At 57.0% G+C, this 137,840-nt stretch overlaps 3 protein-coding genes across 6 annotated transcripts; all 3 read left to right on the forward strand.

Annotated features, from left to right (window-relative positions):
* The first annotated feature begins 18,908 nt into the window (after positions 1–18,908).
* Positions 18,909–69,281, forward strand: CACNA1S (calcium voltage-gated channel subunit alpha1 S). 2 transcript variants are annotated; one of them, XM_054181347.1, is made up of 44 exons: positions 18,909–19,220; positions 23,386–23,491; positions 31,072–31,211; positions 31,764–31,897; positions 32,492–32,644; positions 32,923–33,128; positions 33,733–33,836; positions 39,763–39,911; positions 40,900–40,981; positions 41,507–41,667; positions 42,412–42,637; positions 43,209–43,416; positions 43,727–43,847; positions 44,305–44,419; positions 44,541–44,634; positions 45,445–45,514; positions 45,751–45,883; positions 46,167–46,296; positions 47,052–47,111; positions 47,706–47,812; positions 48,244–48,331; positions 48,590–48,697; positions 49,539–49,591; positions 49,858–50,004; positions 50,278–50,479; positions 51,916–52,074; positions 52,426–52,536; positions 53,044–53,127; positions 56,570–56,626; positions 57,652–57,780; positions 58,437–58,502; positions 59,040–59,131; positions 60,125–60,284; positions 60,807–60,934; positions 61,369–61,465; positions 62,818–62,920; positions 64,055–64,156; positions 64,262–64,386; positions 65,428–65,556; positions 66,177–66,376; positions 67,190–67,254; positions 67,743–67,852; positions 68,424–68,540; positions 68,789–69,281. In XM_054181347.1, the coding sequence occupies exons 1-44, from the start codon at positions 19,060–19,062 to the stop codon at positions 69,047–69,049; spliced, it is 5,553 nt and encodes a 1,850-aa protein (XP_054037322.1). In that variant the 5' UTR covers positions 18,909–19,059; the 3' UTR covers positions 69,050–69,281. The 2 variants fall into 2 exon arrangements, with proteins under 2 accessions (XP_054037322.1, XP_054037323.1); XM_054181348.1 differs by lacking the exons at positions 18,909–19,220; positions 31,072–31,211; positions 31,764–31,897.
* A 4,308-nt stretch (positions 69,282–73,589) lies between these two features.
* KIF21B (kinesin family member 21B) lies at positions 73,590–117,645 on the forward strand. 2 transcript variants are annotated; one of them, XM_054181408.1, is made up of 35 exons: positions 73,590–73,663; positions 88,245–88,467; positions 88,828–89,010; positions 92,034–92,183; positions 92,422–92,556; positions 92,948–93,118; positions 93,609–93,724; positions 94,334–94,529; positions 94,928–95,117; positions 95,224–95,287; positions 95,769–95,993; positions 96,290–96,371; positions 96,785–96,902; positions 97,198–97,389; positions 98,051–98,250; positions 98,403–98,510; positions 98,947–99,015; positions 99,395–99,624; positions 100,019–100,166; positions 100,263–100,457; positions 102,031–102,132; positions 102,270–102,435; positions 102,740–102,800; positions 103,125–103,182; positions 103,683–103,888; positions 104,357–104,431; positions 104,589–104,702; positions 105,378–105,416; positions 107,657–107,793; positions 108,065–108,245; positions 109,088–109,252; positions 109,812–109,929; positions 110,672–110,842; positions 111,291–111,490; positions 112,774–117,645. In XM_054181408.1, exons 1-35 carry the CDS (start codon positions 73,626–73,628, stop codon positions 112,826–112,828), a joined length of 4,881 nt encoding a protein of 1,626 aa, XP_054037383.1. In that variant the 5' UTR covers positions 73,590–73,625; the 3' UTR covers positions 112,829–117,645. The 2 variants fall into 2 exon arrangements, with proteins under 2 accessions (XP_054037383.1, XP_054037384.1); XM_054181409.1 differs by lacking the exon at positions 105,378–105,416.
* A 3,997-nt stretch (positions 117,646–121,642) lies between these two features.
* On the forward strand, positions 121,643–126,402 carry ELF3 (E74 like ETS transcription factor 3). 2 transcript variants are annotated; one of them, XM_054181314.1, is made up of 9 exons: positions 121,643–121,803; positions 122,596–122,764; positions 123,438–123,659; positions 123,886–124,005; positions 124,100–124,219; positions 124,417–124,506; positions 124,736–124,852; positions 125,013–125,208; positions 125,357–126,402. In XM_054181314.1, exons 2-9 carry the CDS (start codon positions 122,602–122,604, stop codon positions 125,475–125,477), a joined length of 1,149 nt encoding a protein of 382 aa, XP_054037289.1. In that variant the 5' UTR covers positions 121,643–121,803; positions 122,596–122,601; the 3' UTR covers positions 125,478–126,402. The 2 variants fall into 2 exon arrangements, with proteins under 2 accessions (XP_054037289.1, XP_054037290.1); XM_054181315.1 differs by having other exon boundaries at positions 123,919–124,005.
* Positions 126,403–137,840: the final 11,438 nt, after the last annotated feature.

The raw sequence follows: 137,840 nt of genomic DNA on the forward strand, positions 1-137,840 counted from the left end.
CGGTCAAGGAGATTTCTGGAAGGCGTCAGGAATAGCTTCTTTCTACAGGCGCTAGAGAGACCAGCCGGGGTGATGCACAGATGGATCTGCTCTGCACTAACAGGGAAGACGTGGCTTTGGGACATGACGATCAGTGGCAGCTTTGGCTGTGGGGACCGCAAAACAGCGAGCGGGGTTCAAGATGCTGAAAGGAGGGAGGAAGAGTAGCAGAGGACAGATCCTGGACATGAGGGGAGCACTCAGTTTCTGCAGCAAAATGACAACTGGGATGCTATGGGAAGCAGCTGTGAGGGGCAAAGGAGGTCAGGAAAAGAAGATGACCTATCAATCAGGAGATGTCTGTGTGTGGAGGGATGAAGCCCACTGCTGTGGGTTGTTTCTCTTACATTTTTGAGCACGCATGAAAGTCAAGAGGGTAAAAAGAGCATCAAAAGCTGGAGTGCTTGTCTCGTCCTTGGAGGAATAGAAAAGCAGGAGACGTCCCAGCAGCTGTCCCAGGACTGGGATGTGGAATTCTCCACGGCAGATGAGGGCGTGCATGTCTATTCCAAAGTAGCGCCAGGCCTGGGTGAGGGAGGCAGAAGAGCAGAAGGGATGAGGGCAGGCAGGTGGTGAGAATGGGCTTTGCAGGGCCATGCCGTGCGCAGCTCCCAAAGCAGCTGTCTGGGGAGCAGCCCTGCGCGGGGAGAGCTGGAGGCGGCTCTGGTGTGCAGGGAGGGGAGATGGCCTGGCTGGAGGGTGCCTGGCTCCTTACCTCCAGGCCGAGATGTTTGGACAGAAAATTGCTCAACATCCTAATCCTCTCCAGGGCCCTCACCCTCACAACTGCTCTCTCAGAGTCAGTGAAGGTCAGCAGCATCTGGGAAGAGAGAAGCCAGGTGTGACCTGGCAGCAGACACCTGCTCCAGCAGAAGCAGCACTGCTGATCTCCTGGGCTGGACTCACACAGCCCATTAAGGCTTCCTCTGATCTCCAGGAAAGCCTGTAGTGGGGTTCCTGTGCTAGGGGAGCTCTCAGGCTCGCAGGCGTGGGACAAATCCCCCGGGCCAACCTTGTGGCCAGACAGGAAGGGAGAGGCCACCCTCTGCAGCCCCTGTGCTCCAGAAGAGCCTGTCAGGCAGCCCCTGGTTGCCCAAGGGAGGTAAGCACCCTCCCTGCAGTATGCTCTCTCTGCAAGGCACTGGGGTGGGGACCATCCATGCAAGAGTGGACACCCCCTTCCCTCCAGGGTGAGGAAGAGCCCTTGTGCATGCCAGACCTGGAAGGTATTCTGCAGCACTTCGATGACTCTGGGGACAGAACAGCTGAGCACCAACTTCTCCAGCATGGTGTCCATGTCATTCATGGTCTGCAAGGAGGGCAAAGAGTTGTGCCAGTGATTCTGCTGTCCCTCTTACCCCCAGGAGACTGCTCTGAACTCCCAGAGACAAGGGAATACTCCCGTGCTGCCTCGTGGTGCCCGGGAGAGACCCAAGGGCAAAAAACCTGCTGCATGAAGAGCAGCCTGTGGCACTGGACATGGCCAGGCCTACGGGAAGGGGACAAAGGGATGAGGATGGGCAAGCAAAGCCGAGACCCTGCCCTGCCTTGGACCTCTGGTCATAACTCAGCACGGGGTGGCCAGGGAGAAGCCCAGAGGGACTGGAGGCTCCTGAAGCTCGCCCAGCACTTACTTTGTAGTAGCATTCAGCGTCCAGGCACTGCTTTTCTGATTGTGGAGGAAGGGAAAAGACACTCGAGAAGCAGGCTTTTAGGAGGCTTTCCTCTTTGCCCTCCAGTGCTCTCTCCACTGAGCTGCAAAGAGAGAGAGAGGCCAGTCGGACACTGGTGCTGGGAGCAGCGCCTCAAGGCCTCCTGCAGGTGGACACGGACTCTGGGCAGGGATGGGCAGGTACCTCAGTTCGGTGATGGCAAGCATGGCTTTCCACCACACTGCTGTGTGCAGTTGGTCCCTGGGCTCCTTTTCCAGCAGCACCTGCAGAGGACAACTGGGATGGGACGTGGCAGCTGCCAGCTCCCAGTGCTGCCAGACTCTTGCCCTGCCCAAGCACTGTCCTCACAGGGTGCTGGTGCCGGGGAGACTCACCCCCTTCTCCAGAGCCGCCCGGTGTGCTCTCACCTTGATATTCTCTGCCAGCTCGTACGTGTGGCAGAAGACATCTAGGCCCTCTGACAAGTTATGGCGCTTGGCTGTTCTGCATATCATGCAGATACTATGAAGAAACACCAACTTCAGGCTCTCGTACTGGTAGCCGCGGGGACAGAGAGACAAATGGAGTGTGAGAGGGGGGCCACACGGCCAGCAGGACCGGAGCACTGGGGGTGCTGGGAGAAGCAGCTCTGCCCAGCCAGCACACCTCCAGCAGCCTGGCAGCAGGCAGCAGAGCCCCTGTCAGGAGATGCTGGCAGAGCTGCAGTTGAAAGGGCCGCGGTTACCTCCTCTGGGCAGCTGACAAAGGCCCGGATGAAGTCCACGGCTTGCCATTCATGTCTGTACACAGGTAACCAGCTGGCATCTAAGAAAGCAGGAGAGCAGGGAGGCCTGTGGAGAGGGGCTGCTGGAAGGAGAGCAGAGGAAGGAGATCTGCCCTCCGTCCAGCCCCATGCCCGCTCCCCTGGCACGTTCTTCCCGTGTGTGTTCAGGGCAGGAGGGTGCCCGGCCAACGGGCTGCCATGTTGGAGCATGGCACAGCAGGGAAAGCCCCCAGTGCCCCGGGATGAGGAACTCGCTTGCAGATGGGGAGGAAAGGTCCCCGTCCCACAGCATCGCTGCCTCCTGCCTGCCCAGCTGCCTCTCGCTGCCCGTGCCTCTGTTCAGGAGCTGGGTCCCCCCCTGCTCTCTCCCGCCTTGGGAGAGGCTGTGCTGGGGCCAGCTCCCAGCCCTGAGCAGCCCTGGCCCTTAGGCAGCATCATGCCCACCACCCATGGGACGCCCACCGCCAGCGCGCCAGGAAAACGTGATCCTGGCGTCGAGCAGGGTGCGCTCGCTGGCCCCAGCCCTGCCCAGACCAACAGGGCCCCCCACTCACCGATCTGCAGCGGCTGGACCTCAGTCACCTCAGAGGGCTGCGATGAAGAGCTGGCTTCCTCGAGAACCGTCACCTCCTCCCAGGCCACCCTGGGGCGGCTGGGGGGTCTCTCTGCCATCCTGCGGGACGGAGGAAAGGGGTGGGGAAGGATGAAGCTTCAGCGAAACGCCTCGGCACCGTGGGGCTGCCGGGGGCAGCGGGGAAAGACACGGGCTGCGCTTGGGGGCTGCACGCCGGCTCCGTGCTCCTGCCCTGTCCCGTCACCGTCCTGCCGGACACTGCGGGTGGGGGCCCACAGCCACGCTGACCGCATGCAGAGCAGTGGGGTGTCACATGGTGAGGTCACAAAGGGCCCCAGTGTGACCCGCCACCCGGGCAGGGAGGGGAAGGGCGTTCCCCGGGGCAGCATGAAATACGTGGAAGTGGAGCATCTGTAAAAAGGGGGAAAGAGGAATAGAAGGTGCAGCTAGGAATGAGGCTGGGACTCCTGCAGGTCCCAGTCCAGCAGCCCTGGACCTGCCAGTGCCACCTGCATCAGGACAAGAAACCTGTTGCCCTGCCTGTACCACCTGTGTGTGACCGGCTGCTGGAGTCAGGCGGACCTGGCGCACTCCCCAGTGCCAGCCAAGGGGGACCTCAGGGAGGGTGGGCGGGGATCCAGCCTCTCCAAGCAGGGATTATGTTGGTCAGACAATAACATTTGAGAGGAAACAGGTGGTCTCACTGATTTTTGGTTTGTATTGTCTGTACATACTGAAAATGCCAAAGGGATCAGTTTTCTGGGTCATTAGGCTGGAGATGGCACAGCCTGGTGCCATCCACATGCCACCTTCACCTTCACTGAAAGATTAGATGGATGAGGGACAAAGGAGATGTCCTTTGGTCAGGGACTTGGAGGCTGTAGAGAGGACAAATGGAAGGTCTTACACCCCAGGAGGGGCTAGTGTTAGCTACAAAGACTGGAAGGACTCCCAGGGGTAAAAACAGACTAGGCAAAAGGATGCAAACCCTCTCCTTTGTGTTCCTGGGCACAGGACATGCCATATGTGGCAATACTACCCGCACCCCTCCTTCATGTTCATGGCCCAGGACATACCATGTAAGGCAATATTTGCCACCCCACTGCTGGCTCGATGGCACCTCTGTGCTTGGCGGTGGCTCAGCAGAGCTTGCACAGCCTCAAGACCCTTTCCCTTCCCCACGCGGCAGCAAGTGGGCTGGGGGTCCCCCCCAGGGACCAAGCTGCAAGGTGGACAGCCCAGGAGGAGACCCACTCAGGAAGGAGCTGCCTAAATTAGACAGGGATAGAGTGCCTGTAGCCACTGTTCCGTTCAAGGGAAAACCCCATCCCTGTGCTGGGTCTTACCCCCTGGCATGGTGGAGTAGATGGTGCCACCCAACATGGAGCTGTAGCCCTCCGGGATGGGGAGATGGAGGCTCCCTGGGATGGGGCAGGAGGTTGCGGTGGTGCCCACAGTGGCCATGGAGCCCAGAGCAGTGGGGAGGGGTCTTAGGCCCACCCCACCCTGCCCTCCCTGCAGCTCACCCCAGAGCAAACACCTACTGCACTGGCACACCTCTTGTTTTCAATACAGTTACTGTTTACAGGAGTGTTTCTTCTTTTGCAATTGCACTATCAGGGGGGCAGTAGCAGTTCAATGTTTTTTGGCTTCCTTCCTCAAATACCAGGAAAAATAGCTGAATATAGCATCCAGTAGCATTTCTGAGGTTTATTTGCCTGCGGTAGTCAGATATTACTTGCGCTTCCCTGGCGATGCCATCCTAAAACCCACCTTTCTTCACTCTCCCCAGGGCCGGGCTCAAAAATCACAAACGTCCAGAGATTGCTCCCACACCCAAGGAGCCAGGAGGGAAAACTGTGGCTTGTTCTAAAGCTCTCTGGATACCGCTTGCCTGGCCCCACAGACCTTGGGGCTCTACACTTTCCTGGTGACATCATCCTCAAAACCCACCTTTCTTCACTCTCCCCAGGGCCTGTATCAAAAATAGCAAACATATGCAGATTGCTCCCAGACCAAAGGCGCCAGGAGGGAAAAACTTTGCTTGTTCTCACTCTCTCTGGGAACCGCTTGCATCAGCTGATAAACCTTGGGGGTCCGGGCTTTCCTGGTGACGTCATCCTCAAAACCACATTTTTTCACTCTCCCCAGGGCCAGCCTCAAAAATAGCAAACGTCCAGAGATTGTTCCCACACCCAAGGTGCCAGGAGCAAAAACTGTTGCTTTTTCACATGCTCTCTTGGAACCGCTTTCGTCACCTCACAAACCTTGGAGCTACACTGTTTCCTGGTGACTTCATCCTCAAAACTACATTTCTTCCATCTCCCCAGGGCCAAGCTCAAAACTACCAAATGTACGGAGACTGCTCAACTCAAGTTGCCAGGAGGAAAAAATTGTTGCTTGTTCTCACTCTCTCTGGGAACCGCTTTCAAACCCTACAAACTTTGAGGCTTAGTGCTTTCCTTGTAACGTTGTGGAATAAATACTAAATTGGCTAAAAATAGAAAAGTACAGCATTGTTCACACATTAAGGAAAAGTATAAAATCAAGAGGCTTCTGAGGTAGAAAACAGCCGCAGCTGGCATGAAGGACACAACACCTGTGGTTCCCTGATAAGCTACATGAGGTACGGGATGGGATGCAATTATTCTGCGGCTTTACCTTATGATGTATAGCGGATACGGGAACGGGATGATACCATGATACAGATAAGCTGCCAATTAGCTGCCCGCTCAATACTCGGAGCCAACATTTTGTCAAATTTTGATGAAATGCTGTCCTTTGTGCGAACTTTGCTCATTATAATGTCATTATAATACCAAAACACACCTCCATCCCGAAGGCTACCCGCCTCCAAGGTGCGACCACTCCTTCTTGAGTCTGCGCCCTGAATTTCTCGTAAACTATACCTTTAATTGTGAAGCGAGAGAAATTTACACCAATCATGATAAAAGTATGTATGACTAAAGTCACTCAAACTCCACCTTGAAGATAACAAATAGTATAAAAATAGCCCGAGAGAGGGGGGATACCCAGGGAAGACACCATCGCAAAGAATTCCATCACTGACTTCTGGGATCAGCCGACAGGCTGAGCCTTTCTTCCCCCGCATAGGGACGCCTTTGGGTAAGACTTGGATTATACCGAGTGCTTTCTCGGGAAACTTAGAAATTTCTCTAGAGACTCTCTTTTCTACATTTAGAGCCAGGCTGTTTTGTCGTTTGTCGCACGTTTTGTAGATGTAACAATACTTTCATTTGCACGTGCTTTGCAGACAGTGTATTTATCACCGGTAATCCTAAGAACCTGTATATCTGTTGTTTAAGTAAACTGCACTTTTTTAAGTAGCTAGTCGTTTCGGTTTCTCACTGGACGCGACCAAAGACTCGAGCGTGGCCGTGCTGGTTCATGAGCATGACTAGACTGAAGGTGCAGCCCACTATTAGTGTACCCAAATCGTAACAGTTTAATACATATTAAACGTGATTGGACTGACAGTGCTGAATTGGGCATCACTCAGAATTTAAACCCAGCCACACCTGGCCTCCCAGGTCGGTGAGGAGTGTTAGAACACGAGGGGGTTTATTTTCTGCCAAAACCACTTTGCCCCTTTTCACACAACAAATGTAAGACAAACCCGCCTTTCTTCACTTTCCCCAGGGCTGGGCTCAAAAAGAGCAAACATCTGGCCATTGCTGCCACAGCAAATGTGCCAGGAGGGAAAAATTTTGCTTGGTTTAACGTTCTCTGGGAACTGCTTTCATCAGCCCACAAACCTAAAGGCTTCCTGCTTTCCTGGTGACTTCATCCTCAAAACCACTTTTTTTTCATTCTTCCCAGGGCTGGGCTCAAAAATAGCAAACGTCCACAAATTGCTCACTGACCAAAGGTGCCAGGAGGGACAACCTTTGCTTGGTCTCACTCTCTCAGGGAACTGCTTTCATGGCCACAAAAACCTTGGAGTGCTGCACTTTCATAGTGACATCATCCTTAAAACGATTTCTTTTCACTGTCCCCAGGGCCAGGCGCAAAAAAAGCAAATGTCTGGAGATTGCTCCCACACTGAAGGTGCCAGGAGGGAAAACTGCTGCTTATTCTCACTCTGTCTGGGAACCGCTTTCCTCGCCCCACAAGCCTTGGGGCTCTCAGCTTTCTTAGTCATGTCATCCTCAAAAACAACCTTTTTTCACTCTCCCCAGTGCTGGTTTCAGAAATAGCAAACGGATGCACATTGCTCCCGCATGCAAGGTGCCAGGAGGGAAAACTGTTGCTTGTTCTCACTCTCTCTGGAACAACTTTCATCATCTCACAAGCCTTGGGGCTCCAAGCTTTCCTGGCGACATCATCCTCAAAACTACCTTTTTTCACTCTCCCCCGGGCCGGGTGCAAAAAGAGCAAATATCTGGCCATTGGTCCCCCACCGAAGGTGCCAGGAGGGAAAAATGTTGCTTGTTCTCACTCTCTCGGGCAACTGCTTTCCTCGCCCTACAAACCTTGAGGCTTAGTGCTTTCCTTCTAATGTAAGACTCAAACCCACCTTACTTTACTCTCCCTGGGGCTGGTCTCAAAAATAGCAAACATCCGGAGATTGCTCCCACACTGAAAATGCCAGGAAGGAAAAAATGTTGCTTGTTCTCACTCTCTCTGGGAACCACTTTCATCGCCTGATAAACCTTGTGACTTCTTGCGATGTCATCATCAAAATCCCCTTTCTTCACTCTCCCCACGGCCAGGCTGAAAAATAGCAAACATCCGGCCATGGTTCCCACACCAAAGGTGCCAGGAAGGTAACTTTTTGCTTGTTCTCACTGTCTTTGAGAGGCACTTTCATCACCCCACAAAACTTGGGGCTACGCTTTTTCCTGGTGACGTCATCCTCAGAACCACATTTCTTCACTCTCCCCAGGCCTCGGCTCCTGCAGGCTTATGTTGCCAGGAAAGAGCGGAGCCCCAAGGTTTGTGGAGTAATGAAAGTGCTTCCCAGAGACAGCTAGAGCAAGCAACAGGTTTCCCTCCTGGCACCTTTGGTATGTGAACTATATGTAAAATATTGTAAATGTAAAATTGTAAAATGCAAATATGTAAAATTTTTTGGGGGCCGGCCTTGGGGAGAGTTGAAAACTTTGGTTTTTGAGGATGAAGTGAGCAGGATAGCATGTATCTCAAAGGTTTGTGGGGCGATGAAAGAGGTTCCTAAGACAGTGAGAACAAGCAACAGTTTTCCCTCCTGGCACCTGCGGTGTTGAATTAATGTCCCTACGTTTCCTGTTTTTGAGCCCGGCCCTGGGGAGAATGAAAAAATGTGTTTTTGAGGGTTACTTCAGCAGAGAATGGTGAAGGCCCAATGTTTTTGTGGCGATGAAAGCAGTTCCCAGAGGTGCTGAGAACAAGCAACACCTTCAATGTGGGAGCAATGGTCTGATGTTTGATAATCTTGAGCCCAGCCTTGGGGAGAGTGAAAAAAGGTGATTTTGAGGATTATGTCACCAGGAAAGAGCAGAGCCCCAAGGTTGTGGGGCAATGGAAGCACTTCCCAGAGACAGAGAGAATAAGCAACAGTTGTCCCTTCTGGCATCTTTGGTGCGGGAGAAATCTCTGTATGTTTCAAGCGCTGCCACTTTGGGAGGAAGGAAAGGTCTCAGGGGTCCGTCATCGGAGCAAGAGTTTTCTGGATGGCAGCCATCATGGGAGAGAAACCACTTTGCTGCAAACTCCGTAATTTTTATTAAGTATGACATTCGTGGTATGAAATAATTCTCTTGGCAGCTTGGGTCAAATGCCTGGGTCTCGCTCATTCTCATCCCTGCACCTGGCAAGGCTCAAAAACACTGAGACCTTGAAACCCACATACCGTGGCTGGCTATGAAGGAAGTATTTTCACAAATTCAGATACCAGAGTCTTCTAAAAGTGCAGTTTTCCCAAGCATTAGAAGATGAATTAGCCCTGTTTCACTCAAACCAGGACAAAGAGGAATATCAATAATGACAGGATGTACCCAAGAGTGCTGAGGGAGCTGGCGGGAGTCATTGCTGGGCTGCTCTCCATTATCTTTGAAAGGTCCTGGAGAACAGGCGAGGTGCCTGAGGACTGGAGGAAAGCCAATGTCACTCCAGTCTTCAAAAAGGGCAAGAAGGAGGAGCCGGGGAACTACAGGCCGGTCAGCCTCACCTCCATCCCTGGAAAGATGATGGAACAGCTCATTCTGGGCGTCAACTCAAGGCATGTGAAGGAAAAGAAAGCTATCAGAAGTACTCAACATGGATTTACCATGGGGAAATCGTGTCTGACTAATCTGATAGCCTTCTGTGATGGAATGACTGGATGGATAGACGAGGGGAAGGCAGTGGATGTGGTCTACCTGGATGAGGGGATGGAGTGCACTCTCAGCAAGTTTGCTGATGACACAAAGCTGGGGGGGGTGGCTGACACAGCAGAAGGCTGTGCCGCCATCCAGAGAGACCTGGAGAGGCTGGAGATCTGGGCAGAGAGAAACCTTATGAAATTCAATAAGGGCAAGTGTAGGGTGCTGCACTTGGGGAGGAATAACCCCCTGCACCAGGACAGGTTGGGGGTGATCTGCTGGAGAGCAGCTCGGTGGAGAGAGACCTGGGAGTCCTGGGGGACAACAGGGTGCCCATGAGCCAGCAGTGTGCCCTTGTGGCCAAGAAGGCCAATGGCATCCTGGGGTGCATCAAGAAGAGTGTGGCCAGCAGGTGGAGGGAGGTCATCCTCCCCCTCTGCTCTGCCCTGGTGAGGCCGCACCTGGAGTACTGTGTCCAGTTCTGGGCTCCCTGGATCATGGAGGACAAGGAACTGCTGGAGAGGGGACAGCAAAGGGTTACCAAGATGCTGAGGGGATTGGAACATCTCTTTTATGAAGAAAGGCTGAGGGATTTGGGTCTCTTCAGTCTGGAAAAAAGACGACTGAGGGGGGATCTTGTCAATGCTTATAAATACTTAAAGGGTGGGTGTCAGGAGGATGGGGCCAGGCTCTTTTCATTGGTGCCCAGGGACAGGACAAGGGGTAACAGGCCCAACCTTGACCATGGGAAGTTCTACCTAAACATGAGGAGGAACTTCTTTCCTGTGAGGGTGGCAGAGCTGGAAGGGGCTGCCCAGAGAGGGGGTGGAGGCCCCATCCCTGGAGACATTCAAGGCCAGGCTGGATGAGGCTCTGAGCAACCTGATCTAGTTGAAGATGTCCCTGCTACTGCAGGGCGGTTGGACTAGATGGCCTTTCAAGGTCCCTTCCAACCCAACAGATTCAGTGGTTCTATGATTCTATGATAACCCATGTTTAGGTTGTAACTCTTGCCAGAAGAAGTTATTTTGCTTGCATATGAAGTCTTACACAATAAATTACTAACAGAATTTTACAGCGAAAAATGTGCAACTATAAACATCCCTTCTGATATTGGATACCCTGTGTCCGATGCAGTGCAGCATCAGAGGGATCCTGGATGGATTTTCCCACAGCGCTGTGCAGATCTCATTCATGCAGGGCAGCTCCTCCTTTTTGGTCATTCACGCTATTCTGCAATTTACTTGCAATAAAACAACTGTTTTCCTAAAATACGTTTGCATGAGAACTTCTTGCTGCATTTTTAGATAAAGGGAAGGCCACGGCACGATAACCAGCACTGAGTGGGAGCTGCCTCTGTTACAATGAGCTGCTGAGGTTGTCCTGCAGCCAAGGGGTTTGTGCAGCCCAGCACAGCCTGAAAGACATGCTGACTGCAGCACAGCACAGTAGAGCACAGCTCAGAGTTAACCAGGATACTCCTTGATGCACAGTAGTCCAGCAGTCGGATCAATCCACGTTTAAACCACTGTGGAAAGAATTAATGGATTGCCACCTATTAGCTGGGATGCAGTGAGAGCGTGCCACATGAAGAAATGAGGGAAGCTGTGATTTTAACATAAATAGTCAGCTGAGAGGTAGTAGTTAGAGATTCTATTGATTTCTTTTTCTCTTTTACATAAATAACTAAAATAAAGGTCATATATCAACGCCAGCCAATCAGCAAGTTCATTTTAAAGTAAATTCCCTGCATCAAATTGTTTTCCCTATGACAGTAGTTGGAGGAGAAGGCAGGAAAACCTTAATTTATCATAGTTTATAATTGGAATAATTAGCTTAGCTGTACATTTCTGGAAAGAGGCTTTGGTTCTTGTTTTAGAAATTGGGGGTTTATTTGTTTGTGCATGTGCTTTGTCTTTATGTATCTGCCAGTGTTAAGTGTACCCTGAGGATCTGCTAGTAAGCCAGGACTGCCAAGAGTGATGGGTCCCCACTGCCTGTGTGCTTGGGAGAGAACGTAAACACCGTGTGAGCAGTATGGCATGGTGGTGGAAAAGGAAGGGACCAAAAGAAGATGAGAATATTGGACCTGGGTGGGAAAACGGCCAGAATGAGATGGGATGGTACCACGATCCTGTGGCTTGGAGTTTGGATTGCCACCTGGGATGCTCTGGCAGCAGTCAGCAAAGACAACGTGTCTGGGCTGCTGCAGACTGGGAGCCTGAAAAACGCAATGGTGCTATTTGGGACCATGATGATGAAGGAAAACCAAAACCCAGTGAGGCATAGTTAAGCAGATTTGTGGGAATGTGAGCATCATTCCCCAGCATGTGACTACTCACAGTAATTGAGAGGGGATGAAGTTAGGAATTTGTGGAAAACTTACAGCCTTTGCCCTCAGGCAACCCTATTGCAGTGGCAGTGGTGGTGCTAGGAAAGCAGAGCAGGCAGTGGCTTTGGAGGGCAGTGCTCTCAGGAGCTGGGCCATGTACCTCCTGAAAGCTGCTCTGCTTGACAGGGATGGACTCCGGAAAGTGATTCATAGAGCAGTGTGTGGAGCAATGACCTGATCCTGCAACACAGTGAATGCGATACTCTCCTGGAGGGACTGGGACAAGGAGGGCTTAATCGACTACGGTCAGTCCGACTGCTGGAGCGTGTTTATAAGCGATGAGGGAGGGATCCCCAAAAGGTCATGGTTACTGATGCCATGGCTTGAATGCTCCGGTGGTTGTGTACGCTACCAAATTAATGTCCCTCTGTGTCACCAAGGAACTTGATGGGGTGTCCTGTTGATCCAGGAATGTACTTGTATTAGGAGGTGGGAGGAGGCCTGAGGTTCAGCATAGGGTCAACGGCTTAGCCAGAAGTAGTAATAAAGATTCAGCAAACTCCTCACATCAACCTCCTATCCCTTGGGATGTTCCTGAAAGAAACAGGACTGGTACGCTCTGTTGGTTGCTTCTGGTCCTGATCCACCTGCAGATCTTTCAAACTGATTTCCTGGACCATAGTAAGTGGACTGAGAGAGGGGGAAGGCTGTGAATGTCTGGAGCTAGCACATTAATCTCCTCAGGAGAAAAACAACTGCAGAGCTACCCAGGGGTCCTGCTGATTCTGGTGCTGTGAGATTCTGGTAGAGCTAGCCGTTGTTCTCTTGGTGGCAAGGGTATTTGTCATTGGCAGTATTGAACCAACTGAGGGACTAGTGTTGATATTAAAAAAATAGAACTATTCTCTTGAAGAAACCAGGGGTGTTGTTCAAAACACATTCATCCTGGGGAGGCTGGTTATAGCTGGACTCTGGGCTCTCCACACACTTATTCATTTGAGCCTTACAAAACTTTAAGCAGACCCCAGAAGGAAGAGGTATGTGCATTTTTGAGTGTGCATGTCTAAACCAGAGCAGTAAGTACTGTCACCATTTTGCTGTATTCCAGGGACTATTGCAATGGCAGAAGGGCATAAATTTAACTGGTTGCTGTGTACTGCCTGATGACAGCCACCAGGAGGAAGGGACTGAAGGGGCTGAAGGGACTGAAGATATATCTGAAGGGGCATACTGGGGTGGTTTTATGTGGGCAGCTCAGTGGCAGCTGCTCTGACCTGAGCAGGTCTTTGGTCTCCTCCCTTCAGGACCCTGTCGTCAGTGTGACACAGTCACAGCAATTCGATTTCGTCTTACAGGGGCATCTTTGGTCTGTGTTAGATCTCATGCTGTCCAACTAATATCACTTGTTATGGTCCCAGATCTATTACAGATGTAGCTCCTCAGTTTAAACCTAAGCCTGAACAACAATCATTTTCTCTCATGACTTTACATTTCAGATGTAAGGGTAAAATCCTCTAAGTTATTTCTGGGACTTTCTCCACACTTAACAAGGACTCTGCACTGCAGCTCGTGTAACAAATGGCATCTGTGAGACCCTCTGTGTTGCGTGAAAAGGGGCCAAGCAGTTTTGGCAGAAGATAAACCCCCTCGTGTTCTAACACTCCTCACCGACCTGGGAGGCCAGGTGTGGCTGGGTTTAAATTCTGAGTGATGCCCAATTCAGCACTATCAGCCCAATCGCGTTTAATATGTATTAAACTGTTACAATTTGGGTACACTAATAGTGGGCTGCACCTTCAGTCTAGTTGTGCTCATGAACCAGCACGGCCACGCTCGAGCCTTTGGTCGCGTCCAGTGAGAAACCGAAACGACCAGCTACTGAAACAGTGCAGTTTAGGATTGCCGGTGATAAATACACTGTCTGCAAAGCACGTGCAAATAAAGATATTGCTAAGTATACAAAACGCGTGACAAAATTATAAACGATACAGCCTGGCTATAGATGTAGGAAAGAGATTCTCTAGAGAAATTTCTAAGTCCCCAAGGAAGGACTCGGTATAATCAAAGTCTTACCCAAAGGCGTCCCTGTGGAGGGGAAGAAAGGTTCAGCCCGTTGACTGATCCCGGTAATCAGCGATGGAATTCTTCGCGATGGTGTCTTCCCTAGCATCCCCTCTCTCTCTGGCTATTTTTATACTATTTTTTTATCTCCAAAGTGGAGTTTGAGTGACTTTAGTCATATGTACTTTTATTATGATTAATGTACTCAAGGAGGAGTCGTCGCACCTCAGGGGCGGATAGCCTCCGGGATGGAGGTGTGTTTTGGTACATTGTAGTGAGCAAAGTTCGCACAAAAGGACAGCATTTCATCAACATTTGACGAAATGTTGGCTCGGGTAGCGTGTAGGCCGCTTATCAGTTCCGTAGTACCATCTCATTCCCATATCTGCTATTCGTCACAAGGGAAGGCCACAGAACAAGCGCGTTCCGTTCCATCCCTCATGTAGTTTCACAAACAACCTTGTACAGGGAATCGCAGATGTTTTATTCTTCGTGTGCCAGCTGCGGCTGTATTCTACCTCAGAAGCCTCTTGATTTTATGACTTTCCTTAATGCGTGAACAATGCTGTACTTTTGTATTCTTGGCCAATTTAGTAATTATTCCAGAGCTTAAAGGCCGATGGCTTAGTAGAAAAAAAGTTTGGCAGAAGTACATTACAGGTGGAGTTTCAGCGATTTGCTTGCATAATCCTGTCTCAAGATTTTGTTGTCCTGACTAACGGGGCTTACCAACATCTAGGGTTTCCTTTCTGTCCCTTTCTCTCTTCTCCTTCATCTCTCCCTTCCTCCCATTCTCCTTCCCTCCCTTATCTTCTTTCCTTCTTTTGTTCTTTCTTATTTCAGTGTAGAAAATACAAAAATTAATGAATGCTGTATTAGTTATAAGACCCACATAATCGCAATTGCTTTATAACTAGAACAAAGTTGCTGACTAAGGTGGGTAGAACAGTGGGTGGCTGACAGAGAGAGACAACTATGCTGAAACATGACCTTGCTCCTTAAATTTATCCGAGCATCTGCTCCTGGCTGGTGTGAGAGATGGGGCACTGAAATGTATGGACATCTGGCCTGGCTGAATATGGCTTTTCTTATCATCCTTTGAGGTATGAGATCAAACACAGTCTAAGAAAGATGCAGGAAGCATCTCTGTGATAAAATAATGGGTTGGAAAGCCAATTAGGAAAGGGAAATATTTTGCCATTCAGGTCACGAGTCCTTTTTCCGAACAAAGGCTGAATCCAGAAACAGTGCACAAATGGAAGGCGACAATACTGCAACCGCGTTTGCTTCTTCATGGGCTTTGTTCTGCTGCTTGGTGAGCAATGACTGCATTTATGTTTATGCAATAAACAGGTGCCTTAACCCTTATTTTATGTGAATGTATAAACCAACTACGAAAGGCATGTTTGTTGAGATAGGTGAATCAAAAACATTAAAAAAAAATTGCTCAAAGTAGCCTTGCCAGAAGACCCTCTTCCCAGCTAGGGGTCAGACAGTGGCTCTTTTGGTCCCCATGACCCAGGAGACTTCATTCTTTCATTAAGTAAATATTTTACATGCTGGCATACACCAGGTTTTTGAGGAGACTCAAAAAAACTTGAGTCAAAGCCTTACCTTGTCATTGTCTTCAGTGCTGGTACTTTCCATCTGTTTGGGGATTTGAACAAACCTTCTTATCTGGGTTTTGGCATGTGGGTTCAACCCTAGTAAAGGGATGCTTTCTACCTACCTGAAAATTAAGACCATGTGTGCATCTCCAAGGGACACACTCAACAAGAAAAGATCAGGGGTCGTGGAAGTAAACTCCCTGGCAAATAAGACACGTCCCTGCCGAGGGGCTGCTGAATCCTGCAACAGCTCCACACCCCAGGTCCAACCGGCCGTAAGGCTGAGCCCGGCTTCCCAGTCGGCACCCCCCATCCCTGTCCCCAAGATGCCAACACATCCATATACACAGACACATGTATATGTAAATATACATATGTATACACACACACATATATATAATGGGTTATATATAACAGATTAACACATACACACTAAGCACTCAGCAAAACACAAGCAGCAGCAGTGGCCTCACCCTGTTCCCCTCTCCGGCTGATCAGCATCAAGGTCCCTTAGTCTTCCAGTGAGAAAAATTTAATGTCCTGGTTTGAGGTAAAACAGAACCAATTTTCTTTCGGTATATATACCCGCACATATGCACATACACACAGGGGGGTGAGCCACGCAGCTCCCTCCCGCAGCGGGGTCCCTCTCCCTGCCTGCAGCTGCCCCGGGATCCCACCCAGCCTCCCCCGCGGCCCGCACCTGGACACACCAGCCCCGAGGACGCATCCCGCTCCACTCTGCCAGAGACTCCGCACTCACACACACGGACTCGGCTGCCCCCACGGCACCCCGCTACCTCCCGCGCTCCCTCCAGCAGCCCCCTGCCCCCGCGGTGGCGGGGGGCCCGTTGCGCTGATGCCCTCCCAAAGGCGTCCCGGAGCGCTGCGCCCGCTCCCGAGGCGGGCCGGGGGCTCGCCAGGGATGTGTCCGCCCGGTGCCGCAGCAGCACCGGGCGGGGCCGTGATGGCGGGAGCGGGAGGGGGAGAGCGGGAGCGGGGCGGGAGTGGGAGGGAGGGAGAGGGGCGGGAGAGGGGCCGGAGGGGGAGGCGCGAGAGCGCGGCGGGAGCGGGGGGGCGGGAGAGGAGCGGGAGAGGAGCGGGAGCGGGAGGGCGGGAGAGGGGCAGGGGCGGGGGCGGGAGCAGCTCGGCTCGGCTCGACCCGGCCGCCGAGGGGAGAACCCGGGCCAGCGGCAGCTCCGGTCCGGCCGCCACGGCCCCAAGGCTGCCTCGCCCTGCCCTGGTCACCGACGGACCGGGAGGACCCGCTGCCGGGACTCCGGCTCCGGCTGAAGGTTCCCGTGGGCGGTCGGGCGGTCGGCTGGCGCCTGTGGGAGAGAGACGCCGTGGTGGGCCCGCAGCGGGACCAGTGCCTGCTGCCGTCCGTCCGTCCACTCGGGCAGCCCCGCGGGACTGCAGCAGCGCGGTGTGCAGTCGCCAGGCGGCGAAGCCGGGCTGGGGAAGGGGGAGGCGTTCGGCAGGTGGATGAACACGCGTCTGGTGTCGGTTGTCCGGGTCACTGCTGGAGATCAGCCCGCGCAGGCAGCGTTTCCATCCCCGCTCTTCAGAGGCCCCCCTGGTGTGCCAGGCCGCCATCATGGGCTCCCCACCTTCGGGGCCCTTCCAAAGGCCGTGTCTTTGCGCAGCAGTGGGGCCAGAGGTGAACACGAAGGCCCACGAAGTGTGGGAGGAAGATGAGGATGGACGCGAAGAGATTCACGAGGAAGGAGCCATTCCGTGTGGGGCAGGTAGGAAGGTCTCTGTCAAGCAGAGCGCCGATGTGTGTTCTGTTAAAGCCACGCCAGGCTGGGGGTTGCCAGCATGGCTCTGGGCAGAGCGCGGAGTTGCCAGCAGCTGCGCCCAGGGTGTGTGAGCAAAGGGGTGTGGAGGAGATCAGAGAGGCCTTGAGCGTCCTCTCCACCGGCCTCTGCCTGCCCCGAGCTGCGCAGCCCGAGCTTGCCCACCCGGGCCTGTTCCTCTGAGACCTTCCCCGGGCGAGTCGAAGGGCTGAGGTTTCTTCTCCGGCTCACCGCTAGATGGGCCCCACATCCCTGCGGTCCCCAGGACAGGTTCTCCCGCACAGGCAGCAGCAGAAACACGGCTCCTGGCTTTCCCTAGGGTTTAGGGGGAAGAAGGAGAACAAAATGAGACATGGGAATGTGCGTGGACCTGCCTCACCTGGAGACAGGGCTGGAGCCCTCAGCAGGAGCAATTTGACTCTGATTTTCACAAAATGTGCCAGAGCGGTGTAGGAGGGGGCAGGTTACTAATTTAACCCCTTTACAGTCGAGGGTCCCCTCCTCCAAAGTGCATCAGAGTTGCCTGCTGCTGCAGTAGTTGCCCTCCCATGCTATCTCCATGCCATGGGCAGGGAGTGATCAGTTCCCTGGGCGCTGGGGCCCTCCTGGCCCTCAGCACAGCCTGCGCACAGCTGCAAAGTCATTTCCCTCCACAGTGGAACGACCCTGCAGAGCAAAGGGGAAAAAGCTTTGAGCAAGGCAGTGTGGTGCCGTGGGTAGAGCAGCTCCCTGGGACATGGGGTTGACTGGGGCGCAGCTGGTCAGTCACATCAGACCGTGACATCTCTGGAGGACAGGGATAGCATTTGCCATGGGACATAACTGTAAGCAATAAGATTGCTGCAATTATTTTGCTGACTCCATCCAGGAAACCCCAGGAAGAAAACCCCAAGAGCACCCCTCCCTGGTGCCTCGGTTTTCCCTGCTGGGAAGAAGTGCTGATAAGCTGCCTCTCTCCTTGCCTGCCTTACAGCTCATAACTCTTCATACCATTCATCCAACTGAGTTTACGCAAGTCCAGCTGGACTTGCCAGGACACAATCCAGCCCAGAGTTTTTGGGTTCCTGCACCCCCGGGCACCCTCCATACCCTGCAAGCAGGACTGGAGAGGTGGGGCTGAGCAATGGGTTGTTTGAGTGACTGGTGCCAGCCAAGGGTTTCCTCTATCCCTCCAAAAAAGCAAGCCACAGCACTTTTTGGACTTGCCATGACTCCCTGGAGCTCCGAGATTGGGGTCAAAGTCCCTGTCAGTGAGACGGACCCAGCCCCAGAGGCCCTAGAGCCCCAGGACCACACAGTCCAGGGCTCAACTAAGCGGTCTGCACCAAATGAAGGTGAAATCCTGCAAAGAGAGGGGACTGGTCCATTTGTGGGGTAAGCTTCTTTGGGAACCAGTTGTAATTGGGTTCTCCATCTCACCCTGAGTAATGTGATTCAGCAAATGGGGTTGCACGTGTTGCCCTAGGCAGCCCGGCTTGCCAGTTCAGGCAAGGGGGTCCGGGGGAGCTGGGGAAAGAGCTGACCTGGGACAAAGGCACTTTTCTTTCAGAGATTGTGCCCGGGGCTGGGCAGCCTGTTCCCACCCCCAGCCTGGGCCACTGGCATGCGAAGCACTCCCTCGCTCCTGGTATGCTGGGTAAAGAAGCAACAGCTGCAGGGGCCCTTTTGCCTCAGGAGCTGTGACAGCACCCGGCAGCCAGGCTGGGAGCTAAATTTAAACTCATGCTTTGTGTGTTTGTACATGCGAGTTCAGGCTCCAGCCCCCACTCCCCCGCTGCCTCCCCCGGTGTGCGGAGGAGACAGACTCCACAAGAAGGGAGATCCGGAGGAGCTCCAGCAGGCTGAGACCTGGGAAAGGGGGGCTTGGCCGTGGTGCAGAAGGGGGAGAAACAGCTAGGGGGAGACCACCATGGAGCCTGCTTCTCCCCAGGATGACGTGAAGAAGAGGCAACAGAAGGAGAAGTCCAAGAAGCCAGTACCGCCAGCAGCCCCCCGGCCAGCCAGGGCTCTGTTCTGCTTAACCCTGCAAAACCCACTGCGGAAGGCATGCATCAGCATCGTGGAGTGGAAGTATCCTTTCTGTCTGCATGGGCACGGGAGCACCCTTGTGTGTGCCTGTGAGCAGGGGTGCTGGGGACAGGACCCTGAGCTGCCAGCCCGCTTCAAGCCTGTGCTGGCTGTCTCGTTGGGTCTGTAAAAGGCAACAAGGCACTCAGGGAGCCCTGTCAGGATGTGCTGGCAAAGGCAATGGCTGTGCAAACTGCGGGTGTGAATAGGCTTGTGGGGGAAGCTGGGGCTGAGAAGCGGGTCAGGCCATGGTGACCTTCGGTAGGGTGGTGCGGGACAGACAGGGACAGCCTGGATGGCAAGGGACTTGTGGGAGTAAGCAGATTTTGTGCTGGCAGGAGCCGCGCTGGGGAGAAACGGGGGACAGCCCATCAGGAGAGGGTTTGGCATGTGAGGAGGGGGCCCAGTGGTCATCCCAGGGTGGGAATGGGTTCAGGCAGAGGAGGAGGGCCAGGGTCGGGGAGCAGGAGCTGAGGATGGAGCTGGGGACAACAGGCTGCCCAGGGGAGAGGTTTGGGGGTGGGTGGTGAGACCATGGCGAGCTGATTGGGATGGCTCTTTGTGTGTGTCACCGCCGGCCTGATTCAGCAGCTGCTCCCTGCCCTTAATTTAGGGATGAGGTTTGGGTGATTGCTCTTTGATTGGCCATCTTTTCACTGGGGTGTTATAGCTCGGAAATACCAAAAATGTCATGTTTCTGCCACCCATCCAGGAACTATTTTAGGCCATTAAATATTGTGTTGTTCACCTGTATTTTATGGAAGGGAAGGAGATGGAAGATGAAACATTTCGCTTTGGCTTCAGCAGTACATTTGGGCTTATGCAAAAACAATGGAATTTGGGGATGTTTCCAGAAAATCCAGTTCTTCCACCCCAACTATTCTTGTTTCAGTTGCTGAACCTGTCTGCATGTTCTGGCCTTGGCAGGATCATCCCAGCCCTGGCCAGGCTTTGCTCCTCTTGGAAGTGGCTTGGTCGCCTTAGGCTGGCTGCATTGCTGTACACGTAGTGCCATGGGGACACCAAATCCATGCCCCTGCACTGTCAGAGATGCCATCCTGTTCAAAACCCAGGGTGCCCATTTTCAGGCACTCAGCACATGCTGTCATCTCTGGTGGTGCTGTGCTGGCCATGGCTTTTGAGCCCTTGTTCCTTTGGGGAGAGGGAGCAGAGCTGAAACTGTGGAATTCTCCATTTCTGCTTCTCTGGCATAAGGACTGGGTTGTTCTAGAAGCATATGGAAAGGAACTGTGTCTGTGTCTTAAGCAGGCACTGAAGAGCTGGAAATAGGACTTAAATGTTCCAACATGCTCAAAAACATTCCTTCTCCTGCGCCAACATGTGCCAGAGAGAGTGTGTAGCACAGAGGGGGTCATTCCCACATTAGTGCCCTGGAAGGGGCGTGTGGAGGGGAGAGGTGGGTGTCCCACCAGGAAGGTTGCAGGTGCAGGGGGTTCTGTCCTGTGCAGGACAAATGATCCAGGGCATCGGGTTTCTCCAGCGCCTCTCTTGTGCCTGGCTGTATTTATACCCACATGCACCTGGCTGCCCTCATTCAGGGATCAGGGTTTGCAAGGCATGACAGGGTCGTTCCAGTTCCTGTGGGTTGTTATGGTCTTCAGGGCCAGGCAGGCTGCCAAGGGGAGATTAGTTGTGACCATTTTCTGTGGGAGTACCTGGCGTCTGGGTTCAGTATGGCAGTACCTATTCGTGTTCCTTGGGCCCATCTCTGCTGCATAGCTTCTGCTATCAGAGCACAAAGCTGAGCCACAGCAGCGGGACAGGGTCTTTTCCAGGCAATTGGAGAGTGGGCAGTATTGCTGCACTCAGCCTGGGGTGGGTGAAAGTCAGGCTGGCTCGAGGCAGAGGGGATTTTATGCTGAAATTTGCTGACATCTGAACCCCACCGTGTTTGTTAGCACAAGGAAATTTGAGTACTCGGCAAACTGCTGGGTATTGTGCGCTTGACAGCTAGCCCAGCAAGTTGATGGTTGTTGGGACACGTCTAACTTCGTGGTATTCCAGGTTGTTTTTCCACGTATTCCAGGTTGTTTTTCAGCCAGGAGGATTTCAGGGCACATGGGTGAGGAGTCTGCGGACCTTGGAGGACCACAGGGCTGTAAGGCACTAAGTACTTCGTTCCTGCTGCAAGGCAGATGTTGGTACCCTTGTGTGCTGTGTGGCGGGAGGCTGCTGAAGAAAAAGAAGGGAGATTACACAAGGAGATGAGGAGGATGTTGAGGCTCTGTCTCAGTGGCAAGAGGCAGAGGCACTGTGCTCTGTGATACTACATGCCTCTCCTTTGGTTCAGTCTGTCCCACTGCATTGCTGGCACTTCAGTGCCAGACTGACAGACTGGCCAGCAGCAAGCTGATTCTAGCTCCAGTAACAAGATAGGTCACCCTTCAAGGAGGGCTGCTCATCTCACCCTGTCAGAGCAGCCTCCAGCCCCTGGGCTCTGCCCCATTACCTGGAACACAGAGGGGAACAGCTTTTCCAGCTGACTTCAGTTTTTAAAGTGTCATCGAGCTGATGGATAGAAGTGTCCAGGAAAGGCAAAGCAAGGTGTGATGACCATAGGGCACAACTGTCAGCACTCAGCAGGCCAGCATAGAGAGAATGCTCCCTAGGCGCCCCTTGCCCCTTGATGCTGGGTTGGACAGTGGAATGGCCACAGTGGACATTGGACAGTGGAATGGCCACAGTGGACATTGGACAGTGGTCTGCCACCCAGGCAGGCCTTAGCACAATTATCTGGAAAGCTGAGGTAATTAGCTGATTAACCATGGCAAAGGGAAGCGTCAGTATGGCTGCAGGGCGTCTCTGCTGGAGCACTGAGTTTTGAGGGCTGTGCTGGACTCTGTAGTGGCATAAGCTGTAGGCGTTCCCACAGAGCATGTTCCTGGGAGCTGTTCTCCTTTGGAAGGTCTGCCCAAAGTGAGATGGGGATGCTGGGCAATCCTGTCTTGTCCTGGAACCTCTGAACCCACTGGCTGAGATTTACCAGTTTGCCTGTGATGGCAGATTGGTAGTTACAGGTGAGGATGGGGATGAGAGGTCTCAAAACAGTTTATGGGGGTAGATGCTGGCTGTGGTCATAAGTGCGGATGTTGTCTCCATATAGGAAAATGGAGAGGAGAAGGCACTGGAGGGGAGTGTGGTGATTTGCGTCACTGTTGATTTACACTGTAGGTGGGTCTGGCCCAGTGGGCAGCTGGACCAACATTTTCATTTCCTCCATCTGCTTTTAGTGTTAGTAGCTTCCAGGGGTACAGGCAAAGCAAGTGGATCAGGGACAACTGACATGTACTCGTCAAGAAACATTGTTGGCCAGGAAACTTTGAGATTAGCATTGTGACCAAAAATGTTTCTTATAGGTTTTTGCGTAATGCTGTACGCTTTGCTTTTAGGTATGTGCATAGCTGCATGGTGCAGTGGCTAGGCACAAGCGCTTCAGAGCGGCAGCGCAGTCCAGATGTGACCAGCATAAGGGCAGCAAAAGATGATGGCTGTCATCTTCTAACCAGATGTCCACTGCACTCCCAGGGTACCACAGGGTGTCAGGTTTGGACCATGCTGGGAGGAACGGAGAGTGGGGTCCCTGTGGTGAAAGCCTGGCTCTGGATGAGGTCCTGGAGGCAGAGTCTGAGTTCTTTTGGGGCTTCAAGAACATGATAGCTGAAGCTTGACCATGCTGTTTCAGTGCCCTGGAAGAGCAGTGACAGCAGCAGGAGCCTGGGAGTGACCAAGTGCCTGTCCTGGGGCCTTCAGGGGAAAACAGCAAGTCGCCCTATTTGCTCAGAGATGTCATAAGGCCCAAACAGCACAATTCCACCCTCTGGGGAATGGGATGGAGCTCAGGCTGAGCAGTCCTGTTACTCCCAACCCACGGCACTCCTGGGGACAGTTATAGGAGCACTGACCGCACTGGGGCACTGAGGCTGTAGGGCACCCGAGGATGTTAGCAGCTGGATGTTCTGCTGGAGGAGACCCTGGTTGAGCTGTCTTGCCCCTAGATGCCTTCTAGTCAGGGAGACATGGCCCACCCAAGAGCAGCTGCTCAGCAGCATCTCCCTCACAGATGCTGAGTACAGAGGGAGCCATGGCCAGCACGCTCCGAAGGGTGTACCTGCTTTTTCCTTCCTGTCTCCTTAATGCTTCCTCTCAGACCCTTCGAGATCATCATCCTCCTGACCATCTTTGCCAACTGTGTTGCACTGGCCATCTACCTGCCGATGCCTGAGGATGACACCAATGTTGCCAACTCCAGCCTGGTAAGATACTGCCCTTCCTGCTGTCCTGCTGGGCAGCCGGGTGCTGGGCTTCGAGGGCTCTGCGGAGCCAGTCGCTCAGCGTGGCATGGGTGCAAGATGGTAATACCTGTAGTGGGGCATCTGCTGCCGCCCTGTGGGGCACAGTCAGGCGTCATCAGTCCAATGAGAGGTGCTGCAAAGTCAGAGGGAGGCAGAGTGGTGGAGAAACTGCTGCAAAATGGGTTTTCAGAGGGGCTGAAACCACCCCTAGGTTGAGATCAAAGGCAGCACATTGGTGTGTGAAGTACACGTGAAGGAAGAATTGATGCTAAAAAATGACCAAATTCCCTCAGTTTTTTATCGTGACACTTCCAAAAGGAAACATCCTGTTCCAGAAATGCTCAAATGTTTTGTTTCAGCATTTATGGAATAAAGCTTTCTGACCTTTCATTTCAAAACTGTATTTTAATTTTGGTACTTTTTATTGATGGGGAAAAAAACCATCTCTGTTAAGCAGAGATGTTGCTGCTTTCCAATCAGTTGTTCTTTTTTTTTCCCCAGTCGCTCCATTTTGCCTGAAATAAGATGTTTTGATGTGATCCAGATCAATAGTTTGCACTATTTTTGGTTTGCCATCCCTTTCTTCTCTTCAGATCCCCACTGTGGTTCTATCCACATTGATTTCCATTGAGAGTCTGAGTTTGGTGACTGAATCAAAGCATCTAAATATACCCTTTTTTAATGGACATCTGCTAATTTTGCTAATCTGCTAATTTTGGACTCCTCAGCTTTGGGATGGGGTGTGTGTTTTGTGCAGGTATTGCTGGCAACTTGTGACTTAAAGCACCTCTCTGGTTTTTGCCTGTTCCTTAGAGGCTCTGCAGGGAAAAATATTAAAGCAATCAAAGAATCTGAGACACAAAATACAAAGTAAGGTTTTACTTGTGCAGTTTTTAGTTCCTCAAAGTGCTTTTGTGTCTTTCCCTCTCAACAGGCTTTTAGTGGCAGTGAAGGTAGCGATTACTTCTCATTTCCTTGGAAAAAGAAGAGAAGGGGTCACTGCTGGCAATGTGTTATGTCTTTTAAAAATAAAACCAAGATAGGCTCACAGAGGAGGGCAATTAAAAATACCCAGGGAGAGTTAATTCCTGGGGTGTTCATTCAGCTTCCCAGTGCACTGTCTGAGCAACTTATCTAACACTTGTGAGCTGGGGGCAGAGTTAAGCTCAAGATGCTGGTTTTGGTCTCTTCCCTGGCCGAGGGGGCATAACAGGACTTGAAAGGTACTGTTATCTCAGCTGAGAATTAAAGAGGCAAAGCAAAACTGGGGCAGGTTGACCGTGGAAAGCAAGAGGTGGGGACAGCAGGGATAGGGGGCTTCCTGCTGGGAGGGAGTTTGGGATTTGGCTGAGACCAGGATGCCTGCTAGGGCAGAGCTGGAAAAAGCCCAGCAGCATGTGGCAGTGTGGCATGATGGGGGGACAACCTGGCAGCAACCAGCCTCGCAGTGCTCCTGGGCAGGTACTGATGCTGCCCGAGAAGGCCCAACAACCTTTCCCATTAATGGGCGGCAGGCCTGTACTGAGTAACGTCCTGCATAAATGAAATTTCATCTATTTATATGTATTGGCATTCTTCAGGGGTCAGTACTGGGACCAGTGCTGTTTAACATCTTTGTCGGCGACATGGACAGTGGGATGGAGGGAACCCTCAGCCAGTTTGCTGACGACACCAATCTGTGTGGCACGGTCGACATGCTGGAGGGAAGGGATGCCATCCAGAAGGACCTTGACAGGCTGGAGAGGTGGGCCTGTGCGAACCTCATGAAGTTCAACCAGGCCAAGTGCAAGGTCCTGCACCTGGGTCGCGGCAATCCCAGGCACAAATAGAGGTTGGGCAGAGAATGGCTTGAGAGCAGCCCTGAGGAGAAGGACTCGGGGGTGCTGGTGGATGAGAAGCTCAACATGAGCCGGCAATGCGCGCTTGCAGCCCAGAAAGCCAACCGCATCCTGGGCTGCATCAAAAGAAGCACAGAGTCATAGAATGTGTTGGGTTGGAAGGGACCTTTAAAGGCCATCTAGTCCAACCCCCGTGCAGTAGCAGGGACATCTTCAGCTAGATCAGGTTGCTCAGAGCCTCATCAAGCCTGGCCTTGGATGTCTCCAGGGATGGGGCCTCCACCACTTCTCTGCGCAACCTGGGCCAGTGTCTCACCACCCTCAGTGTAAAGAACTTCTTCCTAATGTCTAATCTAAACCTGCCCAGCTCTAGTTTAAACCATTGGCCCTTGTCCTATCACTATAGGCCCTTGCAAACAGCCCCTCCCCAGCTTTCTTGTAGGCCCCTTTCAGGTACTGGAAAGCTGCTCTAAGGTCTCCCCGGAGCCTTGTCTTCTCCAGGCTGAACAACCCCGACTCACTCAGCCTGTCCTCACAGCAGAGGGACTCCAGCCCTTTGATCATCTTCATGGCCCTCCTTTGGACCCGCTCTAACAGGTCCATGTCCTTCCCATGCTGAGGGCTCAAGAGCTGGACACAGTACTGCAGGTGGGGTCTCCTGAGAGCAGAGTAGTTGGGGAGAATCACCCCTCTGGATCTGCTGGCCACACTTCTTTTGATGCAGCCCAGGATGCAATTGGCCTTCTGGGCTGCAAGCGCACATTGTTGGCTCATGTCCAGCTTTTCATCCACCAGCACCCCCAAGTCCTTTTCCGCAGGGCTGCTCTCTATCACATCATCCCCCAGCCTGTATTGATAATGAGGATTGTCCTGACTCAAGTGTAGGACCTTGCACTTGGCCTCGTTGAACTTCATAAGGTTTGCTTGGGCCCACCTCTGTAGATCGTGCAGGTCCCTCTGGATGACATCCTGTCCCTCTGTCCTGTTGACTGTACCACTCAGCTTAGTGTCATCAGCAAACTTGCTGAGGGTGCACTTGATCCCACTGTCTGAATCATTGATGAAGATATTGCACAGCACCGGTCCCAGTATGGGTCCCTGAGGTACACCACTTGTCACCCCTCTCCATCTGGACATCAAGCCATTGACCACCACCCTCTGGATGCGACCATCCAGCCAGTTCCTTAGCAACCAAACAGTCCACCCATCAAATCCATATCTCTCCAACTTAGAGAGAAGGATGTTGTGGGGGACCATGTCAAAGGCCTTGCAGAAGTCCCGACAGATGATATCTGTAGCTCTTCCCTTGTCCACAGATGCAGTCACTCTGTTGTAGAAAGCCACTAGGTTGGTCAGGCAGGACTTGCCCCTGGTGAAGCCAAGCTGGCTCTCTTGAATCGCCTCCCTGTCCCCCATGTGCTTTAGCAAAGCTTCTAGGAGGATCTGTTCCATGATCCTCCCAGGCAGAGAGGTGAGACTGACAGGGTGGTAGTTCCCAGGGTCCTCCTTTCTACTCTTTTTAAAAAATGGGTGCAATGTTTCCCTTTTTCCAGTCACCAGGGACTTCACCTGACTCCCACGACTTTTCAAATATCATGGAGAGTGGCTTGGCAACTACATCAGCCAGTTCCCTCAGGACTCTGGGGTGCATCTCATCAGGTCCCGTAGACTTGTGTATATTCAGGTTCCTCAGGTGGTCACGAACCTTGTCTTCACTTACAGTGGGAGGGACTTGGTCCCGCAGATCCCCGTCTTGCAGTCCTTCAAAGCAGGAGGTGTGAGGAGAGAGGCTGTCAGTGAAGACTGAGGCAAAAACGTTGTTGAGAACCTCAGCCTTCTCCTCATCTGTTGTTATTAGTTTGCCATTCTTGGTCATCAGGGAGGGCACGCTTCCTTTAACCTTCCTTTTCTGGTTGACATACCTGTAGAAGCCCTTCTTGTTATTTTTAGCATCCCTTGCCAAGTTCCGCACCTTGGCCTTCCTGACTTCATCCCTACATAACCAGGCAGCATCCCTATACTCTTCCCAGGACACCTGATGCTTCTTGAACTGCCTGTGCAGTTCCTTCTTGCCTTTTAGTTTGACCAGCAGGTCGCAGCTCAGCCATGCTGGTCTCCTCCCTTTCTTACTTGATTTCTTACACCTGGGGATCAACAGCTCTTGTGCTCTATGGTAAGCATCCTTGAAGATCTGCCAGCTCTATTCTTCCCCCTTGTCCCTGGGGGCAGTTTCCCAGGGGCTCCTATTGAGTAACTCCTCGAAGAGCTGGAGGTTGGCTTTCCTAAAATTCAGGGTCCTGACTAGGCTCCTTGTCTGGCACGTATCCCTCAGGACCGTGAACTCCAGCAGTGCGTGGTCACTGCAGCCCAGGCTGCCTCCAATCTTGACATCCCCAGTGAGCTCACTTGCATTGGTGACTATGAGGTCCAGTATGGCGTCCCCGTGAATTCCGTACTGGACCCCATAGCCAGCATGGTCGAGGGAGGTGATTCTTCCCTTCTACTCTGCTCTGATGAGACCCCACCTGGAGTACTGCATCCAGCTCAGCACAAGAAGGACATGGACCTGTTGGAGCGAGTCCAGAGAAGATGATCAGCCCCCCGCCAGCTTTCTTGGTCCCCTCTTCCTTCCAGCGTGTATTCCACCAAGCAGATCCCTGAAGAGGCCAAAGTCTGCTCTGCTGAAATTCAGGGTAGCAAGCTTACCGTGCTCCCTTCTCACTGCCCTAAGCATCTTGAACTCCACCATTTCATGGTCACTGCGTCCAAGGCTGCCCTTGAGCTACAAGGATTAGCTGTCCTGTCCCCTTCTCCCTCTCACATCTGCAGGGCTTGCCTCATCTACCTTCAGGGGAATGGGAGAAAGACACAGAGCTACTGTTTTGCGAAGCATGGTTGCCGCAAGCCTCTGGAGAGCACCCTTATTGGTGTTTTCTGTTTAAAAAGCCCTTATGAAAGACTTCAGCAGTGCAGCTCCCCGCCCTGCGTGTCCTGGTGCAGGCAGTCCACGCATGCATCCTGGTCAACCCATTGGTGTACATATGAAAAAACGTTTTTATTGGGGAGGGTGGTCATACACTGGCACAGGATGCCCAGGTGGGTTATGGAGTCTTTGGAGACATTCAAATCCTGCATGGACAAATAAGCTGGCCCTGCTTTGAGCAGCAAGGGGTGTGACCTGGTGATCTCCAGAGATCCCTGCCAGCCTCAAACCTCCTGTGATCTGTGACAACTGCCTCAGCCATGGCAAGGGCCACCCTTAGATTAGCAGCGAAGGGCGGTGTGACACAGCAGAGGTGATGGGGGCTGGAGCTGCAGGGGAAAGGGGACCAGGGCCTAACTGGGACTGAGAGGGTCTAGGGGAGGTGCAGGGGAGAATGGTGCAGGAGCAGGAACAGAGGGCGTGGAGGAGGGCAGGAAGCAGGAGACACTTTGGGGTGTGAGTGCTGTGATTCCCACTGCACGAGTATGTCTTCTGCTGGGCAGCAGGGGTAGCTGTCTGGTTGTGTTATGGTCACACTGTCCCCTCACTATCTATCCCCCACTTTGGTCAGCTCAGAGGCTTTATCCAAGCCCTGATCCCCCTGTTCCCTGGGAGGAGACACCAGGGACGGGAAGCTGGGGCTCTTTCTGGAGAGCCCTGTGTGGCCATAGGGACTGGGAGCTGACATCGCTGAGAAGGCTGGAGCTGTCTCTCACTGCATCGCATCGGTGTGGTGCACACTGTTGTTCCTGCTGCTCTGCAGCCCATTCAGCACCCACAGGCCAGGTGACTGTGTCCCTAGCGTGGTTGAAGCACGTGTGTGTGTAGCAGCCCAGCGTGTTGCAAAGACCTACATCTTTTTATAGTGGCTTTTTGAAGGCTGGGCTCTTCATACACCCAGTCCCAGCTCTGCCAGGCAGCCCTGCCATCCTTCCCTAAGCAGCCTCCCACCGTGAGTAGCCAGCTCTGAATTCTTGGAGAGAAGCACTGTTCTTCTGGTTTGGGCTTCTCAAAGGGAGCTCCAAGGTCACCTTTTGATTCTGGGCAGGGGGTTTTTGGAGGGAGATCCCTGCTAATCAGAGACCCTGGAGCCTGATTCTGTCCTGCTGGATGAAGCAGGGCAAGGAATTAGCTTTTGCAATGCTGGGGCTCCAGGCTGGATCCTGACACTCAGCAGCCTGGGCCTTGGCAGCTGCAGGGCTGCTGTAGCTTGCAGTGGGCTCCCCCATTTCTGCTCCATTGCAGGAGGGGAGATACCCCACCACAACACTGTCTGCCGATGCGGCTCTGCCATCCCTCTGAACCTGAAATGATCCTCACAACAGTTGTACTTACATGTCAAGGATTGCAAGTTCAGGTTTTGGGGATAGAGTAGGGGGAATCTGTCACTAATAAGGGGGCAAGGTGAATGGTGTTGAGTTGCCTTAGCTAAAAGCTTGAAGACAGAGCCCTGATAACATCAATAATTGCAATGCTTAGCTCTCTGCTCTTACCATTGCTGCCCTCAGATCCAACAAGGAACTGGTGCTTGTATGAGTGACAGTCATACAGGGATGCTTGGCAAGACCACTGCTTTTGGATGTGGTAACTGAGCAAGCAATGCTTCTGTCTGAGCTCTGGCCCTGGTTTCTTCAATGGACAGCATTTTCCATTTGGCAAGCCAGAAGGACCCTGGGAGGAAGGTGTGCGCGCAGCACTGCAGCCTTCACCAGTGGGGACCCGCTCCCAGTTTGGTCTCAGAGAGGCATTTCTACCTTTCTGGGTGCAATTCCCTGCAGAGCCCAAGCAGGGATACTCCTTGCCCTCTTGGGGTGCAGATGGAGAAGGGGGGCCGTGGAAAACCAGAAACATAAATAGCCCCGTCCATCTGGCTGCTTCAGCGGGATTTTAATCCAAGTCTGGAAAGGGTCATGAGCAGCAAGGGCAGTGATTGCAGTGACAGGCAGAAGCAGGTGGGCACAGGCAGCTCTTGGCTGCACTCTGGGGAAAGACGAGCTCTTCTGGGCCCTGTGGCTGCAGGGCTGTGCCGAGCCCCTGCATTGGGGTGCCAGGTCCCACCTCAGAGTGGGTGCAACACCTCTGCCCAGTAGAGCCCCCGGGTCAGCTTCTAGCAGCTCACTGCCAGGCAGATGTCTGGCATTAGGCAAGAGGTCTTGAGCCCAAGGCCTCACTTCCCTGGGAGCCCAGGGCACGAGGGCAGCCACAATGCAGCTGGCTTGTCCCACGGTGACTGTGTGGTGTCTCCAGGACAGACCAAGGAAGCCCTCAGCTGGAGAGGATGAGGAGGAGTCAGTGCTGCCTGCAGGAGGAAGGCTATGGGAGAATGGGAGGATGAGGCAGCAGGGAGGAGAACCAGAGATGTGCAGTGCCCTGGGCCAGGCATCTTTGGGTGCTGGGTTGGGAAGTGGTGGCTTTGCTGGTGTAGTTTGTTAGAAGAGGTGCCCATAGCCCCGGGACATGATCCTGGCAGCATGCCATTGAAGGGATGCAGAGGATCATGCTGCAGGCCAGAGAGTGGCATGTGGTGGCTCAGCATATCACCCCTTCATGCCCAGGGTAGCCACAGTGCTGCCTGGAGTGTGGGGGAGATCACAGATGGGTTGACAGCAGGGGCTGATCCAGAGACACGCGGGGAAGAGCTGTGCGCGGTGGTGATGCCAAGGGAGGCGACAGTCTGCTCTAATGGAGCATCCTCTCCTGCTTGCCTTTCCAATCCCCAGGAGAAGATCGAATACGCCTTCCTGATCTTCTTTGCCATTGAGGCGATGCTCAAGATAATTGCCTACGGGTTTCTTTTCCATACGGATGCCTATCTCCGAAACGGCTGGAATGTCCTCGACTTCTCCATCGTGTCCCTAGGGTAATGCAAGGAGGGGAAGCTGCTGGTGCTCATCTTGTGCCAGACCTGCTCCATAGTCCATGAGCTGCATCGATTCTTCTAGTGACTGCAGTGGGTTTGGGGCCAACTCGTAGACTCAGTTCATGGTCTTCTCCCATGGGCCCCTTTTTCATGCCCTGACATCCCCTGGGATCCTCTCTAACTCCTTTTTCTTCCTGTCTGACTCCTTAACAGCTCTTAGGTCTCCTTGTCCTTGGAGAAAGGGAGTGGCATGGGGTCCTCCAGGGTTTGGCGCACAGGGATTGGGTCCACTGGGCACCAGGGGGTGGGAGGGCCCCCGGCTGCTCAGCAGTGAAGGTGGAGGGTTGTGCAGCCACAAGTGCGCCCAGGAGTTGGAATTGGAAGAGCTGTCCCCTGTGTCAGGCTGAGCACAGCTCGCAGAGTCCCATCCCTCACTTTCCTACCTGCAGAGCACAGATTTCTTGGTCTCCATCCTCATGCCCTTCTCTTTCTCCCTGTCCTTCTTTCTGCTTCTCCCTCTTTCTTCCCTGCTCTGTGCCCTGGCTCTTTCAGGCTTATCACCATGACCCTGGAGCAGGTCAATGCGAAGCAGGGAGGGACTTCAGGGGGAAAAGGCGGCTTCGACGTGAAGGCTCTGCGAGCATTTCGTGTGCTGAGACCCCTGCGCCTGGTGTCCGGAGTGCCGAGTGGGTGCTAGGTGCCCTGCCAGCATGAAGGGCTGGCAGGTGGATTGAATCCCTGTGCCTGGTGAGGGTGGGGGCCACGCGTCAGGCTTCTTGTTGCTGCTGTGTCATGCCCAGCCACAAGGTGGGTGTGGAGGAGCCACAGGTTCTTGCTCGTCCCTACAGCTTGCAGTTGTCAACACCGGGGATCTGCATGTCAGCACACAGGCTGGAATCCCTCCATGGCTCAGTGTCAGCACCTTTGGGTGGCCAGTGTGAAAGGGGCCAGGACCTCACTCTAGTTTCTCAGGGCAGGGATCTCCTTCTCCCATAAGTCATACGAGTACAGCCAGGATGAGAGAAACAAAACAAAGAGAGGGGCATGAGGAAGCCTCCAGCACTGCCTGGTGCCTGGCTCTGCTGGGGTCTTCCACATGCTCGCATGGTGGGTAGAGAAAGGATTTCTTGCTTCAGAGATTTCAGTCCCAACCCACCTATGCCCCTCTTCCCTTGGCAGGGGACATTTCAGAGGCTGCTTGTCAGAGGGGCTGGCAGGAGTGCAAGGTGCACCCAAAGTTGTTTAGGAAGTGTTTGATCTCCTCTCCCTTCTTGGTGCAGGCCTTCAAGTCGTCCTGAACTCCATCATCAAGGCCATGGTGCCCCTGCTCCACATCGCCCTACTGGTTCTCTTCATGATCATCATCTATGCCATTGTCGGGCAAGAGCTCTTCAAGGGCAAGATGCACAAGACCTGCTACTACCTTGGGACAGGTGGGGCTGTGGCGGGGGGGCGATACGGCAGACATGTCTCTATGTGGCTGCTGTGGGGACCACAGAGCTTCTGTGGGTAGCAGAAAGTCTGGTCTTGCCAGTGTCAGGCCTGGGAATGTGGCGGGACCGAAGGATGTTTGGTACAGCACGCAGCTTGGTGATGGTACGTGGTAGGAGGAGGTGATGCAAGGGGAAAGGCTTCTGCAGGAGGCTGGGAGGTGCTGGGACCTGCTCCACTTGCCCTGATCTAGTGCTCACACCACGGCTTTCCCCCACAGATGTCATTGCCACGGTGGCATTGGAGAAGCCAGCCCCATGCACCAGCTCTGGCCACGGGCGACACTGCACCATCAATGGCACTGAGTGCCGAAGTGGCTGGCCGGGACCCAACAACGGCATCACTCACTTTGATAACCTTGGCTTTGCCATGCTGACTGTCTATCAGTGCATCACTATGGAGGGCTGGACCGAAGTCCTTTACTGGGTAGGCTCCAGCAGCTTGGGCCTTGTGCCCAGCTCGGCAGAGGTGATTACTGGTCCTGCTTCACAGGGGAGAATTATCTCCAGGACACAGGACCTCATAGCAGAGCTAGGTCTCCCCAACAGTGAAAGACATCCTGCCCCCACCAAGCTTCATACTGTGATGTACATCCCATAGTGCACCAGGCATGTCTACTGTACCTCTGCAGGCACTGCCCAAGCTGTCCTTCCTTTCCAGGTAGATAGGTGGGTGCTCCGGCTCCCACCTTTGTGAAGGCTTACAGGCCAGGCACAGCAATGGCTGGCTGGTGGATACTTCTCCAGCAAAACCCCATGTTTTGCAGTCCTTGTGAGACTGTCTTGTGGAGGCTTAAACATGGGGTGGATGTTTAAATCTGCTCCCAAAATGCTTGGGTCTGGCTTTACCTCCACTAAAACCATATGCAGAGTCATAAGGAGCCAAGTCTCAGAGTCAGGTTTATCTGCTACCATCCCAAGCACTCACTTTAGAGGGGGCAAAGCACCCAGAGGCTGTGGAGGGGGCCTTACAGGGAGACAGACAGCAGACAGTGTGTTCCAGATGCTTCCTCTGCCTCTCTCCTTGCCAGGTAAATGATGCCATTGGGAATGAATGGCCCTGGATCTACTTCGTCAGCCTTATCTTGCTTGGCTCCTTCTTCGTTCTCAACCTGGTGCTGGGGGTGCTCAGTGGGTAAGTGCCACCCTGTGCTTTCTCCTTGCCAGCAGATCAGTGAGTGAGCGGAGTGTGGACACTGGCTGGTTTTAACTGTACAAGAAGAAAGCCTGGAAAAGTCTCCATTCCTTTTCCTCTCCCACTCTTCTCACTTTTTTTGCATGCTTAGAAACCCTGAGCCTTGAGTTACTTTTTGTGTTAGTGTCCATGACTGTCTGAGGTTTTAGCATCATAGGATCATAGCATTGCCCAGGTTGAAAGGGACCTTTCAGATCATCTAGTGCAACCATCAACCTAACTCTGACAAAAACCATCACTAAACTATATCTCTAAGTGCTATGTCTACCCATCTTTTAAATACCTCCAGGGATGGTGCCTCAGCCACTTCCCTGGGCAGCCTGTTCCAATGCTTAATAACCCTTTCAGTGTAAAAATTTTTCCTAATATCCAGTCTAAACCTCCCCTGGAGCAACTTGAGGCCATTTCCTCTTGTCCCATCGCCTGTTCCTTGGGAGAAGAGACTGACCCCCCCTGGCTACCCCCTCCTTTCAGGGAGTTGCAGAGCCAGAAGGTCTCCCCTCAGGGTCCTTTTCTCCAGGCTGAACATCCCCAGCTCCCTCAGCTGCTCCTCATGAGACTAATTCTCCAGCCCCCTCACCAGCTCCATTGCCCTTCTCTGGACTCGCTCCAGCATCTCAGTGTCTGTTTTGTGGTGAGGGGCCCAAAACTGGACACAGCACTCGAGGCGGGGCCTCACCAGTGCCGGGTACGGGGGGACCATCACTTCCGTAGTCCTACTCACCACGCCGTTCCCGACACAGGCCAGGATGCTGTTGGCCTTCTTGGCCACCTGGGCACACTGCTGGCTCATATTCAGCCGGTTGTCGACCAACACCCCCAGGTGCTTTTCCGCCAGGCAGCTCTCCAGCCGCTCTGCCCCAAGCTTGTAACCCTGCCTGGGGCTGTTGTGACCCAAGTGCAGGACCCGGCACTTGGCCACGTTGAATCTCACACCATTGGCCTCGGCCCATCGATCCAGCCTGTCCACATCCCTCTGCAATGCCTTTCTACCCTCCAGCAGGTTGACACTCCCACCCGACTCAGTGTCGTCTGCACACTGACTGAGGGTGCTCTCAGTCCCCTTGTCCAGACCATTTATAAAAATATTAAAGAGAACTGGCCCCAATACTGAGCTCTGGGGCACACCACTCATGACCAGCTGCTAACTGTATTTAACTCCATTCCCCACCACTCTCTGGGCCTGGCCCTTCAGCCAGTTTTTTACCCAGCAGAGAGTACTCCCATCCAAGCCATGGGCAGCCAGTTTCTCCAGGAGGATGGTGTGGGAAACTGTATCAAAGCCCTTACTAAAGTCCAGGTAAATAACATCCGCAGCCTTTCCCTCATCCACCAAGCAGGTCACTTTGTCATAGATCAGGTTGGTCAAGCAGGGCCTGCCTTTCATGAACCCATGCTGGCTGAGCCTGATCGCCTGGTTGTCCTTCCTGTGCCACGTAATGGTACTCAGGATGATCTGTTCCATGACCTTCCCAGGCACCAAGGTCAGACTGACAGGCCTGTAGTTCCCTGGATCATCCTTCTGGCCCTTCTTGTCACATTTGCTAGATGCCATTCAACTGGGAGCTCCCCGGTTTGCCAGGGCTGCTGGTAAATGATGGAAAGTGGCTCGGGGAGCACTTATGCCAGCTCCCTCAGTACCGTCGGGTGGATCCCATCTGGCCCCATAGACTTGTGTATGTCCAGGTGTTGGAGCAGGTCCCTCACCATCTCTTCCTTTGGATTATGGGGGCTTCATTCTGATCCCTGCCCCTATCTACACATCCCTATCTACACGTCCCTCAGATTATTACCCACTTTTGATCTTTCAGGTAGGCAGCGACGAGGTAGTGAGAAGTCTGAGGGCAATGAAGAGAGATTTCGTGGCCTTGGGACAACTTGTCAAGGGATACGGAGCACAAGTTGTGTTCTCCTCTGTCCCCCCAGTTGTGGGGAATGATGAGGGGGCAAATAGGAGGAGCTAGCAGATCAATGCCTGTCTTCGAGCCTGGTGCTGCTGGCAGGACTTTGGGTTCTTTGCCCATGGCCTGATTTACAAGATGCCAGGCCTGCTGGTAACAGGCAGGAATAGCTTATCTTGCAGGGGGAAAAGGGTTCTAGGACAAGAGTTATCAGGGCTCATTGAGAGATCTTTAAACTAGATTCAAAGCACGGGGGAGATGCTACTGAGCTTGCCGGTGAAGTGCTTGGGTGTAGTAGCTCAGCACTTGCGGGAGAGCATGCCAGTATTTTTGAGAACCAGAAGGCCTACCACCCCTCAGGGGTGAAAACTACACACACGACTCCTTCTCTGAAATGCTTACGCACCAATGCACGCAGCATGGGGAATAAGCAGGAAGAGCTGGAGATCTGTGCGCGGTCGCAGGGCCACGATCTCATTGCAATTACTGAGATGTGGTGGGACAGCTCACGTGACTGGAACACTGTCATGGATGGCTACGTCCTTTTCAGGAAAGACAGGCCAGCGAGGTGAGGTGGTGGAGTTGTTCTTTATGTGAGAGAGCAACTGGAATGTATCAAGCTCTCCCTGGGATCAGATCAAGAGAGAGTTGAGATCTTATGGGTAAGGATTAAGGGGCAGGCTAATATGAGGGACACTGTTGTGGGTGTTTATTACAGGCCACCTGATCAGGATGGGGAAGCTGATGAGGCTTTCTACAGACAGCGGAAAGTAGCCTCGCAATCACAGGCCTTGGTTCTCGTGGGGGTCTTCAATCACCCTGATATCTGCTGGGAAGGCTACACTGCCAGGCACGCACAGTCCAGGAGGTTTCTCCAGTGTATTGATGACAACTTTTTGACACAGGTGGTGCAGGAGCCAACAAGGAGAGGTGCACTACTGGACGTGGTACTGACAAATAAGGAGGGACTGGTGGAGGACATTGAGGTTGGGGGCAGCCTTGGCTGTAGTGATCATGAGAATATGAGTTCAGGATCATGGGTAGTATGCACAAAACAACAAGTAGGATTGCAACCTTGGACTTCAGGAGGGCTAACTTTGACCTCTTCAGGAAACTGCTTGGAGAGATCCCGTGGGCTAGGGCTCTAGAAGTTGGCAGGGCTCAAGAGAGCTGGTTGGTATTCAAATACCACTTTCTCCAAGCTCAGGATCTGTGCATCCCTAAGAGGAAGAAATCGGCCAAGGGACGCAGGAGACCTGCATGGTTAAGCAGGGAGCTTCTGAAAAAGCTCAAGTGGAAGAAGGAAGTTCACAGCACACGGAAGAAGGGACTGATCACTTGGGAAGATTACAAGAATGCCTTCAGAGTATGCAGGGATGAAACAAGGAAAGCCAAGGCCTCCTTGAATTAAACCTGGCAAGAGATGTCCAGGTCAACAGGAAGGGCTTCTTCAAGTATATCGGAGGCAAAAGGAAAACTAGAGAAAATGTGGGCTGGCTGTTGAATGAGACAGGAGCCATGGTGACAGAGGATGCGGAGAAGGTGGAGTTACTGAATGCCTTCTTTGCTTTGGTCTTTACTGCTCGGGCCAGCCCTCAGGAGTCCCAGACTTTGGAGGTAACAGAGAAAGTCTGGATGAAGGAAGACTTCCCCTTGGTTGAGGAGGATCAAGTTAGAGATCAATTAAGTCAATTGGATATCCACAAGGCCATGGGTCCTGATGGGATGCACCCAAGAGTGCTGAGGGAGCTGGTGGGAGTCATTGCTGGGCCGCTCGCCATCATCTTTGAAAGGTCCTGGAGAACAGGCGAGGTGCCTGAGGACTAGAGGAAAGCCAATGTCACTCCAGTCTTCAAAAAGGGCAAGAAGGAAGACCTGGGGAACTACAGGCCGGTCAGCCTCACCTCCATCCCTGGAAAGATGATGGAACAGCTCATTCTGGGCGTCAACTCAAGGCATGTGAAGGAAAAGAAAGCTATCAGAAGTACTCAACATGGATTCACCATGGGGAAATCATGTCTGACTAATCTGATAGCCTTCTATGATGGAATGACTGGATGGATAGACGAGGGAAGGGCAGTGGATGTGGTCTACCTTGACTTCAGCAAGGCTTTCCACATGGTCATCAGGAAGCTTAGGAAGTGTGGGTTAGATGAATGGGTGGTAGGGTGGATAGAAAACTGGTTGAAAGACAGAGCTCAGAGGGTCATGATCAGGGGCACAGAGTCTCATTGGAGGTCAGTGACGAGTGGTGTTCCCCGGGGGTCAGTACTGGGTCCAGTCCTGTTCAATATATTCATCAATGACCTGGATGAGGGGATGGAGTGCACTCTCAGCAAGTTTGCTGATGACACAAAGCTGGGGGGGGTGGCTGACACAGCAGAAGGCTGTGCTGCCATCCAGAGAGACCTGGAGAGGCTGGAGATCTGGGCAGAGAGAAACCTTATGAAATTCAATAAGGGCAAGTGTAGGGTGCTGCACTTGGGGAGGAATAACCCCCTGCACCAGGACAGGTTGGGGGTGATCTGCTGGAGAGCAGCTCGGTGGAGAGAGACCTGGGAGTCCTGGGGGACAACAGGGTGCCCATGAGCCAGCAGTGTGCCCTTGTGGCCAAGAAGGCCAATGGCATCCTGGGGTGCATCAAGAAGAGTGTGGCCAGCAGGTGGAGGGAGGTCATCCTCCCCCTCTGCTCTGCCCTGGTGAGGCCGCACCTGGAGTACTGTGTCCAGTTCTGGGCTCCCTGGATCATGGAGGACAAGGAACTGCTGGAGAGGGGACAGCAAAGGGTTACCAAGATGCTGAGGGGATTGGAACATCTCTTTTATGAAGAAAGGCTGAGGGATTTGGGTCTCTTCAGTCTGGAAAAAAGACGACTGAGGGGGGATCTTGTCAATGCTTATAAATACTTAAAGGGTGGGTGTCAGGAGGATGGGGCCAGGCTCTTTTCATTGGTGCCCAGGGACAGGACAAGGGGTAACAGGCCCAACCTTGACCATGGGAAGTTCTACCTAAACATGAGGAGGAACTTCTTTCCTGTGAGGGTGGCAGAGCTGGAAGGGGCTGCCCAGAGAGGTGGGGGAGTCTCCATCTCTGGAGACATTCCAAACCCACCTGGACGCGTTCCTGTGCCACCTGCTCTGGGTGACCCTGCTCCGGCAGGGGGTTGGACTAGATGATGTCAAGAGATCCCTTCCGACCCCTATCATTCTGTGATTCTGTAATTAATGCTTCAACAGTCTCCTCCAAATACAACAACGAGCTGTCATCAGTCTGGTTACAGTGTTCATAACACTTCTGTGCCAAATGACTCAATTAGTGCTTATTCCCATAGTAGTGCAGTTAAAGCTGCTATGCACAAAGTATCTCTGGTGCAATGCTCAACCTACTATGCAGTGCTGTGGGGAGGTGCCAGCATCCTGATTTTGTTGCTGGGAAGTATGTGTTGTCCCGGGGAGTGAGGGGGAGGCCTTTCTCCTCAGTTCTGTGTAGGCTCAGGGTCTTTTTTGTACATTTCAATCCAATGCGTGCAAGTGGATCACACTCATCATCTCCATTCACAGGGTGGAGACCTTGGAGCAGCTTTCTGCCCCCCACGTGAGTGAGACCCCACTTGCTCTAATCCTTAGCAGGGCTGGAGAACTCCACAGCCTCTGATGTCTAGCGTTAGTTGGCTTGTCCAACCACAGCATCCTGCATCAAGGAGCTCCCAAGGAGCAGCCAGTAGTGGGGAAGAAACCCTGCCTGCCTGGGATCATCAGGTGATGATCCTCCATGATCTTGCATCATGGAACAGGGCCAAGACAGAAGAAAGTCACTAGAGCAGTCTAGTGGTAGCACTAGGTGGTAGGGTATTTCAGACTTTTATCTTTCTACAAGAACTGCCTTGCACAGGGTTCTGGTATCTCGTACCTCACCTCCATGTGGTCCCCCTCCTGAGTCTCACTCTGCTGCTTGCCTTGTCCCAGCGAGTTCACCAAAGAGCGTGAGAAGGCCAAGTCACGAGGCACATTTCAGAAGCTGCGGGAGAAGCAGCAGCTGGAAGAGGATCTGAAGGGCTACATGGACTGGATCACCCACGCTGAGGTCATGGACAGTGACCGGGCCAGGGGAGAAGGTATCAACTCTGCTTGGTCAAAGACCCTTAGTTAGAGGGTTGGGTTCATAACACTGACAATCCTAGAGGGGCAGGGTAAACACCTTTGGAGAAGTGAAACCCTATGAAACAAAATGCTTTGACTTCTGCAGAACTGCTTCCCTCCTCCTTTTTTTTTTCTTTCCTGAATCATTTTATTGAATCTGATCCCAACTACCAATAACTTGGGCCTTGTGCTAAATCTCCACCTCAACCACTGTATTTAATATTTGCAGACTACTAGCAAGGCCTAGGTCTCCTTTGGCAAAATGCATTTGCAATGGTCATGAGAAGCCATGAGGGGCATGTGCACTTTTGTGTGCAGGGGCAGAGTGCAGGGTCGCTAGCTCGCACGCTAACAGATGCATGAATTTCTTGCCATTGCTTGACAATTTTAAGGGATTAGAAGGGGCTCAGGGAAGGAAGTGAGTGTACAGGGCATCTAGCCAAAGTCTCAGCAAGGCCTGAGGAGCTGTGACACTGAGACAGTGTCTGCTATGTTACCCTGCCCAGTGAGGTAACTTTTGATGCCTCAAGCTGAGCGATACTTGTGTGCAAAGAGCCTTGGGAAACAGTGGGAAAGACAAAATGCCTCTTCCACACCTGTGGCCAGTGCTCTTACAAACCTCCTGTTGTTCAGCATTTGCTCAGGTCAAAACTGACCCCAGTTTTCTCCACGCTGTGCGTGCCTTGCCCTGAGGAGCCTGCGTACACACTGCTGTCTTTTCAGGCTGCTGCTCTGGGTTGCTGCTGCTCTTGCTGCAGGGCAGATGTTCCTGGTGCCTCCTACTTGGTTCGCACCTGACACACAAAACCTGGCCAAACTTTCACTGCTATTTCCCTGGAACCGCATGTCTTGATTTCACTTCTAATGGGGAAGCTCTTCCCAATGTGCTCCTGGGAGAGGTTCCCTCCCACGTATTCTTCCCAAGGCCTCCAAGGAAAGCCTGGGATGTTTTTCCCTCCTTAGGTATGATGCCATCAGATGAAGGAGGGTCAGAGACAGAGAGCTTGTATGAAATTGAGGGCATGAACAAGTGGATTCTCTACTTGTAAGTATGCACTGGTTGAACCGTCTGCTGCTCTGCATGTGGGCTTGCCCAGTCTCTCGTTTGCTGTCCTGGCTGGGCCAGGCTTTCTTGCTAGCCACCGGTTTCTGGGGGAAAGCCAGTGGCTGTGTGCTCAGGAGGAGGTGCAAACATTGTGGACAGCAAAGAGGATTTTGCTCTGGTACTGGCAAAAAGCCACCTCGAGGTGAACAACCTCTTCACTTTGGGACCAGGCTCCGAGCATACTCTCCTGGCCCATACAGCATGTCTTGTGCTTCAAGAGCTGGGTCTGTAGCAGCCAACCAGACGTGACTGTAGGCCAAAAAGGAGCCAGGAGGTGTTTGTGTGAATGAACTGCAATGCCTGAGTGAATGCACCAAGTTCCAGGGGCAGGGTTACGTTCCTCAGGCTTTTTATGGGAAGGCCACTGGAGAAGGGAGCAGGGGTGGCTTTGCAGTCTCCCAGCACAGCCCTGGGCTGCGCAGGACCTGCTGGCCGGCTCTGCTGACCCTTTGGCTGTCTCTCCAGCCGTCAGTGGAGGCGTTGGAACCGAATGTTTCGTAGAAAGTGTCGTGATGTGGTGAAGTCCAAGTTCTTCTACTGGCTTGTCATCCTGCTGGTGGCACTCAACACCCTCTCCATCGCCTCTGAGCATCACTTCCAGCCAGAATGGCTGACACAGGTGCAAGGTGAGCAAAGAGCCTGAGGGAGAGGTGGGGCCCAGGACACCCTGCTGCCCTGGAGACATGTGAACTCTTTCTGTGTACGCACAGCCACACTGGCATGGCACAGGGGTTGTTAGACACATGTAGACTTGCTCATGCATGCAAACACAGCCAGCACACAAGTGGTTGTACACCATCCCCACTGCACTCTCACACACCTGCACATTGGACATGCGTGGTGCATACAGTTACACATGCACAGTGTATATATTCTTAGGGATGTGGGTTTGCATGGTGAACGCAGAGTGTATACATTTACAGGTGTACATGCATAGTGCACACAAACACACATTGCATGCACTCATGCAGTACAGCCACACATATTGGTGCATGCGTTCACACTACCTGCACCCTGCCACATGCAAACACACAGAGGCACACGGAGTATAGCTGTGCACATGCGGACACAGCTCAGCCACATGTATGCACACACACACACACAGCCCAGTACACGTGCACGTGCTGCATGGACTCACATGCACAGTTCAGCCGCACTCTCACATGTATAAGCACACAGTTGCACATCACCCTTCTCCTCATCTTCCTCTCCTGTGTGCTCTCTGAAAAGCAGCATTTGCTGCAGCTGCAGCTCAGGGCTTGGTGGTGGGCAGAGAAGGGAGGTGAGCAGCACTGCACTCCTTCCCTTCCTGCTGTGCCATGCTGCGATTAAGAGGTCCATGCTCTGATGGGCTGGATCTCCCACCCCAGACAATGCCAACCGGGTGCTGCTAGCACTCTTTGTGGCTGAGATGCTGCTGAAGATGTACGCACTGGGCCTGCGCCAATACTTCATGTCACTCTTCAACCGCTTTGACTGCTTCGTGGTGTGTGCGGGGATCTTGGAGATCATCCTGGTGGAGCTCGGCACCTTGTCACCCCTGGGCATCTCTGTGCTACGTTGCATCCGGCTCCTCCGCATCTTCAAGATCACCAGGTTGGGGAAGGAGCTCTGCGGGTGCTGGTGGCTCATGGTCCCCAGGCATCACTGGCCTCATCCCTGCAGAGGGCTGCAGCGTGAGCAGAGCTGGTAGTTTCTAAATAGAGGAACAAGGCCAAGCTGGGGATTTCTGTCCTCGGGAGATGGTCTGGGAGTGGCAAGTAGGACACAGCAGGGCTTGCTGGAAGTCTCCTGGGGTTCTCTCTCTCACTCTGGGTTCTGGGGTGTTGTAAATGGGGGTGCTGTGGGCCGAGACACATGGCTTCTCTTTCTGGCACCAACCCGCTGGGTGTTCATCCCCCTTCGCCATCCTGCCTGCTGGTGCACTGTGCAGGCAGCAGTGTGTCTTGCCTGTCACCACGCCTGGAGCTTCAGTTCCACCTCCTGGGGCCTGCCTGGAGCAGTCCCAGTGCCCAGCATGTGAGTGGTGCTGGTTCAGAGCCCCCCTTTCTGGGCTGCCAGCACATCCCCCCGGGCCAGGCGATCTGTTCCCTGTGCCTGCCTGATCCTGCCCACAGCCTTCCCCACTCCTTCACCTCCTGCACGCTCCTGTCTCTCCTCTCCACAGGTACTGGACGTCCTTGAGCAACCTGGTGGCCTCTCTGCTCAACTCGGTTCGCTCCATTGCCTCTCTGCTCCTCCTCCTCTTCCTCTTCATCATCGTCTTTGCACTGCTGGGCATGCAGCTCTTTGGGGGCAAGTTTGACTTTGAGGACATGGAAGTGCGGCGCAGCACATTTGACAACTTCCCCCAGGCCCTCATCAGTGTCTTCCAGGTATGGGGCTGCGGGAAGTGCAGCAGGGGACTGGAGGACAGTGTCGGGGGGGTCTTGCCTGCGCTCTGGGTCTCCTGGCTGGGGCTCAGAGAGATGTGGGTTTGTGGGAGGTGATGTGGCTTTGAGGCAGGAGCAGGGAAATGCAATTGCGGTCACGAGCAGTAGTGCAGATTCAGGGCTGAGCAGTGAGGTGGGGTCAGGTTGTGGGGGCTGTAGGGGATGTGAGGGTTCGGGGCTGGAGCCAGGAGGGCAGGATCGAGCTGTGGGCTTCTGCCACGCTCTGCTGTGGCTATTTCTGTTCTGCTCCCAGATCTTGACCGGAGAGGACTGGAATTCAATCATGTATGATGGGATCATGGCCTACGGGGGCCCGTCCTTTCCCGGCATGCTGGTCTGCATCTACTTCATCATCCTCTTCGTTTGTGGGAACTGTATCCTCTGCCTGCAAAGCCAGGCCTAGCTCCCTGTACCCAGCCCCATAGCATCAGCTATGCAGGACTGACTCCTTAAGGTTTTCAGTGCTTACCTTAAGCTTTTCCATTCTGAACAGCAGGAGAACAAAACACAGGCTTCAGGGCTTGCAATGGTGGTGTCTGGGTTCTGGAGTCTGGAGGAAAGCACGCCACAGGGCAGGTTTGGATGACCAGCAGGCATAGATTCAGCCTCCAGTTGGTGCAGTCACAAGACTGAGCTGTACGGACTGAGCTAAGGCAGAGCCAGCCCAGAGCTCCGTACTCACAAGGATGGGTGCAGAGTTAGGGATCACCAGCCAGGGTTATCTCAAGAGCTTAAGTCCTGGAAGGCTTCTCAGGGCACCCTGGAGACCATGGCTCTGGCCACATCCTCCAAACAGGAACCAAGTTCATATCCTTAGCGCTGTCCCTCCAGATATCCTTCTCAATGTCTTCCTGGCCATCGCAGTTGATAACCTGGCTGAGGCTGAGAGCCTGACCTTAGCCCAGAAGGCCAAAGCAGAGGAACGCAAGCGGCGGAAGATGTCCAGGTGAGTGCTTCAGTCCCTGGCAGTGGGAGCTCCCAAACCCAAACTTCGGTGTGAGGGGACAGAATGGCATCACCCATGCCCCTGCCCAGAGTTCAGTTCCTGCTCTCTCCTCCCCACTCAGAGGTTACCCAGAGAAGTCTGAAGATGAGAAGCAGATGCTGGCAAAAAAGCTTGAGCAGAAAGCAAAGGGAGAAGGAATTCCCACAACAGCCAAGGTCAGTGCTGTTGGGGCTGGGCCTTGGGGAGTTCCTGATAAGGGACCAGGCTCCAGGTCCTGGAGGTCCTCCAGGTCCCTCCTGATGAGGGACCAGCCAGGACTGACAAAGGCTTGGAGCCAGCCTGGGTCTGGACTCTTCTGGGCCAGAATCGCTTCTCATGTTAGCATCCTCTGGTGATGAGGCCTCTCTGGGTACAGGCAGGGCATGTTGCCTGGTGAAACTGGTCCATTGCTGGGGATCCTTCTCCTCGGAATCATTTCCTTGGCCACAGCCAGTTGTCGGTGGTTGAGATGGGCTGGTGCACACCAGTGCAAAGGGGAGCAGAGCAGGTCAGCAGCACCCCAGGCCTCCCTTATGCCCACACCAGCAACCCCTGTATGCAAAGCCCTCAATTCAGCTGTGGTGACTATGTGCTGAGCTGCCTCTTACAAGTATCTGGCCAGCAGCTGCTTCCCTATCCACTTTGTAGAGATTCCCCATGGGAACTCACCCAGAAGTCACCCCATGTCTTATTCCACCCGTGGTATAGGACCATGGCCCCAGGCTTTTGCCCAGAACACATTCCCCTGTCACATCTGCTTGGTATTGCTCTTTGCTCAGATTGCAGCACCCCTGAGGTGTTTCCCCTCACCCTGCTCCATCGTGGGCCAGGGCTCCATGTGCTTGGTGCTGTATGGACCAAATGCAGAGACACTCTTTGGCCCACATCACTTCCAAGATGATAGGGTCTGGCCAACATGCAACATTTGGCAGCAATACTGGCACACACAGCTGCATGTTCTCCTCTCTGTCTCTCCCTTGTTACAGTTAAAAGTGGATGAATTTGAATCCAATGTCAATGAGATCAAAGACCCCTACCCTTCTGCAGACTTCCCAGGTAAGACTTGTCTGTGGCAGGGCAGCAGGAAAGCTGGGGAGACACTGCAGAGGGATGGTGCCAGCACCTGGGCTGTGTGAGGAGCAAAGGATGTGATGACCCTCCTTCAGCCTCAGGGTACTGAGGTCTTTCTGGCACAGATGCCAGATCAGGAACAGAGGATTGTCCATAGGGTCCCATTCCCTCTGTCTCTCTGGGTGATTTTTTCCTTTTCCCTCCTTGTGACCACCGTGCAGGTGACGATGAAGAAGACGAGCCTGAAATCCCCCTAAGTCCTCGGCCACGTCCCCTCGCAGAGCTACAGCTGAAAGAGAAGGCCGTGCCCATGCCTGAAGCCAGCTCATTCTTCATCTTCAGCCCAACCAACAAGTAGGCACTGACCCTTCTCCCTGCCTTTTGGAGCCAAGCCTGGCCCAGGCACTTCTGGCACTGGCCCTTCCCAATGGAGTCCTACTTGTGCATAACAGCCAGCTCTGAAGAGAGCCAGCTCGCTGGGAATTCTCTGTGGAAGGGCTGGCACAGACATCCCTTCATGCCTAGGGCCTTCCCGTCCTCAAGGTTTAACCATATAACCCTCTTCCAGGCATCCATGGCCCTATCTGATGTTCCTCCATCCCCTCACAGCATTTTATGCCATTTCTGTCCCTGGCAGATTTCGCATGCTGTGCCACAGAATTGTCAATGCCACCTGGTTCACCAACTTCATCCTGCTCTTCATTCTGCTCAGCAGCATCTCACTGGCAGCTGAGGATCCCATCCGGGCTGAGTCCTTCCGCAACCAGGTGCTTACGTAGCTGTGGAAGTTTGGGATGTGTTGGGAAGACCTCATGGAGACCCCCAGCTCCCCCTCCCCAGTAAGCAGAGACCTGCTTGCCAGATGTGCCTGGGCAGGCAGCTGTGATTTCATCCCTGGCTCTGGGAGGAGAGGTTGGTTGTGTTTTCCGTTCAGGCCACAGCTGGGACAAGGATTTACTGCTCCATGTCTCAGTTTACTTCTGGATGAAGAGATCCACCTGACAAGCTGTGCGAGATTCCCTTTGTTCAAGGCTGTGGTGGCTTACTGGGGATAGGGACATCCCATGAGGTGGCAAACTGGACCACTGGTGGGTGCAGCACCCTGAAATACTGCCAGTATGGAGCAGTGGTAGCCACAGGTCTAGCCACACGAGGCAGAAATGTGTCTGCACCCAGGCATTGTCTGGCAGGGACTGGGGGGCTCTCACCTGAGATAGCTTCCCAGGGCACTTAGTGCCCTTGGAGATCGGACGCTTTCAGGTGAATCGGGTCAAGCCTCACTCATTTGGAAACTGGTAGCTTGGTACCAGGCTACAGGTTGGATCATCCACTGGGGAAAATCAGCAAAGCTGAGGGAAGGTGAAGAGTCTTCTTGGCATTGGGTTTACAGGCTCTGTTGAGCTACGTGGCCTCCCCAGTCCACAGAGTGGAGGGCAAAACCACAATGCCAGGATGTTTGAACACACCAGAGCATTTCCCATGTCACCCAAATCTCATCCGGTTCTGGTGCTTCTGTTCCCAGATTCTCGGATACTTTGACATTGGTTTCACCTCTGTCTTCACAGTTGAAATCGTCTTGAAGGTGAGTCCCTCTGCCCTGTGGTCCTGGCCATGCGCATGATCCAGCGCATAGGTCTAGACTGTTCTGGCCATGGGCATTCGTGCTCTTCGGGCAAAAGCTTGAGGTCCCAGCAAGGAGAAGCTGCCAGCTGATCCTCACGTCCCCAGAGTTCAGGCAGTCTAGGTGGTGCGTGACCTTCCCCAGAGGCCATGTGTCCCCTCCAGTGAGGTCAGACAGACGAGTCAGCTGTGCTGTGACGCAGGGAGGGATGGGCCACAGCACCAGCATTTTCATTCTGACATGCCCTTAGGAAAAACTTTGAGAAAGAGAAAGCAGTGGAAATCTGTGGAATAAAACAGTAATCCAAGCAGCTGCTTCCTGTTGCTCCCACTCCAAGTCTCTTATTCTCCTCTTTAATTTGCTGAATGACTGGGAAGTGTTTTGTCTCCAGCCTGTGCATTACAGAGGATTTCCAGCTGAAGTCAACTTCCTCCCTGGCTGCAGAGGTAGAAGTCTGAGCAGGATAGTGTCCCCAGGTCACGGAGCTGTGAGAAGCCCCTCATGCTTTGTCTGCCCCACGGCCTGACCTCTCTCCTAACTCCTTCTGCTCCCCAGATGACAGCCTATGGTGCTTTCCTGCACAAAGGCTCCTTCTGCAGGAACTCTTTCAATATCCTCGACTTGCTGGTGGTTGCTGTCTCCCTCATCTCCATGGGAATTGAGTAAGCACCTCCATGCTTTGCAGGGTGGGCACTGGCAGTTTTAGCCTGGCCAGGCAGCTGGGGTGCTGCAGCTCGCTGTGCTGGATGGCGAAGGAGGCGGCAGCCCAAGGGCTGGGCATGAGCCCATGTGTTAGTGTCCATAAAGTCATGCTTAGGGGGACAGGGCGTGGACACCTGGGAGGCAGGGAAGCAAACTCCTTGAGTGTCAGAGGTGAAGATCTGGGAAGGAATTAGATTTGGAGCTGCTTTCTCCAGCTGCCAGTGTCCCCTGTCCTTTTATGGGGTGATGGCTTAGTGACATCCACATGTCTCTGCCATGCCTTGCCCCTCACCCCTGGTCCTAGCCTGGCCTCCCTGGCTGCTTGGTGGGGCTGTGCCAGGCTGCTCTGGGCAGGAGTATTGCCCCGACTCAGCTCTGCCTTCCTCCACAGGTCCAGTACCATCTCAGTGGTGAAGATCCTCCGAGTGCTGAGGGTGCTGAGGCCTCTGCGAGCCATTAACAGGGCAAAGGGGCTAAAGGTAAGAGGAAGTTTGGGGGTCCTCAGCCCATAGGAATCCCGATGGGATGTTATGTGGCAGGCATCATGCCCTGTGGGGTTTGTGGGGCCAGGAACCCAATTCCCACTCGCAGTCTGTGGAAGGGGTCTGCCCCATCCCACTGCTCTCAGCAGGCTCCTGCTCTCCCTGGGGCCCATCCCTGCAGTGAGAGGGTGTGGGACACACAGCAGGAGCTTGCCCCAGGCATGCTCACGTGCACACTGTCCTCGACCTCCACAGCACGTGGTCCAGTGTGTGTTCGTGGCCATCAAGACTATCGGTAACATTGTGGTCGTCACGACATTGCTGCAGTTCATGTTTGCCTGCATCGGGGTCCAGCTCTTCAAGGTGAGAGGTGTCTCAGGTGGGCAGGAGAGGCATTTTGCTCAGGCACATCCTGGACAGGCTCTTTTAGTCATGGGGGTGGTGTCTGCCAGCATTGAGGTCAGCACAGGCCGTACTGTGTGTGCTCTGCAAGACCTGCATGCGTCAAGCCTCCCAGCAGAAGAGCCTGCAGTGGGAGGAGGGCAGGAAACTCCTAGGATACTGTCAGGTCCAGGCAGCATATGTAAAGGGACCAGCTGCCTCACCCCACTTAGTGCCTCAGTTTCCCCTTTCTAAGGCAGTAAGTGCTTATGACTTCCTCTGTGCTTTTGATGCAAAGTGTTTCCTTTTCACAGCACGACTCTTGCTCTCTGGCCTGGGCTGCTCCAACGCAGAGCTGGCCCTGGCTGAGCTCAGCTTTGTTCTAATGATAGACCTTAAATTCCCAGACGACATGGGGAGAGCTTTCAGGACACTCTACCGACTGAACAGACCCGTCAGCATCCCTTAACTTTTAGTTAATTCTATGGTTACTGCTTTCTTCCCTATTTTCCAAATATTTGGCTCCCAGATTGGATGAGCTAGATAGGTCTCAGCTCAGGGCCCTGGAAAACTTATTTCCATCGCTAGGCAACGTTTACTTGTCTTAGCCTGGGATTGGCCCCAGGGTCTGCCATGGCTCTGCCATGTGAAGTGGGTTGCGTTGACATGCAGAGTGGGAAGCCAGCTGTGGTGTGAGGTGGGGGAAAGAGTCAGGACGGAGGCAGAGTGGAGACTGACTGTGTGCTGTGAAAAAGTCAAAACTACCCGGGGCTTCTCAAGTCACAGCAAAATGAGAGCCTCTCCTGATCTCTGTTAAATGCAGGGCAAGTTCTATAGATGCACAGATCCATCCAAGATGACAGAGAAGGAGTGCAGGTAAGAGCTCTTTGCAGCTCAGCCCCAGCAGGGCAGTGGCCAGGGAGGGAGGGTTGTGGCAGGGGCCACTTGTGTTCCTGTGTGGGGATATTGCATCCAAAAGGTGGATCTGGGGTCTCATGCTGTTCTCCCTCACCCTGCGGTAAATGGGAAACAAGCACTGGGACATCCTCCCCTCCCAGGGCCCGAAGAGCCCTGGGTTAGCGCCGCAGCGGGTGGGCTGAAGGGGGCCCTGCCCGGTGAGCACCATGTTCCTTCTGATGCAGGGGCTATTTCATCAACTACGTGGACGGGGACCCCACGCAGATTGAGCTACAGGAGCGGGTCTGGTTGCATAGCAGCTTCCACTTTGACAACGTCTTCTCAGCTATGATGTCGCTTTTCACTGTCTCCACCTTCGAGGGCTGGCCAGAGTGAGTCTGGCTGTGTGTGGGGCCTGCTGAGGGATGGGTCTGTGCTGGGAGCGGGTCACTGCTGCTGGCCGGTAAAGAAAGAAGAGCTGCCCAGGCTGAGGAGCAAGGCTAGCCATCCTGGCAGTGGCTGTGGAGCTGACGAGGTCATCCCAGCAGCCCTGTCCCACCATTGTTGGATCTGGCATGTCACCAGAGCTCTCTGTAACCTTCAAGAGGAGACGTGCTCTTTCCCACCTAATTGGGATCTCTGTTGCCTCGCTTTCCCTCCTATAGGCTGCTTTACATGGCCATTGACACTAATGCTGAGGATACAGGCCCTATCTACAACTACCGGGTGGAGATTGCAATGTTCTTCATCATCTACATCATCCTCATTGCCTTCTTCATGATGAATATCTTTGTGGGCTTTGTCATTGTCACCTTCCAGGAGCAGGGAGAGAGCGAGTACAAGAACTGTGAGCTGGACAAGAACCAGGTAATGGGACTGCTGGGTCAGGGCAAGGTGGACCAGCCCTGGATCTGGCACTGCTGGGGCTGGTTGATTTGGAGAAGCCCTTGGTGGTGGCACTGCTGGCACAGATGAGTTCAACCTGCCCTGAGTCTGTTCACTGCTGGGACAGGGTCAGCTGGACCCATGTGTACAATGCACACCTTCCAAGGGAAGGGCAGAGTGGACCAGAATGAGGGAGTGAGCCTTCTGGTGCAGGTGGGGTGCCCAGACTGAGCTGGAGCAGAGGGTTGTGTCCAGTTCTGGGCTCCCCCGTACAAAATTGACATGGGCATTCTGGAGCAAGTTTGGCAAAGGACACTGAGATCATTGAGTGTCTGGAGCATCTGTCATACAAGGAGGGTCTGAAAGCTGAGTCTGTTTGGTGCTGACAATAGAAGGCTCACAGGGGTCTTACCTATGTGTATAAATAGCTAGTGGGAGAGTGTAAAGAAGATGGAGCCAGGCTTTTTTCAGTTGTGCCCAGTGACAGGACAAAAGACAATGGGCACAAACTGAAGAAAAGAATTTCCATTTAAACATGAAAACCCCCTTTTTTATGGTGAGGGTGCTCATACACTGGAACAAGTTTCCCAGAGAGGTTGTGAAGTCTCCAGCTTTGGACGTATTCATAACCCCACTGGACACAGTCCTGGGCAACATGCTCTAGCTGGCCCTGCTTTGAGCTGGGAACTTTGACTAGACCATCTCCAGAGACACCCTCCACTGTCAGTCCTTCTGTGATGCTGTCATGCTGTGATTCTGTCTGGGGACATCAAGGTTGAAAGCAGCAGAAGCGAGACGGGCATCAGCAGAGGATGTGGTGCATACTGGGAAGACAGCTAGACAGGGATGCCTGCTGGCCCTGAGGAGCTGCTGGCATGCTTATGTTCTGAGCAAGCCTGCAGAGGCAGCACGAGCTGAGGGTGTTGGGGATGACGTGAGCACACGCAAACCCAGCAGAGATAGCCCTGGCCAGCTAGGGAGGGAAGGGCCTGCTCAGCACCTCTCAGGTGCAGAGAGAAAACTCAGTGCCCCCTTCACCCCTGATTCATGTGAGGTCTTCAGGCTGCTCTTGGCCAGTCCTGAGAGACCCTGGGAAAGTGCCGTGATAACCAGACAGGCTCAGGATGGGAGGGATCAGTACAAGGGCAGCATGGCAATCTTTGGAGGCAAGCGGTGGCTTTGGAAACTTGGTCCCATGTGGGTCTTCGGGAGGTGTATTTGCAGGAAGCACATCAGATACTTGAACCATTGCTGTCCCTGGCCCATGTCGCTTGGCTGAGAGAGGAGGGGATCCAGATTGTGTCTGTGTGGATGTGCAGCGTTGCCAGTGGTGTTGACTCTGTGCCTATGCTGTTGAATCCGTGCCTGACACTGCCCTGTGCCCCTCTGTGAGATCACACCTGCCCTCCTCTCCCCAGCGCCAGTGTGTGCAGTATGCGCTGAAGGCTCGCCCGCTGCGGCGCTACATCCCCAAGAACCCCTACCAGTACCAGATCTGGTATGTGGTCACCTCCTCCTACTTTGAGTACCTCATGTTCTTCCTGATCCTGCTGAACACCATCTGCCTGGGCATGCAGGTAAGGGGCACAGTGCCCACCACGAGTGGTGGAGGGGTGTCCATGGCAGTGGTCGAGCTAGCTCAGCCCTGCCACCTCCCAGAGAGTTTCTGTGGAGGAGGTCTTTCCTACACAGCAAAGGTCGTGATGCGTGTTCAGTACCCCTGGGGACGGGGACAAAGTGGGACCGGTTGGATGTGGGGAGCTCAGAGAAGGGGCTACAGGAAGCAAATTTCCTTTTGGATGACCATTGGTGAGCCATAGGTCTGTGGGAGGGAGGTCTGCGGGAGGGGGGTCTGCATCCAGCACATACCTCTAACCTCAGAACAGACCTGCCGTGCGCTAACATGGCTTCTTCTGCCCTCTCCTCAGCATTACAACCAATCTGCAGAAATGAACCATATCTCAGATATCCTCAACGTGGCCTTCACCATCCTCTTCACCCTGGAGATGATCCTCAAGCTCATGGCCTTTAAAGCCAAGGTGAGAGGAGGGCATGGTCAAGAGAGCAGGAGAGGGCCTCAGGCCAGGCCAGGGGTATCCATTTACCCTGCATTTGGCATCTCTCCAGTACAAGCACCCCCAGGCCTTCAACTCCAGAGACCTTCTCCTTGTGAGATCCTTGGGGACCCCCATGCACAGGACCTGTGAGTTTCTGGAAGGACTGCTTTTTGTCAGGGTCGCCCTTGCTAGCCAAATCCAACCGAATCCAAGCAGCCATTGTTCCGATCTTCAGGGTCATCTGTCACTGGTGTGGTCATAGCTCTAGCTACCTTGATCTACCCTCCTCATTTCACACCATTGCAAGACAGGACCAAACAATTCACCAGAGGGTACCAGGTCTAACCACCATCCCTTCCTCTGGCTCTCCCTGAGGTGCCAGAGGTCATAATGATCCTTCCAACACTCCTAACTCTAGGCTCCAGCAGCTACCTCCCCCTTAACTTGACCCTTGGATGTTCACTCTTCTTCTCTGGCTCTTCCTGGCAGGGCTACTTCGGGGACCCCTGGAATGTCTTCGACTTCCTCATAGTGATTGGCAGCATCATTGACGTCATCCTCAGTGAGATTGACGTAAGTGTCGGGCTGTTAGGGCGTGAAGGTGTCCCTGCAGTGCACCGCTGCTGGCACCCTCCTGAGCCTGTGCCATAGGGCCCGCACTGGGGTGAGACAGGGATGCCCATGTGGTGTCCAGCCCTGCAGAGTATTGGTGTCCTCTCCTCTATCCCTGCTCTACTTGGTTCTGAGGAGGAACAAACCAGGATCAGCCCATGGCATGAGGGTATGGAGATCACAGCCGTGGCCCTGTGGACCTTTAAGCACTGTTTAGAAGTAGGGGACCATCCCTGGCTGGCTGGCATGTCACACTGCCCCCTCCCTTCCCTTCCGCTGAATCTGTAGGCACTGGGATCCTGTGGAAAGAGTCTACTCGCTCAGGACTGGACCATGAGCAGCAGGATGTGTGCCAGACCCTGCCTCAGCCACCCTGCCTGTCTTCCTCATGCACACACCTGGACAGGCAGTCACCCATGCATCCAGCCTCAGATCAGTGCAGGTGGGAAGAAAAAGTGCTCCCACAGCTCCCTGCTGTCCCGTGCCAGGGGAGGAATTTCAAGCCATTTCATTTATGTGTGTCCCTTTATGCAGCAATCTATACATATACACATAGGTGTATGTGTGCATATGTATACTCAATACGCTGTTTCAGAAGCTCTACAGCATATAAACTGTGTGTCTGTGTGGTTGCAGGCAGTGGCTATATGGTCAGTGCTCTGCTGGGAGCATTTTCAGAGCAGTGCTAGGAAGCCAGCTTGCAACTGCCTTTCATAGCACTGGGACATCCACACCTCATGTCTAGCACTGAAAATGCCCCTCTGCAACCAGGAGGTCGTGTGCTGCATTTAGCAGATGTGATGGTAACTCTAGAAGCAGCTGTAGGATCAGGTGGATTATAGATTAACCCTCTCTAGTGACTTTGCATGCCATATTCTCTTGGGAGCAGGGCTTGCCAGCTCTGGTACACTGCAGGGCTGTATCTGGCAGAGCTACTGCCACTGCCACCCCTGCATAGGGTGATCTTCAGCCGTTCTCTGTGCTGGGGAGGTGAGAGTGTTTAGGGGCCCTTAGTGGTAGCCACTTTCTTCTCTGGAGGGTGATCCAGGCCTCACATAGCTGGGATGAGCAAAGCCATCCACCTTCCTCCCCTGTGACAGCGACATGCTTCTCCCTGCACAGCCCTGCAGGTTGATACTGCTGTCCTCTAGCCTCTGGGCCTCTCAGCCTTGATGAGCTCCCAGATTTCACGCCAGCAGCTTTCATCTGTCACCAGGTCCTCCAGGACCCCATCCTTGTCCCCCACAGCTCTCTGCACCTGTGACCTGGTTTCCCACTGCCTGTAGGGTATCATTTCCTAGTGTGCTACCTCCTTCCCCATCCTATTGTCACTCAGAAATGAAGTTCAAAGGGTGCTCAAGGCCCTGTACTGGGCAGAGCTTTCTAGTCCCTGTGGAGTGAGGGACCAGGTCAGTTGGCGCAGATGCCAAGGTACTGCTGTGCTCAGCCATGGGTCCGTGGGGATGCCCAGGGTTACAGGCACACAGAGGAGTCCAGTGCCCTGGTTGGGCTGGCAGGGCCTGACCCAGGCGCTGTGCTCTGTGTGCCACAACACTGTTGGCAGTGGCAGGGGTGTGCAGAAGGCCAGGTGGGATTTCAAGAGTGGTCCTATATGGCCTGAGCTTCCCTGGTCCTCTCCCCCAGGAGACCAGAGCACTGGTCTCCCCTCCCAGGCCTCCAGGCTCTTCAGGGACCTCCGTCACAGGTAGTCCTGCTCTGGCAGGTCTCATGCTCCTGTGGCCATCTGTGTCCTCTCCTGGGAGCAGAGCCCCTCATAGCTGCTTCACCCTTCCTCCATGGGCTTTCTTCTCCATCCATCCCACATCTCTCCAAGCATCACCAAGCTTTTCCCAGCCATCTGGTGATGTAGGGGAGGATTAGGATTAGGAGGCGGAGGGGAAACCTCACCTCCCTTTCCAGCAAGTCTCCTCCCTGCTGAGAGGTCAGTGCAAAGTGGATCTGTTGCCTCTGACCCCCAGGAGTTTTTTGCAACCACTGCACCCGCCATAGATCACCTTGTCGGTGCAGGCAGACCTTGGGGGCTGCAGTGTTTTCAGGAGGGTGGCTTTCATGAAACAAGCCTGCACCATGGTGCAGGGGTGATGGGTGACACCTCGCAGCAGGGGAGCCATTCCTGGTGGCACCCAGGCATGCGACTGACTGGTTTGCAAAGTCTGTCTTGTTCTCCTCTCTCTTTTCATTCTGTCTCTTTTCTCCTCCCTCATGTCTCTGTGTGTGGCTGTTGGGGTGAGATGGTGGGGAGGGCTGTGCTGTCAGGAGCCCTCTGCTAGCCACCACAGCCAGACCTTCGCAGCTATTCAATGATCCTGCAGATCACAGTGGGTATTGAGGGGTCTGGGGAAAGAGGGAAGTAGGGATGGGGGCCCCTCTAGCAGCGCTGCCCCAAGCTCTGAAGTGTAGAGGGATGGCAGCGTCCATGCTGTTGTGTCACTCCTGCCACTGCCTGCCCTGGAAGCTCAGCCCCTTTCCAAGGTTGGACCCTCCCAGCCTACCCAAAGCCTCCTGCAGTCGCTGGCTGGGCCCCCAGGAACGAGCCTGCTCTGTGCAGAGGGTGCTGGGGCTGGGCCACCCCACCGAGGGTCAGGTGTTGGTATCTGTGCTGGGAAGGCATCCCTCTGCCCCAGAGTATCCTAGGCTCTCTGCAGAGAGGAGTGCATCTCCAGCTAGCTTTGAGGAGCCTCGAGGGTTTGTGTGCGTGCGTGTGTGTGCATGTGAATGAGCCCTCATCTGCGTGCAAGTGCGTGTGCCCTGCGTGTGCCAACGTGCATGGAGACCAGCAGTTCCCGCCTCCTGCTTAGTGGGTGAATGGTGCCGGGCGGTAGTTTGCCTCCTACCGACACAAGGGACTACCAGTCTTGGTGCTCGCTCCCAGCAAACCTGCACCAGTTCGGTTTTGGTGTCCAAGCAGCTGTGCTGAGAGCAGCCAGGCTTGTTGTGGAGGAGCCATGGGTTGGCTTGAGCTTGTCAGCTTGCCTCCAGATCCCACCAGCCACAGCCCTGGGCCTGTCCTGGGTCTGCCCATGGGAGGCAGCGAAATTACACAGTCCTGAGGTTTGGCCCAGATTTCCTGGCCCATACACCCCTGCCCCAGACGTATATGTCACAGCAGGTGAGATGGAGTGGGGCACAGAAGTGGGTAAGTGTGTTTCCTTGGCCATCCATCTGCTGCCTCTGCCCCTTAAAAGTCGCATTGCCTTGTCTGTGAGTCTGAGTGACAGTGGGTTTCTCCCTGTCCTTCTCCTGTGCTCCTCCTCTTGTCCCCAGTTTTCATCTTAATCTTTCTTCTGTGTCTGTGTCTATGTCCTCTTCTTCTGCAAACACCCATCACTCCCTCGCTCTCATTCCTGCCTCACTTCTGCTGACTCTCTTGTTCTCTTGACAGACTGTTCTTGCATCCAGTGGTGGATTGTACTGCCTCGGCGGAGGCTGTGATGGCATTGTAAATATCAGCTGCATGTGCTTGCGGTGCGCCCCTCTCCCCTTCGCTGCCATGGCCATGCCAGCGTGCCTGTGGCCGGTGTTTGCATGTGTCCTGCATGTCACGAAGACACACCAGACCCAGCTGCTCTCTCCGGGGTCTAGCTCTCCCCTTGCTGAGAGGGGCTTGGGGCGAGACACACCACACGCAGACACCCCTTCCCACCCTGAGATGTGCTGGCTGTTCCCCAGCCCTCCTGGGGCAATCTGCTGGCCCAGCCCTGCCCTCCACCATCTCACCCCCCAGCACTGTGATATCTGACCTGAATGGAGCATCTAACAAAGTGTCCCTGGATGTTGAGGGCAGGACAGTTGGCCTTGGTTCCTCTGACCATCACCCTGTCTGTGTAAGGCCTGAAGTGATTTGCCTGCACAACTGCAGCCTCTGACACTGTTAGTCAGAGAAATGGTGAGAGGGGCAACTCTTGCCTTACCCCGAGGAGGTAAGCCCTGCTGGGACATTCTCAAACCAGCCTTTCTGTGCTTAAACAGCCATCATTAACCCTTCCTGTGCCTGGTGCCTGCCCTACAGCTCACCTTACAAATGGGCCCTGAAGTGGGAGCATCCCATGTGGTACGTGCTGGGTGAGAGCCTGGAGGGACCAGAGCCTATCTTTGGGTGGCCCTGCCTGGCATGCACAGTGCTCCCAGCCTGCGTTACAGCATGCCATTCTCCCTGCAGTATCCCAACCCCCTAGCTAATGGGATTGCTCTCGTACCCATACCCAGGCGTCCCAAGCAGCCTGGGGCACAGAGATATGACACAATGGCGTTGGGGAGATTAACTTATTGGGAAGGCTGGAGGGAAAGTGCCAGCACATCCCCTTTGCAGTCTGGTTCTCCATGCAGGCAACGGCTGTGGGGACCATGACCAGTGTCTGGAAAGGGAAATCTCGTTACCCTTCCACCCCTAGGACCTGGACACCCCCTTGTCTGCCTGGAGGCATCAGTACCCACTGCCCTTCAAGTGTTGTGCTCTGCCTGCAGGACTCCGATGACAACTCCCGTGTCTCCATCACTTTCTTCCGTCTGTTCCGGGTGATGCGGCTGGTGAAGCTGCTGAGCCGGGGGGAAGGTGTCAGGACCCTCCTGTGGACCTTCATCAAGTCCTTCCAGGTACATGAGGAACAGTGCTCCCCTCACAGACAAGCACATGCCCTGGGCTGGCAGCAAGTTCTGATCCTCAGGCTGGCCGGGCGAGCAGTCTGTGCTCACCAGGCAGAGGAGGCAGTGCTGGCAGGCTGCTGACCTCAGACTGGACCAGGGGCTTATGCTGTGTAGGAGAACATTGTCCGTACGGGTGGGAAGATGGCGGGGGTCTACCTGGCTCACACCACCACGTGTCAGAGCTGGGCTGAGCAAGCAGCCAGGGTCCGCCTGGGCCTATCAGCCCTGGTCCCATCAGCCCTGGTCCCAGCAAGGCTTGCACCAAGTGGGTAGCTCAAGGGTGCTCTGCAGCATCTCAGCACACAGTCCCTGAGCCTGGGCAGCTCCCTCAGCCCTGGGCATCCCTGGGTTGCGCTCAGCCTTCGTCCCAGCTGCAGAGACCCAGTGCTGCCTTGGGGGTTGGCATAAGCCTCCCATGCACGAGAACTGGAGAGTGGGAATAGTGGGAGGGTGGTTAGAGGGACAGGCAGAAAATAAGCTGTCCCCTCCCCACATGGAGGCCTGGATGCTGGCCTCACGCAGTAGCTCCAGACCCAACCTCCTGTCCCTGTGTTGCATTGATGCTGGGCTGGTGTCTCACATGAGCCATGGTCCTTTTGTCACAGGCTCTGCCCTACGTAGCCTTGCTGATTGTGATGCTTTTTTTCATCTATGCTGTGATCGGGATGCAGGTGAGAGACACAGGGGTGGGATTTGGTCTTGAATAGGTGCCTTGAGCCTGATAGCATCTGGGGTGATGGGATGGAGAGGGACTAGGTCCCCTCCCAGGCATTCCCTGGGACTTTGCACGTGATGGCACCATTTTACCCTGGTCTCCAAGGATCCTTACTGCCCTAGCAGCCTCCCCCTAACCCTAACCCTAACTGAATCCCCAGGCTGCAGCTGGGGCAACTGAAGCATGCAGCAAATAGCACTTTTGGAGTCAAAGGCACAACCTAGACACACAGTCACCAGTGCTTGTGCCTGGTTCATAAGACCTTGTTTCCTTGGCCCAGATGAAGTGCAGTGTAGAGGGGGGCATTTTCAGCATAAGCAGGAATGTCCAATTTGCTCATGAGCCCCAGAGCGCCCACACCCCAGTCTCAGTCTCTTTTGGGGACACCCAAAGCCAAGTAAGCAAGAGCAAGAGGAACTCGGGGACAGGGGTGCTCTGGAGGGTGGTCGGTACCTGAGAAAGCATGCTGGGGACCTGACAGTGTGATTTACAGATGTTTGGGAAGATCGCCATGGTGGACGGGACCCAGATCAACCGAAACAACAACTTCCAAACCTTTCCACAAGCTGTGCTGCTGCTTTTCAGGTCAGTCTTGTCTTGGCAAGCAAGCAGCTCGAGGAGGGAGCTGGGCTCAGAGTAGGCAGGGGAGCCCACCAGCTTGAAGTGAGGGAGGCCAGCATTCTGTAGTTGGTCCCCAATACAGGAGGGACACGGACCTGTTGGAGCGGGTCCAGAGGAGGGCCACAAAAATGATCAGAGGGCTGGAGCACCTCTCCTATGAAGACAGGCTGAGAGAGTTGGGGGTGTTTTGCGTTGAGAAGAGAAGGCTGCGGGGAGACCTTACAGCGGCCTTCCAGTACCTGAAGGGGACCTACAAGAAAGCTGAAAAGGGACTTTTTGCAGGGGTGTGTAACAATAGGACAAGGGGGAATGGTTTTAAGCTGAAAGAGGGGAAACTTAGATTAGATATTAGAAAGAAATTCTTTGCTGTGAGGGCGGTGAGCCCCTGGCCCAGGTTGCCCAGAGAAGCTGTGGCTGCCCCATCCCTGGAGGGGTTCAAGGCCAGGTTGGACGGGGCTTGGAGCAACCTGGGCTGGTGGAAGGTGTCCCTGCCCGGGGCAGGGGGCTTGGAACCAAATGGTCTTTGACGTCCCTTCCAACCCAAACCATTCTATGATTCTATGATTTCTTTTTTGCCCTACAGAAAAATCTCTTGCAGCAGTGGAAGCTTCAAGAGTGGCTGTCAGTTTGCATGGTGTGGCTGAGCTGCAGGAGAGAGGGGCACTTTGGGGTTTCTATTCTGAATGCTTCCTTCCCAGACTGGATTTTAATTTGTGAATTGTGAGGAAGCTCAAGGGGAAGCAAGAGCTCAGCCCAAGGCTTTCCTTGATGCCAAATTCTTCACTTTGGAGCTTTCAATAGCAGACTCCCCAGAGCAGCGCAGCAATCCCAGGATCCTGACTGCTCCTTTCTTAGTGGCTCCCCATTCCCCTGCGCACTGGGCTAGCCACAACCCTCCCTGCGTGCCCAGCTCATGTCCAGGACAGGCAGGGACCAGCAGGCATCCCCTCTCCCCAGGTGTGCGACCGGCGAGGCCTGGCAGGAGATCCTGCTGGACTGCAGCTACGGAAAGCTGTGCGACCCTGAGTCAGACTTTGCTGAGGGCGAGGAGTACACCTGTGGCACGGGCTTCGCCTACTTCTATTTCATCAGCTTCTACATGCTCTGTGCCTTCCTGGTATGCGGGCTCCCACCAGGCTCCCTTTGCCACCTCTGTCCTGGCCCTAGGCAGCCCCTGGTGTTGAGTTAGCCTTGCATCTCGTGGGGCTGACCCCACAGCACCCTCTTCCTAGGGGCATCATCCCCCAGCCTGTCTACCCAGCCATGCTATAAACCTGGCACCACGCTCCTGTGGGGCCCAGGGTCCACCATTAGTTCCTTCCCACAGCCCCCACGTGCAGAAGTGTCTGTATTGGCTCTTGCAAGGGTGAAGAGGGAAGAGATGCCCTGTGACTGCTGCAGCCTTTCACATGATCTCCTTGGGTGGGAGGCCCATCCCTGCATGGGGTGACACACAGCATCCCCTGGCTCCAGGGGAACCCAAGCCCCTTCTCCTCTCAAACACATCTGCCCGTGTTTCCCTGGGGCCCGTGGGCAGCACTGCTCTGCTCCGTGCTTCGCTGTCCCTCTGCCTGGGGACCTGCTGAATGCTTGGCCCTGCCCTAACTTGTGTCCTTCACACATGCTGCTCTGCTCTCAGATCATTAACCTCTTTGTGGCCGTCATCATGGACAACTTTGACTACCTCACACGTGACTGGTCCATCCTTGGGCCCCATCACCTGGATGAGTTCAAACGGATCTGGGCTGAGTACGACCCTGAGGCCAAGTGAGTGACAGGGGGTGAGTGGCACAGAGGGGATGGCTCGTGGGGAGGACTTCCCTGAGACACGCATGGCAGCATGAGCTGTGGCACTGTCAAAGAGTTAGATCCCAGCATCTCAGAGGTGGATGTGGACTTGCCAGCATATTCCAGGACTGATACAAGCCATCAGGATGTTTGGGGACACAAGACTTCCAGTCCTCTCTTCATCCAACCCTGGTTATGCTGCCAACTCTTCCCATGCCACTGCACACCTTTGTCTGCTGTCTACTGCCATGGGGAACAGCTGCTTTCCCCAAGAGGAGCATAGGGAAGTGTAGGGACTTGCCCACCACGGGAGCACAGGGCAGGCCACAAGGATGAACCCACCCAGCACCTGCCTGAACCACTGTCCCCCATGTCTGCCACCACACTGCTGATGCAGTTTGTTGCCTCCACAGGGGCAGAATCAAACACTTGGATGTAGTGACTCTGCTGAGACGTATCCAGCCTCCCCTGGGCTTCGGGAAGTTCTGCCCGCACCGTGTAGCTTGTAAGGTAAGAGCCAACGGGATGGCAGGGCGTGTGGGCACAGGGCACATTCCCCAAGCTGTCTCTGCATCCTCCCCAGGGAGGCTGAGGGTGACAATCCAGACAGCTTCACAGTGTTGTGGTTTATACACATGACCTCTCTTGTTTAATGGAGGGGAGTATTCTGGGAGCAAGGAGAGATGCTGTTAACCTGCATGGAGCTGATGTGCTTTAGGCTCCTGAAGATAAGGACTTGTCTGTGCTTACCCCCACACCAAGGTGGGTGGCACTGGTGGGCTGCTCTCTGCCCGACCTGGAGCCCTCAGTGCAGAGGGACTCACAAACCACACTGGGGTGCCCCACATCTGCATCTGGCGCAGGAGGGCAATGCCTGGCCTGAGTACCTGGCCACGTCAACTGGGCTGCAGAAGTTTGTTTCCAAGGGCTGATAGCACTGAGGGAGCTGGAAACACGAGCTCTGTAGGCATAAGTACACTTTTCCTGGCTTAGGTCATTCTGCCGGTGTGAGGCGAATGTGTAAACCACAGAGGCAGGGGCTCAGGCACTGGTGTAAACCCTCATGGGTCTTGGGAAAACTCATTAGGAGGTTTGATCCCGAGATCCCTCAGAGCAGCTTGGGGCACTTTTTGGGGGGTGGAGTGCAAGACAGAATGATTCCCATCTCCTCGAGAGCAATGGTGTGTCTCCTGCTGCCTGGTTGTTCAGCCTGGAGAAGAGGAGGCTGAGGGGAGACCTTATCGCTCTCTATAACTACCTGAAAGGAGGGTGTAGCGAGGCAAGGTCGGGCACTTTTCCTGAGTAGCAAGTGGATATTAGGAAAAATTTCCTCACTGAAACAGTTTGTCCAGCATTAGAACAGGCTGCCCAGGGAAGTGGTTGAGTCACCATCCCTGGAGAGTTTTAAAAGACGCGTAGATGTGGCACTTAGGGACACGATTTAATGGTGACTTGGCAGTGTTAGGTTTACGGTTGGACTTGATGATCTTAAAGGCCTTTTCCAACCTAAATGATTCTGTGACTCTATGATTTTCTCCCATGGCACCGCTGCCCCATAGGTTGGGTTATTTCCACAGATCTGACCTGGCTCTCCCCGCAGCTTGGTCTGGTTTAGCTGGATGGTTAGGACGAGTGATGTTGCTGACCCTGGCCCATGTGCTGCCAAGCAGCGGTGCAGAGCCCCGTGGGCCTGGGCAGAGCGAGTAGAACTGGGAAGACTCCTTGGCCAGCAGCTCAGTGCCCCAAGCAGAGCTTCTCCCCGGCCAGTGTGGCAACTCTGCAGCCAGGACGGGGTGTGTGTTTGTGGGGAGCTGCCAGCCTGCTCTGCCACCTGGGGTCACAGTTGTTGGTTTGCTGTGCAGCGTCTAGTGTGCATGAACATGCCCCTGAACAGCGATGGCACTGTCACCTTCAATGCAACCCTCTTTGCACTGGTGAGGACAGCCCTCAAGATCAAGACAGAAGGTAAGTGATGCTCCTGTCTGCCTCTACAGCCCGGCGGTGGGACTGTCTCCTTGTGCTGCAGGGTGCTGGTTACACAGCATTCTCCCACTCTGTCTGGGTACCTCAGGACACTTGCCTATGGGGCTACACCCTTTGGTGCAATCCTTGGCTTCCTGCTATTAATCATCTCGTTGGACCAGAGACCATGGGCTCATGCATGGGGCTGCTCAGGCCAAGTCTGGAGGACATGATTGATTGCAGGCACAGGAGTCACAGCCCTGAAGAGTGAACCAATTACCCCAGCTGCATAACTTCACCCTGAACAGCTCAGGAGTGATTCTGACCCAGTTCCCATCCCAGCCACAATGCACAGCCTCCAGCCTCCCTTCCTGCGCTGTTGAGTGTAGTCTCATCTCTTCCTGCCTCAGCATAGCACCACCTGCTCCAGTTTTGCATTTCCCTGTGTATTTATAATCTCAGATGGCATTGGAAGGGGATGGATCCTCTGAATTTAGCTGTGCTGGGGAGGAGTTGCGTTCACCCCCTTCCTTGCCAGCAGCATGGTTTGCAAAGCCCTGCTGTGGGAAGATGCCACACCAACTTGTTTCCATGCTTGTGGGTTAGGCAGTATCACACGAGCAGCAATGTGGCTGGGCTAGGGCAGACAGCTCTGGCAGGAGGTGAGGCTGGGCAGTGGTGGGCCACTGGGGCTGGTGTCTTCCAGCAGCATGGCACGGGTGCCTTCCCTCCAGCTGGGCTGGCGAACGTGGCCTTGAGCACAGCACAGGTAGCCCTGGGAGGAGCACAGGAGATCTTGGAGCACGCATGGGGACAGACTGGGATTGCAGGCGAGCAGGAATGGTAAAGCCTGTGAGAGCACCAAAGGGGAGGTTAAAATCTGTTGTTGATCACCAGAACAGAGATGGTGGCACTAATGTTCCACCTGTTTGCTAGATGTGACTCACCCTATAGTTAAAGTCTTTTTGCTAAAATCAAAGCCTCATTCTTACAAAGCTCATTTTTGTTGGGTGGGGAGGCTGGAGAGGAGATGTCACACCCTGGATGAGTCTGGCCAGGTTTTCACATGCTTTGTCTTAACTCATGTTCGTGTTCCCCTGGGAATGAACCGCTCTGTCTCGCTTGCTTTTCTCGCAGGTAACTTCGAGCAGGCCAACGAGGAGCTCAGAGCCATTATCAAAAAAATCTGGAAGCGAACGAGTATGAAGCTTTTGGACCAGGTCATCCCACCTATTGGAGGTATGTCACCAGGTGGTGCTTCCAAGAGGGGCAGAGCGACACCTGGACTGACAACTTGGGGTCTTGTGATAGACAGTATTGTCAGCTTGGTATCCTCTCCTGCAGATGACGAGGTAACGGTGGGCAAATTCTATGCTACTTTCCTCATACAAGAGCATTTCAGGAAGTTCATGAAGCGCCAGGAGGAGTATTATGGGTACCGGCCCAAAAAGAACCCTGTGGAGATCCAGGTTGGTGGCGTGTGGGTGGTGTTAGAGGGGTGGCCCTTCCTTGAGGGTGGGCAGGTTGTGGTGGGGGGCTCTGCAGATCAAGGAAGAGGCTTCCCCCAGCTCAGGCAAGTCCAAGGTGACTTAGAGACAGAGCTGCAATGACACATAGGGACCTCTGTGCCTCAGGCTCTGGAAATGAAGTGTCCCCAAGTGAACCAGCACTGAACTGTCCATGAGCACTCCACCGCTGAGGGTGACCTTAGTCTCCAGAGTGCAGGTGACTCTGGAAACAAAGCAAATTCTCGACTCTCTGACCCACTGATTTCAGCTGCAGAGAGGACTCAGCAGGGTCTGATGCCTTACCAAGTAGTTTTAAGACCTGGAAACACCCACCACAGACCAATATCTGGACCACATGCTGCTCATTCAGACCCTTATTGACCTACTCTTCTCCATTCCCAGAGCCTTCATCCTTTCTTCACCGTGGTGTTGTGGATAGTTCTGTGTGCTAGCGCTCTCTGTCTCATCTCTCGTTGCCTCAGTGCAACATTCGGTGGAGAGGAACTAATGTGCTTGATCTTGAGCAGGACCACTGCAGTCAGAGAAGCCTGCACAGCAGCACTGAAGGATGCTGTCAGGGTGGGATGGGAGAGGATTTATGTGCCTGTCCAGAGCAGCTGGGATGTCCCCAGCCTCTCTTCACCTTGCAGGGAGGAAGTCACTGGTAGAGATGAAAGACCAGGCCCCAAAGGTGCAAGGCAAAGAAAAGATCCAGGCCCCAGCTCAGATAGCTCCAGATCAGGACAAAGGCACAGCTACCCCTTGGGCATCGCCCTTCATCACGCTGCCCTTTGTGGGATAGCATTGGCCCAGAAGCTGTTTCACCAAGCACAGAGACAGCGAGTTGCAGGGCGACCCATGGCCTGTCCCTGGTAGGAGACCTGGCAGGGCAGCATGGCTTACCAGGCAAGCGTGCTTCATCGTGTTTCCATCTCCAAAGCCCAAAGTGAGATGGGTGGTGGGGCCAGGCCACGTCCAGCCATGCCATCTTGTTCCCACCAGGCTGGGCTGAGGAGCATTGAAGAAGAAGCTGGTCCTGAAATCCATCGGGCCATTTCTGGGGACCTGACTGCTGAGGAGGAGCTAGAAAGAGCAATGGTGGAGGCTGCCATGGAGGAAGGGATATACAGGGTGAGTGCAGCCCTCAGGGCACCCCAGGTGGTGGTGGTCCCACCCAGCCCCCATTTCGATGTATTGGTGCTGGGTCAGCATGGCTACCAGCAGCTGGAGGACAGTCCACAGAGGTGAGCCTCACCATGAATGACAATGTGGACCACAAGCACTTCTTTCCTCTTCCTAAGCATCAGGACATCCTGGTTGAGTCATCCTGGGCAACCTTTCTCTGCCTCAGTTTCCCCTCTGTAAAAGGACCCACAGGTTTGGAGGGCCCCATTCACACCTTCTGCCAGGCTAAGGCAGGACAGCTCAGGTGTCGTCATCACCAGAGCAGGAACAAATTCATTTCCCATTCCCTGGGAGTCTTTGAGGCAGCCTGGGCAGCCAGGATTTTGTCATGCACAGGGCTGGCGCTCATCCCAGTGCTGCTGTCTGACCATCACCCCTCAATGCCTCAGTTTCCCCACCTGGACAGTGGTGCTTTTGAAACCATGTGATCTGCGAGGCCTGAGCAGAGAGAGGAGAAGACAAATTGCTGTTCTCACGCTCACCCCCATATGTCTCCTCCCATGGGAATGGCCCCAGAGCAGCCCAGAGCTCCAGGCCTCCCCTGACGCCCTTCCTGTTGGTTGCAGAGGACAGGTGGCTTGTTTGGCCAGGTCGACAGTTTCCTGGAGCCCAGCAGCCCCCTGCAGCCCCAGGTGGCCAGCCAGAGGCCCCTGCAGTTCACGGAGGTGGGCAGCGAGGACCTCGATTCCCCTGTCTTCCTTGATGACTTCCCCCAGGAAGGCAACACCAACGTCAACAATGCCAACAGCAATGACTGGCTGGAAGGGTAAGGGCTGGTGAGCCTCACGTGGGCAGGCGAGGAAGGGCAGAGCTGGGCCGTGCCCAGCGGCTCCTAGTGGGGCTGTGCTGGCAGCTGGCTGTACGTTGGTCTTGCCCAGCAGCTCTTCATGGATGGGTAATGTCTGGAGAAGCCCGGGGTCTCTTCATCGATGGGTAAGGTCTGGAGAAGTGGCTGAGCTGCAGCAGCAAAGTCCCTGCAAACTGGGGTAGGAATCAAGCCCTGGCCGTGGAAGTGTCTCCATGGACCCAGGAGCTTTGTGCAGAAATTCCACCCTTGAGGTGCGAGCCAGGGCCGAGGCAAGGGGACAGGGAGGGCAGATACCCCAGACTGGCACTATCAAAGATGTCCCCAGAACATGCAGTGTTGTGTTGTGGCTCCAGGGCTTGCGTGTGGCTCCACACGTCAGAGTGTGTGACTTCCTACATGCCCTTCTTGTTCTTCCCATCACTCCTTCATCTCAGTGCCATGAGGATTGAGGTGGACAGCAGGGCTCAAGGGATCTCAGGAATGACCCTTCCCCCTTCCCCACCAATCTCTGAGTGCCAAGGCCCAGGTAGGGGCCACCAGCACCTGCCTGGGCACAGGTATAAGGGACAAGGGTTACCAATGTAAAAGGATGTTCTTAATCCTACTTCCTGGGGTCTCCACCCTGTTCATCTGTCCCAGGTGTCCCTCCTGGTCTGCCCCCTCAGTTCCATTCCCCAGGGTGGAGAAGGTGGGGAGGGCTGCACCCCTGGGTGGAGCTGGTCTTGGCACGTGATCCATACTCAGGCTGACGCATGTGTCTGTCCTTGCCAGGATGGAGTATGAGGACGAGATGCTGAGAAAGACAGTGCCAGCAACACCTGGGCGACCAGTGCGGGGTGAGTCTCAGCGTCGTTCTTCATCTGGGCAATCAGGACCAGCCTAAGGACCAGGGTAGTCCTACTACCACAGGGGCTGATATTGGCAGGCAGGAGGAAGAGACGCAGACCCCAAAAACTTGGAGCTTAGCTGAGATCTCTGAGCACATCAGAACCTGTCTGGGGAGCTCCAGGAGTCCCTCCTCCCACCTTCCCACCCTCAGGGTGATGGAGGATGAGGGCAGTGCCTCTGGCTGGGGGAGAACTGGCCACCCCCGGGCAGCAGGGCCACAAGACCGTGTTTGTTTCCATGAACAGGGACTTCTCCTTCCCAACTGGGAGTGAGGAGACAGTATGGGGCAGTGGGCCGGGGCTAGGACTTGGGTTGGTCCTGAACCCCTTAACGCTTTGGTTCTCCCAAGTCTAGTTAACCTGTTCCCTGCTCTGGGTGTCAGTGGTGTCTTTGCTCTTGTGCCTGTCTGATGTCCCCCCACCTTTCCCTTTCCCAGAGCACAACCACCCCTTACCCATGGAGAGGCTGCAACGGAGGCCGAACAGAAGGCGAGGGGTCACCTCTGGGGGTCACCCATCATCAGGGCTGCACCTCCTCCCCCAGGAGGTAAAGGGGGCAATGTATGTCCGGAGGCAGCAATGCAGGGGACAGGGTGAACCTCCTTCCCCTCCTGGGAAAGGCTATCACAGCCATGCTGCGGAGGAGCTGGTCTCTAGAGCTCCCTGCCGTGAAGCCCAGCTTTGCTGGAGCTTTCCTTTCTGAGCAGCCTGGGGAAGGAGCCAAGCCCCCACCCTGCTACTGCACCGGGCACAGGGTGCTCATCCAAGCTGGGACAGCTCGAAACAGCATCTCTATGGCTCCCCGTCTGCCTCCAGAGCCAGGGCAGATAAAAGGGGTGCGTCACGTTTTCTCCCACGCTCCCCTTGCTGCCCTTGTCTGGCCACAGTGCCTCATCGCCTGGCAAATGCCAGGGCAGGAGGTAAGGGCTCCCATCTCTCTCCGCCCACATGGCGCTGCTGGTCCCATTGCGGGTGGTGCCCTGGAACCAGGAGCTGTAGCAGATGGGAGTTCATGTCCAGGCTGGGGACAGTACCTGCATCCTTCACATTCACACGGGAGAGATCTTCCATGGGCATTGCCCAAGCCCAGGCTGCAGCTCTTTGCTCCTCTCTCCCAGCTGCCTGGAGAGGATGGCACCGTGATGGGAACAGCAGCCAGCTCAGGCTACCCGCAAGGTGAAGGTGGTGACCCAAGCACATCCTCCACCCCAGCCATCACCTTCCTCATTCAGGAGGTAAGGCAGGGGCACGGCTTGGCAGAGGGAAAGGCAGGGCTGCCAGCTGGAGAAAGGGGCCAGCAGGGGTGCTATGCTCATGCCAGGTTGGGAGGTCGGAGGGCAAAGCTTAGCTACAAGGATGAGGAGCAGGTATGTGTCAGTGCAGAGGGCAGCAGGGAGGAGGAGGCGAGGGTAAGCTACCTGCAGCCAGGGACACTTCTACCGAGTGAGCACACATGGGGCTGTGATGCCATCCTCTGCTGCAGGCTCTGATCTCCGGGGGCCTCGTGGCTCTGGCTCGTGACCCATCCTTCGTAGCAGTGACCAGGGACGAGATGGTGGCCAGCAGCCAGATGGAGATGGATGAAGTGGAGAAAGCAGCTGTGGAGCTGCTAAAGGGAAGAGAAACACTGCAGGCCACAAAAACCAGCTCTGTCCCCCAGGACACCTCGGCTGCATCACCAGTCAGCTCCCCAGGTCTCAGCGCAGCCCTCTCTGCAAAGACCATGGCCACCACTCGCCTGTGAGCCACCTGCCGATGCAGCCCTGTGGGCTCAGTCCCTTCGGGAGCTTGTAGGGGGGTTACTGGAGCAATGTCGAACTGCTCCCCTTCTCTGCCTGGGGTCCTGGTGGGCTCTGACCAGCTGCAGGAGGATGTTTGGGCTGGGTCTCCAGGATGCTGGTGCAGGACAGGACAATGCTGTGCCAGCAGGGTCTTGCAAGAGCTGGGCAGGTCATTAAAGTGTTCCTGCAGTGTGACTCTGTGGGTCCCTCTGTCTCCTCCTTCCTCTGCCACCCTGCCTGCACAGCCCGTGCCCATGGCTGCTCACTGTCTAGCCCAGCCTGGGGAGACCGCGTGCAAGACCACATTTAACCAGAGCTAAGCAGAGACTGATGTGGCAGCCTACAGCCCCCGTGCTGAGGGAGGTCTGTCCTTGAGGCTCATGCCTCAATCAGCCATTCTGAGGGTGCCAAGCTCTGGTCGTCTCCTGGTATCCCAGCAGCTGGACCCAGTGTCCTTATGTCTCTGCTGGAGCCTGTCTCATGCTTGCAGCCAAGCCTGTCCTGTGAAGAGGAGCACAAGTGGCTTGAACAGATCTGCCTTGGGCTGGGGCAGCAGACAGGGACAGGCTTTGCACCAGGGTGGGGCCTGGGAGCTTCTTGGCTCACTCTGCCAGCTGGGTAAGAAACTGGGGATGGAGCAGAGGCATGAGAGCACGTCCACGTCAGTGCAGAAGCCCTGGGACTAACCAAGGGGAGAGATGGCCACCGTGGTGTGATTTCTGTCACTTCAGGTATCTCCAAACACCACTCTCAGGCTTGGGCACCCACCACCCGGCCTGGCCCACAGGAAGGTCTCATCCAGCCCACAGACATCCCCGCTGCTCTGCCGGGGACAGGCCAGAGATGCCACAGCCAGGAGAGTGCGGGGAGCACAGCGCTTGCTTCATGCTGGTGCCAGCGCTGCCAGGTGCTGCCTGCACACGGTCCACTGCTGCTGGTGTCACGTAGCAGCTGAGGTTATTCCTCTCCGGGAACTGGTCTGCCCAGGGGTTTTGCTTTACAGACTTCAGTGCCCCTGGTGGGGTCTGGGTGCCGAGCGGGTGCTGGGGCAGCCCCGACTCCCCAGGCCATCTCTCTGCTGGGGTCTTGCTCCAGAGGGCCCACAGCCCAGCCCAACTGGGCAACGCAGGGCTCTTCCTTGCCTAATATATATTAAAATGCAGCAAACTGATGGGTCCCGGGGGAGGTGCTGAATCAATAGAGCTTGCTTGCTCTCCAGCAGGGCATTTATTTGTTAACTTAATAAAAGAGAAATGGCTGTTGCTAAGCTCCAGCTGCAGCCTGAGTGCTGGAGAGCCCAGCTCGTACCGGGGACATGGCAGTGCAGACAGCTTTCCCCGGGGGGGAATGCAGGCAATCAGCAGGGGTGGTGCAGGGGCAGCTGCTGCATCCCTTGCTCTTGCTTCACTGACCTGGGGCATGACGTGCACCCCGTTACGTCCTCGCACACACTCACAAACGTGTCCACCCGCTCCTGCAGAAGGGGCACGGGGCGGCTGCCGATGAGGCTCTGGCGCCTGCGCTGCCAGCAGGGTGTCGAGGACATGCTTCGTTAGTTCCAAGGTGAATGGAGATAGTTTCCTGGTCCCTTCAGTGAGGTGCGGGACTGCATGTGCCACTTCCCACAGCAGGTGAGTGCTCACAGGGGACTCCAAACACAAAGAGTGACACTATGGTGGGGACATAGTGTGTGATGGAGCAGTGCCTCTGCACCCTCTCCTGGGGTCTGGGGCTGCACAGGGGCTGATTTGCCCCAAATTAGCATCTGGAGGGTCTTTATTGAGTTGCTTTCTAGCTGAATTGGGGAATAGATCTGGCTTGTGACGTGGCTGGCACAAGGGTAGGAGTAGGAAGACGGGGTCAGCAACACCACAGCATGGGCACTGCCCCTCTCTGCCTGGAGCTTTGCTGGGGAAGGGTCCAGCCTCAGAAAAAACATCTCAGGGTGGGAAGTCTGGCCCGGCCCCCGTGTCCTTGCAAACATAGCCCCCAGGGACAAAGGAAGAGAAATGCCAGCTCCTCACATCCTTGCAGGACGACGGACAGGCCGTATCCTGCTCATCCCCATGATGTTGTAACCAGCCCTGGAACTTGCCCATCCCAGCAGATGCCAAGCCAGCTCCCCCAGGGTGCAGAGCCCTGCGTGCACGTGGCATGTGGGCCTGGTTCCTTGGGAGCCTCAGGTGGAGCACAAGCAGACAGGTTGAAGGGACTGCTCCTGAGGTGAAGACAACCAGAGCCCAGAGCAGAGGGCAGGCAATGGGCACAGCTCTGACTCATTAGCTGGTGCCACCGCTGCTGGCATGTCTTGGCTGTCCCAGAGGAGATGGGCAACCTCTCCCAGGACACAGCCTGGGCTCCTCAAAGTAAACCTCAGCATGCCTCAGTTCCCCTTCACAGTCCATCGCTGTTCACCCTGACATCAACACCGACCTGCAGAGCTGGGGTTCCCCTGCAGATGTCACACCTGCATCAGGCTGGGAGGTGCTTTTTCCTGACAAGCCAGAGCCTCCCTGTGTCCCTGGGCACCACAGGCTCTGCCTGCGCTGCCAGCACAGCGCAGCATGCCCATCTGGCATCAGCTCCAGCAACATGAAGACAACGGACAGGGAAGCCAGGACAGGGCTTCTTCAGCTCCTTGGCACCTGCCTGTCCCCAGTCTTGCTCCCTAATGGGCCCTGGACATGTCCCCCTAACCAGCCTCCCGAGGGCAGCTCATAGGATGGAGTCAGTCACACTGTGGGCACCATCCTCTGCTGCATGGGTGCCCAGCTTCGTGCTTGGCCCCCACAGCCATGCTGGAAGGCCATGTCGGCACCTGGGCACTATCCTCTCATAGTCATGCCGCCAGCCTTAACCCCTGTCCTCTTGGGACAAACGCTCACCACGGCCTTGGGCAATCCACAGAGTCACCAGCGCCTCCCCCCCCCCCCCCCAAGTCCCAGTGGCTCTGGCAGGAGCACCGAGGTCACCACTGCCCTGCGCTGGCTTCTGCTGCTCAATGGTGCCATCCCCCCACACCGCAGAGCTCTGGGATGGAACCAGGCGAAGTCATGGAAGTGTTTGAGTGATGCCAACTATGTGGAAAGAAAAGTCCTGGAAGTTGTTGTTCACCTCTGTCCTCCTCCAGGCACTGCTGCTTGCAGGGGCGGGGACCTGCAGGGTCCTGGTCTCTTCCCTCTGCCCCAAACCACGTTACCACACCCCAAAGCAGGCTGGAAACGTCCTTTATTGGCACCAGGAGGCTGGAGCATTTGGTCTGGGAACCATGTGGCGCTGGCATTTAATGCCTTTGCAGGGAGCTCTTTCCCTCCTCAGTGCCAAACATAATGTGGTCCCACCAGCGGTGGGTGGCTGGGGACAGCGTGTGGGGTGACGGCTGTGCTCAGCACCCCTGCCTCCTGCTGTGTGCACACCCAGCAGCACCTGCACCCTCAGCTACACGCAGGCTGCCTCACTGCTGATGAGCCACCTCTGCCAGCCCCTCGCCGCCATGCCCCTGTGTTTGCCCACTAGCGGGGGCCACCCGGGGGCTGCATGCCAGCAATGGCAGGGGTGGGTCATAGGCAGGAATGGGGAGAGCTCCACTGTCCCCTCGCAGCAGCACCCGAGCCCGCGGGGCTGGCCGCGAGCTTCTCCCATTTGGACCTGGGTGACAGGCAGAGGCTCAGGGACAGGAGAGGGCAGGAGGGCTGGGGGAACAAGACCCTCTGTGGGGCCGGGGTGCTCCCGAGGCTGGTAACCGAGTCAGGTCTAGACCAGAGCAGCTTCACTGGGCAGCACCAGACTGCACTGGGATGCTCTGGGCTGAACGGGGCTACACTGTGCTGATCCAGGCTGCACTGGGCTGCACTGGGCTGGCAGGCAGCTGACCGGCTCCCCGGGCTCCCCCAGCCCCCGGGGGGTCCCTCCACAACCCTCCGCACCCGCCCCGCGGGACCCCGAGCTGCTCTCCTGCTGTCCCCAGGGGGGGACGCCTGGTACAGCCCGGTGCAGCCCGGAAAAGCCCCGGTACAGCCCCGGTACAGCCCGGTACAGCCCCGGTACAGCCCGGTACAGCCGTGCGCAGGCCGGAGCGGGGCCGCTGGCCCGGCAGGGGGCAGCAGGGACCACGGGTGAGAGTGTGAGAGTGTGCGTGAGTGTGAGTGTGCGCGAGTGAGTGTGAGTGTGCGCACGCGAGTGTGCGCGTGCGAGTGGGAATGCGCGTGTATAAGCGAGTGTGTGTGAGTGCGAGTGTGAGTGTGGATGTCAGTGCGCGGGTGTGTGTCAGTGCGCGGCTGTGTGTGAGCGGGGGCCGGATGCGGTTGTGTGCGGCGTGACTGCGGGGGGGGCGCACGCGACAGCTCCGTGTCTGTCTGTCCGCCACGCGCCCTTTCCCCCGCCTGTCGCCTGTCGCCTGTCGGCAGCGCGGCGAGGGGCGTGTTCCCCCGCCCCGCCCCGCCCCGCCCCGCCCGGCACCTGGGCCCGCCCCCAGCCCGCCCCGCCCCTCCCCCGCCCGTGAGTGCTCTCGGGCAGCGGCGGTGCCCGGGCGGCGGGGGCATGGCGGCCCCGGACAGCTGCGTGAAGGTGGCCGTGAGGTGAGTGCCGGAGGGTCGCGGGGAGCTCGGGGCAGCCCCCCCCGGGGCACTCTCCCCGGGGCACGGGGAGCTCGGCGCGCCCGCGGGCCCTGTGCCCACCGGCGGGGTGGGGGCTGCAGCTGCCTGTGCGCGGGGAGCGGAGGGGGGCTCGGCGCAGTGGGTGCCCCCCCGACCCCCCCCCCCGAGCCGTGTTTTGCCACCCGTCGCAGCCCCACCGCCGCCGCTATTCTCCCCACACCCCTCCCCCCTCTGCATCGTTTCGGTGCTGCCTCCCCCCTCACCTCACCGTCCCCCCCTCCCCCCCCCCGCTGCGCAGCCCTGCGATGCCCCCACCTCCCCTCCGGCCGGGGAAGGGGGGCCGAGGCATGGGACTCCCCGGCCCCCTCACCTGGAGAGCCCAGCTTTTGCAGATCGGCAGCTCCTGGCTGCATCGCGGGTGGGTTTGGTCCCCGCGGTGGTGTCAGGCAAGATGCCGGGGGAGTGGGGGGGGGGGGGTCCCTGCCTGCTCTCCCCCCCCTCCCCCCCCGCGTGGTAGGGAACGATGCGGCATCTCGGTGTCCTTTGTGCTGACTCGGGGCTGGGAACAATGCGCCTGGGATCGGGCACCTCAATAAAGGAGCTGCCGGTGGCATCTAATTCCTGCGGGGGCCCGGGGGGAAACTGCGGGAGCCCAGGGCCGCCGGGCTGGGCGGCAGCCGGCGGGGCAGAGCCCGCATCGCCCGCATAGCCCCGCGGGGGTGGGTGAAACCCGGGGGGGGCTCTTTGTTAGCGCCGTGCCAGGCTGGGTGTATTCTGTGCGCTGCCGCTGGGGTCCCGCAGACCGGCGGCGATCGGCTTCTCCCTGCCCCGAGAGGAGGAGGGAGCCCCCGGAGGAAGGGGGGATACGAGCCCCCCTGGAGCCAGCGGTAGAGGCGCGGGGACGACGACCCTGTCACGGCCGGAGCCGCCGTCCCGCGTGGGGAAGGGGTCGGGCGTGCGGCTCCCCCCCGGCTCACCCGGGGGCTGCGCCGGGTCCGCGGGACACGCGTGAACCCGGCCTGGCCCTCGGCGCCCCGAGCCGCGGTGCGGGGTGTGGGAGCGGAGCTGGGCGAGGGGAGGATCGGGCCCCCGTGGGGACAGGGCTCGGCAGGCCCAGCCCCACGCGCTCACACCGACCCCCCCGTCCGGCTGCGCCGGCCTCGTCTCCCGCAGGGCAGGGCACGCGTGTCCCCCCATCCGCAGCCCCGACGGCAGGAGGCAGGGGGGTGCTGGTGGCGGTCTGCAGGGGGGCTGCGTTACCCCTGGGCGGAGGATTTGCAGAGGGCACTGCCTTGGCTGGTCCCTGCCTGCCTGGACAGAGCGAGAGCACAAAAGATGCTGGGTGCAGCGTCAGTGGTGAAGGGAGAGGGTGGGTGTGGGGCTGTGCATGTCTGTGTGCAGTGTGTGTGTGTGCACTAGGACACCTCCCAGCGCTGCCTGCCCATCCAGTCTTCCTGTCTTGGAAGCAGGCGGTGGTGATTTTCTGCCTTGTTCCCTTTGAGAGGCTGAGAATCCGGGGCAGGCTGCAGTTTTAAAGGATGAGGGAGCTGCAGGGGAGGTGAGAGCATCCTCCTTGTGCGGGTGCTGCTGGGGTGTCTGCACAGGGGCAGGGCTGGGCTGGGCTCTGCCAAGGCAGGGGTGTCTGTACCAGGACACTGACCTGGGAACCAAGTGATGCCAGCAGCTGGGGGTGGAGATTTCCTGCTGGCCAGACTCTTCCCGTCCTCCATCCTGCATTTCTCTCGGAATGAAGCCTTTTAACAAAGGCCCGGCTCAAGGCCGGTATCCCTTTTGCCCGGGAGATGGAGTGGGTGCGGTGCCACTGGGGGTGGCGTCTGTGGAGTCGTTTCTGCTGGGCTCTTCCTAATCGCTTTGGCCTCTGCCAGCGATGGGGTCAAGGACTGTTTGGTGTGTGGGGAGGGGATGACGGCTGGGAGGTGACTTGACTATGCATCATTGCGGTGGGGCTGGAGTGTCCATGGCGAGGGTCGGGGTGGGGGGGGAAGTCCAACTCAGCCCACCCCCTTCTTTTAGGGAGCGAGCTGGCATCCCGCTTAGTGTGGCCGGTGGGTGTCAGGGTGTCAGGCAGCCGGGGTGATGCGTTGGTGAAGGTGAGCGCGCAGGACAAAGGAGGCGGGCTGGGAGCAAGGAGGCTGCGAGACAAAGCAGGCAGGTCGCAGCGCCATGCGGGAAGGTGGCTCCTGAGGCTGGGCTGAGTGCAGGCCACTCTCCCCGCAGACCACCTGGCTTTTCTGCCAAAGCAGCCCCCGGGGGCTGGTGATGGGTCCCCTCCTGCCCTGGGCTGGGAGCAGAGCGAGGTTTTCCTTTGTGAGCGCTCCTGACATCCCGCTGGTGGAGCAGCTGGGCTGCAGGAATCTCCAAGACGCCCCACCCTCCGAGCAAACCTGCGCACAGATCCCACCTCCCTCAGCCATCAGAGCACAGAGGAGGTTGAATGCCTCTGGGGTGTGACTGGACACAGATCAAAGCTCCCCTTTTGTCCCTTTATAATATGAATGTGCCAGCTGTGCCATTTCCTCGAAGTATCTGTGTCCCTGCTGCTGGCGGGAGCGAGGTGCGACCTGGGGAAGGACCAGGGACACTGGGAAGCGATGGGGGCTTTGGAGGAAGGCGCTGTGTGCTGATGGGATTAAATGGCTGTGTTGATGGGGATGGGCCAGCCGACAGCATCGAGAGGTGTTGCAGCCACGGGGACCCATCTCTGGGGCCTCACAGAGTCCTCAAGGTGGGAGGAGCGGGGACAGAGGAGCAGGGATGGTGGGGCTGTGCTCTCCTTGGGGGGAGCCCAGTTCTTGCTGATTCTCCTGGCCTGGCAGGAGGAGGCAGGAGAGATGCTGTCGTGTTTCATTGTTTACTTCACAGGTTCCATCCTTCCCTCAGGAGACTGGCTGCCCCATTGGCACTGGGGGTCCAAAGGACCCAGGTGCTGGGCCGCTGGTTGGGCCATGGGGGCTTTATTTAGGCTTCCTGTGTGCCAGGGGTGAAATGGCTGGCACCTGCTGCAGCACTGCTGTCGGCGGAGGGAAATGCAGGCCCAGTGGCTGCTCCTGGCCCAGGGCCTGATTTGTACCTGCACCTTGTACCTGCAACTCAGACCTGCACCGTCTGCGAGGGAAGGGCTGGATCCTGCCCCGACTCCCGCCCTCCCTGCAGGCAGGGTCTGCCATCAGCGTTAAGGCGGCCCGATGGTCTGCTTTCACTTGCCCATCAGCATTAAGCCTGGTGTGTCGCTTCATGGGCGCGTCTGAGCTTGCCGGCTCAGCGGACGCCGCCGGGGAGGAAGCGATGGGCCAAGCTGCCGGCAGCGGTCGGGTTGGGCGCCGGTGTAACGGTCTCAGCTCTCAGCCGGGAAGCGGCTGCCGGCCGTGATGGTGCTGAGCAGGGTGGTCGGGGACCCCTCGCTCCTTGCTGTTGCCGGGGGGGGGGGGGTATGTGTTCCTCAGGGACTGGGGAAGGCAACAAGCGCCGTTTCCTTCTGTAGGTGACCTTCAGATGGGTGGTTGCAATGCATCCTCCAGCCGGGAGCGCAGGGACTGGTGCCTTCCCCTGAGCCTCATCAGCACAGCCCCCCCCAGCCCCCCCAAGCAGTCAGGTGCTGTTGGCGTCACTGGGGTGCAGCAGTGGGGGGGGGGGGGGGGGAAGTGGGACCCCACTGCTTGTTGCGGGAGGTGGAGCCCAGCCCTGCTGCTGCGCACGGGGTGGTTTTGCTGTGTCAGGAAGTGCCGATGGCGCGTATCGACCCAGAGGCCATTAAACTCCTTGGCCAGGAGAGGTCTGAGGAGCCGGGCTGGCTGCAGAAATGCTCCCCGAGGGCACTTTCAAACTGCCCAGCTCATCAGAGACAAAGTGGCACCCGCTGTGCCAGAGCCACCCGAGGCACCCAAGCATGCCTGGCCATCTGCAGAGACTCAGGAAACGGAGCTTGTGAAATTGGGGAAGGAAGCTGAGTCGTATTTCAAGGTTATTTAAACCCTGCAACCTCCAGTGCTCTGCTGCACTCGCAAACACTCGTGTCGTGATGCTCTGTGCTCCGTGTGGGCAGCCTGGTGCTGGCTGTCTCCTGCCCCGGGCAGCTGCTCCCACCGCCTTGGGAAGAAGGACGGTTTGTGCTGCTGAGGACGGGACAGACTCACGCACCCATGGCCATGTGCCCTGGAGGGCCTCTGCTTGGTGGAAGCATGCTGGTAAAGGCCAGGTGCTGGGATCAGCTGGGCTCCTGGCCCTGTCAGCGTCCTGGTATCTTTCCCGCCGTGTGGCCAGGGCTCCTCTGCCTGCTGGGGTGGTTTCTGTGCACCCAAAGGCTCTGGGACCAGCTGGGGTCGGTCCCTGAGGAGGCAGAGTTGTAGCCCTTCCAAACGAGCTCCTCCTGGGGCAGTTTTGGGTCCGGATGGAGAAGTGGTGTGAGCCCAACTCATGCCACACTGGTGCACACGCTGTTCAAGGGCTCCAGCATGGAGAGGGGCGGTACAGCCTGGTACCCGCTGCCACCATCAGCGTGGTGCTGCTGCAGCTCTGAGGCCCTTTGATGTGGTCCTGAGGGGACCCTGTGGAGTGGCTTGTGGGACACTGTCTCCTGCCAGGTCTTGCTGGTGTCGGCCTGGTTTTGCTCTGATGTCACAGGGCCACGCAGGGGAGAGACGAGGGAAACCCACCCCACTGCACGCGATGTGCCAGGCTGCTGTGGTCATGGGGGGGGACAGCCTGTCCTGGTGTGGTGGCACAGCCCAACGCTGGGGTACCCCATCTGTGGGGGCTGGGGGGCTCCCCGGAGAGCAGCCCCGATCCCAGGAAGGAAATATCTCAGGAGGCTCCTATAGCCTGGGGGTACTGGGCAGGCAGAGCAGCAGCATGAGCATCCCCAGCTGCTTTCCCCCTCCTTTGCGCCCGCCGAGGGCAGCTCGGCCCTGGCAGCGGGGGCCCGCCATGGCCTGTGGCTGTTTCACTGCTGTGCTGAACCCATCCGGGAGAGCTGCTTTGGGGCTTCCCAAGCCCCGGTGAGATGCAGGGGTGTGCGTGCTCTCAGCTCTCAGCAAGCAGGGTTAGATTGGCCTCCCCGGTCCGGAGAGAGCTGCCGGGGGCTGTGGCGGGTGGGGAGCCCCGGTGAGTCTCCGAGGGAAGTGCTGAGCGCAGGTGTGTGGGCGCGAAGGGGTTTTCAGTGCCTGGCTTCAATCAGACGCACACTCGCTGGCTTTTACAGCGGAAATGTTAGAAAGGGGGTGGTGCCGGTGCGAGGGGGGAACATGGCCGCACCCTGCGGTCCCACGCAGATATGCCATCGCCTGCAGCATTGCTGGGAGCAGAGCAGCTTTAAGAGGCTTTTGGTGCCAGCACCCATCGCCCATCAGCAAGGGATTTAAATACGTAACGCCACGAAGTGTCAGGAGCCGGGGAGGCTGAGGCTGTCTCTAAGCCAGAGGACGGAACCAGCTGCGGCTTTCCTGCACCAGCAGTGAAATTGGGGGCAGGAGGAAATTGCAGGAGACGAAGCCCTAAACAAAGCTGTCAGGAACATGGCTCCTGGCCCCCAGAGAGGGAAGGTGATACCCCCGTTGAGCCTGGTGCTAACTGAGGAGCCAGCCCGGTCCAGGTGGCTGTCGTGCTGTTCCTGCTGGGGGGTGGGCTGGCCCCGGTGGTCCCATGGGAAGGTTTCCTGCCGCAGGCTGTCAAAACAGTCCCTGTCGTTGGTTAAACAGCCGGCAGGACTGGGATGTGGTGGATTGCGAGGGCAGCTGCCGCCGGGCAGGAGATCAGCATGCCACAGGGTGACTCCCTGCCCTGGCTGGATGCTGATGGGTTTCTGCTTTGGCTTGGTGGCAGGACAGGCGACCGGCCTCCCGCTACTCCTTCCCCTCTGGGCAGACCAGGAGCTGATCTAGCGGTGTGTCCCTGTGTCCCCGCTGGCTCTGTGCTGCTCTGAGGGCAGGGGCGTTCGGCAGCCTCATCCCGCTTGGCATCTGCTCCTCTGCCCTGCTCCATGTGGGCACAACATGGTTGTTGTCCCCATTTCCAAGTGAGGGTTCCGGGCTGAGCCCCAGGTCCCAGTGAAATCCCTTCCCTTCCTCTGCACCTCCCTGGGGCTAGGACATGGCAGGGGGCTGTTTCTTGTCACAGCTTGCTGTAGCTGAGCCGGGCCCCAAACTCCCTGTGCCATGGTCTCTCACCCCACATAACCCCACGGGGCTGTGGACACCCCCCTGCCCATCCGCTCATGCCCGGCTGTTGTTCTTGGTGGGTGCCTCCACGGTGCCCTGGGGGGGTGGCTCAGCAGCCCCCCTCCAAGCTCAGGGTCTGTCCTCCCAGTGTTGCCACCCCCACGTCTGGGCCAGCACTGAGGGCAAAGATCTGGAGACTGGCACAGGGGCAACCCAAGGGGCATTCCTGCACTGGTCTGGCCCTCCCAAAGGCTGAAAGATTTAAGAAAGTTCCTTCTGCCCTCCCGCCCCGGCTTTGCCGCAGCCAGGGGCCCATCTGACCTTTAGCACCAGACACAAAACTGCCTCTGACTTCTTCCCTGGGCTCTTCCTTCCTCCTTGGCCACGGCCTGGGGCACGTCTGAGCGCTGGAGCCCAAGGATCCAGGTGTGGGAGCTCAGGGGAGAGGGATGGAGGTGCCGGGGGCTCAGTGGGGCAGGGTGGGATGTGCCGGGTTTGGGACGCTCTTCCCCAGAAGTCACAAGGGTCCCGTGAGCTTCTGTGCCACAGGGTATAATAACCCAAATAACTTGTTGGCAGAGCCCTGTGGGTGCGCTGGGGGCACGCGGCTTGGGTGGCAGGAGCAGGTGTCTCCATCCCTGCACTGGTCTGGGAGGAGATGAGCAATGCTGGCGAAGGAGGAAAGGCAGCGTGTTGAGGGAGAAAGGCTGGAGCTGGGCTCCTGGTCCTTGCCTTCCTCTGTGCCCTCCAAGCACTGAGCAAGGGCGCTTCCTTGGCCCAGAGTGGCAGGGCTGGGGGACACAACCCAGGCCCTGCCTGCGCTAGGAGGGGGGGGGTCTCCTGGGCCATGTCGCTGTGGTCTCTGCTCACCTATTATTTCACGCTGCACCTGCCCGAGGAGGTTGTTAAGGCAGAATGTGCCTGTTCCCTTCCCAGCTGTGGGACCGGTTTTGCTTCTGGGTGCTTTGTAGCATCCCCCATCCTACTGGCCAAGGGCTTGGGATTATTTGGGGGGGGAGTGGTGGGGGCGGAGAGGCACCTCTTTTGTGCCACCCACTCTCCTGTCTTGTGGGTATGTTGCTCCAGATGTCCTCTGTGGGCTCTGGGGTTGCAGCATCTTCTGTCAAGATCGGGTTGTTTTCCCAGTGACAATCGGAGTGTGCCGGTGGGCTGCAGGTGTGCCTGCTTTTGGGGGGGCCGAGAAAGCCTTATCTCCAGTACTGCGGTGGGACTGGGACGTGGGGACTTCACAGGGGCACTGGGGGTAGGGAGAGACCCTGTGGGTGTGATTCATTGCCTTGGGAGGAAATGGGAGCCTCAGCGCCGAGGTGCAGAATTGGGAGGGTCTGTCTCCATTGGACCCGTGGCATCTCCGTGCCCCCAGCAAGGTCAGGCCGATGGCGTCTGGCCCAGAGTCTCCTGGCGAACGATGGTTTCCTGTCTCTCTCCAGTAATTGCTGATGCTGAGCCCGGTGGTTTTGGGGCTGTTCCCGTGCGGTCGGAGGGGAACGGGGGCCGTGCGGGCTGCGCGTGGAGTCACATCTGCTGCCACACCTGTGTTTCCTTTTGCTGCCCACCCCCCACCCCCCCCCAGCGGGCTTTTATGGCCCTGCACCCCTTTCAGGGTGACTGTCCTGGGTCTGTTGATCGCAAGCATCCTCGTGGTGTTTCCCAGCCTCTGCTCATGGGCAGGTCCAGCACAGAGCTGATGGCATTGCCCAGCCGCTTACGGGGTGAAGGAGGATTCCGGGGAGATCCCAAACTCAGGATCCTGTTCCCCTCTAGGCTGGGTAAAGCACGATCCCGTGCTTCCCCCGGGCCCTGCTGCCTCTCTGCCTGCGGCCTTGGGTTGGGTGTCCCCGGGTGCTGGGTGCCTGCGCAGGCAACGCGTCCCTCGTCCCCGACCTGTGGTGGGTCTCGGCGCAGAGCAGATGGCACGGCTCAGCGCCGGTGTGCTCCTGCCAGAGCTAATGAGCAGCACATGGCGGCTGCCAAGGCCTGATTTAAAGGTTTCCCTAAGCCTGGGAAAGCCTGGCGCAGGAGGATTAGGAGGGGCCCAGGGAGTTCTGGGTCCAAGGCAGCAGATTTTGCCCCGCAGGGGAGCAGGCTGGGCAGCTGGGAGCTGGGCACAGCCAGCACATCGGTGCGGAGGATCTGTGCTGGGATTACTTCCTCGGGGATGGATGCAGAGTGGAGGCATCTCCTTACACTGAGCCGTGACCAGGAAACATGCACGCACACCCCGGCTCTGTGGGGACGCGCCTGTCCCCAGGCTGCCCGGCGCTGCGGAGGGGTGGGGACCCAGCAGCCAAGGAGCTCCCTCTTGTCCCTGGCGCTGGTCCTGCTGTGCTGGCCATGGCACCCTCTGCTTTGGCGGTGTTTGCCTGGGGCACAGGCACCTATCGGGTGGCCTGGGTGGCTCTGCAGGCAGGCTGAGCCCAGCGCCTTCCTGTGCTGTGCTCACTCCTGCTGAGGGGTGGCTTGCTAGATCTCTTAATTGGAGTGTTTGCTGACCAGACCTGGCAGTCCCTGGGGACCCTGATTCAATTTTCTCTGATTGCTGAGCCACTTTCCTGCTGCTGTAATTAAATGCTTAACTTTGTCTTGATTTGGGTCCAAAGCAACCTGTGTGCAACCAGCCAGCCCTTGGCAGCCAGCCCTCTCCTGGGGACCCCGTGCTCAGGGGAAATGGGGCATCGCTTCCCGGGCAAGGGGGCAGATCCCCCCATGGGATCAAGCCACGCTGAGCTGAGACCTGGGGAGCTGCTGTCCGCTGGTGAGGGCAGGCAGCCCCATGCTTGCTAGGCTGGCTTGGAGATACGGGAAAACCTGGAGCATTTAGCTTTGATCTTAACCTGGTGATGCTGGCAGCTCCTGGCTGCCTGGGGAGCAGCTTGCCCTGTCCCCTGCTGCACTGCGCCCTGCGTGCCACACGCTGCCTTGCCTGTAGTGTTTGCAATGCCCAGGGGACATTGGCCGGGTTATCCTAGGGTAGCACAGGACGATGTTAAAGCTGCTCTCCTCCTGGCTGCCCTGTGCCACTGGGAGGGATAACAGGGCAGCAGCAAAGCATGGAGGGCAGGTTTGGGGCAGAAGAGAGCAAAGCATGAGGGCAGCAGGGAGGGCAGCGAGACTGACAGATGGGCTACACATGAGTCTGGGCCGTCTGGCAGGTGCTGCTGCAGCCCCGGTGCTTGTCAGGCTGGAGGGTGGGCAAGCAGGGTGAACGTGGGTGATGCAGGGAGTGGGGATGGGGCAAGGGGGGGAGTGGGGATGGGAGCAGGGCGGACGCAGGTGATGTGGGGATGGGAGTGGGGTGAATGCAAGGTGATGCGGGGAGGGGAAATGGGGCCAATGCCAACAACGTGGGGAGCAGGGTGAAGGCAGGTGATACAGGGAGTAGGGATGGGAGCAGGATGAATGTGGGCAACGTGGGGAGCAGAGCCAAGTGCTGCCTGGGCTTGCCGAGCCTGCCTGTCTTGGCAGGCACATCCAGAGCAGCCGGGCTGCGTGACTGTTCAGGGTCTGCCAGCTCCAGCCTCTGCCAGCCCACACCAGCAGAGGTGCCCGCAGCCACGGTCAGTGCCCCAGCCCCTCACCTGGTGCCGGGGCTGCCGGCATCGCAGCAGGCAGCCTTGGAGACAGGGTAGACGAGAGCAAGTGGCTCCGATCCTACGGGGCCTGGCATAGAGAAGGAAAACGCTGTGGAGCTCTTCCACCCGCCGCTCCCCGGGTCTCTGGCTCGGCTCCCTGGGAGACCAGCCCTGCCTGGCCGGGCAGCCGGCTCAGCTCCGGCCTTGGGAGGGGAGAGGAACTGCTTCTTGCCGGTGGGCTGCAGGCAGCCACCCTCCCCTCGCAGAACAGTCTCGGGGAGATGGGAGCTCCCTGCTGTAGCCAGGGAGGCTGCTGCTCTGCCCGTCTGCAGGGACAAGGTTATAAAAGGCAGCGAAAGGCAGCTGCAGCTGTGGCGGGGGGGGTCACCCGCACCCCCAGATTGGAGCGTCTGCTCCCAGCTAGAGCTGGGAAATGGTGGTGAGTGCGCGTGTACTTGGCCACCCTGGGCTGGGACAGCCCCGGTCTGAGGTGGGCGGTGCTGGGTGATGGGTCTGGGGGAGGCTGGATCCCCTCTGCCCCCATGCCCGTCCTCTCCTGACAGGCTGTGCCGGATGGGGTGGCTGCTCTGCCCCAGGGTGGCTGTGTCTCAGCAGGGTGGTGCAGCCTCCGGGGAGCTCAGCATGTGGGTGCAGGCAGTTTGTGGGGGGCAGGGGCGTGTCGTGACTCTCACCGTGGGCAGGAGGGCTATGGGAGTGTGCAGGCACAGCTTTGGCAAAGTGCTGGGGGCCAAAGGATGCTCTGGAGCCCCTTGGGGTTGCCATAGCGGTGGGCTGGGAGGGGGGAAACTGAGGCAGTCAGGTGAGGAGGCAGGGGGACACAAAGGGGTTACTGGCTGTGCCCGGTGTGGTGAACCCCATCCCCTCCGCTTGTTGCAGGGCTTGAGATGCTGGGATGGGGGACTGCTCCTGCTGGGGTAGAGGGACCCCCCAAGCCAACCCTCCGAGGGCTGCCTGCCCCGTGGTGCCCATCCAGCGCTTGGCTCCCAGCCTCGCTCAGCTCCCCCCATCCCCGTCCAAACGCTGGCATAGGGCAGCGGCGCCGAACAGCTCAGCCTTTGTGCTCGCTGCCAGTCAGGCCCGTGTGCGCACTGAAGCTCCCTGCCCCTCAGGGTGCAGGACCCGCTCCCCGCTTCCTCCCAGATGCTCGTTCACCCTGGCAGCCCAGCCGTGGAGACGGGGCTTTCACAGCCTGCCAGCCCGGCAGGGAAGGGAAGGGGAGCTATGGAGAGGCTCCCGGCCGAGGTCTCCTTTGTGTCCCCGGTTGGCTGCGGGCTCTCCCTGGCACGCACGCTGCTCGTGCTGCCAGATTTGGATGCTGATGCTGGAGCAGGCAGGCTCCTGCTGCGCTGCCCATCATCGCCCCAGCGAGAGCTCCCGGTTCGGGAAGGAGTGATCTCCACCCCTGCCTGTGCCTCTGTCTCTGTGCGTCCGTCTGCCTCCCAAACCTATGTGTCGGGTGCCCGGCATTGGGAAGAAGCCAGGCTTGCTTCTCAGGAGCACTCAACCGGGACCGTGCAGCTCTGTCTTGGGCGCTCAGTCCCTTGTCACTCTCCCTTTGCAGCGAGCTGAGCATGGAGGGGCCCAAGGTGGTGGCCAGGCTCATGGTACTGCTGCGGTCCTGCTGGCTCTCCCCTCCCTGTCTCTATTGCCTGCGCTGAGGCTGGTTTGTCAGCATGGGCAGGAGGGAGATGAGGCTGGTGCTGATCATCCTGCTGGCCTCAGGACAGCCTTTGTCCTCTCCACACCGTCTTCCAGTAGGAGGAGCAGTCACCCGTGCCAACGTAGGGACGGCCAGCGCAGGGTGCCCGGTGGAGCTGGGGCTCTGCTCCGCTCCTGCCTGAGCTGGGAGGGTGGCGAGGCAGCACCCTACTGGTGAAGTGCTGGTTTATTTTGGTTGCTTCTTAACAGATAAGTCCCTAATTGCCGCATAACCATAGGAGCCTGTGCCATGGGCTCCCAGGGGATCAGTTGGGCTCTCTGTGGGTGTCCCAACCCTTTAGGACATTGTGTTTGGCTCTGCAGTGGGTCCTGGTGCTGGGCACAAGCTGTCCTTCTGGCCCATGACCGGGCGCAGAGCAGGTTGGCTGGCTGTGTCCAGACGCATGTGAGGGAGCAGCTCCATCGTCCCGCAGGTTGGGCCCTGACGGCATCACATCTAGTTCTTGCGATCCCACGGACAGACAGGACCTGGCCAGCATCTTTTTGGTAGAGGCAGGGGCAAGGATTGCCAGAATGCACTGAGATGGTGACTTTATGACCACCAAAGTTACTGATATCTGTTGCAGAGCAGAGAAACTGAGGCAGAGCATGGCAAGCGCTGCCAGCTCCCCCAGCATCACCTGGTGGGGTTGAGGACAGGGCCAAGGAGAGAGCCCATGCTGGCTCTGCAGATGGGCTTATGTCGTGTTTGGAGGAGGTATGGGTGTAACTTGACCTACGTGTGTACACCTACCTGGCCTGACCAGGGTCTTGTGTTGTCCAGTGGTGACCTGGCATGATGATGTTAGCTCCTGGGAGGGCAGGGATGACACCCCTCTGGTGTGGGAGAACTGGGAGAGTCAGATGCTGGGCAGCAGGAGGACCAGCTGCACTGGCCTAGAGAAACGCTCTGTAATGTCTCTTGGTGCCCACGTAAATCTCCCGTGATGCTGGGTGGCACCTCTGTGTCGTCCCACGCGGGGCTGTGGCTGCTGGTGCTCATCCCTGCCCTCCTGCTCCACATGTCCCATGGTGGTAGTGGGGGTCTGTATTCACACAACAGCTCGCAGCAGCTCCCATGGACACCCCCAGGTGATGCTTGGCCAATTGCCCGGACAGCAGGACACTCCCAGGGGGTTCTCGCATCTCTGGTCACCCTGGGGAGATGGATGGCATGGGGGGGCATGTTGAGGACTGTTACCTGTGTCCCCTCCAGCCCCTGCAGGTCCCCTGGCTGTGAGAGCCAGGGCGAGTGATGGGGTCCCTCGGGTGCTGGGAGCTGGCTGGGCAGCGAGGTTTGGGGAGTGGGAGTTGGGGAGACATCGGTGTTGGCGTGTGGACAGTGGGAACAGCCCAGCATGGCCAGGCTCAAGGTGCATCCCCAAATGCCCGATGGAAAATTCGTGTGCGCTCACCCCTCCAATGCTGCTGCTCTCTTCCAAACCCACGTGCACATATTTAATCACTTGTGGGGGGGAGAAATAAGTCTTTCGCTAAAAGCCCTGCTCTCATTTTTCTCAAGAGGAAAAAATTTTCTGAAAATACCACGGTTCCAGTTTGTTCCTCAGCCCGTTCCTCAGGGACGCTGCCGCTGTGCACGTCTCGGGTGGGGAAGAGGGGAAGCACATCATGTTGGTCAAAAAGTAATTAAAGCGGGGGTTAATTTTCCTGGAGGAGGGCAGGACCCCCGGAGGCGAGAGGAGCGAGTCTAGGGCTGAGCATCTCAGAAGCTGCTTTCTATTGTGGCTGCTGAGCTAAATATACCTGTGGATGCACATAACCGTTCCCACGTCTGCTGTGCAGGCTCCCGGCAGGGTGAGTAGGGTGCCGCTGCTGGGGACACCTTGTCCCCCCAGACACACTGGGTTTTGGCCCTCCAGGGCTTTGCTTGCTGCCAGCCAGGCTGGTGAGGAGCCGTGGCTCCTGCAGACCCCCAGTCAGCAAAGCTTCTGCTGCGGTCGCTGCGCCAGCTTGCCAGCGATGCGGCTTCGGAGGAATTAATAGCTGTGTTTATGAAGCACCCAGGGAGGGCAGATGTGCAGTCATTAGCTCTAATGAGGGCTGTTCACTATGGCGCTTGGCTCCGCGTTCCCACTCTCTCCAGGAGTCCCCCAGGACCAGCCAGCTTCCCGCAGCCGGCACATCCACCAAAAGCTGGAGCTGCTGCAGCCCTAACGCACGCCGGTGCCTGCACCGAAGCAGAGCCGTGCCTGCACAGGTCCAGCTGCTCTGTACCCAAATTTCTTGGGGCGGGGGGCGGGGGTGGTGGTGTTGAGTGTGGTGGGTGGGGATGCAATGGGTCGGTGGTGGGGTGCCGCCAGAGCCAGGAGCCCAACGCAGCCTCGCCTGTCCCCTTCGCATCTGCAGAGTCCGCGGCTGGGGACAGCCATTGCGCTGGGCAGTGGCTTGGTTTAGACGGTTGTTTCACGTTGGGACTCTCTCGTCATGTTTTTACATTTTGCACATCGTGCCTTTGTAACTGCAGTTTGATCTCGCTGCCTCTCGGGCAAGCGCAACTGGCTGCAGCGTATCCCGGCTGGCTGCAGCGTATCCCGGCTGGCTGCCCATACCCTGGCAGTCCCTGTCAGGGCTGCTTTGTTGTATTGATCAGTGTGTACGTGCAGCCCAGCGCTCGCTGCCTGGCTGGGGGCATGGCAGTGCCTGAGCCAGCACAGGCGTGGGGAGCCTGGCTGGCCCCGTGCGGGCTGTGCTGAGCCCCATCGAGCGGTTGGTGCAAGGGCATGTTTAAGTGCAGGCCGCGTGTCGCTGCTGGCTGCGCCTGTGCCGTGGTACCCAGCCCTGCCTGTCGCCTCGGCTGCGGAGGTGGCTGGTGCTGTCGCTGGGATGCACCGATCTCTTTTCTCAGCCACAAACGGATCAAAGGTGTCGCTGGGCGCATAAGTTGAAGCATCCCCTGCACTGTTTGCTGCACACTGCAGGCAGAGGTGCTGCTGGTCCCCTGCCCGTAGCAGCCCCGATTACAGCATGGGCCACGCTCACATCCTCAGGACCAGACTCGTGTCCCCCAGGACAGGGGTGAGCCCTGAGGCTGCCCACAGCCCGCTTCTCTTCCTACAGGATCCGTCCCCAACTGTCCAAAGAGAAAATAGAGGGATGTCACATCTGCACCTCGGTGACACCCGGCGAGCCCCAGGTGCTGCTGGGGAAGGACAAGGCCTTCACCTATGACTTTGTCTTTGACCTTGACACATGGCAGGAGCAGATCTACACGACGTGCGTGGGCAAGCTCATCGAAGGCTGCTTCGAGGGCTACAATGCCACCGTGCTGGCATATGGCCAGGTACATGCTCTGCCGGCACCCTGGGCTCTGGCGTGGGCATTGGGCTGTCCTGCGGTGCTGGGGTCTGGGGATGCTGAGATGGCACCTGCAGAGGTTAGGGGAGGTGGGAGGTCTATAAGCTCCTGAGTATGGAGGGGACAGAGAGTTGTCCCTGGGCTGGCTGAGAGCTGGGGCAGGGGGTGGCATTGGGTGGGGGCAGAGGGAAGCAGGGCTGGGGTGGGAGGGTGAGAGCCGGTGTTGCGGGGGGGATCAGCAGAGGTGTTTGGGGGGCCTGGGATGGCAGGGGGAGGTGTGGGGCGCGGTGGGCGTTGCTGAGCCTGGGAGGGACCAGCCAGCTTCCCCCTTGCTGCCTCTTCGCAGACTGGCGCAGGGAAGACATACACCATGGGCACCGGCTTTGACATGAACATCTCTGAGGATGAGCAGGGCATCATCCCGCGGGCTATCGGCCACCTCTTCAGCGGCATTGAGGAGCGCAAGCGGGCGGCGCAGAGTCAGGGCGTGGCAGCGCCCGAGTTCAAAGTCAGCGCCCAGTTCCTGGAGGTTGGTGACAGCGTGTCTGGGTGACACTGTGGCCCTGCTCTGTCCTTTGCTCAGCTCCCGTGCCCTGGGCTCCTTGAGTCGTCCATGTCCTGGCTGTTTCCTGGCTGAACTGGACCCCACAGCAGGCGTGTGGCCGGGGATGCGTGCCTAGGCAGAGGGGTCTCAAAGCACCTGAATGTTGTTGACCTCATGATGGCCACAAACTGGGGTGGCACTTTCTTGGCTGCAGGGAGCCACCCCCATGGGGAAGGGGCTTATGCTTTTGTCCCCTGGAGGTTCAGGGGACCCCGAGCTCGCAAACTCCTCTTTGAGGTTGAGGATAGCGGCACACCTGCTCCACTGGGGCTGGACCAGCATTCCCAGTGAAACAAGGAGAGGAAAAAGTGCCATTCTTGTGGGGGGTTTGAGGAAGAGCCGTGTTATTTCCCATGTACTTTACTGCATCTTTGACCTTGAGAATGCTTCGTTGCATCCTCTCCCGCCTCTGCTTTTGCCTCTCCATTTCAAAAGCCTCTTCCATTAACTGCTTCTTTCCCTGGAGAAGTTTGTCCCAGAAAGCCTGTGGACCTTGTGTGTCTGCAGTGGTTTCCCTGTGGCAGGTCCTGAGGTGAAAGTTCAAAGTTCAAGATGGGAAGTGGTTTAAGGCCCTGGCAAGAAAGCATAGGGAGGTGTTGAGCAAAGCTGAGCTCCTGAACGAGCTTCATCTGGTTAGTGTGTCCGTCTGGGGTACAGCCCCGAGGAGACAGGCAGATGGAGAGAGAGTGTCCTTGTGCTGTGATCTTGCCTCCATGTGGCTTTGGTGGCCATCACCTCTGGGTTCCTCCAGATGTCAATGGCCTGGTGAGGGGAAGCAGTGCTCAGGGTCACCTCCTAGCCTGGAGGACTGACCTCCTTGCTGGAGAAATCCTTCCCAATCAGCTTTCCATCTGCAGAGACCTTGTTAGCTCCCATGGTGCTGTTGTGTCCAGCCACATCCTTCCCTCCCCACCACTTGGCCCGTCTGAGCTCCTGGCTGCCTTCCCACGCATCTTTGACCTCGTGGGGCTCCGCTCTGGGGAATGTGTGGGCTGGGTTGGAAATGGGGACAATTTCCTGGCTGTTCTGAAGTCCTTCTGAGGGATGAACCTTGTCAGGCTTTCTACATGCTGGAGTGTCCCCTAACTCTGTTGGGGCTGGGGCGTAGTCCTGCCTTCCCTGGGCTGTAGGATTGGCCTTCAGCCAGCATCAGTGTGTCCCCTCACCCTGTGTGACACACCTTCCCTTTCCTCTCAGCCCCCCGTGTCTGCCCTCTAGGAGATCCTCTGCAGTCCAGCTATAGTTTCTCTTGCCTCAGTTTCTCCCACTCAGTTTGGGATGACTCGACACTGCCCCAAGGAGCTGGGTGACTTGTTAGCTGGGGTTGGGACATGTGAGGAATGAACACAGGGGAGGGGATGCCTGTGCTGCCTCTGTCCCAGGCCATCCTAGGAAGCATCTCTGCAGACCAAGAGTGCAACCCCAGGGGCACCTGGGGGTGACAGAGCAGTGGCCCTGCATGGGGTCTCACCAGCTGCTGTGGGCATTTCCTGTAGCCTTTCTCTCTCTTCATCACCTCTGACCCCTGGTGGTTTTGGCTCTCAAAATAGCCTCAGAGATGTCCGGTGGCTGCAGTGTAGGATGGGAGCAAGGCTTCCTCTGCTGTGTTTCAAAGCCATTCATGGTCATGTTCCCCACTTCAGCTGTGCCCAGTGGGATGCTGGCAGCCTCAGGGTGGGTGGCCATCTACCAGCTGGGGGGGCTTCAAGGCTCTCCAAGGGCTCTGTTACGTGTAGGGAAAGTAAAAACCTGTTGCCTGATGGCCTGGTGACCAAGGCCATTGGACCCCGTCAAGGGCTCTGCCCACTGGTCCACCCTGCAGGCATGGACATCAAACCAGGAGCTCTTGTGCCGCTGTGCAATGCAGGGAGGGTTTTGTGTAATGGCTCTCCTGCGCCAGCGTGGGCACGTGGCCACATCAGACGCTGGTTACCAGCCCTGCTGTCCCAGCAGTGGTACAGGATTTGGCCCCGTTGATCCTTGTCCTGTGACTCTGCTCCTGGGAGCAGGCTGTCAGCAGGGTTTAAACCTTTGGGGAGCCCGTTTGCACCTGGGACGGCCAGGGACGGATTAGCCTGATCCGCTCTGCTGGCCGGGAGCCTGCGGTCCTCAGGTGACCCTGCTGTCCGCACTGGGACATGGGTGCGAGAAGGTGACGCGTGGCATGGAGTGGTGGTGGCAGGGGCACAGATGGGCAGGGATGTCCCGTCCCTCCTCCCCAGGGTGAGAGAGGATGGCTGCAGGGTCAGGATATGAATGGGGACACCCTCTGTCAGCTCTAGACCCTCCAGGTGTTCCCTGCTTGTCCAGCACTCCCTGGTCCCCCTTGTCACCGGCAGAGGTGACCTCAGGGAGCTGTGCTGGGAGAGGGGCTCCGCTGGCTCACGTGGCCGTGGGGTCCCCGGGTGAGCAGGGAAGGCCAGGGGGATGCGTACCTCCTGGCTGTCTGCTCAGGCTCTGGGGACAGGGCTCTGAAAGTGTCCTGGTTCCTGCACAGCTGCTTGTTTGGGCTGGGGACAAGCCAGGGCTGGGCAGCTGGAACCAACCCAGAGTGCAGCTCAGAGCTTCGTGGGGCAGACAGGCACGTGTATGCACGCCTGCACCCACGGGTGCACACACGCACCGTTCCTTCTGGGCATCCCGTCACTAGCTGGGTACCCATGCATGCAGGCGAGAGATTGTCCATCCATCACCTATCTGCATGCACGTGCTTGTGCGTCCTCTCCTACGCATGCACACCGGCTCTCCTGCTCAGCCTTACCTAAGCACACACGTGTGGTGGTATGTGTGAGCACACGCACCCCCGCAGCTGTGCAGCCTGTCCTCCTGGCTCCCAGGATTGCAGCAGCGGGATGGCAGAGGGCGGATCCCGATGCTTCTGCTGCCCCAGGCTCTAGCAGCCTCCTGCTTACTACTACTCACCCTGCACCCGCATCCGCTCTGCTCAGCTCTACAACGAGGAGATCCTGGACCTGTTTGACAGTGCCCGCGACCCTGATGCGCGCCACCGCAAATCCAACATCAAAATCCATGAGGATGCCAGCGGGAGCATCTACACTACGGGAGTCACATCGCGCCTCATCAGCTCACAGGACGAGGTGGGTGCGGGATGGCACAGACGTGGAGAAGAGAGGGAGACATGGTGCCCACCATCCAGGGATGTGCTACATGGGGACAGCCAGGCGAGGGGGGCGATCTCACCTGGGATGGGACAGAGCAGCCCTGGGGTGATGCAGAGAGAGGTCGGTGTGCCTGCTGGGCTGCAGCAGGGTGCTATCCTCACTCCCTAGAAGGGTGCTTCAAGGTTTCATTCTTCCCTGCCCCGTGTCATTGTAGCTGATCCAGTGCCTAAAACAGGGGGCTCTTTCCCGCACCACCGCCAGCACCCAGATGAATGTGCAGAGCTCCCGGTCCCACGCCATCTTCACCATTCACCTGTGCCAGATGAGAGTGTGCACCCGCCCGGAGCTGGTGAGATGTGCTCCTGCCTCATGGCTCGGCTGTTCCTGGATCTCATACTCAGGCAATGGCAGGGGGTCCCTTGGAAAGGGGAGAGGGTTTGAAGTCTTGCAAGTCTGGAGAGCAGCAAGAGGGCTTTGTCTTTCTTTTTTCCAGTCATAGCGTCAGCTCCGTTTAGTGGGAGCTGAGGTCTGCCCTGGAGCAGCCCCATCCAAGGCAGGGATGGTCTGGCCCAAGGGATGGCCCAGAGCAAGCCGCTGCTGGGATCCTCTCCCCTGTCCTTGAGGGGTGGGATGTGGAGCGTGAATGCTCAGGCTGTTGCTGATGTCTGAGTGTGGCCAAGGGAGCTCCTGCCTGCTCCGGGTCCATGGTGATGACCCTCTCCATGTGTGCCTGGCCACAGGTGAATGATGGGGAGGTCACCAGCCTCCTGGACGGGACCCAACCCACCACCGAGTATGAAACCCTCACGGCCAAGTTTCACTTCGTAGACCTGGCTGGCTCGGAGAGGCTGAAGCGAACTGGTGCTACTGGCGAGAGAGCGAAGGAAGGCATCTCCATCAACTGTGGGCTGGTACGGCACTGGCGTGCAAGGGGAGGGGGGAGGCAGGGCCTGGCTGGGGGAGCCTGGGACACCTTTGGGTCCTGCTTGGAGCTGCTCTGGGCTGTTGGGGTTGCTGCTGTCTCTGCTGGGGTTTACGCTACCTGTCCCTGTAGGAAGCAATATACACAATCCAAAATGCCAGTGGTGAGGGCACAGCTCTGCTGCTGAGGGCAGGACTCTGGGAAGGGGCAGAGCTGGGCACAAGGGTGCAAGTCCCCAGAAGGTCGAGGTTTGCTAACTTGAGCTTGAAAAAAAAAAAACACTCCAGGGCTTGATGCTGCTCCTCAGTGCATGTGGGAGAGAGGCACAGTGGAGGGGAGGGTGCTGAGACTGGCAAGGGGAGCCCCATGCCCCCAGACCTGTGCCACAGCACACGCCCCAGCCTGACGTGCTGGCTGCATGGCAGCTGTGTTCTCAGCAGGGGCTGAACTTGGGGGTTGCCTTTCCTTTGTGTTCATAGCTGGCCCTGGGGAACGTCATTAGTGCTCTTGGAGACCAGAGCAAGAAAGTTGTGCACGTGCCCTACCGTGACTCCAAGCTCACCCGCCTGCTGCAGGATTCCCTCGGGGGCAACAGGTAAGGGGGGTCCCAGCCGGGGCTGAGCCCCGGGAGAGGACTGCAGAGGCTGTCCCCCTGCAAATAGGGCTGAGGAATCTATGGAGCCATGTAGGAGCTCTTTCAGGACTCAAAGGCCTCCTGGGTTGCCCGGTGGGGGGAGGATTCCTCCTGGCAGGTAGCGCGTGACTTTGCAGATGTACAGACCTTGGCTTCTCATGAGTCCCAGGTACAATTAGCCAGCTTTGGCAGAATTAGCTGGTGCAAAACAACTCCGGAGCCCTTGCAGATCTGGGACTTGGCAGGTGGTGTTGCCCAGCACAGGATGGATTTAATTCCCTGCCTGCTTTGGGGGTACTTCTCTGAAGAGCCCATTCTTCCCCAGCAATCTTGCTGTGTGGGGGCTGCCTGGTGGACGTTGGCTTTCCTCAGTGCTGCCTGATGGGGTCTTGCCAGTTTTCTGGCTCTGGGACAGACTGAACCCCGTTTATAACTTGGTTATAAAACACAGAAAGGCCTAGGATGGGTGTCTGGGGGCATGTGGCCTGTGCTGAGTCCCAGGTGTCCATGCGCCATATTGGTGCAGGGTGGGGGAAACTGTCTCTTCACCCTGACCTTCACTTCCCCAAGCCAAACCATCATGATCGCCTGCGTGAGCCCATCTGACCGGGACTTCATGGAGACCCTGAACACGCTCAAATATGCCAACCGGGCTCGCAACATCAAGAACAAGGTGGTGGTGAACCAGGACAAGACAAGTCAGCAGATCAGCGCCCTGCGGGCCGAGATCGCCCGCCTGCAGATGGAGCTGATGGAATACAAGGCAGTGAGTGGCCGAGCAAGCCTGCAGAGGTGGGATGGGTGCAGGAGCAGAAAGCTGCCTCCTCTAGTTTGAATTGGGGTGACTTTAGTGGGAAAGACCCTTCTGCCTACCATGTTTTGCCCCTGTTAATTGGGGTAATTGCTGGGAGAGGTCAGGAGACTTAAGAGACAGGTTCAGCTCCTGCCCCGCCACAGGACATTGGGCAAGTCTCTTGGGGATGCCGAGGCAGGGAGAAGCCTTGAAGCATCTCTCACCCTCTGCCTGTTGAGCTCAGGACGTCCTGGTCCTTAGGTTTGTCCCTGCCTCTGCTTTGGTGGCTGGGGCTGCCCCCAGGGATGCGGCAGTGGGCCCCCGTGTCCCAGCTCGCCCCGTGCTCAGGGACTCCCCTCCTGTCCCCACAGGGCAAGCGGGTCATTGGGGAGGATGGCTCAGAGGGTTACAGTGACCTTTTCCGCGAGAATGCCATGCTGCAGAAGGAGAACAGTGCCCTGCGCATGCGGGTGAAGGCCATGCAGGAGGCCATCGATGCTATCAACAGCAGGGTCACCCACCTCATGAGCCAGGAGGCCAATCTGATGCTGGCCAAGGCAGGTGAGGCTGGGCTAGTGTGTGGTGTGGCGGGTCAGCCCAGCCAGTGTAGCTGGGATGGGTGCTGCGGTATGGCTCACGTCTTGCCTTGATCCATCTGCTCCTCCAGGTGACGGTAATGAAGCCATTGGTGCCCTCATCCAGAACTACATCCGGGAGATTGAAGAGCTGAGGTGAGCCGAGCATGGGGGCTAGTGAGTCACCTGGGTTCCTGGCCTGGCAGGTGCCATGGTGGGGTCTGAGCACAGGTGTGGCTCACAGCTCCATGCCTCCAGCATCACTGGGGTGAGTCATCAGCCCTGATGGAGTAGCAGACAAGACCACTGGGGCTGTGGGAGTCCCAGCCTTGGTGCCAGGCAGTGCTTTGGCCAGTGTTGTCCTTTGTGCAGCTGTTGATGGAGGAGGAGATCCTGGCAGGAGTGCCTGGTGTCTTCCAGGGACTGCTGGCCCCCAAAAGCTGGGTCCATCCCAGTCTCTTGCACGGTCCTGGGACCCTGTCTTGCAGCATCCTGACCTTCTAACCCAACATGAATGGGAATGGCTTTGTGGTGACTCTGTCCCTGGCTCACGCCATCCTAAAACGAGGCAAGATCCCTTCCTCCAAGGGACAGTGGGATGTCCCCGCTTTGACCACATCCTGCCTCCACTCCCTAGGACGAAGCTCCTGGAGAGTGAGTCCATGAATGAGTCTCTGCGTCGTAGCCTCTCGCGCGTCTCTGCCCGGCCCCCCTACTCCATGGGCTCGTCCCCAGCACCCGGCTTGGCTGGCCTGTGCAGCCCTGCTGCTCTGGTGGAGACAGAGGCCTCCGACGTCCTCCAACGGGCCAAGCAGGACCTGGAGCGCCTGAAAAAGAAGGAGAGGAGGCAGCGAAGGAAGAGGTGAAGGCAGCTGCTGTGCGATGTTGGGGAGGGGGAGGCTGTGTGTCGGTCCCTGTCTGTACTTGCGGGCTCTGGTATCCTGCTTCTCCCTGCACCCATGCTAAAGCCAGAGCCCAAACGCCTGGGTTCCCCTCCCAGCACTGCCTTGCCCTTGGTCTCCTGGTCATCCACCACATGATCCTGGAGGCTGTGTTCTGCAAAGGGTCCCAAAGCAGGAGGTGATGGGGGCTCTGTCAGGACCCATCGCTGGGCTTCCCCGCACTGGGACTCACCAGCACCCCTCTGCTCTCCCTCAGCCCGGAGAAGGAAGCATTTAAGAAGCGGCAGAAACTGCAGCAGGACAACGGGGAGGAAACAGATGAGAACGAGGTGGAAGAGGTGAGCAGGCTTCGTGCTTGTACCGAGGGGGGCGTTTGGGTGTGGAGCATTGTCATCGCCCCATGTGGGAGAGGGTTCCAAGCCTAGCCTGGCCCTGCAGGCAGGCTGGAGGGTTTGTGGAGCCGAGGACTCCATGCTGGAGTAGGAGGAAGTTGGATGCTCCCCAGACAGCCCCACTGTGGAGCAAGGAGCCCACATCCCTTTGGGCTTGGTTTCAGCTGCTGTAGGTGAAGGGGGATGGGGCGATGCTCAGCAGTGTACACTGAGGGACCAGAAATGGTGCTGCAGCCCCCAGGCATCCCGCGTGGGAGGCTGAGGTCCGTTGTGGGTGCTGCAGCCCGTCGCTGTGGGTTCAGCTTAGGTTCGGATCAGGGAAGAACTGCAGAGGCTGAGGTTAGGCACTCGTCTCTTAGGAGGAGGAGGAACAGGATGAGAGCGGCTGTGAGGAAGAGGACGGACGCGAGGATGAAGATGAGGACTCGGGCAGTGAAGAGAGCCTGGTGGACTCAGACTCAGATGCAGAGGAGAAGGGTAAAGTGCGGGGCTGCACATGCAGCCCAGGGTATGGGGGTGTATTTGCTGGTGTCTCCTGGGCCGGGGAAGGGAGAGTCTGTTGGGACTCCCCCTGCCATGTCTCCTCCGGGGGGCTTGGAGAAGCACTAGGGTTGCTGCAGGGAGTCTCCAACGCTCTGGGGTGCAGCTGCTCCCCAGCAATGTGGGTTCCCATCAGCTCCCTCTGCCCTCTCCTTGTGCTGTGACCCAGTGGGGCCGTAGGAGTGATGCTTCCCCATCCCTCCCAGCCTGACTGTTCCCCACCGGCCTGCAGCCGTGAATTTCCAGGCCGACCTGGCGGATCTGACTTGTGAGATAGAGATCAAGCAGAAACTGATCGATGAGCTGGAGAACAGTCAGCGGCGCCTGCAGACCCTCAAGCACCAGTACGAGGAGAAGCTTATCCTGCTGCAGAACAAGATCCGGGACACACAGCTGGAGCGGGACCGGGTCCTACAGAACCTCAGTGAGAATCGCCTCACCCATGGGATCCCATCCCCGCAGCATCAGGCCCCAGTCCCCACTCCTGCCCACCTGACTCAGACCCAAAGCATCCACCCCCTGCATGCAATGCTGGCTCTGCTAGAGCTTTGCCGTCCCCCTGCCTGTGCTTGAGCCCTTGGGACTCCCAAGACCCTACTTGTCTCGTTGCGGGAGCAGGATTAGTCAGCTGAAGAGGTCCTAAGCCCACTGATGCTGAAGAGGTGGCTGGAAAGGGTGGCGAGGCAAAGCCTTGAACACTGCTTCATGGGATGTGGGAATACTTGGGGAAATTGAGGTGCTGTGGGGCACATGAAGACCCCAAAGACCTGATGGTGTAGCTGATCTCTTGCCTCAGCAGGGCAGGATCACCCAAGTACATGACTGTAGATCTAGGTCTGCAGCTCCTCTCGGCCCAGTGACCGTGCTGTAACCCGCTGTCCCCACCCTCCACTGAGCCCGAACCCGTCTCTTCCACTGGGTTCCCCAGTGGGTTCTTCCACTGGGTTCCCCAGCCTGTGATGGGGCCAGAGCAGAGGGCTGAGGGATGGGGAGGGAGCAGTGCCTGGTGCCTCCATGCAGGGTGTGTAGGTTCAGGAGGAGCCTGGGGTGCGTGGCCATCACAAGCTCTCTCCTCGCTCCCCCAGGCACCATGGAGTGCTACACGGAGGAGAAAGCCAACAAGATCAAAGCAGATTATGAGAAGCGGCTGAAGGAGATGAACCGGGACCTGCAGAAGCTCCAGGCAGCCCAGAAGGAGCATGCTCGCCTGCTCAAGAACCAGTCACGCTACGAGCGGGAGCTGAGGAAGCTGCAGGCGGAGGTGGCCGAGATGAAGAAGGCAAAGGTACCCAGACATGCCAGGGCAGGGAGGGCATCCCCTGGTCAAGTCTGGCTCCCTGCTCAGAAGCTATGTTTTCCACCCCTGGTAGCAAGTGCAAGGCATCCGTCTGGGACAGTCAGGTGCCTGCACCGCCATGCAGTACCTTCCTGTTCCAGGTTGCCCTGATGAAGCAGATGCGGGAGGAGCAGCAGCGGAGGCGTCTGGCAGAGACGAAGAGGAATCGGGAGATTGCACAGCTCAAGAAGGAGCAACGCCGTCAGGAAGTGAGAGCCCAGTCTGCTGCATTCTGCGGGGCATCCCCGTGCAGGGGGGGAATTGGGCTGGGTGGTGGTGGATGTTTGTCCTTCTCTGGCACTTTGAGGTGCTCGTAAAAACCAGTTGGTGAAGCCCAGGGCCCATGGCTACACCTATGGCTTTTGCCAAGGGCCACATGGCCCCAGCTGAATGGCTTTCAAGGGCTTCCCACAGCTCCCAGTGTGGTTGTGGGAGATGCTGTGAGCTCCTTGCCATGGTCAGGGGGCAACGTGGCATCAGGGCCAGCCTCAAGGCTGGAAACCTGCTCACTGTTAAAATCAGAAGTGAGACTGTTCTCGCAAAAGTAACTGCTCCAAGCTTTAGTGGTGGGAGCCCTGCAACTGCGACCATCACTGGGGTGCCTGGGCAGGACCCCAGGAGTCTCTCTTTCTCTCTCTTGTGCAGTTTCAGATACGGGCTCTGGAGTCTCAGAAGCGGCAGCAGGAAATAGTGCTGCGGAGGAAAACTCAGGAGGTGATGGGCAGGGGGGTGGGTTTGCCTCCATATAGCCCCCGGCCCCTTGGGGGTCCTGGCCCCAGGACTTGGCTCAGAGACGCCCTGTCCTCCAGTCAGTGCCAGCTCTGGAAGCGGGTTTACCAAAAGGGTGGGAGGATTTTTATGGCTCAGTAGCCAGGTGGGAGATGGTTGCAGGCAGTAGAGAATCACCGGTCTCTTGGGGCAGCTGAGCCTGGCAGCAGGGGATGGGCTATGAGGGAGAACGGAGAAACCCATGGGGCACGAATGGCCCTGGGGATTTGGGTCTCCAGAGCTGCCGCTCTTGATCCCGTGAGGACCTGGGGGTGACGGCAACAGGTTTGGGCTGTCTGACACCCTCTGCCTCTCCTCTGGGCAGGTCTCAGCACTGCGCCGTCTTGCCAAGCCCATGTCAGACCGGGTCGCGGGCAGGACAAGCCAAAAGCCGGCCATGCTGGACTCGGGCGCGGAGGTCTCAGCCAGCACCACCTCCTCCGAGCCCGAGTCCGGTGCTCGCTCTGTCTCCAGCATCGTGCGCCAGTGGAACAGGAAAATCAACAACTTCCTGGGAGACCCCTCATCCTCCGTGAACGGGGCTCGGCCCACCAGGTCAGGGCGGGGGCTATGTGGATGGGTGATGAGGCATCCCGGGACTCCCATGTCTGGCTGCTGATGGAGGTTGAACGCCAGCTTCTTACTGTGCATTTGGCCCATGTTAAACCACTGACCCAGTGACAGGCTGTGCAGGCAGCGTGTGACTGACTGCCACCTGGGCTTGAGCCCAGTGCTGACCTTCCACAAGCATTAAACACCACGGCACAAACCCTGCTAGGCTCATCCCTTGTCCCTCCCTTTGCTAAGGGGCAATGGAAAAGTTGGGCAATCCAGAAACGATGCAGATGCCTCCTCTGCTTCTGGCCAGCCAGAGGCCAAGCATCCTTTTGGGGCAAGCACAGCTTTCCAGGCCAGTCACTCATCTGCCTCTTCTCCCCTCTGGCTGTAGGAAGAAGTTCCCCAAGAAGGGGGCGAGCCAGACCTTCAGCAAAACTGCCCGCCTCAAGTGGCAGTCGCTGGAGCGGCGCATCTTCGACATTGTCATGCAGAGGATGACCATCGTCAACCTGGAGGCTGACATGGAGCGGCTCATCAAGGTGACAGTGGTGCTGGGGTCAGGGAGAGCTGGGCGGTAGGTGTGGGGCAGAGGGACAGCATGCTGACAGTGCCAATCCCTCTGCCTTTTCCCCCAGAAACGTGAGGAGCTGGCATTGCTGCAGGAAGCGTTGCTGGGCAAGAGGGCGAAACTGCAGGCAGAGAGCCCCAAGGAGCAGAAGGGGCTGCAGGAGCTGAACGAGGAGATTGAGGTGCTGGGGGCCAACATCGACTACATCAACGATAGCATTTCTGACTGCCAGGCCACCATCATGCAGATCGAGGAGACCAAGGTGGGTGGCTGGACTGGGCCCAACTGGCAAAGAGTAAGAGCATCCCTGGGAGGTGAGGGTGTCCTTGGGCATGGCCAGGCTGGGCGTCCCGGAGTCCTCCTGTGAGCCGTGCCACACGCTCCGTGGGGCCTCACCCACACAGTTGCTACTCATGAGGTGGTTAATGCATTAGGTGGTTAATGGTCCTGCACTTGGGTCACAACAGCCCCAGGCAGGGTTACAAGCTTGGGGCAGAGCGGCTGGAGAGCTGCCTGGCGGAAAAGCACCTGGGGGTGTTGGTCGACAACCGGCTGAATATGAGCCAGCAGTGTGCCCAGGTGGCCAAGAAGGCCAACAGCATCCTGGCCTGTGTCGGGAACGGCGTGGTGAGTAGGACTACGGAAGTGATGGTCCCCCCATACCCGGCACTGGTGAGGCCCCGCCTCGAGTGCTGTGTCCAGTTTTGGGCCCCTCACCACAAAACAGACACTGAGATGCTGGAGCGAGTCCAGAGAAGGGCAATGGAGCTGATGAAGGGGCTGGAGAATTAGTCTCATGAGGAGCAGCTGAGGGAGCTGGGGGTGTTCAGCCTGGAGAAAAGGACCCTGAGGGGAGACCTTCTGGCTCTGCAACTCCCTGAAAGGAGGGGGTAGCCAGGGGGGGTCAGTCTCTTCTCCCAAGGAACAGGCGATGGGACAAGAGGAAATGGCCTCAAGTTGCTCCAGCGGAGGTTTAGACTGTATATTAGGAAAAATTTTTATACTGAAAGGGTTATTAAGCATTGGAACAGGCTGCCCAGGGAAGTGGCTGAGGCACCATCCCTGGAGGTATTTAAAAGATGGGTAGACATAGCGCTTAGAGATATAGTTTAGTGATGGTTTTTGTCAGAGTTAGGTCGATGGTTGCACTAGATGATCTGAAAGGTCCCTTCCAACCTAGGCAATGCTATGATCCTATGAATTGTGGAGGGGAGTGCTGCCAGGTCCTTGTACGTCCATGGACCCGCGGCTGGTGCCCTGCACCACACTGTCACGGGATGTAGGAAAGAAGTTGCGGCCCCCCTCCTGCCCAGGGAGTTTTATGTGCTGGAAACATCCCGGGGAGGATTGCCTTTTTTTTGTAGCAGAAACTCCGCAGGTTTTGTGCCCAGTTTAGGCACTGGGCATGCCACAGAGGCTGTGCAGCTCCTGGCTCCCCTCTAGTGGCTGCAGCCTGAGCTGGAGGCTGTGTGCTGTCCCCGGCTGTCACTCCGATAGGCAGGGAAGAAGGGGCTGTTGCTAATTCACAATAGCCTTTCGACCGGTGGCCTGATCTGCTGTGGATTCCTGTGAATATCTGCAGATTAGTGTCTAATTAAGTGTTGTCAGCAGGATTCCTGTAGCAACACAGAAGCCCTTCAGGTGGCGTTGGCTGTCTGCATGGCTGGATCTCCTCCGTAGCCACTTGGGCAGACTGAGGAGAGCGAGTGTCGGGACTGGGCAGCGCTGGCAGGGCGCTGGAGGTGCTGTGCTGGCCACAGTGCCCCTTCTGCCAATCCCACACCCAGTGGCAAAGCTCCCCTGCTGCATCCAACACCTGTCCCTCCATGTTTCAGGAGGAGCTGGACTCCACGGACACCTCAGTGGTGATCAGCTCCTGCTCCCTGGCTGAAGCCCGTCTCCTGCTGGACAACTTCCTGAAGGCCTCCATTGACAAGGTGCGGGGCCAAGCCGGGATCTGGATGCGTGATGGGGTTTCCCGCAGACAGGGAGGGGAGCAGGGTGCCAGGGTGGGGACCTGCTGGCAAGGACCCGAGACACTCGCTTGAGGCCTGGCATGGCTGTCCTTCCCCAGGGGCTGCAGGTGGCACAGAAGGAGGCCCAGATCCGCTTGCTGGAGGGGCGCCTGCGTCAGACGGACGTGACCGGTTCCTCGCAGAACCATGCCATCCTGGACGCCCTGCGGGAGAAGGCCGAGTCACACCCTGAGCTGCAGGCCCTGATCCACAACGTCCAGCAAGGTGGGATGCAGGGCTGGCGCATCCTCGTGCCAGGCATGCTGCCTGTGGGGCGAGGTGCCCACCCATGCCAGCCCTCCAAGAAGCATTTGGAGGTTCCATGGCTGGGACCAGTGTGCCCAGGGCTCCCCCAAGGGTGATGCTGGGTGGGGACATGTGCTCCCGTCACCACACAACAGGGGCAAGGACTGTCCCCCCCCCCCTCCCCCAACTGCCTAGGCTGTCCCCTCCTCCACGTGGTTCAGATGGGGCTCAGCACGAAGGGGTCCCCTCTGAGCTGCTGATGTGCTGTCTCCTGCCTGGACAGAGAATGGCTACACCAGCACGGACGAGGAAGTCTCGGAGTTCAGCCTGGCTTCAGATGGGAGGTGAGCGCCCAGCCCAGCCCTGCCTGAGCTCTTGGTGGCTGGGGGGACCGGGGTGGGGTGGGATGTCTGGTGCCACCCATGGAACCTTGCAGGTGGACATGGATGAAAAAAGCCCTGCCTAAGCTTTCCTGTGGTGCCCAGCTCTTGGGGAGAAGAGCAGAGAACTCTCTTAGACATCAGCAGGGAGTGCAAACTAGGTCATCCCTTGGAGAAAGGGTGCCAGGGAGCAGGGGGTGACCCAAAGAGTTTGGTGGGCTGGTGGCACCCGGATCTCTGAAAGGGGTTTGGCACTGAAAATCCATCTTTGGTCCTTTCCCCTTACAGCATCTCCCAGTCTTTCACCATGAAGGGTTCAGCAAGCCAGGATGACTTCAAGTTCAAGGTTAGTTGGCCTTTCTGTGTGGCCCCGGCACAGGGAATGGGAGGAGGGGTAGAGGGCACATTCAGCGATGCTCCAGGTCTCTGCTCCATAGTCTGACCATTGTAGAGCCAGGCTTGGCATAAGGCAATATGGCTGGTCTTTGGGTGGGGTAAGATCTAGGTGAGGCGGAACCCAGGCCTCCTGGTCCTGTGGTCCTCTGAAGCACCAGAGACTTGGGAAACATCCACAACAGCAGCCTCCAGATTTGTGTGGGCACCAAGGAGGTTCCTGGTCAGCGCTGCATCCATCGTGGGCAAAGGTGGAGGAAAGCACCTGTTGACTTGCACGTTTGCTTAGAGTATTAGGAGAGCCAGCACTGTGATGGGCATCCCAGCATGATGCAGGGGGAACTCAAGCTCCTGTGGCCAGAGAGCATGAGCTGCTCCACCCCACAGCTCTCTGGCCACTCTTGCTGTCCTCCGCCTGTGCTGCCTGTGCCTGAGCCTTCTGCCCTGTTCTAGGGAGAGCCCAAGCTCTCAGGGCAGATGAAGGCGGTGTCAGCCGAGTGTCTAGGACACACACTGGACGTCTCCACCAAGAACATCACCAAGTCCTTGGCATCCCTCATGGAGATCAAAGAGGATGGGATCAGCTTCTCCATCCGAGATCCCTATTACAAGGAGAAGGTGTCACGCACCATCAGCCTGCCCACGCGAGGAAGCACCTTGTGAGCATGGGGTGATGGGTGTCTGCGCATTGGGAGGCTCGTGGGCCATGCAGGTGGGAAGCTATGCCCTGGCTGCGGAGTTGCAGAGTGGTGAGGACGAGACCAATTCTGCATCTGTGCAGGCTTATCTGCAGCAAGCAGTGGTAGGTTTCTCCAGTGGGCCTTGGAGAGTGTCCAGGAGTATGTTTGTATCCTCTGCAGATGGATATGGGTACTCCAGGAAAGAAGCGGGGTGTGCGAGGGTTCCTGGCTCGCTGCCCTGGGTTATCAGCCTTCTTGGAGGCTTCTTGGGTTGCCAAAAGCCTCTGCACTCATGGGATGACTTGAGGCATCCTCTGATCTTGTGATGGCGACTCCAGAGCAGCCCAGCTTTTCCTTTTTCTGCTGAGGAAGGACATGGGTATTGAGCATGGAGGGATCCCAGCAGGGGGAGCAGGCACCCACTGTGCTCTGTTTCTCTTGCTTTAGTCCCAGGCAATCTCGTGGCTCAGACACTTCACCTCTGACAAGGAGGAAATCCTATGACCGTGGGCAACCTGCCAGGTGAGCTTGTGAGCTGGAGAAATGGCCACCTGGGCAGGGAGAGGCTGGGTGGCCCAGACAAGTGGGGAGAGATGCCTGCTGGGCCCTGGTATATGCCAGGCAGCTGCTGGGTGAGCAATTTCCAAGTCATATGTCCCTCTAATCCTTCCTGGCTCAGGCCTCCAGATGTTGGCTTCACGCCTCCCTCATCCCCACCCACCCGTCCACGCAACGACCGCAATGTCTTCTCTCGTCTCACGAGCAACCAGAGTCAGGGGTCTGCCTTGGATAAGTAAGTCCTGGTGGGGCGGGAGGGTCTGAGGGAGAGGGACCCACACCGTAACAGCAGACGGCGCGTACCCGGTCCCATGGTGGGGTGTAGGATCACAGGACCTGGGTCGGCTTCAGCCAGCCTCCCACCACCATTTTCGTTCCCTGCTCCTCTCTGTGAGGGAGCAGATGCTCTGCAAGGGCCATGCTGGACCCTTGCCCTGTCCCGCCTGCTGTGTGTCACCTCTAAGCTGGCCGCTTGCAGGAGCTCACAGTCCTGGCCTCTGGCTAATCCCTACTTGGAGATATGGTTGTGCCAGACTTGAACCCCTTGAAAAAGCTATGGAGCAGGATGGGATGAGGTGGGATGGGTGCTCGCAGGAAGCTGAAGGACTGGCATCAACCCACAAATGCTGCTCCAGCCTCCCCCTGCAGCAGGTTGGGCAGCTGCCCTCGTCTTGGAGCATTGCTAGCGGCGCCGACGTTCCCTGATGGAGACCTGCTGTCTGATCCTCACATGCCCTCCTGCTCCTCTCCCCTGGTTCTCCGTGTGTGCTTCTCTTTCTCCCTCTCTCCCCTCCTCTTCTCTGTCCTACACTGGCTTGGATGCAATAACAATCCTCCATCTCTGACTCCTCTGCTGCCTCTTCTAGTCTGGGTTTTCTCTCCCATAATCCTGCTAATTTTCTGCCCCTAGGTCTGATGACAGCGATTCCTCTGTCTCGGAGGTGCTGAGGTATAGACAACTTTCTATTTATTATCCCTTCCTCCTCTCCTCCTCCTCCTTCTTTCTGTCTCATGAGTCTGCTCTCCCTTGTCCCTGCATGCTCCACCTGCACCTTGCTGCTCTCCCTCACCTCCCACCTTGTGTGTGCTGTCCCCTCCTGGCATGCCACCTCCCGTGTCTGACACTGTCCCCTCGGTTACAAGTTTGAACTGTTCCTAGTCTGATCAGCCCTTGGAAACTTGGCACTGGGTTCACCTGTGGGCACTGGCTGGTTTGGGGTAGCAGCATGTTCCCCTCCATCTCTGATGGGCTGTCATCAGCATGACACCACCGTGTCCCATCCTGTCCCCCAGCTCTCCAGCAGGACCGTGTGATGCTGGGGAAAGAAGAAGGCAGCCCTGGGCACTCCCAGTGTGTCCTTCTTGCAACCATCTTCCAGACAAATATCTCCAGGTGCTCCCCACACCTGGTTGTGCTTCCCTGGTGCTGGGCTGTGGGTGGGTAGATATCTTTCCCAAAGAAACCAAGTCGGATTGTGATGCAGAGCTCAGCCTTGGGGTTAAGGTGCTCCTCCTGTGCTTGTCCCACTGCACCCTCCTGGCTACAGAGATTTCCTGACATGAGGGCCACCTTTCCGCCATCCTTTAGGAACATTAGCTCTGCAGCACCCGGGTGTCACCATGCCCTGAGTTCCCACAGTCACTGGGGAGGTGGCAACAGATGTGTCTGCGCTGCATGACCTTGTGCAGTTTGCAGTCAGGCAGCAACAAAAGTCCATCAATAACATCTCATCCCAGGGAGCTGGGATTTCCATTTAGATTCAGTTTCACCTCAAGACTGGTAGAAACACTAGGGGTCAGGGGAGGGCTGTTTAATTTGAGATTTAAGTGCAGCTGCTAACGAGAAAGAAAGATCACATTCATGTGGTTTCCAAACCCAAATTAACGAGCCTGAATTTCATCCTCATGACTAATGCAAACCTTACATGGCCTCGGGCCTACCCTTCTCCAGCCCTGTGCCTCAGCTTTCCTGCCTATAAGAAGAGACTAGCACAGCCCAGGGCCCCACGGCTGAGTGGAGGCTCTGCTTTGGGACACCAGCTGGGAAGAGCTGTTGGTGGCCTTGCACACTAGGGTCTGGAAGGGAAGGGCCTGAGCACTGCTGAAGTGGAGGGGATTGGCAGATGCTGTGTCCAGAGGGACAGGCAGCAGGTGTCTCTTGAAGGAAGGCTTGCCAGACAGGTCCTCTCCTGCTCAGAGCCAGTGGTGGGTGCAGAACTTCCATAGCCATTGCAACAGGGACGCTGGGTGCAAATGCCAGTGCTGTCCTGTCACCCGTGTGGCCTTATGTAAAGGATTAGGGCCCTGTCTCCAAATCACAGAATGGTAGAATCATTTGAGTTGAAGGAGACCTTAAAGACCATCTAGTTCCAACCCCGCTGCCCTGGGCAGGGACACCTCCCACCAGCCCCGTCCAACCTGGCCTCGAACCCCTCCAGGGATGGGGCAGCCACAGCTTCTCTGGGCAACCTGGGCCAGGGGCTCACCACCCCCACAGTAAAGAATTTCTTCCCCATATCTCATCTAAATCTCCCTTCGTCCAGTTTAAAACCATCACTCCTTGTCCTGCTGCTCCCCTCCCTGATCCAGAGTCCCTCCTCAGCTTTCCTGGAGCCCCTTTAGGTACTGGAAGGGGCTCTAAGGTCTCCCTGGAGCCTTGTCTTCTCCAGGCTGAACACTGCCAGCTCTCTCAGCCTGTCCTCACAGCAGAGGGGCTCCAGCCTCCTCTGGCCCCACTCCAAGAGGTCCACATAAATGTCACCAGCCACAGGCTGACAGCTTCCAAGGAGCTGCGGTGCTGGTATCCTGAAACACTCATCCCAGCAGGGCTGCAGAAAGTGTAGTTTGTCACAAACTGACCTCAGGACCAATGAGCTGGGTCTCCTGGTTCTGGCCAGGCATGAGAGGTTCAGCAGGAGAGTAGAAGCCCCTGGGCAGCCCCCCTTTCCCAATCTGTGTTGCTGGGGCAGAGGCAGTAGGTAGGGGCTGCTCCTGGAGAGATTCCTGGGATTTCCATGAAGAGCTTTGCTCAGACATGCCGGGTTCAGATGGAGGGGCCCATCGCCCACCAGGCAGTGGAAGATGCTTGGGGTGAGGCAGCTCTTGCTCTCCCACGGCCCTGGGACTGTGTAGCGTGATGAGTTTCCACGCACACCCTCTACCATGCTGCTTCTTTCTTTCCCACGCAAGGGGCATCATTAACCCAGTGGGTGGCACCAAGAACGCCCGGACAGCCCCGCTGCAGTGCGTCTCCGTGGCAGAAGGACACACCAAGCCTGTGCTCTGCCTGGATGCCACCGATGAGCTGCTTTTCACTGGGTCCAAAGGTGTGTGGTCGACAGAGAAGACATGGGGGTTGCTGGCCCGCAGACGCAATGGGAGCAGGTTGGCACAGGAGAATACGTGAAGTGCCAGACACCATGGGGATGGTTCCTCCTTGGCCTCTCTCCTGTCCTCAACATTGAACCTTACCCTGCACTGCCCTGATGCTGGGGCTCTCTGGCTCCTTTTCTCTGGCCCTGTGGGTGTGGGGAGGCAATGCTCAGAAAGGGTATTGCCACCAGCCTGACACTCTTGAGCACATTCTTCCTCCCACAGACCGGAGCTGCAAAATGTGGAACCTGGTGACGGGCCAAGAAATTGCTTCCCTCAAGGGTCATCCAAACAATGTGGTTTCCATCAAGTACTGCAGCCACACAGGACTGGTGTTCACTGTGTCCACATCGTACATCAAAGTGTGGGACATCCGGGACTCGGCGCGGTGCATCCGCACTCTCACGTACGTGGCAGGTGGAGGCAGCTGTGGGGGACCCTGGGCATTCTGGATATCTCTGGCTTTGCAGAAGCCAGTCCCAGGATCTACTAGGGCTGTGGAGAGGGTCAAGTACCAGCTGCTTTAGTGCCAGTTTGCAGCGCTGCATCCTTAGGGAACAGGGAGCTTGGGGTGAGGGGACCCATGGGCACATCCTGGGGCGAAGGCTCAGGGTAGAGACCTTTGAAGAGGTTTACTACTTCTGGGGGTGGCCAAGAGAGGCAGCAGCTCTGTAGAGGAGGCACAGCCACTAACAACATTGCGGCTGAGTAAATCTCAGGCTCTCCATTGGGAAACTCAAATCTCTATGAGGAGTTTGAGACAGGCTGTAGCCGTGGTCTGCCAACCTGGAGCAGGGCTCAAATGTCAGGAGAGTATGGCAGGCTAGGGTTACCAGCTCGCTCCAGCACAGAGCTCCTTTCTCCATCCAGCCTCAGCTCATCTAGCTTGGCCTGATGGTGCTTCTCCCCTGGTGCAGAGGAAAAATACCTCTGCCTCCCTGTGCTGACTGCCAGCACTTCCCTGCAGGAAGCAAAGAGGAATGGGAGGAGAGAAGAGCAGCCCTCAAATGGAAACCTGGGCAGGCTCCTTCATGTCATGCACACACTGACATCCTTGGCTGCCTCTGCAAGCAGGGCACTGGCCTAGGGGACAGAAGTCTTGTTGATCCCATGGTGGCCAGAGAGATGGTGATACCTCTAGGGCCTTTCCTTGATGTGCCCACCTGGAGCCAACAGCCCCATGTGGTTCCACAGTGGGGCCTCAGTGGCTCTGATCTCTGCTCATCCCTTGACCTCTCTCCCACTTAGATCTTCTGGACAGGTCATCTCTGGGGATGCATGTGCTGGGACCACCACTCGCACTGTCACCAGCGTGCAGGGGGAGCACCAGATCAACCAGATTGCTCTCAACCCCACTGGCACCATGCTCTATACTGCAACTGGTAACTCCGTCCGCATCTGGGAGCTGAGCAGGTGAGGGGGTCGTGCTGGGGTGGGCAGGACAGCTTGTGGATGCTGAGTGGACACTGTCTGCCCAGGGGCACCTTAAATGACTCCCACCAGGGAAAGTGAAAGCCTCTTTGGCAATGGAAATTGCATGGAATAAAGACTTTCAGGACCATTTCCTATGGGACTCAAGGGGTGATAAGCGGGGTGATAAGCAGCAGTGGAGCTACTTCGGGTTGGGGGGTTTGTCTGTGAGCTGGGCAGAGCTTAGGAGAAGGGGAAAGACACATGAGATGAGCAGCAGTATCCCCCTGGTTTTCCCCTTGCCCACCTCCCCACCAGGCGGGCACTGGGCTGCTGACCCCATGCTGCAGCCTAGGCTCTGTAGCCAGATGCTGGCATGCCCCGAGGCTGCCTTCTTCCCCTGGCATCACTGGGAAGAGGGGTGTCCCTGCTCACAGTCCCCCAAACGGAACAACCCCTACTGGGAGGGCTTCAGGGCTGTGGGGGGCTCTGCCGGGGAGAGCCCCTTGGAGGAGCTTCGGCACCCGGGAAGGGGTTGTCTGACCTGTGTTATTGAACTCAGGTTGCAGCCCATCGGGAAGCTGAGTGGCCACATTGGGCCTGTGATGTGTCTCACAGTGAACCAGACAGCGAGCAACCATGACCTGGTGGTGACAGGCTCCAAAGATCACTACGTCAAGGTACTCTCCTTGGAGAGCAGAGCCCTGTGTCTCATAGGGAAGCCCAGATGTTGGCAACCCCTAAGGTCTCTTCTCTCCCCCAGAAATCTGAGCCCAGATTTTTGTTTTCAGTCTGCACGTGAGGTTTTTGCTTATCTCCTCACCCCAAATCTTGCCTTCTGCTTGGTCCACAGTACAAATGCGCCTTTGGAGATGGATTTGCATCTCTCTCATCCCTCAGGCTCTGGTACTTGCATGTTATGGCTGACCCAGATTAGCAGCTCACCCTGTTCTGCTCGATTCTCCACGCCGATACAGACGCTTTGTGGCTGCTCCTTCACAATTCCAGCAGAGCAAGAGTTTGCCCCTCCCTTTTAGGCTTTTGCCATTTTTTAGCAGATTGAATTGCAGCTGGCACCAGGGGAGTGAAGAGGGAGGGTGAGATGATGAGGGAGGCAGGATCCCTCTCTTCTAACAGCTGCAAGCTGTTAGATTGTCTCATGGAGGTATGTGAAAGCTCACCATGAGTAAAATGTAGCAGAACGGGGGCTGTCTCTGGTGGCAGACTGCCCCTGATGGTGATAGGACACCTGGACAGATCTCAGCCCCAAAAAAATCTCCACTGGCCAATTCCCATTCCCCTTTCCAGCATCACTCTGGGTGCCCTGAGCAGAGAAAACCGTGTGATGGCCAAGTTCCCCAAGAGAGGTTCAACTCTGTTTTCAGGGACATCTGGGTCTCTCAACCACTATTTTTCCCCCAGGTGTTTGAGATTGCTGAGGGCATGGTGGGCAATATTGGCCCCACTCACAACTTTGAGCCGCCTCACTATGACGGTATCGAGTGCCTGGCCATTCAGGGAGACATCCTCTTCAGCGGCTCCAGGGACAACGGCATAAAGAAGTGGGATCTGGAGCAGCAGGAACTTATCCAGGTCTGGAGGGGAGCACACAAGTCCTCGGGGTGACGCGGGGCAGAGGAGTATTGCTGCTGGGGTCCTGCGCTCAGCTAACAGGCAACTCCCGTTCCTGGGAATCTGGCAGCGCATGCGCGAGGTGGCTCTGTGCCCCCGTGAGTTTGTGCTGTAGGGCGCTCGGGATTGCCAGCTCCCTCTGGCACACAGGCTGCAACATCAGTTGCAGTGCCAGGTGTTGTGTTCCTCTCCGAAGACAGGGCTGTTGTCTCCTGCCCAGGGAACAAACCAAGCCATGACTTTTGAATCCATCCCCTTGGCCTCCTAACTTAGCATCACTAGCCTCATGACCCAGATCAACCCCCAGGCAACAGTGGGGATCTGAGCCTCGCAGGTTGGGTGCATGATGCTGCTGGTGGTGCTGCAGATGAGGTCGGTCATGATGTCCGCTCTGTGCTTCTACCTACAGCAAATCCCCAATGCCCACAAAGATTGGGTCTGTGCCCTGGCCTTCATCCCTGGCCGCCCCATGGTGCTGAGTGCCTGCCGAGGAGGCATGATCAAAGTCTGGAACGTGGACAACTTCACCCCCGTTGGGGAGATCAAAGGGCACGACAGCCCCATCAACGCCATCTGCACCAACTCAAAGCACATCTTCACCGCCTCCAGGTGAGCCCCGGGCTTTCTGCTCCCCAGAACCCTAGGGAGGTGGGAGACCCCTGTGTTGAGCTGTCATCTCTGGGCCTGGGTGGGTTTGCACTGAGTGGACAGGGAGCAGGGAGGGAGGGAAGGGGGGACTCTCGCAGTTTTCTAGTCCCTCCACTCCTTCATCTCATTGTGCTGACCTTAGCCTGCCCCATGACACGGCCTGCCCACTGCAGTGCCAAGAGCTGTTCCCCAGCCGTCCCCTGCCCGTGCTCCGGTGATGCCCCGGGTTATTCCCCACGCAGGGACGCCTCTCCCCCGGGGCTGGGCATCCTCTGCTGCTCTCGGGGAGCTCTTTGGCAGCAAGACTCTGATATCCTCTTTTCGACCATGTCCCTTTTCTCCCTTCCTTTTTCTCTGTCTCTCTCTGTCTCTCCTCCGCCCCACCTCCCATCTGTACCACAGTGACTGCCGGGTAAAGTTATGGAATTACGTGCCTGGGCTCACCCCTTGCCTTCCACGACGCGTCCTTGCCATAAAGGGCCGTGCTACTAGTCTGCCTTGACCCTCCTGCTCTTTCTGACTCTCTTGCTCATGCACTCCTGTCTTTTCTTTCCTTTTCTCTTTCTCTCCATCTCCTTCTCCCTGTGTCTTTCTCTCTGTTGCCTGCTTTTGCTCCTCTCTCTCTCTTTCTTTCTTTCTCTCTGGTCTGAGCTGCTTCTTCACGGTATGAAACTATTTTGCGTTTTTCCCCACTTGATAAATCTTTGCTAGAAGTGAGTTGCCCCTTTGTCCCAGCCATACCCCCACGTTGTTTTGGTTTGGGTTTTTTGTTGTTTTTTTTTTCTTTTTTTCCTTGCTGAGTGCCCACATCTACTGTGTCAGCTCCATGGAAGCTGTGGCTTGCATGGATGGTGGGGTGGGAGTCAGCAGCCACCCCCAAAGCAGCCCGTGCCCTGGGGAGGCCAAGCACAGCAGCTCCCTGGAGTGTCACCTAGTTAGAGCTCATTCAAGGGCTGCAGGAGTCCTGTTGTCAGGGTCAGCCCTGGAGGTCACCATTTTCCTTTGTCCCTAGTTGCTGCCAGTGGGGTGAGCTGGAGGCTGAGCCCCATTGGGCCTGCCTGCTCCCCAAAACATATTGGGCAACCTCTTGCCAAGAGAAAAGGGCTTGGAAGTCTTGTGGGCTGCATGCTGCCATGGACTGGGGGTGGGGAGCATTTCTCCTCGCAGTGCCTCTCCGCAGCGTGTCTGCAGGGCTCCTGTGGGAACTCCTGAGTCACGCCGCCCCTCTCACCTTTGTTTCTCAGCGACTTGACAGTGAAGCTCTGGAGCGGGAGGAGGTTGCCCGCGGGGTCAAACTAGGAACTGCAAAACAACTGGAAGACATGACAGGACGGGTGAAGGTCAGGGTACCTCTCCCTTGCTATCAAGACCCTGTCATCTACAGGAGCTCAGCCCAGGGATAGGGTTTTATTTGTGCCTGACCCAACGGGGTGGACAATGTCCCATCTGGTACTTTGAGCACTGCCAGCTCCTGTGAGAAGGCAGTTCCACGGGGCACCATCAGCTCCACCTTCCTTCCTGCTGAGGTTTCTTGATGGTTTTCCAGTGACCAGAAAATGTTTCGTCTCAATTCTCACCCACCCTGCTGCAATGCCTGCCAGGACTTCTGGGGGTCAGAGCTCCTCGGCTCCTTCTCAGAGACACCCAATTCCCTCCTGCCACCGTGGGCTCATGTGGCCTCCACCATGATCTGCTTCTTCTGCCTGTTGACTCCGGGGCTGGTTCCTGCAGGAGTCTTTCTCCACTCCATGGCCATGAGGACATTTGGTGTCTGCTGGCCAGGACCACAGCATAGAGGGGCTGCTGCTTTGGAGACATTACTTGTGGGACAGCCTCTCTGCTGTGGGGGGCCTGCAGAAGGATTTCCAGGTACTCCCATTATTCCCCATCCTCTGTTTACCTGTCCTTAGCAATTGGAGGTGTGAACCTCTGACCTCCTTTGCCATGTCCCAGCTGTGGAGGTACATCTCCGTCAGGCAACTTCCAGACGAACCCTCTACGGTTCCCTTCAACGTTCTCCAAACCCCAGTTATGAACTCAGCTGACCCATGGCTCTTGCACCCTTCCCCACGTGCCCACCCTGCTCTGAAGTGGGGAGGGGAAGGGCTACTTAGCCCTGCTCTTGACACCTCGGCCCTCAGCAGGGGTTTTGTGGTGGGTTCCCGCAGCCTGTTAACCCCCTTGAGATGGAGAAATGAAGCAGGAATGGAGGTTACAGGGCAAAGAAGCCAAGGCTGGATTTGTTATCCCCCACCCCTATGGCCCATCTTGTTTTGCCATCACTGGGAGCTGGAAGCCCTAACTCCTTCCCCAAGGCTCTGCTCTCAACCTTCTGCCAGAGAGGGAGCTAGCTGAGGTCCCGTCGGCCCCCATGGATCTGGAGCCGGAGGGGGCCCAGCGAGGCACAGAGCAGCCGGAGTTCGGACCAGGATGGAGCCAGCTGCGCCAGGAGTGGGGTGAGGAAGGGGTTGCACACAGTGGTCTCGCACAAGTCCCCCGATTCACCCCACGCTTGAAGGACAATCCTGCAGTGGATGATCTTGCACAATCCAACCTCCATGAAAGGCTGGGTACTCTGTCCAGGAGCATGTCCCCAAGGAGACAGCTTCTCCAAGCTCTCTCCATCCTCTCTCCTGTGCAAGGGACTGGCAAGGCCCTGGTCTCACACTTTCTTCCATCTCTCCTGTGGCTCGTTGGACCATCACCTACTCTGTCCTGCTGTGGGCCAGGCAGGCTTGTTGTGTGATGTCTGAGGAGACCCTGGGAGTGGTGCTTTCGCCTCATGTGCTCTCACTTCCCCTCTGTCACAGAACAAGCAGCATTTGAACTCCAATTTAAGGATTTCTTCAAGTGATCACACCAGCACTGAGCTGGGATCTCGGAGGTCAGCAGCTCCAGGACCTGCCCCATAAAACACAGGCTGTTTTCCCTCTGCTTTCTCCAACTGTGGTGACTCATGGACCAGCCCCAGGTCATTTGCCAGCAGCCCTTGTTAAAACCATTCCAGGTGGAGTGTGGGAGTTCCTCCACATCCCGAAAGGCAGAAGCATCTCTATTGATTTCATGGGGATTTTTTGCCTTTTGGGGGGAAAAAAACACCCACCTTGCCTTGGTGGAGGGCATGATGGCGTGTGTGGGTGTGACCCTGCCCAGGAACTGGTCCCTCATGGTCGTGGCTCAGCCCTGCACAGCCCGAGACTGGCGGCTGCATCGCGTGTGTCTGTGTTTGACTGTCTGTAGCCGGGCGTACCGTGTACATCAGTGTCTGCGCCAAGATCTGCCGGCGCCTGACCTGGAACCTCTCACTGCTCCCTGCTGAAGTCAGTGAAGGGACCTGCTCTTGGGGGGTTTTGGGTCAGACCTGCCTTTGCCTTTCTCCCCCAGTTTCTTCCTGTGTGTAGGCTGCAAGTGCCTGCTTAATTTCCCAGGGCTGTGGCCAATCCTGGGTGATGCTGAGCACCCACCTTGCTGCTACACCCAGCAGCATGTTGAGGGGGCTTCGATGCTTTTGCAGCCTGCAAGTGGAGGGAGCTGGGTACTGGGGCACAGCAGCAAGCGTCTGGAGAGGGGAGGTGTTTTTGAAGCAAGGGGTGACTCTGTGATCCCATAGCTCTGTGTGTGTGTGTGTACGTCTTAGTATCTGAGTGGGATGATATTTTCCATGCAGGAGAGTGTTTCTCGGGTGTCGATCTGGTTTAGCTACCTCATGGTGCAAGCTGGGTGCTGTTGTCATTGGATTGCATTTTGGGGAGTTTGTGGTTTTAGTTGTTGGGGTGTTTTTTTATTATTGTTACGGTTTTGACACTTGAATTCATCCTGGGGACACGTGGCCTCCCCCTCACCTCGCTGCATGTCTGAGCCACCTCTCACGTCCCCCTCCCTGCCTCCTCCTGGGCAGCGCGGCAGGACCAGCATCCTGCTCTGCCCTGTGCTCCCAGCTATCACCTTTGCAGTGGGATCCCCCAGTTGAGTTGCAACACTGAGATTTTTGCTCCCGTTGCTGTTGGGATGCTTGGACTGAGGCTCGGTATTGTTGGTGTAAGTTATTGAGTTGATTTGCAGCCTGGAAGTGGTCCCTCTTGTCCCTTTGAAAGATGGAAAGGGACTTCTGAAAGGCTCAACTCAGCCTGTATTCCTGCCTCTGCTCGCTCAGATATTCTCTGTGGATGCAATGAAGCCCTTCTTGTCTGGAAAATGTCATGCAAAGCACATCACTGGAAGGGGCTGGTCCTAGTCCCCATTTTCCAGACCCTGCTGTAATTTGCTGGCAGCCTGGAGCAGTGGGGAACTGGTGCTGTAAAGGCCTCGGGATGGGGGGGGGGTGTCTGTGAGAGAAGCTGATTCTCGTGTGTGATGTTTGATTTTTCACCCCCAAAACATAGTTGAATCTAGATCTTGTCCCAGGCACTGAACATAAAGCAGGGTAACCCTGGAGCCCCCAGATTACCCCCTACCCGGGGCTGGGGAGCCAGGACAGGGCCGTACCCCGCTCCCCTGGCACAACGGGGTTTGGGAAGGGGCTTGCAGCTCTGAGCTGAGCTGCACTGTCAGTTTGAAGGGGCAGGTTCCCCCAAACACTAAAGCACAAGGTCCCAACATGCAGGTGATCTGGCAAGGATGGCCCCTTGGACTCTCGTCCTTCAGAGCTCAGGGCCGTGGGCTTGGACACCCAAGGTGGAGCTGAGGCGAGGGATGATGGTGAGGGCTGTTTGCCTGCCGGTGGAAGCATATGAGCTGTTTCATCGTTTTGCACTGTGCTGGGGTGCTCCCCTGGGGCTGCCGCATAGCTTAAGTCCCTTCCTGTGGCCTCTGACACCCGCTGCCAGCCCCTCCATTGCAGAGACAGTTTGGAGCTGCCTTCGCACCATGCACCTTGTTTTAATTTGCCCTTAGGTGCCTTGGTTTGTGCCAAGGGTGTGATGATACCTGCAGTGCAGGGAGGTCCTTGCCTTCCTCAAACTTCTGGGTGCTGCTTTTGTCCCCGGGCCTTGGCTCTTGCTCCACAGGTCGCCCCCCCTCCAGCACACAGGGGCCAGCTCCAGCCGCTGCTGAGGGTGTAGTGCTGGCCCAGAGCTGAGCTTTGTACACAAGGGGTGGAGATGACCCAGAAGCCTGAAAGCACCAGGCCCCCAAACCACTGTGAGCCCACCCAGAGAGCCTGGGCCATGCCCTCCCTGGCACCCACAGCTTTTGTGGCACAAAAGCCAGGCTGGTGGTTCATCTCCCAGCCTGGCTGGCTGCCAGGAGCTGGAGCACCGAGGTCCTGTCCACTCCAGGTACGTTGTTCCTATCCAGCACCTCCCAGCACAGCTGCTTTGGGGTCTCAGGTGCTGCCTCCTGCCTTGGTGCTGCGGAAGCAGTGCCTGCTCCCCAGGGTGCTCTCCCAGTGCCCCTACCCCAGTTCTTCCCCTGTCTCATGCTGGATGGGGTCCGGGTATGATCCCTGCAAAGCACAGGGCTCCCACTTGGTTTTCAGCAAGCTCACTGGAGTTTTGCTCCGGCCTGCAGGCTGCACGCCCTCCCTGAGCCCCCTTCACCCTCCTGGGGAGGGAAGGGGACCCCTCGCCCTGGCCCCTCCATGTGCTGCAGGGGCTCCAGCTGTAACTGGGAGGGAGCCAATACAGCCCTGGCCCCCCAGGCCCTGTCCTGCCTTCCTGCGCCTCACCCCCAGAAAAGCACAACCCTGCGCCTTCCTCCTGCCCCTGGGGGCTTGTCCCCTTATCCGTGACAGCTCTGCCCCTGGTACCTGCCAGCTGTTCCACATCCCCCACCTCCTGGGACCACCCAGTACCCTCTGGTCCAGCCCTGAGGCAGGGCTTGGGCAGCTGTAGCGTCGCGTCACCTGCTCCATCACCCCTTCCCACTGCACAAATACTGCAAATAGCAGGTGCCTTTTCTTGCTTGGAGCTGTTTTCTAGAGGCCAACTCTTGTGAAGGCTTTTTTTTTCTCTGCTGGGTCGTGCAGCCCAGCCCAGCGGTCTGGGTTTGTCAGAAGATAGGGCGTGTACGTATATTTTATACCTTGATGTATGTGTTCCTGTAAATAGTGTAAGTTATTTTGGTCTCATGATGTACATGTTTTTTTCAATGGCTGTGTTTGTTCCTTGCCTTTTTGTCTTCACAAATAAAATGTACTGAAATGAAGTGATGGAGCGGAGATGGCTTTGAAGAAGGGAAGAGTACAGCCGGGAACCACCTGTCCCACGCCGATGCACCTGGCCAAAGGGCTGGGGGAGAGGCTGGGTGAACTGATGCTGCGACAGTCCTTCTGGCCCTGCCTTGGGTGGTGTGAGAAGGTGACCTGCATCCTTACAGGCCCCGAGTCCTCAGGCAGACAGGGCAGATGTGATTGTACTGGGAGGTGGAGGAAGCACAGACCCAGCCGGGCTGGCTCTGCCCCTCTCTCCTGGTGAGGAGGAGGAGGAGGGGAGGCAGGGGTCTGGCCAGGCAGTCCCGAGTGGCAGCCAAACCCCCACAGGAGTCAGAGCATCCCCAATCCTGCAGCATCACGACACCCTCCTGAGGGAGGGGTCCCCAGGTCCCCAAGCTGGCGGGGCCCTGGGACTGCAGCAGGGTGCTGTGGGACAGGGGCTCAGGTGGTCACCCGCAGCCCTAGGGGCGTCCGACTCTCCTGGGGCTGGGGGCTTGGGGGGCTCCTTGGGGACACCGGGCACCAGCCCAGCTGGCTGAGGGGAGTGGTGGCCTTGGCGACAGCCGGCAGGTGGCAGCCCCGGCTGCGGGACCATGTGGCCCGGGGTTCGACAGAGCTGCCAGAGCTGGTGGCAGCAGGGTCTCCCCCGCCCCCCCGACTGCCCAGGTGGGGATGCTGAGGGTGGGGATACAGGTGGTGGCGGAGGGGAGGTGACGCTAGTGCCAGCGTGTGGTGCCCACTGAGCACCCAGAGGTGACCAATGCTGGCACTAGCCTGTGCCCCCCAAGGCACTGGGCAGCCAACCTGCCCCAGCGCCAGGTGCTGCAGGGCAGGGAGGGAGGCCGTGGGTTGTGCCCCCCCAACTCTACAGGGCAGGGCCTCAGCCCCAGCAGCCTCCACTTTCTCTTTCCTAGCCAGCCAGCACTGGTTAAACTGGTCAGACGGAGCGGCTGAGCGGGGAGCCGCCAGCCATGGGCTGTGCCCGCACCGACCACCCCGGATGTGGTTCCTCCTGGCCCGCACCCCGCTCGCCGCCTGGGGCACCCCACGCCCTGCTGCCACCGCAGGGTGGGAGCTGGGGACCCCGAGGCTGGGCTCAGACCACACCTTGCAGTGCTCGGCCTGAGAGCGGTGCCAGTCGGGCCCCAATGGTGTCTCTGGAGGGCTGGTGGTGCCCAAAGCCATACCAGCCCCCAACGCTGTGTCCTGTGTCACCCTCAGCCTGGGTCATGGCTTATCTCGGTGTGACCCTCTGTACCCACAGCCACACCACAGTGCTGCCAGGCCAAAGAGGATCTGTGGGGGCAACAAATGTGGGCGTTTCACAGGCCCAATTACTCCTGGCAGGGCAGGTGACTTTGGTGGCATCCCCCTCCTGCCTGGTGTCCCAGCCACTCACTGCACCACAGACTGGTGGCCCTCATGTCACCAACTCACTCCAAACTCATGACAATCTTTTTCTTGCTGCAGCAAGATGCCAAGCCGGGGCTGGCAGCACCCTGTGCCATGCTCTCCACGTGCCTGAAGGTTTCCTGGGAGCTCAGACCAACAGCAAGGGCACAGCAGGGACACATCACTGGGAGCCACCAGCTCTGGGATGAGATTGTGGCAGCCCTCTGCCACCCATCCCCAGGCTTAAGGAGGCGTTGTCCTGAGCCCATCAGCGCTGTGGCTGCTCCTCAGCAGTGGAGGGTCCCATGGGCACCATCCAGCAGCTTACTGCTGCACTGTGGCTCTGGGGAGGGCCATGGGGACACACCAGGAGAGGCTTATGCTCTCCCATGCTCCCAGCACAGTGTCTCAGCATCTCCAGGGAGTGTCTCCCACTGTGATCTTCTGCCCATGGCCCATTACAGGGCCTGGGTTGTGGCACATGGGTCAGGCAGATGGGCAGGAAGGACATTTCTCCAGGTCAGTAAAGCCGGAGGGTGCCTGCAGGGTGTTAGGGAGGATTGCTCAGGCCCTCTGGCCAGCTGGCTCCCAAGCACAAGGGGAAGGAAAGGGACAGGCTGGGCACCAGGAGGACCCAGAGGGCTCCCAGCATGTCAGGCACACACAGGGAGCTGAGGGGTGTCACCCACTGAGGTGCTTCTCCCACCAGTGGCATAGCCCGGGTGCATGGACTAACCGCGGCACTTCCCCGGGGTCTGCTGTGGGTCTGCAGAGAAGGAATACCTGCAAAAGGGGATGCTCAACGTGGTCTATGCCAGAGTGCCCCATCAGGCACCCGATCAGATCCCCCGGGGTAGGGGAGAGCTGCGGCTGGGCTGGGCAGGGCTCGGGGAGGAGACACCTAAGTGCTGCATGCCCTCCCCATCATCCCTCGGCCTGTGGCCCAGGGCACGGCACAGATCTGTCATGTCCCACTCTGCTCCAGAGACACCTGCATTTCAGCAGTGGGTGGAAAAAGCTTCCCCAGGGGCAGGTTTCTAACCACAAGCACCGGGAGCCCAGCTGGGCGGCCGGGTCCCCAGGCACAGTGGAGCCCTGGGCTCAGCTCCCGGCTGAACACAGGCTCAAGGCTCTGTGTCCGCCCAGCACCAGTGTTTTCCCCGGTGGTCTTGGCTTGCCCTGTGGCAGCAACGGCAGGGGCTGCTCCCAGGAATGGTGACAACCCCGTGCACTGTGGGATGCTGTGCCGAGGAAACAAAAGGGCCTGGCAGCACCCGGCATTTGTGACTTGCTGTGGAGGAATGAAGCTGGGGCGGGTGATCAGCTAGCGTGACCCGGTGCCTCCTGGCTGGCACGCTGGCCCTGTCTGCCCCAGGGCCACAGCATGGCATGGTAGGCCAGGGTGACGTGACAAGGGGGATGGGGCACACAGCCACCCTGCTCTTGCTGGCCTGTGGGCCAAAGTAGAGCATCCATGTTTGCAACAGTCTGTCACCACCTTGGCACATGAGACGGTTTGCTGCCAGGCACCGGTTCGAAGTGACAAGGACCTAGAGATGGCTGTGTGATGCTGTCTGCCCTGCTCACGCAGTACCCTGGGTTTGCACAGATCATGGATGTGTCTGGCTCTGCGAAGTACCAGCACCAGGCAAATGAGTGCCAAGCTGTTGGCTTGGACTGGCCTGAGGTTCTTCTGCCAGCACAGGGCTAAAACCAGCATGAACATATCCAGACAGGATCCCACGTACCCCTTCCAAGAGCCAGAGGGGCAAGAACCACCAGAAGATAATTCCCCAAATGCGTCCCACAACGCTGCCTTGCCCCTTGGCATGTGTCCCTGGTGAGTGTATGTGTGTGCCTGTGAAATGGCAGGGAACGGGCCATCACAGCTCTGCAGCCTGTCCCAGACGCCCCCTTGGCAAAAATCGACCCATCTCCACAGACAGAGAGGCAATACTCAGGCACCCGCCTGGTCTCTGCTCCATCCCCATGCAGACCACGCGTCCCCACCTGAGTCCCGCTCCCAGCATCTTCCCAGCTTGGTCACTGGGTCCTTCCTCCCCACTTTGGGAGAAGCCGTGCCTGTGCCAAGCTGGGGAGTGACCAAGCCTGTGCTCCCAGTGGGGCCAAGGCACCCGCTTGGTACAGGGCTGGGCAGCCCTCTGGAGCAGAGGGATGCCACACGGCTGGGTGCGCACCCCGGGCAGCATTCCCGGCCCCTTTGCCTCCGGCAGAGCCCCAGGAAGGGATGCTCAGCCCCCGGGGTCCGCTCCGGCCCTGCTGGGTGTGTTTGCTTGGCAGCAGGAGCTGAGTGAACCTGCTGCTGCTGCGAGCAAACAAACACAAGCCGGGCAAATGGCAGCGAAGAAAACACCCCACGAAGCCGGTGTGGGTGAAACTCTGGGCACCGGCAGGGCAAGGGCTCTGACAATGATTAAACTGGCCAACCCAGATTTCCCGGCAAGGCAGCGCTGGGCTGGGACCCGGTGGTTCATATTATGCAAATCACCTGGATCTGGGAGCATGAACGTTTCGGGCTGGAATTCCCCTCGGGCCGCCAGATCGCGTTACGCCGCCTGTGCTATAAAAGAGGAGACGCGGGCAGGGCTTGCCCATCGGCACCAGCCTCCCCAAGCCCATGAGCAGTGGCTAGCGGCTGGGCAGGGCGCTCTCCGTCTCCCCTCGCTGTTCTCTGGATTAGCTGACGCTCCCGGGACTGCCATCGCAGAAGGTACCAAAGCTTTTTCGTCCGGGGCCTGTCGATGTCACCCAGCCCAGGACGCTGCTTTGCTCCCCTCCCTGTGCATCTTCACTCTTCGCCGGGAGACGCGCTTGGTCTTTTCTCGCTGCATGCCTGCTCTCCCTTTTGGGGGGCCAGCAAGACAACGGTCTGGAGGGTCCCCCCCTCCAGCCCCCAGGTTTTGTCAAGTGAACAGCAAGATTTGGCTCTTCCACGAGGGCCAGGCAGGAGCTTGGTCCCCTCCTGGCTGCAGAGTTACCAGGATGTGCTTCTTGCGACTGGTTGAGTGGACTGGAGCTGCCAGCACCGGAGTCCCTGCAGCGGGCAGTGGGGCAGATGCTGTGCCAGCCCGAGCGCTGCTGTGGTGTGGGGCTGGGGGAGCGCTGAGTGCCCTGCAACGCCCGTCCCCGCGGAGGGGCTGTGCAACGCCATTCTCTGCGAGCCACCTGCTTGCTGTGGCTGCCAGCTGGGCTGGTGAGGCCAGGCTGCTGGGGACAGGCTTCTTCAGCAGGCATGGCGACGCCGTGTCCCCGGTTTGCTCCGCCGTGTCCCTGGTTTGCTCCAGCTCAGCCTCCCTCGCTCCCAGCCCCCGGGGCGGTGGTGAGTCAGGCCCCAGCCCCGGCTGGCGGGTGCTGGGCGGATGTTTCTGCAGAAGTGACCTGAGTGGTGACGATGGGTGGAGGGAGGGAGAGCCCAGCCTCACCCAGCCCGGTCCTGGGGTGCTGCGGGCACAGGTCCCCCTGCCTCCATGGGGCCAGGGCTCACTGTCATCTTTCATCACAGGGCTTGATGGCGGGATCTTGCGAGATCAGCAACATCTTCTCTAACTACATCAGCGCCATGTACCAGCCGGACGAGGTGCAGCCAACCTTGGACATGCTGGGACACCCTGGGGACGACAGCACCCTGGGGCTGAGCCTCCCCACCAGCCAGCCCCCGGCACAGAGCACAGGTAGGACTGAGGGACCAGTGGTGGCTGCCCAGGGGAGCCAGCACACAAGGCAGCAGCAAGGCTTGGAAGAACATTGCAAGGTCCTTGTCCCACTGGGGCAGGTCAACAGCTCCCACCATGCCTCAGTTTCCCCAGGGGTGTGTTGGCTAAAAGATTGCTGTGGGAGACCCTGGGTGGCACAAGGTGTGGCTGCTTTGAAGTGCATCAGAGGCACATGGGGGATGAGGGATCATTGCCCTCCTCCCCGAGCATGTCCCAGGGGATGGGCTGCCAGGGGTCACCAAGAGATCAGTTTGGAAGTACAGTCCGGGTGACGGGGGGCCCCCCACTCCACCAGTGGGACCGTCACGGGGTGGCCCTGGGGGAGGCACGGGGAACACACCAACAGAGCAGGGTGGATCCCAGCATAGACGGGACAAATGGCACCGAAACCATGTGGGGAGCGTCATGTCCTTGGTGTCCCCCAGGACAGGAGCAGGGCAGAGCGAGGTGACCCAGGGGCAGGCACTAAGCGCCTGTCAGTCCCATAACCCTCCAAGTGCAGGGCCCGCTGTGCCCCGCGTGAGCGCCACAGGACCAGACCTGGTGCCCAACTGCAGCTGGCAGCCCACGCGTGGCACACGGTGCTGGCACAGCCGCCCTGCCCCTGAGCCCCCCTCTCCATGCCTTGCAGACAAGCCGGAGTGGTTCAGTGAGCTCCCATACTTCTGGACCAAGGTGCAGGTGCTGGAGTGGATCAGCTACCACGTAGAGAAGAACAAGTATGACGCCAGCTCCATCGACTTCTCCTGCTGCAACATGGACGGGCACGCGCTCTGCCACTGCACCAGGGACCAGATGCGCCTCATCTTCGGGCCCCTGGGGGACGAGCTCTATGACCGCCTGCACGAGATTAGTGAGTGTCCCAATGTCCCCTTTGTCCCCAGGCCTGGCAACTCAAAGAATAAGGCTGAACGTCCCCCCACCAGCCCAGGACGCTCTGCTTCCCGGGCACTGCAGGGGGCTGCCTGGGGGAGGTTTCACTGGGGAGGTTGCACAGGGGGACGTGGGGGCACAGACCAGAGTCCAGGCAGGGCTGGGCTCAGCTCCTGCTATGCTCCGTTCCCGTCCATACCAAACAGGCATCGCTAATCCCAGTCCCCCCACCCCTGCAGCCTCCGATGAGCTGAACTGGATCATTGACTTGCTGGAAAAAGAGGATGCGACTTCCCAGGAGACCTTCCTGAGCGCCAGCCACCTGGGTAAGAGAGGGGCCCCAGCCAAGCCTTTTCCCCAGGGGACCACTTGCTGATGCAGGCAGAGCTAATCCCTTTTTCCCTTCTCTGCCCCTTTCAGAGCTGGGAAATCCCTGTGCCAAGGACTCTCTGGAGGACATGAAGCCCACAAACCCCTTCCTATCCACAGACTTCACCTGCTTGCCTGGTGCCATGTCCCCAGGCAGCTCCGACATCTCAGGTCAGTGTTTTGCCCAGCGAAAAGCTGCCTTCGCTTGCACTGATCTGGGACATCAGTGGGGAACTGCCCCACCACCAAGGGTGGGTTTGGGTCTTGGACCAGGCTGCCTGCTGGGGTCTGGGGCAGGGTGGTGGGGGGAAGCATCTCCAAATGCCAGCAGCATTGAGGGGCCTGAGCCCTGTCCCTTTGCCCCTCAGGGCCTGTGATGTCCCACAGCCCCAACTCCCAGGACTCCGGTGGAAGTGACCTCGACCTCGACCCTGTGGAAGCAAAGCTCTTCCCTGACAGTGAGTATTTTACTTCCCACCAAGAGCTGGGGGAGGAGGGCGTGCTCCCAGGTGCTTCCAGCAGCCGCAGAGCACACTCCATCTGGCGAAGATTTAGGGCCAACACCTGAATATCCATCCTCACACTGGGAAGGAGGGAGGGGGTCTGGTTTTCTGTGTGCCCTGGGTCTGTTTCCCTACGTTGAGAGAGCCTGCTCGGCGTAACATGTCCCCTTGTCTGTGTGCACAGATGGCTTCGCAGGGAGCAAGAAAGGGGACAGCAAACATGGCAAGCGGAAACGGGGACGGCCCCGAAAACTCAGCAAGGAGAGCAGAGATTGCCTGGAGAGCCGGAAGAGCAAGCACTGTACGTGGATCCTCCAGTCCAGAAGCTTGGACTACCTCCCCCAACTTGGCTCTGGGAGATGGAAGGGCCATGTCTGCTGGCCATGCCTCTTGGCAGGGGGGTTTAGGGAGATCCAAAGCGCAGGATCTTTCCTCCTCTACAGCTTGCTCTCCTCTTTCAGCCCCAAGAGGTACCCACCTGTGGGAGTTCATCCGAGACATCCTGATCCACCCGGAGCTGAATGAGGGGCTGATGAAGTGGGAGGACCGGCAGGAGGGCGTCTTCAAGTTCCTGCGCTCAGAAGCGGTGGCTCAGCTCTGGGGCCAGAAGAAGAAAAACAGCAGCATGACCTACGAGAAGCTGAGCCGAGCCATGCGGTGAGTGACCTTCCCTGTCCCCAGGGGCGAACCTGCTCCATGGGGCTGGATCAGACCCACCCACCAGAGCTCAGCCTTGACCCCCACAGCAGCTCCCCAGCACACAGGGCTGCTTCTGGAGCTCTGATTCCACCTCCATCTCCTTCAGATATTACTACAAACGAGAGATCCTGGAGAGAGTTGATGGGCGACGGCTGGTGTACAAGTTTGGGAAGAACTCCAGCGGCTGGAAGGAGGAGGAGGTGCTCAACAGGAACAAGGAGCTGTAGGAGTCCTGGACGAGCCGGGGTCTGACAAGCCCCTCGGGGCCAGCCCCAAGCTGGGCTCCTTGGCAGGAAACTTTGCCTGCAGCTGTATCTGGAAGCTGCTGCTCTGTGCAGCATGTGAAACTCCAACCCTTGCATGGGCACGTTTGTGTGTGCTGGTGACTGCCGGCACTGAGGTGTTTAAAGCTAATATTTTGGCTCCAGTAGGTTATTGTAAACCGTTATTTCCCTTGCTGGATTTGTACCTCCGACTGGAGTCACAGTGACTTTGGCTGTTTCAAAGCCTGGACAAACGCAAAGGGGAAGAGAAGTTTGAGCGGCAGCTGGCACTGCAGTGAGAGCCCCAGACTCCTGCCGTCACCCACCTCCTGCCCAGGCAGAGGGACAGCACCACCGTCTCACCTGTGACCAGGCAGACCTTGTCCCAGCTATGGGGTCCTCCCTCATCACTGCTCACACCGTGCCCAAGGTGACCACCATCCTGTTTGCTCTGCGTGGGATGGGTGAAGCGCCCCTGTGCAGCAGGTTCTCAGTGTGGCACCTGCTGAGAGAAGATGGGAACATTGTGGAGCTTCAAGTGTCCATGGAGAGCCCTGAGGGCAGGGGAGGACTTGGCACAGCAGGGCCACTCTGCGTTTCCAGCCCGGCTGCCTGTTTCTAGAAAAAGGCCTTTTCCCGAAAAGTAGCTTCTAATTTATGTACAACCAAAAAAAGAATGAATGTACAGATATATTTTTTCATGAGTAAGAAGTTCCCATGTGAGCGTGTGCACTGTAGGGCGCACATGTGTCTTGTGGCAGGTGGTGATGCTCAGCTGGACTGAAGCGATGTCACGGGGGCACAGGCTGGCTCTGTGCCAGCCACAGGAGGGGGATGCCAGCCCAGCCAGGCACCCAGCAGGTGCATGTGGTTTTCCTCCTTTTCAAATGAGAACATAAGAGGAATAAATTGTTGTTTGGTTGGGTTTTTTTGTACATCCCTGTCATTTTGCTTGTTTTTCTTAAAGACACGGTGGGGACCGGACTCATGTTACCTGGGATGTCCCATTGCATGAACCCCGTCTGCCACCATCCCTCCCGCCTGCTGTGGCTTGGACTTGCCTGGTCATCGTGGCACAGGCTCACAGGGTCTTCCTTAGGGTGAGATGGACTGCTTGTCCTTAGGCTGGTGGGAGTGAGGTCTGGAGGTCTTTTCTCAAAGCCAGCCATGCAGGGGCATCTGACACCCACTCCCAAACCTTGTCCCTTCAGAGAAGCCTCCAGAAATTCAACCCTGGCACTCGCCTTTGCAGGAGGGCTTTCCTGGAATGCTGGCTCCTAGCCAAAGGTTGGTCAGTCGCAGGCTGCTGGGAAGAAAATTCCTCGTCCCAGAGACCAGTCTGCCATGGTCTGGTGGGGGGGTTCTCTCTCAGCTCCCTCCACATTAAGGTCCCAGCCTGGCTGGGGGTCACAAACTGTGGGAGGACCTCCAGTTCCTCTCTGGCCAGTGCTCTCTTCTGAGCCGTGAAGGGACATCAAGAAGAAGCACAGGCACTGCAATATGTTTAAGGCTTTCTCATCTTCCAGGCTGTCTATTTGGGAGCCTCTCCTAGGACCTGGGTGCCTCTCAAGGACCACATCTTCAGGAAGGGGGACTTCTAAGGCCTGGGAGTGTGGACAGCCCAAACACATTATCTGCCCCTTCTTGCTCAATGGCAGAACTAGCCTTCCCCAGCTGTGAGGGGGCAGGGAGGGTGTCCCAGGGGTGCTGGGAGGAACTGTCTGACCCACAGGACACATCCGTGGGGCAGGGAGAAGGAATTCATGGGGTTGGAGGCCAAGCCAGCTCTCAGATATGTTTCTACCGCGAGCTTGACAAACAGTGGTCCATGCATCACTCCTGGTTGGCGTGCGTTGTCTGCATTTCATGAGGAGTCTTTCTGAATACTGCTGGGCAGAGGGTCTTGTTGACACCCTAACCTCTTTCTGGTGCACAGGACCCTGCAGGGTATAGCACTGCTCAGCTCCTGTTCACCCTCAAGGGGAAAGGCCCTGGGACCCATCCTCTGAGCTTGGAGCTTGACCAGATCTGGGATGCCCAGGCAAATGCAATGCCACACCCTTCTGAACAGTTTCGGCCAGCCCCCCAGTGGAGGGGTGAGGGCAGTTTTGGGGATGCCCGTAGGAAGTAAGGGTGCCTTGCAAAGCCTGAGATGCCTTTTTTGGCAGGAGGACTCAGCCATTGTTCCCTGGCTGCCCTTCATTACTGCTGGAGACATGATACAGTTAAAAATCACCCATCCTGTCCTAGCAAGAGTGTGACCCGATGCAAAATAGAGAGAGAGAAATAAGTCTTTCAAAGCAAGATCTTACATGGACCATCTGTGCTGTCTCCCCTGGTCTGTCCTGGCTGCAGCAGCTGGAACTGCCCCCAGTCTGCCTGGCCTCAGCTCGAGCGTGAGGCTGATGGCTTAGAGCATCCCTGCTGCAAAGCTACCGAGCTGCCTGGGGAAGCCCAGGCTCCTGCTTCACCAGGAGGTGCATAATAAGAGATGGGTCCAGGAGCTGGGGGAACCACAGACCCGTCTGAAGTCTCCTGTTTCTCTTCCAAACTCCCAGTGGCCATGGCCCTGGGTGCCCTACTTGTCTGCTGGCAGGCCCCAGCCTGTGGGCTCAGTGGCAGCTGAAGAACTTCTTGGAGACGCTGCAGTGGCATCAAGGGCATGACTCACTTGCTTTGCCAGGGGCAGAAGGTGCCCATGGGCCAGATTCAACCTCTTTTGGGTGGGTTCAACTGCTGTTTACATGAGGAGTTGCCTTACTGGCCAGCTGGGATGCCTGGTCTCCTGTGGCCATGCCATGCCATGCCATGCCATGCCTACCCTAGCAATTCAGCAAGACATAAGAGGGAGTCTTCAGTCATGCAAAATCCCAGGGATGATAAAATCACATGGAAAACCTCCATCCCTCACCTCCTAGTGTACTGGGCTGAAGTTGTACTGCTCCCAGATCCACATGCTGAGAAGAGACCATCAGGGTTGCCCTGTGGTGCAAGAAGATGTCCCAGTCCCTGCGTGTGAACCAGGAGCCAGTCCGTGGTCTGGGCTGCAGCCAGACCTCTGTCACGTTCCTTGCATAATCTTCCCCAGAGAACAGGTTTTCCCAGCTGGCGTCTGCTGGCTCGAGAGCGGAGGGTGCTCCAGGCCTATCCCTGACCTCCTGGAGCTGCCACAAGGAGCAGGCTGGATGTGGTGGCAGGAGGGACAATGCCGAGATGCTTGGGCTGCCCACATAAGCGGAGGGGGTCCGGGTGATGCTTGGTGGCAATCAGCATGTCCAGGTAGGGGACACGGGGAGCAGGGCAAGCCAAGCCCCAGACCAGGTCTCGCAGGACCTGTCTGTGCTTCTGGCTGCTGTCCCTCCAAGTTTGGGGTTGTGGGTGAGGTGTTTATTCTCCATCAATAGATAACCCTGGCAGGTTGGCAGGGAGAGGGGAGTACTTTGTCACGCAGCCTGTTGCCCTGCCAAGCACACCTTGTTTGCTTGAGCAGTTTCATTTCTTTCCCGCTGCGGTTTGTGTTACCTAACTGGCCTGGGACAATGTTTAACCAGCTCCGGCAGCGGCAGGGAACCTGTCTGCCTCGCCTCCCGTGGCCCCGGTGTCCCCACCGCCTGCCACCACCATGCCACCACCATCGTCATGTCAGGGGCACACCAGCCATGAGGCTTGGGGCAGAGGCTGGGGGTCCATAGACCCCTCAGCTTATGGGCACCCTGTGCCAGAGGAGGAGAAGGGGGCAGGGGTATGCAGGCATGGGCGGGGGGACCACATCCTGCAGCCTGCCATGAAATCTGCGTGGGTCTGTGGGGAGAAGAGCCAGGGAGAACTGGGGGAGGGCAAGCAAGGCCAGAGACACACGCACACACACCAACACACACTCAGGGTAACCCCTACAGTGACCTCCAAACCTGTACTGAGACAACCCAGCAGAGCCTCCCAGAATACTGGCATGAAAAAGAGATGATTTATTTGTTTTTTTAATTTCCTTGGAGGTGCCTGGATTTTACGGCTGTGGCAAACCATGACAGAAAATGGAGGAAAATAGGATTTCCCTCCAAAAGAACCTCACCTCACAGATTAGTGTTAGGATGAGGGGTAATGTTTTTTAACTGAAACAAGGTAGATTTAGCTTAGATCTTAGAAAGAAATTTTTCACTATCAGGGTGGTGAGCCCCTGGCCCAGGTTGCCCAGAGAAGCTGTGGCTGCCCCATCCCTGGAGGGGTTCAAGGCCAGGTTGGATGGCATTCCAACCCAAACCATTCTATGATTCTATGATTTACACTGGGGTCTGCTGGGAGACCTTTCCCACCAGGTGGTCCCGGGCTGAACATGTTTCTGGCACAGAATTCCCATGGCAATATCTTGGTCGCTCTTCCAGTTTGAGCATTAAAGCGGGTTTTCTCTCTGCCAAGACCCCCGAAAGGGACAAAGGGGCCATTGCTGATCCCTAGTGCTAGTTAGGGAAGAGGAGGGCAGTTTGCCCTGGCCAGCACTTGCTTTGGACCCACAGACTCAAAGGAGGCTGCTGTGGCTGAAATGTGTCAAATGGGAGCAGAGAAATGGGGCGAGGGGAGACATTTCAGCTGGGCCAGCAAGAAGGTGTTCAATATCGCACATGCCAGACCACGAACTGCCCCTGAGCACAACGGCATGACCTGATTTTCCAGCTGAGCCAGACTGTGGCCATCCCTGCAGCGTATCAGGGTAGATGGGAATGTGGTGGGGACAGGGACAGCCTGCGGGAGGCAGAGACAATCTCCCTGGGGACCCCCTGCTCCCCCTCCCACTCCCACTGCCTTTTCTTCAAGCTCCCTGCAGTCCCTACTGGCTCTCACCCTTTCTTACCCTCCTGCCTCCAGCTTAGCTGGATCGGGGAGCAGGACTGAACCCCATACTGGGATTGACTGGGGCTGTGGGGTCCCAGCTGCCTTCCCATTGCCATGTGCAAGGGATCTCCCAGTGGCACAAGGATGGAGACCGACCCCAACTCCACAGAGAGGGCAGGAGGAGAGAGCCCAGGTGTGGGGCCAGGGCAGCACCTGACCCAAAAGGAAGGTTGGCTCAAAATATCCAATGTGTTACTTCCTCGGGGGAAACATTTCTTAGGTGGGACATTTCTTTGGTGTGTTTCTCCTTGGGGTACCCAGTCCAGGTGGGAATCAGCCCTTCAGACTCTTGGAACAAGCTTGCAGAAGGAAAGAAAGGTGTTTAAATTGCTGGGCCTGGTCCTCCTAAAAACATCCAGGGGTAAAAAGCATCGGAAGCCTGTGGGAGACCTTTATTGCAGCTGGACTTCTGCAGCTGTGACAAGAAAATATCTCCCTGCAGGATTTCACCTGGCACTGTCCTTGCCAGTCCCTGACCAGCCCCGGGCTTGCTTCATGGCACCCAGGCTAATATCTCCCAGGTTTCAGGACCAACTGTGCTCGGAGGAGGTGTGCAGGATTCAGCAGGTGCAGAAGCAGGCTCCAGAATACCCTGACGCTGCCGTGGAAATTGCTAGAGAGCAGAAGTGTCTAGTTTGGACCACTCAACTGTTTTGGGTGCTTTTCCAGCAGATTAGCAATCAGCTGGTATAAATATGCCTGGAGAAGCATCCTCCTGATGGGGCACCCCATCTGCACAGCCCTGAGCCGATCTGGGAAGAGCCGCGGTTAGTGCACAGGGATGGCAGAGCAGGGGAGCCACCGTCGCGGGGGCGGCTGTGCTCTGGGGACAGACACCTGCTGCGCTGGAACAAGGCACACCTCGGGGACCAAGGGCATTGCACGGAAGGGGATCTCCGCGCTGCACGGGGGGAGCGAAGGGTGTGGGCCAGGTTGCATGGACAGGTCACAGTCCTGGGAGGGGTCTCGTGGATGGAGCTTTAGGGGCTGAGCTAGGGGCAGGAAGGTGAGTGGTGCTGTAAGGGATGGAGGTATTTTATACCTGCACTTCTGGAAGCTGAATTATATGAGGGGGGGGTTGATGCTTAGGTGTGATAAGGAGGGCAGTGTAATTGCCCAGGGGATATGTATCACACAGGAGCGGGGAAGGACAGTGCTGCCGGGGGTTTGTAGCAGGGTGCTGCCATGGCTGGCTCAAACCCAGCCCGGTTTCAGGGCTGGGCTGGCATGCCTGGGGCTGGGCAGGCCCCCCAGGGCCGCGTCCCTCTTCCCCGGGGTAACAGTAGTTACCTGGGCTCCCAGACAACGTTCCCCCCTGCCTCGCAGCCCAACAATTTCTTTGATAATTGCTTCCAGCAGTAGCTGCCCCGGGGGTGTCTGGCTTGTCCAGGAGAGCTACTCGCTGATGGTAACTCATCTGTTAAAAGCCTGGGCTGTTTGGTTGTTAAACAAGAGAGCGGCTGTTACTCCTGTAGGAATGGGGAAGCTACTGTGGTGGCTGCCTGGAACCAGAGAAAGCAGGTGGCCAGTGGGCTGGGCACAGTGGGGAGCACCCGCAGGGCACAGGGGTACCACCCAGGGGCATGCCACATGCCTCTGCCTGCTCGTGCCCATCTTCCCCTTTCCCTGTGTCCAGCACTGCATTCAGGTTTCTGCATCCCACCCATCCCTTGCCTCCATCCAGAGCTCCTAGGGGTTTGTACCAGGAGGTCCTCTGCTTGTCTCCCTGGCATGCCAACACATCCAGGATGGGGCTGGAGGGTTCAGGCTCCCCAAACAGTCGGCTCCTGGTTGCCCCTGTGGTGATTCAGCACCAGGCATTTTCCCCACAGCCTGTGACCAAAGCAGAAGCTGCCCTGTCAGCCATGGGGAGGGATAGCACCAGCCCCACCTGCCCTGTGCTGTGCTTGCTGCTTCTCTGCGACCAGGGCTCTGCATGTAACTTGGCCATGCTGCACTTGTGTGGCTCCTGCTGGCCACATCAGCTGGTCCCTGCTCCTCAGGAACAGACCCAGGGACCTGGTCCCAGCCCAAATCTTTATTCCCACCCAGGTCTGACAAAGCTGCATTTCTGCATCCTCTCCAGACTGTTTCCTGCACAGATGCTTCCCCTCCTGCAGAAAACGCCAGATCCTGGGTAGGTGTTCAGCTCTTGGTCTCTGGCATCCTCAAAAGGGTGGCACTGGTGGATCTTCTTGGGTCTTTCCAGCTTCCTCCCTTCCCCTCCCTCCACCACTGCCACCAAAAATCCCAGTCCTGTTTCATTGTGAAACAAAAAGAAATGTTCATTGCATTCTTGTTTCCTGGCCAATTCTACCTTTTGTTATCCACCAAACAGGGCACAGAGCCTGGCACTGCACCAGCTTGCAAATGGAGTCACTGGGTGTGAGCTGGAAAGCCCAGGAACGAGAGGGCTTGAACTGAAGGGCCCAGCCGAGCTCATGGCATCCGTGGCAGGTTGGCAGATGCTGAAGAGGCTGCCCAGGGTTACTGCAGCCCAAGTCCCATCACACACACATTTTGCTTCAACAGACCAATGCTTCCTGAGATCTCCTACCTTCTCATGGGCAACCACACACCTCTAGCTCTTCTCCCTGCCTCCTGCTGAGCAGGCCATGCGGAAAAAAACACAGAAACCCTCTCTCAAACCATCAGGATGTGTGGTCCTGAAAGCCCTGTGTCCTGGAAAGGCTTCTTCCAGGCTTCTTGATCAGAGCACATGGGGATGGGGACAGTTGCAGACACTGCAGCTGTGGAATGGGAGGACAGGGCTGTGTTAACTCATGGGCTGCAGCTCCTAGCTGATATTTTCTTTCCTCCAGCTTCTACAGATTCATTTCACAGTGAAGTCTCCAGTAGCCCTGATCTCCTCCATTCGTTGCTCACCTTCCTACCCAGATGTGGTCAAATGCTCACACTTAAGTTTTCAGCTGAAAATCCAGGTAGTAAATTAAGAGGTTTGCGTCCACCAAACCATTTCGGGTATATTCTGGCCCCAGTTCAGCAAGACACTGGTCATTGAGCTACTCTTTGAAAGACACAGTTTTGAAAGCCGGTGTGGCCAGGACACTCCTCCTGGCCTGACCTGCCTTGCTGCAGCATGGAGATGTATGAGCGAGGCTGTTCTGGCTCCCTGCCTTCCCATCCTGAAGCACCCCAGCACCCCGTGACAGAGCACATGAACACATGCAGTTAGAGATGAAGGAAGAAGGGAACAAGGTCGTGGAGAGGGAAGGAAGATGAGGAGCACTGGTGTCCGAAACACCTGAGAGAAGATGCAAGGGAGTGGTGGGAGCTGGAAGACAGAAGCTGACCACCCCACTGCAATGCCACGTTCCCGGGTGCCTAAAGAATCCAGACCCATGGGGAACCATTTGCTGAGATTTTTATTGTGTCCATCAGGCCTGGATGGAGAGTGCAGTCTCTCTCTGGGTGCACCACGAAGAGCTCTGGTGGGTTCCTGGACTCCAGCGCTAGGTATGGCATGAGGGATGCTGATGGCCAGCGATGTGACAAGAGAACCTGTGGGGGGACATAGTCAGTGTGTCACTCTGTGGTGGGCCAGGGAGGTCAGGACTTCCATGGCAATGGATGGGAGCATCACACCCCTCCAGTGTCTATTTCTGGTAGGGCTCAAAGGGTCAGTGAGCAGAGCTGGAAAATATATATAATGAAATGTCCAGCCGGCTGTACCATATTCACCAGATTTCTCTGCCTGATGGCCCCTGAAGTTGATGGCTGGGCCAGTGGGGACACCCCCCCAGCTCAGTCTCTTCCAAAGCTCCTAGAAAAGTACAGCACCTGAGAGCATAGCTGTGCCACAGGGCAGGGTGACCCCCGCCAGCCCAAGGGATGTATCCTGTCGTTGTCCACGAACATTATAAATTTCCAGCTGCCTGGTGTGTCAGTACACAGCGACAGGGATGGTGGTGCCCTGCTGAACTGTGGGCACACCCACCGAGCACGAGACATGCTCTTGCGTCAGCTGCTTGCTCCTCCAGAGCCCCAGGGCAAAGGTCTGCTTGGGGTGGAGGTGGCAGAGCTCCCTCCATCTCCAGAGGATGGGGTGAGCCAGGGAGATGAAGATCTTGGCTGAGAGGAGCTGAGGATCTAGTCCTGGTCATCCCAAGACAAAGCCTTCGAGGATGTCCCTTCACATTGATCTGGCTGGGGGGAAAATCCCTTTGGGAGGGATGCAGGGGAGTGACCCCTAGGCAACAGGGTCTTTGCTGTCACAACACATCCCAAGGCAAAGTGACCCCCATCTGCTGGCAAGCTCCTGTGGCCACAGTCACCAGTGTCAGCTGGGGCACATTCAGCCGGCCAAGGTGCTGTCATCATGGAGCAATGTGGTGGCAGCTCCTATGGGATCTTCAGGCTCCCCAGAGAGCTGGCACTCCTCTGGCTTTTGCCTTCAGGACTGCAGGAGAACAAGTCCAGGCCTGAGCCTGCTTTCAGCCAAAGGGTGGGTCCTATAAGAGGTTCTCATTGCTCCAGGCCTTTCTAAAATGAGCTGAGTTTCAGAGCACGCTTTGCGGGAGCCACCTCCACCACTGCCATTACGTGAGACATGTTTCAGGGGGGCAGCAAGTTGGACTGATAAGAAGGCCAGCGCCTGAGCCATAGGGAGGTGCTGATGAGCTTGAGGGGGGGTGGGGACTTTGAGGCAAGGTCCTGTGGGATGAGACCATAAGCATGTTCACCAGCTGCACTATCCCAATGAGATACGCATGCCCCAGTGCCGACCCCACTGGGACAATCTCTGCACCTGCACTAAGGACAGCCTCTGTGTTAGTGCCACCAAGCACTTTCTGGTGCATAAGCAGCATCTGATACAGTGTCCACAGCATGGCTACTGCCCATCAAGTGATCTGTAGATCAGGCTTCCAGATGTGGAGATGTCAGAGCTGCTGAGTGTCCCAGTTTTCTTCCCCGTAAATTCCCAGTGTACCCAGCTGAGCACAGCAAGACCTGGCTCTATCGGGCACCAGGCTCCAACTGGTGCCTTTTTGGGGTGCTGGCCTTGTCAGGAGCCAGGGTCAGAGCAGGCAGCAGGTCCACCAGGATGGACAGAAAGTGTCTGTCCCCAAGTCAGCTTCTGGCAGTGACCAAGGTGGTCTGGGTAGGATCTATAGGGGCAGATGGGCACTGACTTCCCCAGGGCATGCAGGGGAAACCTTTCACCTTCCCCACCCCAACAAAGTGGTGGGACCCAAGTGCAGGAGACCCTGCTCCAGCCATGGGACTGGAAGGAGGGGTCCCAGGATGTGCCTCAGGGATTCTTTGAGCACAGCAGTAGAGGAGATAGGCACATGGTGGTGTTGAGTGTCTGTGGGCTGCCATCCCCTTTCCTTGGGCACACTCCAGCCCTGAGGCTTTCCAGGGTCCCTGGTGCTGGGAGCCCTTCCCAAGCCACCCCAGGGAGCAGGTCCCAAGGGCCGCTCTAGCCGTGTGCAGGTCCCCAGCCTTTGTGCTGAGACCCATCCCTCTCGCATCCTCCCTTCCCAGAAGTGACGGATGCAGGCGGTGGCATGCAGCCAGCCCCACCTGTCTGACTGGTAGAGCAAGGGTGGGGGCAGCTGCTGGCACCCGCTGCCTGCACGCCTGCCCCAACCTGCCGGGGCCCTGCCAGGGATCGCCCCGCTGCAGCGGGCAGGAGGAGCAGTGCCACCCTGCAGGGACAGCACGGCCGTGCCCCTGGCACAGGGGGACATTGTGAGGCAACTCACGTCTGGGTGCGGATATCCTGCACTGTGGCGTGTTACCCACAAGCACACTCAGTTGCACACGTGTGACCGCACACACAGTGGGTTACACAGCGGCAGACACGCTTGCAGACACACAGTTACGGGTGCATAAGGATGCGTGCAGAGTGTGTTACACTGGTAGTCACAATCACAGGTACATGACAGATACACGCACAGCGCGACAGTTATGGACACAGTTGCACACAGATACTCACGGTGCGCTGCACACACAGTGTGTGAGTTGCAGGTGTACACACAGACACACAGAGTTACACACTGCACTACTCAGACATGTAAGCAGTTACACACATGGTTACTCACATGCAGTTACTCACACAAGCCCCCACACAACTCCTCGCCCCCGGGCACACGCACACCCTCAGACAGGCTGCACCCAGCGCGGTCGTAGCCCGAGTCACACCTGTGTCCCATTCCCAACACCCACAGAAGACGCCCAGGTGCCCCCCAGCCCCACTGTGCCAGCCGATCACTCCCTAGCCTGTCTTCTTGCTCCCAGCTCCCTGGGGTGAGCAGGGCTGGTCGGAAATGGGACGGGCAGAAATCCCTGTGGTATGCTGATGGGGCCAAGGAATCGCAACGGTGTGTCATGGCCTGCTCCAGCCCTGGGCCAGCTGAAAGCAACAGGCGAGGGCACCTGAGGATACAGGTTGAGTGCTCCCTGTTTTGGGGCAGCAGGAACCCCCAGCAGCCAGGAGCCGACCCCCAGCCCCGCCTGGTGAAGGTGCAAGCAGACCATGCGTGGACTCTCATCCATCCCTGGTATTTCGGCAAGAGGTGGCAGTGCCAGACCTGCACCTGTGGGAGTGCTGGCCAGCAAACTGCCTGCTCTGGCAGCCATCCGCCCAGCATGTCACCAGCAGGGACTGCGAGGGCCTGTTTGGGCTGGGCAATTTGTAAGGGCTGTGTGATTTCATGCTGTTTATTTTTCTAGTTTCAGTCCCCAGGGACCTATTGGTGACCTGAGCTCAGGGCCAGACTCGCTTGGGGTCAGAGACCTCCAGCACTCACAGCATCCCAGCAGATAACTGAGGGTCACAAACAGCCGCCAGCATCCGGCCGGGCCACTCCAGCCCCAGGCAAAGAGCCTCAGCATCTTGCCCAGCCACTTGCAAACAAGCCAAACAGCTCAAGGTCTCCCAGACTGGCTGCAGACATCTCGACCTTCTTGGAAACAAAGCAAAGGTGTGGGCTGTGTTTCTCATCCAGGCGGGTCCTGCGTCCTCTTGCTGCTCCTGCCTGTGAGATGCAACCCAAAGATCCCATGGGGCCCCTGCTTGACACGCCAGCGCTGCACCCCTCCAGCCTGCTCCTGCTCCCTGGTTGTCCCATGGGCTGGGGTGAGAGTGCCATGCAGCTGCCCAGGCAGAGAGGTAGGTGAGCACCCCTCTGCCCCAGCAAGCTGACCACAGTGGGTTGTTCGCACTCCACACCAACCAACTGGTATTTATCACAGTTTTCCCGGGAGAAGGCCACCAAGCATCCCTGGGGCTGTCGGGTGAGCAGAACACATGGGTCCCAGAAAGCAGGGGTAGGCTGATGGGAGTTCACTTGGATGAAAGCAGCAATCAGGTCTACCGTGAGGCAGACACGCTGGCCAGCGTTCAAAGCAAATGAGGAAGGCTGAGGGTGCAGCATAGCAAGAATTGACTTGGCACTGTACAGACACACAAGC

Source organism: Rissa tridactyla, chromosome 21 (assembly GCF_028500815.1).
Source record: "Rissa tridactyla isolate bRisTri1 chromosome 21, bRisTri1.patW.cur.20221130, whole genome shotgun sequence".
In the NCBI taxonomy this organism is placed as follows: Eukaryota; Metazoa; Chordata; class Aves; order Charadriiformes; family Laridae; genus Rissa; species Rissa tridactyla.

Bases quoted from the DNA above. Each gene is read 5' to 3' on its own strand.
- KIF21B (XM_054181408.1), top strand. From the start codon at position 73,626: ATGGCGGCCCCGGACAGCTGCGTGAAGGTGGCCGTGAG. The intron at 94,530-94,927 runs GTGAGTGGCCGA...CTGTCCCCACAG, and splicing joins AGCTGATGGAATACAAGGCA to GGCAAGCGGGTCATTGGGGA. The intron at 99,625-100,018 runs GTCAGGGCGGGG...CTCTGGCTGTAG, and splicing joins AACGGGGCTCGGCCCACCAG to GAAGAAGTTCCCCAAGAAGG.
- CACNA1S (XM_054181347.1), top strand. From the start codon at position 19,060: ATGGAGCCTGCTTCTCCCCAGGATGACGTGAAGAAGAGGCAACAGAAG. The intron at 45,884-46,166 runs GTAGGCACTGAC...TGTCCCTGGCAG, and splicing joins ATCTTCAGCCCAACCAACAA to ATTTCGCATGCTGTGCCACA. The intron at 62,921-64,054 runs GTAAGTGATGCT...CTTTTCTCGCAG, and splicing joins CCTCAAGATCAAGACAGAAG to GTAACTTCGAGCAGGCCAAC.
- ELF3 (XM_054181314.1), top strand. From the start codon at position 122,602: ATGGCGGGATCTTGCGAGATCAGCAACATCTTCTCTAACTACATCAGC. The intron at 123,660-123,885 runs GTGAGTGTCCCA...CATACCAAACAG, and splicing joins TGACCGCCTGCACGAGATTA to GCATCGCTAATCCCAGTCCC. The intron at 125,209-125,356 runs GTGAGTGACCTT...CATCTCCTTCAG, and splicing joins AAGCTGAGCCGAGCCATGCG to ATATTACTACAAACGAGAGA.